Genomic DNA, 139,035 nt, shown 5'->3' with positions numbered 1-139,035 from the left:
TTGTATTAAAACAAAAATCACAACTTATGAATTTAACTACTTTAACACTAGAATTTGACTGATTTGTTTATTAAAATTTGAATTACTCTGTGTTCCTAAATACACTGCACATACCCGTTCGTGACTTTTCCTAAATATATGTATTAAACATGCCTACAGCGTTTTAGCTGGAGAAAAGAAAAAATACATAAATTATAAACACATTTACCTAGAAAATCCAAAGTTGGGTTATTTTGACCGGTCATTTAAATGCATAATAACTCAAATAAAACGCATAATCCTGCCTTCCCTTTACAATAGAGTCAGTCTGGCGCTCCAGTGGTGATTTCTACCTGTCTACAGTCATGCTTGAAAAACACATGCATTGTACAGCATTACAGGTGTTTTCTTACAGCTGTAGTCAGATTAAGTGGATACATTGATTACCCGCAAATAAACATGGATTGGAAACGGAGATTGAAGAGAGCTCGGAAATGGCGTGTATATGAACATGGCTGATTCAGGGCATCAGTGACACTGGCAATGACAGATCATTCGTGGTGTGGAAGAACAATCATCTTCAATCAGGTTGGAATGTTAGTTGCAATGCCTTTAATACACGCAGCGTGGAGAGGAACAGTGACTCAAGAAGATCCCAAAGTCGCTCTGCCTTCAATTTAACAGTCAGAGCTTTTATACACAGAAATCAAAGATCTGGTTACAATCAGAAAGTCATTACTATATTATCTTAGAGAGTTAGCAAAGCAGAATATATATCATTATAGGACGGAGTTCATAGATCAACACATGGATTAGGGAGCAGGCACATCAATCATACTGTTTGACATTGTCTCCAAGATTCTCATCGTAAATAACAAACAGATCAAACTACCTTCTGGCTTTTCCTTATCTTTCTTAAGTATACAAGAGAGTAAAACAGGTGTGAGAGAAAGAATTTCTAACTTTCCTTCCACAGTGATTTGGTTCCAGTGCTGTGAAAACATTGCGAGTGAAACTGCAGGTCCAAATGGCACCGAGTGCTTTTACTCTACTGATCAATACGCGATTGCCACTGCACAGTACAGAGTGCAATAATGCAGCACATCCACCAAAATAATGATTCACCGACATTATCAGCGGAGGAGCATGTATTGCAATGCTATATATTCGTGCAGTAAAAGTGTCACCTGGAGAGGCTGTCACAATGCAGTGTGAGGGACGACCTCATGCAGGGAAAGTGCAGAAACGTGTCCTGTGTGACTGTACGAGCTGTCAGGTATGCAGGATAAATATTTAGTAAATTGCTTCTTGAAATACAAAGATACAGTGAAAAGCAGTGTATGTTGAAAACAAAGTTTACACGATATTGAAAATGTTTACTTCAGTGTACAATAATGTTTTGATGAATGCAATCGTTATTTTTGAACTATAAAATATCGCTTGTGAGCATTATTCCAATATTGATGTTTACACTTGTTTCTTTCTCTTATTGTATGCCGATTTTGAGCTTTTTGCTCATTGTAGGCTATATAGTTATTCATGTTTTGACTGCAGTGTGTGCGTTTAGAAAAAAGTGCTTTGTTATTCATACATTCGTGCTATGTGAATGTTGGATTTGAAGTTCATGAATAAAACTTCTGAGTTTTATATGATGGTTTGCCTTTGATTGTCATATTGCAGCTATTAAAGAGCTATCGGTTACAATGACCGGCTATGGCGCTTGTAGGTAGTTCGAAATGTCGGCGCTTCTAGTGTTAAAACTGTAAATTTTTAAGAGCTCATTCTCTGTCTCTCTCTCTCTCTCTCTCTCTCTCTCTCTCTCTCTCTGTCTCTCTCAGGAGAAGCGTCAGCTGGAGGAGCGGCTGGGCGAACTGTCTGGGCGGCTGGAGGAGGAGGAGGAGAGAGGGAAGAGTCTGAGCAAGAGCAAGAGCCGGCAGGAGGCCCTGATCGCAGACCTGGAGGGTGAGAGACGGGGAGAGAGAGAGAGAGAGGAGAGGAGAGTCAGTCAGTTAATATTGCAGTATTGTACTTATTATTATTGTTAGAACAGAACTGGGATCGGCGACTCAGTTGAGGTGCTGTACTGCCACTGTGTCCACTGTGCAGGAGACGCACGCAGGCGATAGAAACAGCCGTGATAACAATGGGGGTCCTCTCTCATAGAGCGGCTGCGGAGGGAGGAACAGTGCCGGCAGGAGCAGGAGAAGACCCGGCGGCGCGGCGAGGGGGAGCTGGCCGAGATGACGGAGCAGCTGGGGGAGGTGACCCAGGCGGCGGAAGACCTAAGAGAGACTCTGAGCCGCAGAGAGCAGGAGATACTGTCCCTGAACAGCAGGTACTGTGTGTGTGTCTGTGTGTATGTGTATCTGTGTCTCTGTGTGTGTGCGTGAGTGACTGTGTGTGTGCGTGTGTGTGTGAGACTGGATGTGTGTCTGTGTGCATCTCCTTACTGTAGTTTTTTAAACTGTATTGGGCTGTACTTACCTCCCCTCTCTCCCTCTCTCTCTCCCTGTCACCCTCTTTCTCTCCCTCTCTCTCCCAGGCTAGAGGACGAGAGTGCTCGGCGGGTGGAGGCCCAGAGGGGGCTGAGGGAGGCGGAGTCTCGGGGGGCAGAGCTGCGGGAGGACCTGGAGGCGGAGAGGGCGGGGCGCGAGCGGGCGGAGCGGCAGAGGCGGGACCTGGGGGAGGAGCTGGAGGCGCTGAGGACAGAGCTGGAGGACACACTGGACACCACGGCCGCCCAGCAGGAGCTCCGGTCAGAGAGCATGCCGGCCTGGACTGGACAGAGTGGACTGTAGTGTAGTGGACAGAGTGGACGGCAGTGTAGAGGACACATTGGGCTGTATTGTAGTGTAGCAGAGTGTATTTGTACTGTACTGAAGGTGAGCCTCTCTCTCTCCCTCTCTCTCCCTCTTCCTCTCCCTCTCCCTCTCTCTCCCTCTCTCAGCTCTAAGAGGGAGGCGGAGGTGGCGGAGCTGCGCCGCAGTCTGGAGGAGGAGCGTCGTTCCCATGAGGCCCAGCTCTCTGACCTGCGCTGCCGCCACAGCAACACCCTGGAGCAGCTACAGGAGCAGCTCGACAGCAGCAAGAGAGTGAGCGTGGGGGAGGAGCCAGGGTGTCAGTCACTGTGCCAGTCAGCCAGCGTGTCTGACACTCAGCATGTCAGTCAGTGTCTCCGACAGTCAGTCAGTGTGTCAGTCAGTCAATGTGTCAGTCAATCAGTCTGCGTTTCAGTCAGTCAGCGTGTCAGTCAGTCATAGCGCTTTTCCACCGACAAGGAGCCGGTGCCAGTTCGGAGCCGGTGCCTAATTTGGAACCATTTTTTGCTTTTCCACCGCAAAATAACTTTTTCTGGCACCAAAAACTTGCTAGTCTGGAACCTAAGAACCAGTGACGTCAGGAGCCGGGGGGCGGGTAAAGTAATCTCCACAGAAAGTGATTTGCCGGAGTGCAGCCGTCATGTTTAAAATGCCGGCAGAGACTCAAGCAGTGAGGAGAGAGTTGATTAAAAATGAGCGAAATCAGCAGCGAACAGCGGCCTGTCAGAGACACTACAGTAACTATGTGTCTCACAGGTCAATGACTAGTTAGTTGTTGTCAAATGGCAGCGATGAGAGACGACTGAGCGCAGCTTCCGTGTCAGGACAGCCGTGTTACCGCGAGATTATGACGATGAGAGTTAATGCGAGACAGATTGAGCAGAAGCGCTGTTTGTATGAACTGGTCATTAACTGGTCCGGTGTGACGCTGAATCTAGCGCCCCTACGAGTCATGTGTCCCGGTTTGCGCATGATTAATAATGTATGAATAAATTCATTTTTTTAGCACAGGGCGAAATACACAAAACATACATATTGTACAGTAAGATCTGTTACAGTCATGCGCTTTGTGCTCACACACCAGCAGTGCTGACAATGGATTATTATTATTATTATTATTATTATTATTATTATTATTATTATTATTATGTATTTGTTAGCAGACGCTCTTATCCAGGGAGACTTTCAACACATAAGAGCATCGCTGCGTGTCTGGCAACAGGGACAATGCAACAGTGATTTGGACCATCATCCCAGACTTCATCAATCAGCACAATTTCCCATCAAACCATTAACATCACCTGAGATCATCGACAGGTTATTGATCTGCCCGCGACTGCGCCGCAAACACCCCCAAAACAGCCGCATCCATAATCAATAGGATAGCCTATAGTCATTGTTTATTAAACAAGAATAAAAGTAAAAATACGCCACAAAATGAATGAAAATGTATCCAATCATACAAAGTATATTCATAATGAACGGTGTGCGCGGTGACGAATCCATGTTAACTCTATCTTGTATTTTATTCAATACAGTAAAAGTGTCTGAAATAGCGAATCGGTGTAAATCCCTTAATGCATCAATAAAAATCAATACAAATAAAAGGCTGAGTTATCTTAGCATATTCGTATAGTTTTCGTTTCTGCTACATGTGTGATCTCGCGTTTTTTTGTTTAGTTTTTTACAGTGTATCTGTGCTGTGTAGACGCGGAATGAGTTTGATTGTGATGTTAAACAGGGTTTAAAGACGCAGTCGCCTCGGTGCTGATTATTATCGCTGTGTTTCTCTTCTACTCCGTGCTTGGGAACGCCCACTTCCAGTGACGTCAGCGTTCGGTTCCAAAACCGGAGGAAAAGCGGGCCGGTTCCCAAAAAGACCAGCTGCTTCCCAGGCCGAGCACCGGCTCCGGCTCCAGCACCGGCTCCTTCTCGGTGGAAAAGCGCTAACAGTGTATCAGTGTGTCAGTCAGTGTGTCAGCGTATGGACCGCCTCTCTCTCAGGCTCGGCAGGTTCTGGAGAAAGCAAGACAGACACTGGAGGCGGAGCGAGATCATCTGGGGGCGGAGCTACGGGCTGCGCAGGCGTCGCGGGGCGAAAGCGAGGCTCGCAGGAAGAGGGCGGAGACTCAGCTGCAGGAAGTGCAGAACAGGCTGACGCAGAGCGACAGAGAGAGGGAGGAGAGGGAGGAGCGAGTCCAGAGACTGCAGGTATACAGGGGAGAGGGGGAGGGGACTCTTTCTGTGTATGCATTGTACAATAATGGTGAACTTTGAACAACCCTCCCCTCTCCCTCCCTGTCTCTCTCTCTCCACAGTCAGAGCTGGACTCTCTCTCTTCCTCTCTTGGTTCCTCTGAGTCTCGCTCTCTCTCTCTCAGCAAGGAAATCAGTCAACTGCAGACACAGCTCCATGACAGTCAGGTGTGTCCCAGTGTCTCTGTGCATCTTTGTGCGTCTCTGAGCGTCTCTGTGCATCTCTGTCAGCTCATAACGTCTCTCTCTCTCAGGAGCTGCTGCAGGATGAGAGCAGACAGAAGGTGGCTCTGGGGTCCCGGGTTCGAGCCCTGGAGGAGGAGTGTGCCACCCTGCAGGAGAGAGGGGAGGAGGAGGAGGAGAGGATTAGGGATCTGAGCAAACAGATACAGACTCTCACACAACAGGTAAACACACTCAGTTCAGTCCGGTACAGACACACAGTACAGTGCAGACTCACACACAGTACAGCACAGTACTATACTCTAATAGTTCCCCTTCTCCTCCCCTCCTCCCCCTCAGCTCTCGGATGTGCGTCGGCAGCTGGAGGAGGCGGGCAGCGCAGTGGAGGCGGGGCAGGAGGCACGGCGCCGGCTGGAGCGGGAGCTGGAAGCGGCGGGGCAGCGGCTGGCACAGAGCGAGGAGGGCCGGGAGCGGGCAGAGAGACACCGGGTGCGGCTGCAGGGCGAGGTGGAGGACCTGACGCTGGCCCAGCAGCAGCTGCGCCAACACTGTGCCAACCTGGAGAAGAAGCAGCGCAAGTTTGACACAGTGAGGGGGAGGGAGCGGGAGAGAGAGGGAGAAAGGAAGCGGTATATCAGTCCATCTGTGTGTCTGGCCTGTCTTAACCCTCTCCCTCTCCCTGCTCCTCTCTCAGTGCCTGGCGGAGGAGCGTGCCGTGGCGGCACGGCTGTCGGAGCAGCTGGAGCGTGCGGAGGGGGAGGGGCGTGAGCGTGAGACCCGAGGATTGGCGTTGACCCGGGAGCTGCAGGCAGCACTGGAGGCCCGAGAGGAGCTGGACCGCAACCACCGGCAGCTGCGGGCTGAGGTGGACCAGCTGCTCAGCGCACAGGACGACGCCGGGAAGAACGTGAGAGGGGGCGAGTCCCGTCATGCTAATGAAGCAATTTTTGAATTTGAATTTAAATATTAGTGAGTCTCTCTCCCTCCCTCTCAGGTCCACGAGCTGGAGCGGTGCCGCCGGGCCCTGGAGGGCGAGGCGCAGAGCCTACGGGTGCAAGTCCAGGAGATGGAGGAGGAGCTTGCCCAGGCAGAGGACGCAAGGCTAAGGCTGGAGGTGACGCTGCAGGCCCTGCGCACCCAGGGGGAGCGAGAGAGCAGCGCCCGGGAGCAGAGCCACGAGGAGAGGAGGCGCCTGTTGAGCAAACAGGTAGAGAGGGGAAGGGAGAGGGAGAGCGAGGCGGAGGGGTAGGGAGACGTATAGTCCGGTACAGACACAGTAATGTCCCCAGGTCAGAGATCTGGAGGGTTGTGGGAGAGAGAGGAAGAGGCAGAGGGAGAGTGAGGGGGAGGTGGAGGCAGAGGGAGAGCAAGGGGGAGGGCGACGCACACTCCAGTACAGATGCTGTAATGTCTGCAGGTCCGGGACCTGGAAGCCCAGCTGGAGGAGGAGAGGACCCAGAGGGCTCAGGCCACAGCGGCCCGGAAGCAGCTAGAGGCAGAGCTGCAGGAGGCGGAGTCCCAGGTGGAGGCGGCCAATCGCGGCAGAGAGGAGGCCCAGAGGCAGCTGCGCAAACTGCAGGTCAGGCCCCGCCAGTGGGGATGAAGGAAGTCAATGTATATAAGAACATAAAAAAGTTTACAAACGAGAGGAGGCCATTCGACCCATCGTGCTCGTTCGGTGTCCATTAATAACTAAGTCTATCCAGTCTATTTTAAAATTTTCCCACATTTTTAGCATCTACCACATTGCTGGGGAGTTTGTTCAGATTGTGAGACTCTGTGTGAAGAAGTGTCTCCTGTTTTCTGTCTTGAGTGCCTTGAAGCCCAATTTCCATTTGTGTCCCCGGGTGCATGTGTCCCTGCTGATCTGGAAAAGCTCCACTGGTTTGATGTGGTCGATGCCTTTCATGATTTTGAAGACTTGGATCAAGTCCCCACATAGTCTCCTCTGTTCCAGGGTGAAAAGGTTCAGGTCCTCAGTCTCTCAGTAGGACATTCCCTTCAGACCTGGAATAAGTCTGGTTGCTCTCCTCTGAACTGCCTCTAGAGCAGCGATATCTTTCTTGAAGTGTGGAGCCCAGAACTGTCCACAGTATCCAGATGAGCTCTAACTAGTGCATTGTACAGTCTGAACATCACTGCCCTTGTTCTCAATTCTACACTTTTGACAATATACCCTAGCATTGTGTTTGCCTTTTTTATTGCTTCCCCACATTGTTTGGATGGAGAAAGTGAGGAGTCCACATAGACTCCTAGGTCTTTCTCATGCGATACTTCATCTAGTTCTGTTCCTCCCATAGTGTAATTATAGTGGACATTTTTATTACCTGCATGTATTACCTTGCACTTGTCCACATTGAATTTCATCTGCCAGGTGTCGGCCCACAACTGAATATTATCTAAGTCCCTTTGAATAGCCTGTGCTGCCGAGATTGTATCTGCTGAGCCACCTATTTTAGTATCATCTGCAAATGTGACAAGTTTGCTAACTATCCCAGAGTCCAGATCATTAATATAGATTAGAAAAAGCAAAGGCCCTAGTACTTACATTACCCTGAATGCCTACAGCTTCCAATTTGAGCATCAGTCTTTGGTGAGGAACCTTATCAAATGCTTTTTGAAAATCTAAGTATATCATATCATATGCTTTCACACGATCTACAGCTGCAGTTGCATGTTCAAAAAATTCTAATAGATTAGTAAAACATAATCTGCCTCGTCTAAACCCATGTTGACTATCTCCAAGAATATGGTTTTCATTGAGATGCTCCTCTATTTTCTGTCTAATCATTTTTTCCAACATTTTACAGGTGATGCAGGTGAGACTGATTGGTCTGTAATTTCCTGGCTCAGTTTTGTCCCCTTTCTTGTGGATTGGTATGACATTTGCTGTCTTCCAGTCAGTTGGCACATCCCCTGTTCTAAATGTCATTTGGAATATTTGAGTTAGAGGCCTATAAATAATTTCCCTAATTTCTTTAAGTACTGTTGGAAATATACCATCTGGCCCAGGTGATTTGTTTGTTTTTAGTTCTGCTAGTCCCTTTAGTACCTCCTCCTCATTTATCCTGATCTCTCTTAGGGTTTGACTGGACTGATTGTCAACCTGTGGCATGTTATCTGTCTTTTCTTTTGTAAAAACCTCTGTGAAATACTCATTTAGAACATTTGCCACATCTTGTTCATTTTCCAAGATACTTCCGTTTTTGCCCTTTATCTGTTTCACTTCCTCCTTTATTGACCTTGCTGTTGTAGTATTGAAAAAAGCTCTTTGCATTAGTTTTAGCTCCAAGAGCAATGTTTCTTTCTATTTCCCTCTTTGCTTTCCTGATCCCTTTCTTAAGATCTCTTTGCAGCTCAACATATTCGATGTATTTTGTTTAGTCTCCATCCCTTTATTAAACCATTTTGGCCACTGTTTTTTGGTCCTCAATTTGCTAAGTTTTGGTACAAATTTCTCCTGAGCCTCAAGTAGTATATTCTTAAAATATACCCATCCATTTTCAACTGACTCTGTATCCAATGGGCTCCAGTCTACCTCTTCTAAGTGCCGCCTCATACCTTCAAGGTTTGCTTTTCTAAAATTGTAGACCATTGTTTTAGACTTGGTCCTTGTTTTTTGAAAGAATGCCTCAAAGCTAACCATGTTGTGATCACAATTTGCCATTGGTTCTCTAACTACTGTCCCTCTGACTCTGTCTTGATCATTTGAAAAGATCAGGTCAATGCATGCACTCTCCCTGGTTGCTTCACTGACAAATTGAGTTAGAAAGCAGTCATTTACCATCTCAACCATTTCTATTCCTGCTTCTTTGGGGAATTTAAATCCCCCATTATAACAGACACATCCTTGCTACATGCAGTCCTGATTATACTGTACAATGCAGCATCTTTCTGAATATCTGAGTTGGGTGGTCTGTAACACACTCCTACCGCTAATCCTCCAGATCTCTTGTCCAAAAGTTTCACCCACAAAGATTCTGTTCCGTTACTGGGAACTAATACAAGTTCTTCTGCCTCAATGTCATTTTTCACATATAATGCTACCCCACCTCCTCTTTGATTTTGCCTGTCTCTCCTAAACTGTGTGTATATTTCTAACTTGTTTTCATCCCCATCGTTTTCTGTAAGCCATGTTTCTGTCACTCCTACAACATCATAGTCACCCGCCAGCACTGTGGCTTCTAAGTCCAACATCTTGTCCCTTATACTCCTGGCATTGACGTACAAACATTTCAGGACTTTCCTACTAGCAGGTTCCCTTTGTTTTCTTTCCTTAGAGGAACATCTCCCATTGTCAGAGCTCCTTGGTCCCTAGTTTAAATGATTCTCAATTTCTCTACCAATGCTCTCCCAATGCATTAGCCCCCCTTCTGTTTAGATGTAGACCGTCCGGTTTGTACAGGTCCCATCTATCCCAGAAGAAAGACCAATGCTCCATAAACCTAAACCATGCGGGTCTCCTTGTCACTAGAACACACTGTGTGATCTACACCTCAAAGAATTGAGTCTCCTACTATAACTACCTCCCTCTTCTGGGGGGGAGTGGGTACCATGGTGCTCTGGTGCTCAACTGCCCCCCCATCACCCTCTGAGTTGTCATTGTCCAACTCGGTGTCCAGCAGTTGGAACCTGTTGGGCAGTTCTAGCTCTTGGGGTGTCTCTAGGGGCTCTGCGCACCCTGTTCTGCGGTTACGACCTACTGTAACCCAGCAGTTCTCTACACTGTCCTGCTCTGAGGTCTCAACTCTCCTAGGTTTTGGCTGCACACCATCTCTCTCATGGGCTGATTGACCAATTCTTCTATATCCCTAATACAGCGCAGATCGACAAGCTGAGCCTCAAGATCACGAACCTTGATCTCTAGGATTTCAACCTGTCGACAGCGTTCACAAATGAAACCTTCTTGGATGAGTTCATCCAGGAAGGCAATCATTCTGCAAACCTGACACTCTAGTGGCCACATGCTTCTAAATGTTAGTTGTTTTTTGTTTTTGTTTTTTTTAAGTCCCTTGGTTCCTGTTGCCTAGTCGACTGCTTAACTTTCTATGACCGAGAAACAGCACAGCTCTTTCTCAACAGCTGCTTTAAGTGAGATGGCTGCCTCTCACCTGTACTTTCCTGTGTCTCTCTGTGGCAACTTGTAAATACTTCTGTTTAGATGGAACATGTAGACCAATTAGATTGGTCCATATCCTGCCCTGCTCTCTGAACTCCCGCTCATTATTGTCTGCGTTGTAAAACATTGTAAAATACATTGTTTTCTTACGTTTTCTTTGCACACCAAAATGTCAGCGCATCTCCTCCTGCAGTTTGGCACTGTTCCATACCAAACTCAGCAATCTGTTTGCACTATGTCCTGAATGGTTGTGTGGTCTACTTCTGGACCTCCATGCACATGCTCTAGAAGTGGAAGCAGTTTATAACTCTCTACAGGCTGTACATAGTCACAGTACTTACTGGAAACCTTCGATGCTCTATTGAAACTCACCAACTGCTATGACCGGAGACCTTCCTGGACTGAGATGCAGCATCCTGTCTCTGATGCCATTAACATCTCACACTACGCCTTCTAGGATGCTGTATGGGTAAACATACTATTGAACACTAATAGGAACTCCTCTATGATGCTTCCCAAAGTGTTATCCCTTTTGTGCTCAGAGCTCTGGATAATGGGATATTGCAAGAAAATAAAAACTTTGATGGCTTATGGTGATAGTGTCTATGGAACACATATAGGAAACCGTAAGTGGGCTGTCTAAAACTATCTTTGGTTTTGACCTTTGACCTCTCTTTTGAGGTCAAATGCTCATTTTGCTCTACAATGCCTAACACAGAGGAGAGGCCTCTGGTCAATATAGAACACATATAGGAAGTCATAGATGAGCCATCAAAATATGTCCTTCATTGTGACCTTTGACCTCTTACACAAGGTCAAACTCATATTTAGATTCAGAAAAGTCATAATTTCACCTAGAAAAAAGGCTCACAGCTCCAATCTGACTTCAGATTCTGACAAGATCGATGGTTTACTCTAGAAATGTCTAAATATCCTTGACCTTTGACCTCTACGTAAAACTCATTCAACATTTTTCATAGCTTACTGTGCTGTAGACATGCAAATAGGATCGTGCTTCTTGTAAAGCACAGACGGGAAGTAATCTATTGTCTATCCAATACTGTGGTTCACTGTGACCTTTGACCTCTGCTTCATGCTCAACCTGAATACTGTCTGAAAACTGCTACTGATACAATACAACTGTAGGAAACTTTATGCTTAATGCTTATTTTGAATGTATTTAAGCTTTAAACTGTATTTGTATTAGTTTCTCCAGAAACTTCCATTCTAGTTTTTGTTGCTTTTAATTTTAGTTTTTATTTTTATTTTATTGTTATTATTATTGTTGTTATTATTGTTATAATTATTATCCTCATTAGTCAGTCAGCAGAGCATCTGTATCACCGCTCGCTCTGTCCCTCTGTCCGTCAGGCCCAGATGAAGGAGGTGCTGAGGGAGCTGGATGAGGCACGATTGGCTCGTGATGAGATTGCTGCCCAATCGAAAGACACAGAGAAGAGGCTGCAGGCCATGGAGGCGGACCTTCTGCAACTGACAGAGGTGGGCGGCTCTGCCATTGGCCAGGAACTCCTGTCACTTACCTGATCAGACTCGACACTCTCCCTCTGTGTGTCTTTGTCCTTGTCTGTGTCTCTCTGTTTGACTGTGTCTCTGTCCCTGTGTGTGTCTCTGTCCGTGTGTGTGTTTCTCTGACTGTGTGTCTCTGTCCATGTCTGTGTCTTTCTGTTTGTCTGTGTGTGCGTCTGTGTGTCATTAAATCAGTTTTAATATACACTCTCTCCCTCTTCTCTACCCCTCTTTCTCTCTCCCTCCCTCCCTCAGGACCTGGCGGTGGCAGAGCGAGTGAAGAGACAGGCGCAGCAGGAGAGGGACGAGCTGGCTGATGAGATTGTCAACTCATCCACTGGGAAGTGAGTACTCTACAACACAACTACACAACATACTTACTGTAGGGGAGACCGTGGCTGGTTGTCATACTTTTTACTCAGTCTTATGTACGAACGGACATGTTCAGATCGGCACTCTTCACTGTTTCAATAGGCAGAGCACACTTGTGAGTCCAGCCCCGTCACAGGGTTGGTTGTCACAGTTCTATCTATTGCCTTTTTAACAAACAATAACAAAACAAATATATTCTTAACACAGTATTACTGTTTATTTAATTGAACATTTATTGAACATCTATACATTTTTGTAAATGTTGTATTCTTTACTGGGTGTGAGATGCAACTAAGACACTGGGCATCAGGCGGGTTTATGCCCTTGACAGGACTATGAGGCAGCAGTGCCAACGACTAGGTCACCATGACACCCTGTTATTGAACAGGTTTAATAACACTTAGAGTTAAACTCTTAGTGGTCCACCCACACCAGAACAGAAACAGAGCCTTGTTGCAGGCAGGTGACACATTGTTTGCAAGTGAATGTAAATGGACCTTTTTCAAAAGTAACTCTATCCCTTTATTTGAATAAAATTACAAATGAAAAAGTTCTGTATCTATAAACCTTTGCAATTGTTAGGCCGACAGCTTAAATGTAAAGCGCTCTGTGGCTACCCTGCGAAGGGCGCTATTCAAATAAAAATTGATTTGATTGATTGATTGATTGATTAAATGTTAGGGTGATTGGCAAGAAATTGGTCACAGAAATGGACATGAGCCTACAGTTAAGAACATAAGAAAGTTCACAAACGAGAGGTCTGAGGTGAGAGGTTTGATGTGGTCGATGCCTTTCATGATTTTGAATACTTGGATCAAGTCCCCAAGTAGTCTCCTCTGTTCAAGGGTGAAAAGTTTCAGTTCCTCAGTCTCTCAGTAGGACATTCCCTTCAGACCTGGAATAAGTCTGGTTGCTCTCCTCTGAACTGCCTCTAGAGCAGCGATATCTTTCTTGAAGTGTGGAGCCCAGAACTGTCCACAGTATCCAGATGAGCTCTAACTAGTGCATTGTACAGTCTGAACATCACTGCCCTTGATCTCAATTCTACACTTTTGACAATATACCCTAGCATTGTGTTTGCCTTTTTTATTGCTTCCCCACATTGCTTGGATGGAGATAGTGAGGAGTCCACATAGACGCCTAGGTCTTTCTCATGCGATACTTCATCTAGTTCTGTACCTCCCATAGTGTAATTATAGTGGACATTTTTGTTACCTGCATGTATTACCTTGTACTTGTCCACATTGAATTTCATTTGCCAGGTGTCGGCCCACAACTGAATATTATCTAAGTCCCTCTGAATAGCCTGTGCTGCCGAGATTGTGTCTGCTGAGCCACCTATTTTAGTATCATCTGCAAATGTGACAAGTTTGCTATCTATCCCAGAGTCCAGATCATTAATATAGATTAGAAACAGCACAGGCCCTAGTACTGATCCCTGTGGAACTCCACTAACAACCTCACTCCAGTTAGAAGCAACTCCTCTAATCGACACCCTCTGTTTCCTATACATCAACCAGTTCATAATCCATCTACTTACATTACCCTGAATGCCTACAGCTTCCAATTTGAGGATCAGTCTTTGGTGTGGAAACGTATCAAACGCTTTCGGAAAATCATATATCATATAAGTATATCATATCATATGCTTTCACATGATCTACAGCTGCAGTTGCATGTTCAAAAAATTCTTATAAATTAGTAAGACATGATCTGCCTCGTCTAAACCCATGTTGACTATCTCCAAGAATATGGTTTTCATTAAGATGCTCCTCTATTTTCTGTCTAATCATTTTTTCCAACATTTTACAGGTGATGCAGGTGAGACTGATTGGTCTGTAATTTCCTGGCTCAGTTTTGTCCCCTTTCTTATGGATTGGTATGACATTTGCAGTCTTCCAGTCAGTTGGCACATCCCCTGTTCTAAATGTCATTTGGAATATTTGAGTTAGCGGCCTATAAATAATTTCCCTCATTTCTTTAAGTACTGTTGGAAATATCCCATCTGGCCCAGGTGATTTGTTTGTTTTTAATTCTGCTAGTCCCTTTAGTTCCTCCTCCTCATTTATCCTGATTTAGGCTTTGACTGGACTGATAGTTAACCTGTGGCATGTTATCTGTCTTTTCTTTTGTAAAAACCTCTGTGAAATACTCATTTAGAACATTTGCGACATCTTGTTCATTTTCCAAGATACCTCCATTTTTGCCCTTTATCTGTTTCACTTCCTCCTTTATTGACCGCTTGCTGTTGTAATATTGAAAAAGCTCTTTGCATTAGTTTTAGCTCCAAGAGGTATGTTTCTTTCTATTTCCCTCTTTGCTTTCCTGATCCCTTTCTTAAGATCTCTTTGCAGCTCAACATATTCGATGTATTTTGTTTCATCACCATCCCTTTTGTATGCGCTATACAACATTTTCTTCCTCTTGATATTTTTTTGCATACCTCTATTAAACCATTTTGGCCACTGTTTTTTGGTCCTCAATTGCTAAGTTTTGGTACAAATTTCTCCTGAGCCTCAAGTAGTATATTCTTAAAATATACCCAACCTTTTTCAACTGACTCTGTATCCAGTGTGCTCCAGTCTACCTCTTCTAAGTGCCGCCTCATACCTTCAAGGTTTGCTTTTCTGAATATGTAGACCATTGTTTTAGACTCGGGCCTTGTTTTTTGAAAGAATGCCTCCAAGCTAACCATGTTGTGATCACAATTTGCCATTGGTTCTCTAACTACTGTCCCCCTGACTCTATCTTGGTCATTTGAAAAGATCAAGTCAATACATGTGCTCTCTCTGGTTGGTTCCCTGACAAATTGAGTTAGAAAGCAGTCATTTACCATCTCAACCATTTCGATTTCTGCTTCTGTAGTCCCCACTGGGCTTTCCCAGTCTAAGTTTGGGAAATTGAAATCCCCCATTATAACAGCCACATCCTTGCTACATGCAGTCCTGATTACACTGTACAATGCAGCATCTTTCTGAATATCTGAGTTGGGTGGCCTGTAACACTCCTACCGCTAATCCTCCAGATCTCTTGTTCAAAAGTTTCACCCACAAAGATTCTGTTTCGTTACTGGGATCTAATACAAGTTCTTCTGCCTCAATGTCATTTTTCACATTTAATGCTACCCCACCTCCTCTTTGATTTTGCCTGTCTCTCCTAAACTGTGTGTATCCTTCCAACTTGTATTCATCCCCATCATTTTCTGTAAGCCATGTTTCTGTCACTCCTACAACATCATAGTCACATGCTAGCACTGTGGTTTCCAAGTCTAACATCTTGTTCCTTATACTCCTGACATTGAGGTACAAACATTTCAGGACTTTCCTACTAGCAGTTTCCCTTGGTTTTCTTTCCTTAGAGGAACATCTCCCATTGTCAGAGCTCCCTGCCCCCCTGGTCCCTAGTTTAAATGATTCTCAATTTCACTGCACATACGCTCTCCCAATGCATTAGCCCCCCTTCTGTTTAGATGTAGACCGTCCGGTTTGTACAGGTCCCATCTATCCCAGAAGAAAGACCAATGCTCCATAAACCTAAACCCCTCTTCCCTACACCAAGCTTTCAACCACGTGTTAAACTTTCTAATCTCTGCCTGTCTCCCTGGCCTGGCACGTGGTACCGGAAGTATTTCAGAGAAAACTACCATGGAGGTTCTGCTCTTTAGTTTTGTTCCTAACTCTTTAAATTTGTCTTGCAGAACCTCTGTCCTACCTTTTCCTATGTCATTGGTTCCAATGTGGACCATGACCAGTGGATTCCCCCTGGCTTTGGCCAGTAGCCCGTCTACTAGTTTAGGGAGATCTGCAACCTGAGCACCAGGCAGGCAAGATACCATGCGGGTCTCCTTGTCACTAGAACACATTGTGTGATCTACACCTCAAAGAATTGAGTCTCCTACTATAACTACCTCCCTGTTCTGGGGGGGAGTGGGTACCATGGTGCTCTGGTGCAAAACTGCCCCCCCATCACCCTCTGAGCTGTCACTGTCCAACTCGGTGTCCAGCATTTGGAACCTGTTGGGCAATTCAAGCTCTTGGGGTGTCTCTAGGGGTTGTGCACGCTCTTTTCTGTGGTTACAACCTACTATAACCCAGCAGTTCTCTACACTGTCCTGCTCTAAGGTCTCCACTCTCCTAGGTTTTGGCTGCACACCATCTCTGTCATGGGCTGATTGACCAATTCTTCTATATCCCTAATACAGCGCAGATCGACAAGCTGAGCCTCAAGATCATGAACCTTGATCTCTAGGATTTCAACCTGTCGACAACGTTCACAAATTAAGCCTTCTTGGATGAGTTCATCCAGGAAGGCAATCATTCTGCAAGCCTGACACTGTAGTGGCCACATTCTTCTAGATGTTACATGTTTTTTTTGTTTTTTTGTTTTTTTACACGTCTCTTGGTTCCTGCTGCTAGTCAACTTCCTAACTTTTGTCAGCGTGAAACAGCGCAGCTCTTTCTCAACAGCTGCTTTAAGTAGCTTTTGTCTACCTACCCCCAATTCACACCTAACTGGCCCCACCTGGCTCCTCCTGCAACAGAATTCCTGCTAGTCCTAGACAAAATCTCCCTTCTCCAACCTGTTTACTTTCACCAACTCAGCAGCTGAACTGAATTGACTTCAATTTAGGCAAACTACAGACAATACTAACGTCAATTAAGGCAAACTTAAAAGAAAATGAGCAATGCTAATACTGGTCTGAAACTAGTCAAACAACAAGATGGCTGCCTCTCACCTGTACTCTCCTGTCTCTCTCTGTGGCAACTTGTAAATACTTCAAATAGTTCCTCTACCCTGATCTGTTGCAGTATCGACACAGTTAGTCCTATAATACTGTGGTCTCAGACACCTATCTACACAGTATATCAAAAACACCCCGGGGAACACTGGAACGTCACTTCTTCTGCACACTCTCCATACAGTCTGTCTAATTTAGTTTTGTTTTATATCGCTTTAATCATGAGTTTGGGCACTCACCCAAATACTGCTTTCTATGACTATTAGGTAGTAAATGAAACATACTCCAACATGATTTAAGCAGTATTCAGTAGAATGCCTTTACTCCAACGATATCTTGCCGACTACACCAATTGAAGAAAAGGAAGAAACAGCTGCAACCGCACAGCCAGTTGTTTCCCTTCAATAAGTCAGACTGGAGAGGTAGAGTGTGTTGATCAAAGAAATTTATTCAAACATAAGCAGCTTGGGGAGGATCTCACACAGAGGCGGTCTCGGTGTAGTTTCTCCAAAGTTACATTCCACAGTCAGACATAGTTATACATAAACGCTTGTGACGCGACAGACTTCTGTCCACTCCTGAAGAGGCACGGATGAAAGTTTTTAGATGTCCAGAGGATCTGCTCCACCTCTGTTGCTGGGATATAGACCGTTAAAGCAGACTTGACTCACGTTGAAAATACACAAGACATAATACATGTATATAATTATGGCATATATAATCTTTTGGTTCCTCTTTAGCTGCAGACATCGCAGCACACAAACACTTTGGGAAAAACAACTCCATATAAGGCATTTCTCGTTGATACTTCCTCTTTTAATAGAAACACTTCTAGATATGTTTAGTTAACCCCTTTTACCCAGCCTTCTTTATACCCCAATGTAACAAAGGTTTATTACAAAAGTCGTGGGACACCATTTATTTAGTTTTGGTAGTAAACACTCTGACAATTATGCTTAGCTCAATGTTGAAATAACACAGTGGTTGACCTTGGATGACGAAGGCACACATTGTGATTTCAAAGCCTTCTAGAGTGGTAGATATGAGCTGTGTGACAACCAGGCTCCTATGAGTCTGTACTGTACAACACATCACAACTACACAACACACTTCCTGTCCTATGCGTCTGTCCAGTACTGTGTCCTCTCCCCCAGGTCGGTGCTGTGTATTATATTAACCCTCCCCCTCTCTCTCAGGTCGGTGCTGTGTGAGGAGCGCAGACGTCTGGAGGTGCGCGTGGCGGAGCTGCAGGAGGAGCTGGAGGAGGAGCAGAGCAACACGGAGCTGCTGGCTGAGAGACACAGGAAGACCCTGCTACAGGTACACAACAGCCCCGCTATACAACCACACACAGCCCCGCTACACGACTGCTACACCAGAGGTCAGAGACACACTGCCCCTCTCTCCCCCTGTCTTCAGCTGGAGACGCTGACGGTGCAGCTGGGGGGCGAACGAACACTGGCGCAGAAGGGAGAGGCCGTGCGGGAGCAGCTCGAGAAGCAGAACAAGGACCTGCGAGGGCGGCTGGCGGAGCTGGAGGGGGCGGCGCGGGGCAAACACCGGCTCAGCGTGGCCGCCCTGGAGGCGCAGATACAAGGCCTGGAGGAGCAGCTGGAGCAGGAGCGACAGTGAGGCCGGGGTTGCCCCTTGAGTCAGGCGGGGGGTTGTGTTTGTGCTGTTATTATGGTGTTATGGTGTTGTGTTTGTGCTGTTATTGTGGTGTTGTGGTGTTGTGTTTGGGCTGTTGGTGGTGGTGGAGAGGGGAGAGAAGGCAGTTGGGAGAAAGAAGGGGGAGAAGAGAGGGAGGGAAGGCAGAGTGTGATTCTGGTAATTATTTGTTTTGTTTTTACTAACATTGCTTTCTCGTCTTCCTCTCATCCGTCTCATCCCTCGTTCAGGGAGCGTGCCATCGCCAACAAGCTGGTGCGGAAGTGTGAGAAGCGACTAAAGGAGGCAGCCATGCAGGCGGAGGACGAGAGGAGACATGCTGACCAGTACAGAGAGCAGGTGAGAGAGATAGAGAGCAAGGGAGGAGTTATTTGGTCTTAGTCGCAATAAAAAAATCAGACAATAGAGGGGCTCAAGGCCCATCAGGCTGTGTGACTGGAGTCCAGACACGCCCTGGAGAGACGAGAGCCCTGCACAGGGAGGAAGGTTGTGGGTTCAAATCCCAGGTGGGCAGTGCTGTTGTACCCTTGAGCAAGGTACTTCACTCAGATTGCTCTCGTAAAATACCCAACTGTATAAATGGATAAATGACAAATAATGGAATGTAATGTGGCCTGTGCCTCTCTCTCTCTGCCTGTCCTGATGCTGCCTATCAGTTGATGTTCAGAGACTCTGCTGGGATGAGGTGACATTTATTTCCAAAATATGGCTCTTACACTCTTACACAGTATTCACATTAATCAGCCCAATTCAGAAGTATAAAATACATGTATGTGCATTGCTGGATAACTCTCACAATGCTTCAGAATTACTGCCTTATTGAAACAGACAATATTGCACAAGTTACATTTAGATCCATACATTCAAACTTCTTACATGAAGTGAGAACAGCCCAAGAACACTGACTAGGATTCCGCTCACATTCTAGAATGGGACGCATTCTGAACAGTCCCGGCTGCGGTGAAAACATGGACTGGATACGGATCTGTGAGATTCACGGTGTATAGTTACACCAACGTCCCACCACTGCCTCAGGAGGCAAACCCAGAGCTCCTGCCTCCACCTCTGCCAAGAGAAAATGAGAGTCACAGAAACTGTCCTGGTTAAAAAGCCTGTTTATACTGCGCAGCCGGAGAGGAGGCAGGGAGACACTCACAGTGATAAGGCAGGCGTCAGGGCCGACACGGCAGCCATCACAATAACATGATGTCTGGAGGTATAAAATCTGTGCAACCTGGCCCATGAAATGATGCTGGAGCCTGGCCTCAGCCAGCTGTACTGTCTAACCTCAGAGCTGGCATTCCTCCAGACTTCGCCCAGACCGTGCAGCTGTATAATATCGTCCAGCTGTTCTGACTGTGGCCTGGGCTCCAGATTGTTCCTGTCTAATCTATAGTCCACAGTACAGTTCCAGCAATCTCCCAGCATGCAGAGCGAGCGCGCTAGAGAGAGGGAGAGAGACAGAGAGAGAGGGAGAGAGGCAGAGGGAGGGACAGAGGGAGTGGGCTGTCAGTGCCAGTCAGCTCAGGGTTGTATTAACCCGTCCTCAGCTAGAGAAGTCCACCGTGCGGCTGCGGCAGCTGAAGAGGCAGCTGGAGGAGGCGGAGGAGGAGGCGGCCCGGTCCGGCTCGGCCCGCAGGAAGCTGCAGAGGGAGCTGGACGAGCTGGGGGACAGCACCGAGACGCTGACCAGAGAGCTGTCCACTCTGAGGAGCCACATCAGGTACAGAGAGAGAAGGAGACACCAAGTCCAGCTCTACTGCACAGCCCGACATTTATTAACTCTCTCTCTCTCTCTCTCTCTCTCTCTCCAGAAGAGCTCCTCTCCCTCTCTCAGTCCGCTCCAGTCGTCGGACGCTGCTGGACGATCTCTCACTGGAGAACTCCGACTCCGAGGAGCCCCCCCTCTCCCCCGCAGCCTCCCCTGCGCCCCCCCCGGCCCCCCCTACCCCCGACAGCCTGGGCCCCCCCCCTCCATACAGCTTAACTGACTGAGAGAGAGAGACTGAACACTATAGTACATTAACACTGACTGACTGGACACTACAGCACATTAACACTGACTGGACACTACAGCACATTAACACTGACTGACTGACTGGACACTACAGCACATTAACACTGACTGACTGGACACTACAGCACATTAACACTGACTGACTGGACACTACAGCACATTAACACTGACTGACTGAGAGAGGAGGCATAGAACTAGAAATCCCACAATGCCTCTGGGAGTTTCTGTGCGGGCGTGTTGTTTCATTCCCAGTGTCTGATTGTCGGTAAAGTCAGCAGGTGGTGCTCAGTGAACTGTAGTTAAAAAAATCGGTGACCAGACTCTCCAACATCATGGCCGCCAGTTGGGAGCCTCCAGCCTGGACTAGGGAGCCGGCGGATATATCAGCGAGAGCACAAGCCCCCCCATGGCATAGGTTTGGCTCGGGACGCATCCACTATGTCTATGGAGCGCGACACACATTATTATGTGTTAATAAACATTCTCCCATCACCCCATCCCCCCCCAAACCCATGCCTTTGAGCCCCCGATCACATCCCAAGCGAGAGATAGAGGCCGGTGTGTAACGATGCAGTCGAAGAGTGCTCCAGATAATTGAACATGAAACGAGGTGTCAGTGAGGAGCTGAACTGGTGAATAAAACAACACGCCCCACCCAGGCCAGCTGTGGGGTCTGGGGTCCTTGCTTTAGTAAAGCTGTCTATATCAATCGCCTGCTCTGAATGACACACTGAACACAGTCAGTGCTCAGTCACTGTGCATGGAAAAGTGTTTTTAAATATCCTAATTAAACAAGTAATTGAGCAAGACAAGATAATCACAATAATAATAATCATCATCATCATAAGGAGCTTTGACTACCTTTTTAATTAACTATTCAGGTTAATTGTCTGACTTTTAATTAAAGCAAATATTGTTCTGAAATGCTCAGTACAGGACAGCTATATTACAGCTACACATCAGATTACTATAGAATATTATAGTATAGGTCAGTAATACAGTACAGCTATTCTATAGATAGTTTTAGTGTATAGTACAGTATTGCAGTGTAATACAGTACAATATACTACAGCGCAGTTTGATACAGCGCAGTGTAATACAGAACAATATAGTACAGTGCGATACAGTGCCATGTAATACAGTACAATATACTACAGCACAGTGTAATACAGAACAATGAACTACAGCGCAGTGTAATACACTCACCTAAAGGATTATTAGGAACACCTGTTCAATTTCTCATTAATGCAATTATCTAACCAACCAATCACATGGCAGTTGCTTCAATGCATTTAGGGGTGTGGTCCTGGTCAAGACAATCTCCTGAACTCCAAACTGAATGTCTGAATGGGAAAGAAATGTGATTTAAGCCATTTTGAGCGTGGCATGGTTGTTGGTGCCAGACGGGCCGGTCTGAGTATCTCACAATCTGCTCAGTTACTGGGATTTTCACGCACAACCATTTCTAGGGTTTACAAAGAATGGTGTCAAAAGGGAAAAACATCCAGTATGCGGCAGTCCTGTGGGCGAAAATGCCTTGTTGATGCTAGAGGTCAGAGGAGAATGGGCCGACTGATTCAAGCTGATAGAAGAGCAACTTTGACTGAAATAACCACTCGTTACAACCGAGGTATGCAGCAAAGCATTTGTGAAGCCACAACACGTACAACCTTGAGGCGGATGGGCTACAACAGCAGAAGACCCCACCGGGTACCACTCATCTCCACTACAAATAGGAAAAAGAGGCTACAATTTGCACAAGCTCACCAAAATTGGACAGTTGAAGACTGGAAAAATGTTGCCTGGTCTGCTGAGTCTCGATTTCTGTTGAGACATTCAGATGGTAGAGTCAGAATTTGGTGTAAACAGAATGAGAACATGGATCCATCATGCCTTGTTACCACTGTGCAGGCTGGTGGTGGTGGTGTAATGGTGTGGGGGATGTTTTCTTGGCACACTTTAGGCCCCTTAGTGCCAATTGGGCATCGTTTAAATGCCACGGCCTACCTGAGCATTGTTTCTGACCATGTCCATCCCTTTATGACCACCATGTACCCATCCTCTGATGGCTACTTCCAGCAGGATAATGCACCATGTCACAAAGGTCGAATCATTTCAAATTGGTTTCTTGAACATGACAATGAGTTCACTGTACTAAACTGGCCCCCACAGTCACCAGATCTCAACCCAATAGAGCATCTTTGGGATGTGGTGGAACGGGAGCTTCGTGCCCTGGATGTGCATCCCACAAATCTCCATCAACTGCAAGATGCTATCCTATCAATATGGGCCAACATTTCTAAAGAATGCTTTCAGCACCTTGTTGAATCAATGCCACGTAGAATTAAGGCAGTTCTGAAGGCGAAAGGGGGTCAAACACAGTATTAGTATGGTGTTCCTAATAATCCTTTAGGTGAGTGTACAGTACAATATACTACAGCGCAGTGCAATACAGTACAATATACTAAGGCACAGTACGATACAGTACAATAAACTACAACGCAGTGCGATACAGCGCAGTGCTGGGCAGTACAGGCAGCTCCGTGCAGTAAAGTGTAGTATGGTATTAAAATAGTAACAGTACTCTCATGCAGTGCGGTGCAGTATTGTGTAGTATAGTTTTGTGTAGTGTAGCACACTGCCATAAGCTCCAGTGCAGTCCAGTTCACTGCAGCTCTGAGCACTGCAGTCACACTTCGGTAACCCAATTAACCTCTAATTACTCCCCTCACCTCATCACTTAATTAGCTAACGACGGACATTAATCAGCCTGAGTTAATTAATCATGAGACAAGGGGTGGGGGGGGGGGGAGTGATTGTATTTTTCTTTTAATGTGTAAACTCAGCGGTTGAGTGGTTGATGATTATGATTATTATTATTAAGATGATTATTATTGTGATTCTTCTTATTATTATTATTACTGATGCTGTATTCATGTTTTTGTTGCTGTCCAGAGCTGTGTGACACGTCCAGGGAGGGAGAGAGAGAGAGAGAGAGAGAGAGAGAGAGAGAGAGAGAGAGAGAGAGATTTTTACACTACTGCTGTCCGCACAGCCTGGCTCCAGTCTGACATTATTATGGGATGTTTCAGATCATGTGACAGACAGAGTATCAGCTCTGTGAAATCTTATTGGTGCTTTTTTTGAACGTCATTATTTTATTGATCTTTATTTAATTGTATTGAAGTTTCCTGATATTTAATTCATATGAGTCGCCTGTTGCTGTGTGCGTGTGTGTATGTGTCTGTGTGTATGTCTGTGAGTGCGTGTGTGTATGTGTCTGTGTGTGTGTGTATGTGTATGTGTGTGTGTCTCTGTCTGTCAGCTAGAGAGTTGAGGATTTTAATACACTTTACAAAATTAATTTTGACTCTGTGTATTACTACATTACAGACACGCACAACAAAACACACACAGTACAGTGCAGACACACACACATAGTACACACACACACAATACACAAACACACACACAGTATACACAGTAAAGTATACATACCAAACACACAGTACATTACACACACACACACACACACACACACACACAGTACAGTAGACTGTCTTTCTATATGACAGTGAGTATAGTGTGATTGCACAGTGCGCTGTTATAAACCGGGTCCCTAAGGAACTGCATCCCAGGCGGGGGGTTGGGCTGCTCACAATAAGATCAGATACACATAAGTCCACACAGAATAACCCACACACTCACTGATACTGACCCACACATGATAACACACACTCAGTCATGCATCATGCACACTGTACCAGCACACGCACACAAATATCTGAACACGCTCTTATTCTGCTTCATCATTTTATTATGATTTTTAAAGTCATGGTCACAGTCATCTCTGCACTGTGGGAGTCTGGGCTGTGCAGCACTGCAGTCGCTGTCAGGAACTGGTCGAGCTGGACGGCACTGAGCCGGACCGCCCCCCCCAATGGCACTGAGCCGGACCGCCCCCCCAACGACCAGAGGAGCTCGTTCAAACACACACAGCACCGGCTCAGGATTCACAGCACCAAGAGCAGCCGGACTCACACAGCCAGAGGCCAGAGTGTGGGTGAGTGAGTGTGTGTGTGTGTGTGTGTGTGAGTGAGAGCAGTGTGTGTGTGTCTCTGTGTGTGCGTGTCTCTGTGTGTGAGTGAGAGCAGTGTGTGTGCGTGTCTCTGTGTGTGTGAGTGAGAGCAGTGTGTGTGTGTCTCTGTGTGTGCGTGTCTCTGTGTGTGAGTGAGAGCAGTGTGTGTGCGTGTCTCTGTGTGTGTGTGAGTGAGAGCAGTGTGTGTGCGTGTCTCTGTGTGTGAGTGAGAGCAGTGTGTGTGCGTGTCTCTGTGTGTGAGTGAGAGCAGTGTGTGTGCGTGTCTCTGTGTGTGTGAGTGAGAGCAGTGTGTGTGCGTGTCTCTGTGTGTGTGAGTGAGAGCAGTGTGTGTGTGCGTGTCTCTGTGTGTGAGTGAGAGCAGTGTGTGTGCGTGTCTCTGTGTGTGAGTGAGAGCAGTGTGTGTGCGTGTCTCTGTGTGTGTGAGTGAGAGCAGTGTGTGTGTGCGTGTCTCTGTGTGTGTGAGTGAGAGCAGTGTGTGTGCGTGTCTCTGTGTGTGTGAGTGAGAGCAGTGTGTGTGTGCGTGTCTCTGTGTGTGTGAGTGAGAGCAGTGTGTGTGTCTCTGTGTGTGAGTGAGAGCAGTGTGTGTGTGCGTGTCTCTGTGTGTGAGTGAGAGCAGTGTGTGTGTACGTGTCTCTGTGTGTGTGTGAGTGAGAGCAGTGTGTGTGTCTCTGTGTGTGAGTGAGAGCAGTGTGTGTGTACGTGTCTCTGTGTGTGTGTGAGTGAGAGCAGTGTGTGTGTCTCTGTGTGTGAGTGAGAGCAGTGTGTGTGCGTGTCTCTGTGTGTGTGAGTGAGAGCAGTGTGTGTGCGTGTCTCTGTGTGTGTGAGTGAGAGCAGTGTGTGTGCGTGTCTCTGTGTGTGAGTGAGAGCAGTGTGTGTGCGTGTCTCTGTGTGTGTGAGTGAGAGCAGTGTGTGTGCGTGTCTCTGTGTGTGTGAGTGAGAGCAGTGTGTGTGTGCGTGTCTCTGTGTGTGAGTGAGAGCAGTGTGTGTGCGTGTCTCTGTGTGTGAGTGAGAGCAGTGTGTGTGCGTGTCTCTGTGTGTGTGAGTGAGAGCAGTGTGTGTGTCTCTGTGTGTGAGTGAGAGCAGTGTGTGTGCGTGTCTCTGTGTGTGTGAGTGAGAGCAGTGTGTGTGTGTGTCTCTGTGTGTGAGTGAGAGCAGTGTGTGTGCGTGTCTCTGTGTGTGTGAGTGAGAGCAGTGTGTGTGTGCGTGTCTCTGTGTGTGAGTGAGAGCAGTGTGTGTGTACGTGTCTCTGTGTGTGTGTGAGTGAGAGCAGTGTGTGTGTCTCTGTGTGTGAGTGAGAGCAGTGTGTGTGCGTGTCTCTGTGTGTGTGAGTGAGAGCAGTGTGTGTGCGTGTCTCTGTGTGTGTGAGTGAGAGCAGTGTGTGTGTGCGTGTCTCTGTGTGTGTGAGTGAGAGCAGTGTGTGTGTGCGTGTCTCTGTGTGTGTGAGTGAGAGCAGTGTGTGTGTGCGTGTCTCTGTGTGTGAGTGAGAGCAGTGTGTGTGCGTGTCTCTGTGTGTGAGTGAGAGCAGTGTGTGTGTGCGTGTCTCTGTGTGTGTGAGTGAGAGCAGTGTGTGTGTCTCTGTGTGTGAGTGAGAGCAGTGTGTGTGCGTGTCTCTGTGTGTGTGAGTGAGAGCAGTGTGTGTGTGTGTCTCTGTGTGTGAGTGAGAGCAGTGTGTGTGCGTGTCTCTGTGTGTGTGAGTGAGAGCAGTGTGTGTGTGCGTGTCTCTGTGTGTGAGTGAGAGCAGTGTGTGTGTACGTGTCTCTGTGTGTGTGTGAGTGAGAGCAGTGTGTGTGTCTCTGTGTGTGAGTGAGAGCAGTGTGTGTGCGTGTCTCTGTGTGTGTGAGTGAGAGCAGTGTGTGTGCGTGTCTCTGTGTGTGTGAGTGAGAGCAGTGTGTGTGTGCGTGTCTCTGTGTGTGTGAGTGAGAGCAGTGTGTGTGTGCGTGTCTCTGTGTGTGTGAGTGAGAGCAGTGTGTGTGTGCGTGTCTCTGTGTGTGAGTGAGAGCAGTGTGTGTGCGTGTCTCTGTGTGTGAGTGAGAGCAGTGTGTGTGCGTGTCTCTGTGTGTGTGAGTGAGAGCAGTGTGTGTGTGCGTGTCTCTGTGTGTGTGAGTGAGAGCAGTGTGTGTGTCTCTGTGTGTGAGTGAGAGCAGTGTGTGTGCGTGTCTCTGTGTGTGTGAGTGAGAGCAGTGTGTGTGCGTGTCTCTGTGTGTGTGAGTGAGAGCAGTGTGTGTGCGTGTCTCTGTGTGTGAGTGAGAGCAGTGTGTGTGCGTGTCTCTGTGTGTGTGAGTGAGAGCAGTGTGTGTGCGTGTCTCTGTGTGTGTGAGTGAGAGCAGTGTGTGTGTGCGTGTCTCTGTGTGTGAGTGAGAGCAGTGTGTGTGCGTGTCTCTGTGTGTGAGTGAGAGCAGTGTGTGTGCGTGTCTCTGTGTGTGTGAGTGAGAGCAGTGTGTGTGTCTCTGTGTGTGAGTGAGAGCAGTGTGTGTGCGTGTCTCTGTGTGTGTGAGTGAGAGCAGTGTGTGTGTGTGTCTCTGTGTGTGAGTGAGAGCAGTGTGTGTGCGTGTCTCTGTGTGTGTGAGTGAGAGCAGTGTGTGTGTGCGTGTCTCTGTGTGTGAGTGAGAGCAGTGTGTGTGTACGTGTCTCTGTGTGTGTGTGAGTGAGAGCAGTGTGTGTGTCTCTGTGTGTGAGTGAGAGCAGTGTGTGTGCGTGTCTCTGTGTGTGTGAGTGAGAGCAGTGTGTGTGCGTGTCTCTGTGTGTGTGAGTGAGAGCAGTGTGTGTGTGCGTGTCTCTGTGTGTGTGAGTGAGAGCAGTGTGTGTGTGCGTGTCTCTGTGTGTGTGAGTGAGAGCAGTGTGTGTGTGCGTGTCTCTGTGTGTGAGTGAGAGCAGTGTGTGTGCGTGTCTCTGTGTGTGAGTGAGAGCAGTGTGTGTGTGCGTGTCTCTGTGTGTGTGAGTGAGAGCAGTGTGTGTGTCTCTGTGTGTGAGTGAGAGCAGTGTGTGTGCGTGTCTCTGTGTGTGTGAGTGAGAGCAGTGTGTGTGTGTGTCTCTGTGTGTGAGTGAGAGCAGTGTGTGTGCGTGTCTCTGTGTGTGTGAGTGAGAGCAGTGTGTGTGTGCGTGTCTCTGTGTGTGAGTGAGAGCAGTGTGTGTGTACGTGTCTCTGTGTGTGTGTGAGTGAGAGCAGTGTGTGTGTCTCTGTGTGTGAGTGAGAGCAGTGTGTGTGCGTGTCTCTGTGTGTGTGAGTGAGAGCAGTGTGTGTGCGTGTCTCTGTGTGTGTGAGTGAGAGCAGTGTGTGTGTGCGTGTCTCTGTGTGTGTGAGTGAGAGCAGTGTGTGTGTGCGTGTCTCTGTGTGTGTGAGTGAGAGCAGTGTGTGTGTGCGTGTCTCTGTGTGTGAGTGAGAGCAGTGTGTGTGCGTGTCTCTGTGTGTGAGTGAGAGCAGTGTGTGTGCGTGTCTCTGTGTGTGTGAGTGAGAGCAGTGTGTGTGTGCGTGTCTCTGTGTGTGAGTGAGAGCAGTGTGTGTGCGTGTCTCTGTGTGTGTGAGTGAGAGCAGTGTGTGTGTGTCTCTGTGTGTGCGTGTCTCTGTGTGTGAGTGAGAGCAGTGTGTGTGCGTGTCTCTGTGTGTGTGTGAGTGAGAGCAGTGTGTGTGCGTGTCTCTGTGTGTGAGTGAGAGCAGTGTGTGTGCGTGTCTCTGTGTGTGAGTGAGAGCAGTGTGTGTGCGTGTCTCTGTGTGTGAGTGAGAGCAGTGTGTGTGCGTGTCTCTGTGTGTGTGAGTGAGAGCAGTGTGTGTGTGCGTGTCTCTGTGTGTGAGTGAGAGCAGTGTGTGTGCGTGTCTCTGTGTGTGTGAGTGAGAGCAGTGTGTGTGTGCGTGTCTCTGTGTGTGAGTGAGAGCAGTGTGTGTGCGTGTCTCTGTGTGTGAGTGAGAGCAGTGTGTGTGCGTGTCTCTGTGTGTGTGAGTGAGAGCAGTGTGTGTGTGCGTGTCTCTGTGTGTGTGAGTGAGAGCAGTGTGTGTGCGTGTCTCTGTGTGTGTGAGTGAGAGCAGTGTGTGTGTGCGTGTCTCTGTGTGTGTGAGTGAGAGCAGTGTGTGTGTCTCTGTGTGTGAGTGAGAGCAGTGTGTGTGTGCGTGTCTCTGTGTGTGAGTGAGAGCAGTGTGTGTGTACGTGTCTCTGTGTGTGTGTGAGTGAGAGCAGTGTGTGTGTCTCTGTGTGTGAGTGAGAGCAGTGTGTGTGCGTGTCTCTGTGTGTGTGAGTGAGAGCAGTGTGTGTGCGTGTCTCTGTGTGTGTGAGTGAGAGCAGTGTGTGTGCGTGTCTCTGTGTGTGAGTGAGAGCAGTGTGTGTGCGTGTCTCTGTGTGTGTGAGTGAGAGCAGTGTGTGTGCGTGTCTCTGTGTGTGTGAGTGAGAGCAGTGTGTGTGTGCGTGTCTCTGTGTGTGAGTGAGAGCAGTGTGTGTGCGTGTCTCTGTGTGTGAGTGAGAGCAGTGTGTGTGCGTGTCTCTGTGTGTGTGAGTGAGAGCAGTGTGTGTGTCTCTGTGTGTGAGTGAGAGCAGTGTGTGTGCGTGTCTCTGTGTGTGTGAGTGAGAGCAGTGTGTGTGTGTGTCTCTGTGTGTGAGTGAGAGCAGTGTGTGTGCGTGTCTCTGTGTGTGTGAGTGAGAGCAGTGTGTGTGTGCGTGTCTCTGTGTGTGTGAGTGAGAGCAGTGTGTGTGTCTCTGTGTGTGAGTGAGAGCAGTGTGTGTGCGTGTCTCTGTGTGTGTGAGTGAGAGCAGTGTGTGTGTGCGTGTCTCTGTGTGTGAGTGAGAGCAGTGTGTGTGTACGTGTCTCTGTGTGTGAGTGAGAGCAGTGTGTGTGCGTGTCTCTGTGTGTGAGTGAGAGCAGTGTGTGTGCGTGTCTCTGTGTGTGTGAGTGAGAGCAGTGTGTGTGTCTCTGTGTGTGAGTGAGAGCAGTGTGTGTGTGCGTGTCTCTGTGTGTGAGTGAGAGCAGTGTGTGTGCGTGTCTCTGTGTGTGAGTGAGAGCAGTGTGTGTGCGTGTCTCTGTGTGTGTGAGTGAGAGCAGTGTGTGTGTGCGTGTCTCTGTGTGTGTGAGTGAGAGCAGTGTGTGTGCGTGTCTCTGTGTGTGTGAGTGAGAGCAGTGTGTGTGCGTGTCTCTGTGTGTGTGAGTGAGAGCAGTGTGTGTGTCTCTGTGTGTGAGTGAGAGCAGTGTGTGTGCGTGTCTCTGTGTGTGTGAGTGAGAGCAGTGTGTGTGTGCGTGTCTCTGTGTGTGAGTGAGAGCAGTGTGTGTGTACGTCTCTCTGTGTGTGAGAGCAGTGTGTGTGTGCGTGTCTCTGTGTGTGTGAGAGCAGTGTGTGTGTGCGTGTCTCTGTGTGTGTGTGAGTGAGAGCAGTGTGTGTGCGTGTCTCTGTGTGTGAGTGAGAGCAGTGTGTGTGCGTGTCTCTGTGTGTGTGAGTGAGAGCAGTGTGTGTGCGTGTCTCTGTGTGTGTGAGTGAGAGCAGTGTGTGTGTGCGTGTCTCTGTGTGTGAGTGAGAGCAGTGTGTGTGCATGTCTCTGTGTGTGAGTGAGAGCAGTGTGTGTGTACGTGTCTCTGTGTGTGTGAGAGCAGTGTGTGTGTGCGTGTCTCTGTGTGTGTGTGAGTGAGAGCAGTGTGTGTGCGTGTCTCTGTGTGTGAGTGAGAGCAGTGTGTGTGCATGTCTCTGTGTGTGTGTGAGTGTCTCTGTGTGTGAGTGAGAGCAGTGTGTCTGCGTGTCTCTGTGTGTGAGTGAGAGCAGTGTGTGCGTGTCTCTGTGTGTGTGAGTGAGAGCAGTGTGTGTGCGTGTCTCTGTGTGTGAGTGAGAGCAGTGTGTGTGCGTGTCTCTGTGTGTGTGAGTGAGAGCAGTGTGTGTGTGCATGTCTCTGTGTGTGTGTGAGTGAGAGCAGTGTGTGTGTCTCTGTCTCTGTGTGTGTGTGAGTGAGAGCAGTGTGTGTGCGTGTCTCTGTGTGTGAGTGAGAGCAGTGTGTGTGCGTGTCTCTGTGTGTGTGTGAGTGAGAGCAGTGTGTGTGCGTGTCTCTGTGTGTGAGTGAGAGCAGTGTGTCTGCGTTTCTCTGTGTGTGTGACTGAGAGCAGTGTGTGTGTGTGTGTGTGTCTCTGTGTGTATGTGAGTGAGAGCAGTGTGTGTGTGTGTCAGTTCATCTGTGTGGGTGTGAGAGAGTACTGTGGGTGTGAGTGTGTGTGTGTGTGTGTGTGAATGTGCGTGCGTGCGTGCGTGTGCGTGTGCGTGTGTTTTATCACAGCCTCAGTACAGCGGCCAGGCAGCCGCTTCCGTCCAATCCGCTGCCTCGGCGACGATGTCATCGAACAGCCCCTCCCCCTCCTCGCAGGGAGGGAGCAGCAGCAGTGGGAGGAGGCGGGGCCTGGGTGGGGGGGCGGGGAAGGACTCGGCCACACCCAGGAAGGGAGAGAGCGGCACGGAGGGGGAAGGGGCGTGGAGGCAGGGAGAGGACTGCAGAGGGAGAGGATGGAAGAGAGGGAGAGGAGGAGGAGGAGGAGAGACAGAGACCCCAGTTCCTGCCAGCACCTCCTCCCCCTCTGCCCATCCTCCCCAGTCTGCCCCGAACACAGACCCCTCCACTCCCTCCCTCCATCCCTCTCGCCATCCCTCCCTGTCTCCCTCCGCCTCCTCTCTCCCCCAGGCTCCTCCCTCTCTCCTCCAGGCTCCTCCCTCTCTCCTCCACCGGGAGTCCCTCTGTGTCTCTGGGCTCAGTGACTGGGGCCGGTGTGTCCGCAATGAGGGTCCCCCCAGCTCAGTCTCAAGGGTTCCTAGGGGTTTTGGTTCCTGTTTGTTTTGGGGGGGAGAAGAGGGAGAGAGAGGAGGAGGAGGAGGAGGAGCAGGAAGAGGGGTAAGGGTAGAGTTTGGTAAAGCTGGGATGGAGGCAGAGAGAGAAGGAGAGAGGGGGTATAGTGAAAATGAGGGAGAGAGGAAGGAGAGGAGTAAAAGACAGAGGGAGAGGAGTGGGGGACAGAGAAGGAGAGGAGTAAAAGAGGGAGAGGAGAGAGAGAGGAGTGGGGGATAGAGAGGGAGAGGAATGAGAGACAGAGAGAGGGAACGGTGGGGGAGAGAGAGATCTGTATTGGAATTCATCTTAAAAATAAAGAAATATTACAATGTTTAAATGTCCATATTAATATCTACTCTTGACCCATCAGACCCCTCTAGCTCAGCTGCAACCCCATGAGCAGCCATTTTAGCTGGAAGCCCCCATAGCCCCTACAGTTAGGTCTCTTACACTTGAGCCACAATGGCATCAGTTTCCTGCTTCAGGAAGGGAGTATCAGGAACCTGTACCTCCTTTTCTCAGGCCGTCTAATTGGTCCGCAGGTCGGCGAGACGGGGACTGTGACAGGATGGCTGAAGCCAGCTGCCGATTGGCTGCTTCGATTTCAGCAAACTTCCTGTTTGGAAAAAAGAGGGGATGGAGGGGTGAGTGACAGATGGATGACATCACAAGTAACCAACCAATCAGAGTCTTCAGTCAGTGTGTGCACCTGTGTGTGTTGTTGTGTGTTGTGTACATAGTTGTGTATTATGCACCTGAGTGCATGGTGTGTCATGTATTGTTGTGGGTTGTGTGTTGTTTACCTGTGTGTTCTTGTATGTCATGCACCTGTGTAAGGGTTATGTTGTTTGTGGTGTGGTGTGTGCATTGTTGTGTATTTTGTATGTTTTTGTGTGTTGTGTACCTGTGTATGAGGTTGTGTAGGAAGCGGCGGTGGTTGACTCTGCGCCTCTCTCTTGCCCGGGGGGGGCGCTGCAGGGACCGTGCAATGTGCCCCCCCGCTGAGGTCACGAAGGTCAGGAGGTCACGACCCCCTGCACCACCGCGATGAGGACAGGAGCTTACCCCTGGGGATGGGGTCAAAGGGCACTGGGGCCGCATGGCTGAAGGGAGGTGGAAAGAGAGCAATGGAGAGATTAATACTGTGCAGTACCTTAACAAAGACACACACAGAGACGCACAGTGACACACAGAGACACACAGAGAGACATAGAGACACACAGTGACACAGTGACAAAGAGAGACACAGAGACACACAGTGACACACAGAAACACAGAGAGAGACAGAGAGACACAGAGACACACAGTGACACAGAGACACAGAGAGAGACATAGAGACACACAATGACACACAATGACACATACAGACATACAGAGAGAGACAGAGACACAGAGAGGGACATAAACAGACACAGATAGAAACAGATTTACAAAGACATACAGTGACACATACAGACACACAGAAATATAGAGACACACTGTGACACATAGAGACATATAGAGACATACAGAGACACACTGACAGAGAGATACAGACATAGAGAGAGACAGATACATAGACATACAAAGATACACAGTGAGACAGAGACCAAGAGAGAGACAGACACACAGAAACAGAAACTTACCTAGTCACTACACAGCCTGGTGAAAGAATGCTATAGAGAGATAAACTGAGAAAACATCTATACAGAGGAGGAGGAAGTGGGAGAGAGTGAGAGAGAGAGAGAGAGAGAGAGAGAGGAGGGGACTTTGACCAGACAACACAGCATTACATTAAAACTGCGCTGAGAGAGGGAAGGAGGGATGAGATGGAGTGATGGGGGCGAGACGAGTGAGAGAGAGAGAAAGATAAATAAAGGACCGACAGAATAGAAAAGAGAGAAAGGGAAGTCAGGAGGTTTGTGAAGATTGCAGCGTTGATTGCCTTTGTCAAGGGCCCCAGTCTGCAGCCTTAACGAGCAAGGGCAGGAGCAGGGCAATTAACTGCCTATTAACCTTAACAAGCTCTTAACGAGGCCACCTTTCCCAACCTGACAATTTACACCAATTAACACATTCCACTGCGCAAGATATGAACTTGTTGCTACCACAGGAAACACACACACAGAGGGACAGCCGTCCCCGTCCCCCTGAGCAGCCAGGGAACTGAGGGTCTCGGGTCAGTTTTTCACAACATGGGTTTATTCACAACTCCAATGTGTGCAGCCACACAGGGTTTGTCAGTGCTCGAGACAGACAACACAGGAACCGTCACACAGACAGTGGGCAAACACAAGTAGAAAGTTGCACACAACACAACACAGCACAACACAACACAACACAACACAGTACGATTTCAAACGATAGAATTCACTGCAAAACCAATATTCTGCAACGCAACACTACATAAAACAATTCACTCTCATACAATCCACTAGTACACAATACTATACAATAAAATATGTACTACAATATAAATGTACTATACAATACAATGCAATATAATGTAATGTACTACAATACAATAAAGTGCAGTGCTTGTGCAGTTACACTGTGTAGCAGCAGTATGATGAGGTGTAGTATAGTACAGTATACACACACAGTACAGAACAGACACACAGACACACACACACACAATACAGACACACACAGTACAGACACACACAGTACAATACACACACACAGTACAGTACAGACACACACACACAGTACAGACATACACACACAGTACAGTACAGACACACACACACAGTACAGACATACACACACAGTACAGTACAGGCCAGTCGAGTCCATGGTTTGAATAGGTCTTCAGTTCCCAGGATGCACTGCTGCAGCACTGGTGTCCCTCTGGGTTCCAGTGGGTGACAGACAGAGCCAGATCGCCAAGCCCAATCAGGAGACAGGATGGAGACACGCCCCTTCCCCTCTGTGTGTCTCTGTATGTTCTGTGTCTTTTTATGTCTGTGTGTCTCTCTGTGACTCTGTGTCTCTCCATCTGTGTGTCTGAATGTTTCCCTAGGTGTCTCCCTCTCGTTCTCTTTCTAATTCTTCCTCTTTCTCTCCCTCTCCCTCCCTCCCTCTTCTCTCTCCCCCCCTCTCCTTCTCTCCCTCTCCTTCTCCTTCTCTTAATTTTTCCCCTCTCTCAGCATGTCTGTAAGTAAGGGGAGAGAGGCAGTGGTAGTGGGAGAGTGCGGGGCTGGGCCAGTGTGGGCATGGCCCGTGTCAGAGGGGGTGTGGCCTGGGGCAGCATGTGTGTGCCTGAGCGGCACTGTGTGTGCGATTGTGTGTCTGCGTGTGCGTCTCCAAGAGGGGGCCAGAGGAGGCGGGGTCCAGTCAAAATGGGCGGGGCCAGATCCAGCTGTGGTGATGCGGGCAGCAGGGGGTGGGACTGTGGGCAGCTGCTGTCCAATGAGGTGAGCTCGTTCTCGTAGCAGAAGGAGGCCTGGGAGCTGGGCGTGGATGGACTCGCCTTTTCCAAATCCTGGGCGCTGCATGTGGGCGTGTCCAGAACCTTGTAGGTGCGATGGAAGAAGGAATAATCCACCTGAGAGAGGGAGAGGGAGAGGGAGAGGGAGAGGGAGAGGGTGTAGTGACTGTTCCCATTTCCTTGGTCTTGAGCACTGCACAAGTCTGTCAGTGTTTTGGCAACACTGATGCCAATAGTCTGGCAATAAAGCATTATCAATTTGAATTTGAGAGGAAGAGACCAAAGATCCTCTATTTAAACAAGACAGTCAACTCCGCCTATTTAACATTGGAACTTCCATCTTACCTGAAGCGGTGCATTGTGGGAGTCACCAAGAGTTGCGTTGGTGCTTTTCAAGCTATCTTATTTGAGTTAGTGGCCTATAAATAATTTCCCTCATTTCTTTAAGTACTGTTGGAAATATCCCATCTGGCCCAGGTGATTTGTTTGTTTTTAATTCTGCTAGTCCCTTTAGTACCTCCTCCTCATTTATCCTGATCTCTCTTAGGGTTTGACTGGACTGGTTGTTAACCTGTGGCATGTTATCTGTCTTTTCTTTTGTAAAAACCTCTGTGAAATATTAAATTCAGTCAGTCACTCTCTTTTCCTCCCTCCGTCTCCTCTCCCCTCTGCCGTTACCCCTCTCTAACCTGGTAGCTGTGCTTCCTCTCGAACAGCACAGGTTCAAAACGATGGCCCCACAGGATCTCCGAGGCCAGGTACGAGCTGCGGGCCTGAGTGGTCATTGCCGTGGCCTCCACCATGCCCTCCAGGATGACCACCAGCTCCAGGGTGCGGTCAGCCAGCAGCGCCCGGCGGTCCAGTTCATACAGGGGGCTGTCCCGGTCGATGGGGTGGACGATGGTGACCGGTGAGACCAGGAAGATGCGGTCTGCCCCCGTGTCGAAGCCCACGTTGATGTCCAGCTGCTCCAGGGGCAGGAACTCACCCTCAGGGGTCATCCGTGGCTGGGGCAACAGAGAGAGGCAGGGTTAGAGAGAGATTGACCGATACACCGACTGACTGACTGACACACTGACACAGTGACACATTGACTGACACACTGACACAGTGACACATTGACTGACTGACTGACACAGTGACACATTGACTGACTGACTGACACACTGACACATTGACTGACTGACTGACTGACACCCTGACTGACTGTATGACACACTGACTGACTGACAGACTCACTGACTGACTGACACACTGACACACTGATACATTGACTGTTTTTGAATTTCATCAAGGAGGGGACTATTGTTAGTGGTTTATGATCAATGGTGAAGACAGGCATTGTGGGTGGAGGGTTGGTGCTCCATTGGCTTGCAGACCACCTCTGTCTTAGTGGTGTTGACCCATCCTGCTGTAGGCCTTTACGCCAGCAACCAGGATGGCTGACAGGTCATCAGGAATGTGGGCCAGGAGAGCACAGTTATCTGCATACTGCAGCTCAAGAACCTGCCCCATTGAGACCTTGGAGGCTGCCTGGAACCTCCTGATGTTAAAGAGGTTCCTAACCAACCTGAAGTCCACCACAACTCCACTGCTGTCCTCAAGGTCCCTGTGGAGAAGCTGGGTGGAGGAAGATGTCAGGTTGAGTAGGGCTTCAAAGTGCTCAGCCCACCTCAGTAGGATCTGGTTTTGGTCCTTCAGGAGAGTCAGGGAGTATGCATGTTGTCCAGTAGAGTGGTTATGGAATCTGAGTTTTCATCAAACCAGTCTTGATGTTTACGGCCCCTGTAGCCTATGGAGGGTACTGCAGCTTCATAGAGTGCTTGGCTCACAGAGGTCCACGTCTGGTCCACTGGTCCTTCTGATCTGACGAGAGGCTCCATCTCCCATAGCCTTTCTATGAAAGCGGCGGTATACGTCCCTGGCCTCAGCTTTTTGGAGCCGGGCACAGTGCAGTCTCTTCTTACAGGACTTCTGCAGGCGCTGGGGGGGGCGTACTATCACCTTGAGTTTGGCCATGATGATACGATGATCAGTCCAGCACTCTGCTCCCCTCATCTCCTCCACTGATGTCATCATGTCTCTTGTCAATATAAGACCTTAAATATTGTTTACTGTATATCTTGTATACTCTTGTGTAAATTGGAATGTGTAAAATGTGTAAAACCTTGAACTGCACTGTATTATTGCACTTTTTGTATATTTTGTAAGTCACCCTGGACAAGTGCGTCTGATAAGAAATTAATAATAATAATAATAATAATAATAATAATAGTAATAGTAATAGTAATAGTAATAGTAATAGTAATAGTAATAGTAATAATAATATCATGATGATGAGTCTGTGTGTGATGCCCAGCGATGGCCTGGTGTCCCGTACTGGGTGTATTCCTGCTTTGCGCCCTATGCCTGCCAGAATCGGCTCCGGCTTCCTTGCGACCCTCGCCAGGATAAGTGGTTTCGAAGATGGATGGATGGATGGATGAATAGTATGAGGATGAAGTCAATCAGGTGCCAGTGCTTGGATCGGGGGTGCATCCAGGATTTTTTATATTTATTTTTATGCTGGAACAGAGTGTTAATAAACTCATGTAATTTGCGTTGACCTGGCCAACTCCATGCCTTCCCAGCACTCCATATCTTGCAGTCTTTTCCCACCCTGGCTTGTCTCTCCGGAGGATGCAGTGAAGGGCTTCATCCACAGACTGATAGAAGCTGTCTTTTGCCTCATTCTCTGATGATGGGGTGGGTGTGTAAGCACTGAGAAGAGTAGCGTAGCGCTTCTTAGCCAGGAGGATACGGAGAGACATTTAGCTGATGCACGGGTGTTTCAGTAAGGCAGGGTAGGAGGCTGTTCTTGATTGCTAGACCCACATCATGCTGATGTTGTCCACCAAATGGGTCACCCTTCCAGTAGAAGGTGTAGCCTTCTCCTTCCTCCCTCAGGGAACCTTCTTCCAGAAACCTGGTCTCACTCAGGGAAGCAATGTCAACGGCGAGCTGCAGAGAAAGTGAGATCGGCCCTGACAGTTTTTACATGTTAATTGATATTTCAGGGCTCTGTCGTTTCTGTGGAGAGATGTTCATCACTGTTGAGGATCCTCACATTCCATGTTGCCAGTTTAAGTATAATAATTATATTATCTTGACCACAGAGAAGAATGACCCGATAAGCCAGTATGCTATGCAGGTGTGTGATGGCCCTCCCCTTTCAGGGTGAGCAGTGTGAGTCCTTAATAGTGCTGCTCTGTCGCACAGGGGCCTGAAAGCAGCTGCCACTCATCCCAGCTGCTAGTGACCAATACCCTGTGCTGTGGTGTGTAGGGGTCTGACTGGGGGCTCCCGGCGCATTCAGACCTGCCCCCGTCACCAGACACCACATCGCCGCCACACTTCACAGACCAGATGTTATGGCACTGAAGGTCAGAAATGGAGACCTGCACAGAGAGGCTTTTTCACAAGTCACTGGAGGTGCACAAACTCCAGTGGAACTTCTTGGCTGTAGTAAGGAGAGTTCCAGGGGGAAACCCAAAATGACTGGGCCTTCCACAGCTGCAGGAGGCTGCCAGATCACCAGTTTGTTGGAGTCTGCCTTTCACACACCGCCATGTGCATCGCTTTTCTCTCAGGGTGTGCTGCCCTAGCCTTTGTCTTCCACGACTCACCCACAAGGCAGTGGGACAGTAGTTAATGGCTGCCAGGGCGTATCTACGCATAGGTGGGCCTGTACACATGCATCTCTGGGGCTCCCTGCTGCTCCGAGATCCCCTGCTATTTGGCCTGAGGTTGCAAAACACATCAGTTACCGTGAGGCCCAGCAGAGGTCTTGGTGATGGAGAGGTTATGTACAGACCGGGGAAGCCTTACATTGCTGCTCCACAGTTCACCACAAGGGCTGAAAGTGAGAGGGTGCAGGCAACTTGCCTCTAACTAGCTGCTACTGCACTAGACGCATCACATGCACCCTGCAGAAATCCACCGACTGACTGACGCACTGACTGGACATTACAGAACATTACCCCCTCCGTCTCGTACCCTCAGCAGCTGCGCCCGCACGTGTGCCTCCACCAGGTGGCTGTCCCGCAGGTTGGCCACACGCCACATCAGGCACAGCTGCCCGTCCCGCTGGCACACCACGGCATGCTGGGAGAAGGCCAGAGTGGCATTGCGTCTCTTGGGCTGGGCGATCTTGGCCAGCACAGCGCCGACCGCCAGGGCGTCGAGCAGGCAGCCCACGATGCACTGCAGCGCCAGCGCCCCGACGGCCAGCGGGCAGGCCTCTGTCACGCCGCGGAACCCATAGCCAATGGACGTCTGCGTCTCCAGGGACAGCAGGAAGGCGCTCAGGAAGCTGCGCACCTGCAGGAAGCAGGGGGATGGGGAGGAGGGGGCAGAGGGAGAGGGGGAGGGCAGAGGCTGTGGCTCTATCTGGGAATGGGACAGCGACTGATTGACAGAGAGATGTCCCAGCTGAGACTGGGGCACTGGGACAGACTGGGACTGATCTGAGGACAGTGACTGAGAGAGTGAGGTGTTGGAAGGAGGGAGTGGGGGAGGAGGAAGAGAAGGGAGAAGGGGCAGGCTGTGGGGAGGGGGGAGGTTGGAGGCCAGGTCTCCATGGGTGATAGCGATGACCCAGAAGACCAACCCGAACAGCAGCCAGGACAGCAGGAAGGACAGGGAGAAGCCAACGATGAGCCAACGCCAGCGGGTGTCCACGCAGGTGGTGAACATGTCACCCAGGTACCGCTGGCCCCGCCCACTCACGTTCAGGAAGGCCACGTTGCAGTGCCCGTCCTTCGCCACCAGGCGGCTTCTCCCGCCCCTCCCCCTCCCCCTCCTCCTCTTCCTCCTCTTCCTCGGCCTCCTTCCCTCAGCCCCTCCAGGCCTGTCCTCTCCGCCTTCTGCTCCTGCCCCCTCCTCTCCTTCCTCCTCCACCTCCTCCCCCTTTCCCCACATTCCTAATTCCCCTCCCCCTCCTTTCCTGCTGCTCATAGATAAACCCCACCCCTTCTGAGAGGGAGGGGGAGGGGAGGGGGTCTCTGGGCAGCTGCACTCCCCCCCTCTCCTCTCCTCCTCTTCCTCCTCCTCCTTCTCCTCTTTCTCCTCCTTTCCCTCTGTCCCTGCTCCGCCCTCCCCCTCCGCCTCCCCGGCCGTCTCCACAGCATTCTGGGCCAGCCCCATCACCTCCTCCGCCTCCAGGGGCCCGTCCAGCACCGCGCTGAACCGCCGCTTCACACGGGCCGCGGCCATGGCCACCGGGTGGGGCGTTGCTGTGGGCGGGGTTCGGGTGTGGTGGTGTGTGGGTGGGGCTTGTTGTGTGTGCTGGTTCCGCCCTGTGGTGGGTGGGTGTTTCTTTAATTGTGTGTGTGAGTGTGACTGCAAGTGTGTGTGTTTTAAATAGTGTTGTGTAAATGTGTGAGAGTGTATGTGTATTTATTTAGTCGGTGTGTCAGTCAGTCAGTCAGTCAGTCAGTCAGTCAGTCAATCTTTATTCCTTCTATCTCTTCTTCTCCTTTGTATTTTTCTTCCACTTGTCTTTCTCCTCCTCTCTTCCTCCTCCTCTCCTCAGCCTGGTCCAGTCCAGCCCAGTCTAGAACCCAGGATCTACAACTGGAAGCAGGCAGGCAGACAAACAGATAGACAAAAAATCTCAGACTTGGTGTGTGTGTTTGTGTCTGTGGGAGTGAGAGTATGTGTTTCTAATATCTGTCAATTAATCAACTGAGAAATTGATTAGTAATCTCTCGCTCTGATTTCTGCCGATTGGCTAAAGAAAGCAAATCCTGCTGGTACAAGATTCTGATTGGCCAAGACAAGCAAATCCCTGTCACAACACTTGTGGTTGGCTGAAGAGGTCAGGTGGCCTTTTCCTGCTATCCTGGCTGCTGAACCAGAGACGGACACTGTGATTGGTCAGATCCAAGAGCCTTCTTTTGCATTGCAGCCCTGATTGGTGGAGAGCTGCAGCCCGTTAAGAGGGTCTGTCTGGTATCAGTCTACTCACTTTCCCACTCGAATGGTAAGAGAAATAGGAGGGGAGTTTGGGACCATCTATAAAAGGGTCAGAATAAATAAAAAAGTGACTACCTCTCTCTCTTCAATATCAATTTAATGTCCTTTATTGGCATGACTAAAATTCCACAGTGTTGCTACTGATTAACTGTTCATTACAGCACATTAACACTGACTGACTGACTGGACACTACAGCACATTAACACTGACTGACTGACTGGACACTACAGCACATTAACACTGACTGACTGACTGGACACTACAGCACATTAACACTGACTGACTGGACACTACAGTACATTAACACTGACTGACTGGACACTACAGTACATTAACACTGACTGACTGACTGGACACTACAGCACATTAACACTGACTGACTGGACACTACAGCACATTAACACTGACTGACTGACTGGACACTACAGTACATTAACACTGACTGACTGACTGAACACTACAGCACATTAACACTGACTGACTGACTGGACACTACAGCACATTAACACTGACTGACTGGACACTACAGTACATTAACACTGATTGACTGACTGGACACTACAGTACATTAACACTGACTGACTGGACACTACAGCACATTAACACTGACTGACTGACTGGACACTACAGTACATTAACACTGACTGACTGGACACTACAGCACATTAACACTGACTGACTGGACACTACAGCACATTAACACTGACTGACTGACTGGACACTACAGTACATTAACACTGACTGACTGGACACTACAGCACATTAACACTGACTGACTGACTGGACACTACAGTACATTAACACTGATTGACTGACTGGACACTACAGTACATTAACACTGACTGACTGACTGGACACTACAGTACATTAACACTGACTGACTGACTGGACACTACAGCATATTACCACTGACAGAGAGAGAGGGAGGGAGTGAGAGGGCGAGGAGGGAAGTAGGGATGATTGAAGTAGAGAAGAGGATTTGTGTTAAACGGAGAGAGGACGAGACGGATTAAAGGAGAGATAATCTTTTCATCTCTTTATATAAATGTTGGTGTGGGTGTGTGAGTGTGTTGTTCTTTAACAGATTTTGATAGAAAAGTGAGTTCTGTTCTCACAACTAGTCTCTCCTCTCTCTCTCCTTCTCTCTTTCTTTCCCCCTCTCCCTCTCTCCACACATCTATATTTACACCCTGACAAATAGTGATAGCAGAAGTGCGGAGAGAGCGATAGAGACCAGAGAAGTGGTGGAAAAGAGAGACAGAGATAGACTAAAGTGTTGGAATTCACAGCCATAGAGATAAGTCCAGTTACCACATCATCTCCCTCACTCTATCCCTCATTCCCTCGCTCTCTCACTCTATCCCTCTATCCCTCGCTCCCTCCCTTGCTCCCTCGCCCTTAGATTAAGGTGTGTAGATTAATGTTGTTAAGAGGCCTGATCTCAATGTCACCCCCTGAACATGCAGATCAAATACCTCCCTACCTCCCTCTCTCTTTCTCAATGTCCACCCCTTCTCTCTCCTTCTCTACCTACCTCTCTTTCACAGGCTGTCTGTCTCTCTGGACTGCACTGGACTGGACGGGACTGTGCTGCTCCCTCTCTCACACTCTCCTAACTCAGCTTTGCACTGATCAATTCAGCCGATTGATTAGATTCCTGCCACAGACAGATACACACAACACGACCCGTCAATACCAGAGCGCTCCTTCTCTCCCCTTCTCCATCGCTCCCTCTCTCCCTTGCTCTCTCTTTTTCCATCCGTTTCCTTCTCCCTCTATCTCTCTCTCCATCCCACACACACACACACAGTACAGACACACACACAGTACAGACACACACACAGTACAGACATACACACAGTACAGACACACACACAGTACAGACACTCACACACACAGTACAGTACAGACACACACACACACACAGTACAGACACACACACACACACACACACACAGTACAGACACACACACACACACAGTACAGACACACACACACACACACACACAGTACAGACACACACACACACACAGTACAGACACACACACACACACACACACAGTACAGACACACACACACACACAGTACAGACACACACACACACACACACACACACACACAGTACAGACACACAGTACAGACACACACACACACACACACACACACACACACACACAGTTCAGACACACAGTACAGACACACACAGTGCAGTCTGATAAACTGACTGAATGACACACCAAGTGTCTGTCTCTCTCTGTCTCTGTGTCTCTCTGTGTGTCTCTTTGTGTCTCTGTCTCTGTGTGTCTCTGTTTCTGTGTCTCTCTCTCTGTGTCTGTCTCTCTTTGTGTCTCTGTGTGTTTCTCTGTGTGTCTGTCTCTCTCTGTGTCTCTGTTTGTCTTTGTGTCTGTCTATGTGTCTGTCTCTCTGTGTGTCTGTCTCTCTGTGTCTCTGTATCTGTTTGTCTCTTTGTCTCTCTCTGTGTCTCTTTGTGTCTCTGTCTCTGTGTGTCTCTGTTTCTGTGTCTCTCTCTCTGTGTGTGTTTCTCTGTGTGTCTGTCTCTCTGTGTGTCTCTATGTCTGTGTCTGTCTCTCTCTGTGTCTCTGTCTTTGTGTCTGTCTCTCTCTGTGTCTCTGTCTTTGTGTCTGTCTATGTGTCTGTGTCTCTGTTTGTCTCTTTGTCTCTCTCTGTGTGTCTGTCTCTCTGTCTGTCTGTCTCTGTTTGTCTCTTTGTCTCTCTCTGTGTGTCTGTCTCTCTGTCTGTCTGTCTCTGTTTGTCTCTTTGTCTCTCTCTGTGTGTCTCTGTGTGTCTGTCTCTCTGTGTGTCTGTGTCTCTGTTCCTTTGTGTGTCTGTCTCTCAGTGTGTTTCTGTGTCTGTCTCTCTCTGTCTCTGTCTCTCTGTGTGTCTGTCTCTGTTTGTCTGTGTGTCTGTCTCTGTTTGTCTGTGTGTCTCTCTCTGTGTCTCTCTGTGTCTCTGTTTCTCTGTGTGTCTGTCGCTCTGTGTGTGTCTGTGTGTCTGTGTGTCTTTGTCTCTGTGTGTCTGTCTCTCCTTGTGTCTCTGTGTCTCTGTTTCTCTGTGTGTCTGTGTCTCTGTGTGTGTCTGTGTGTCTGTCTCTGTTTGTCTCTGTCTCTCTGTGTGTCTCTGTGTGTCTGTCTCTCTGTGTGTCTTTATATTATATACATCTTTATTCTGACTAGATTAGACTTTCTGTAACTACAGATATTTCCTCAAATCTCCCTCTCTCTCCCTCTCTCTCATGCATCTATATATGAACAGGAGAAGAGATCTAAAATATTTCCTGTTCAATATCAACAACTAAAACAATAATAATTATAATTACACAACGTGAATTTCATATAATAATAATAATAATAATAATAATAATAACATACATTAGTAATTCAATCATGCACTGATGATGATGATGAAGACATGAGGATAAATATGATTAATTAATAGCCTTACCTTTAAAACTGGGCAGTAATAACTTCTTAAAATTCATCCTGTCTCTCTCTCTCTCTCGGACACGTCATGTCGGTGAGAAGTTTTGCGTCTTGTATTCTTTAAAACACAAATATTGTCCGTCCGCCGGGACTGCGCTCAGTGAGCCATCTCTCTCTCTCTCTCCCTCCCTCCTATCTGAAGCGAGCTTTACTGGCATGACCTATGTACTCTCTCTCTCTCTCTCTCTCTGTCTCTCTCTCTCTCTCTCTCTCAAAGTCAAATTTAAATTGAGCTTTATTGCCATGACCTCTTTCTTTGGTTTTGCCAAAGCGCACAACACTGGGATGAGCTGCAGGCGCAGATCACGGGCTGCCAGTGTTGAGCAGCCAGCAATCAATGGGACCCGCTGCCAGCGCAGAGACAGAGACGAGTGCTCTACTAATACGGGCCTGTGCTGTAGTAACACTGTAGTAGAGCAGTGCTGTTCCAGTAGGGGCTGTGTTGTAGTAACAGTGTAGTAGAGCAGTGCTGTTCCAGTAGGGGCTGTGCTTTAGTAACAGTGTAGTAGAGCAGTGCTGTGACAGTAGGGGCTGTGCTGTAGTAACAGTGTAGTAGAGCAGTGCTGTGACAGTAGGGGCTGTGCTGTAGTAACAGTGTAGTAGAGCAGTGCTGTTCCAGTAGGGGCTGTGCTGTAGTAACAGTGTAGTAGAACAGTAAATATAATTATATATCTATATACTTTTTGTCCACAAGGTGGAGATATATTACTCTGCCTCTCTACTCCTATCATAAGCTCTCTCTCATGTTCACTCTCAGCATCCTGATCTGACTGACACACTGACTGACACATTGACTGACACACTGACTGACTGACTGAATGACTGACTGACACACTGACTTACTGACTGACACACTGATTGACACACTGAATGACTGACACACTGACTGACACACTGTCTGACTACTACACTGTCTGTCCGTGTGTCACTGTTCCTCGGTTATGGTCATGTCCATATTACAGTGATGAACACGGTAACAGTCAATAATTAATTCCAGGCGCGTTAATCAAGGGCAGCACGTTAATATTGAGGAAATGTCCTCCCCTTTAATTAAGATACAGGGATGAGATGGTGGGGGGAGGAGTCCTGGATAGAGCAGAGAGTCAATTTGTCATTCTGCGCTAATTAAATTAATGAAGTGGCCGAGTGGAGGCGGCGGTGAACTCTCTCTCTCTCTCTCTCTCTCTCTCTCTCTCTCTCTCTCTCTCTCTCTCTCTCTCTCTCTCCATAAAAAAATCAAACATTTTTGAAATAGATAATATTAGTATTGAATTATTTTATAAATTTAATTAGTATATTTGATAATATATGGTCAAAATATACTTTTATGTATCAATATTTGCTGGTTTAGTAAATGTCATTTATAATGATATATATTAAATATATGCTTAATATATACTATTTAATATTATAATCATATTTTTAAACTGATATTGTTATATATTTTGAAATATATTGATTAATATAACTTAAATATATTAGGAATATTATAATTTGTTCATATATATATTTCAACTTATATCTTATTTTATATACTATAACTTATTTACACATGTATGTATGCTATTCTATTAAATAGATCATATATGCATAAATATATGTCCACTTATAAATAGGTCATATGTTAAGTAGCCTGCTAAATATACACTCACCTAAAGGATTATTAGGAACACCATACTAATACTGTGTTTGACCCCCTTTCGCCTTCAGAACTGCCTTAATTCTACGTGGCATTGATTCAACAAGGTGCTGAAAGCATTCTTTAGAAATGTTGGCCCATATTGATAGGATAGCATCTTGCAGTTGATGGAGACTTGTGGGATGCACATCCAGGGCACGAAGCTCCCGTTCCACCACATCCCAAAGATGCTCTATTGGGTTGAGATCTGGTGACTGTGGGTGCCAGTTTAGTACAGTGAACTCATTGTCATGTTCAAGAAACCAATTTGAAATGATTCGACCTTTGTGACATGGTGCATTATCCTGCTGGAAGTAGCCATCAGAGGATGGGTACATGGTGGTCATAAAGGGATGGACATGGTCAGAAACAATGCTCAGGTAGGCCGTGGCATTTAAACGATGCCCAATTGGCACTAAGGGGCCTAAAGTGTGCCAAGAAAACATCCCCCACACCATTACACCACCACCACCAGCCTGCACAGTGGTAACAAGGCATGATGGATCCATGTTCTCATTCTGTTTACGCCAAATTCTGACTCTACCATCTGAATGTCTCAACAGAAATCGAGACTCATCAGACCAGGCAACATTTTTCCAGTCTTCAACTGTCCAGTTTTGGTGAGCTTGTGCAAATTGTAGCCTCTTTTTCCTATTTGTAGTGGAGATGAGTGGTACCCGGTGGGGTCTTCTGCTGTTGTAGCCCATCCGCCTCAAGGTTGTACGTGTTGTGGCTTTACAACTGCTTTGCTGCATTCCTCGGTTGTAACGAGTGGTTATTTCAGTCAAAGTTGCTCTTCTATCAGCTTGAATCAGTCGGCCCATTCTCCTCTGACCTCTAGCATCAACAAGGCATTTTCGCCCACAGGACTGCCGCATACTGGATGTTTTTCCCTTTTCACACCATTCTTTGTAAACCCTAGAAATGGTTGTGTGTGAAAATCCCTGTAACTGAGCAGATTGTGAAATACTCAGACCGGCCCGTCTGGCACCAACAACCATGCCACGCTCAGAATTGCTTAAATCACCTTTCTTTCCCATTCAGACATTCAGTTTGGAGTTCAGGAGATTGTCTTGACCAGGACCACACCCCTAAATGCATTGAAGCAACTGCCATGTGATTGGTTGGTTAGATAATTGCATTAATGAGAAATTGAACAGGTGTTCCTAATAATCCTTTAGGTGAGTGTATAACAGTACTAGTGTATGTATATTATACTGTGAATATGTCTTGTAAGACTTCAACAATAAATCATGTTTATTAAGAATTTACTTGTAAAATATACAAAGTGTATTGTTTTAAAATGTGTCGTGTCCTCAGACCCTCGGATCAGTGATCCCAGACGCTCCACTGAGGGCGGCCTGGAGCACAGATCTGCACTGGAGTGGATCTCAAAGGTTGACCTGAGTCTTTTCCACTTCAGACTAGCATTGTGACAATGAGCGAGACACAACACGCATTTAGTTTTCAAATACAACAATGATAGTATTTGCTATATATATATAAAATGGAATACCATATATCCAGTATATTATAGTATGTAAAATATATTATACATTATTTTCTCTATGTATTTTAACTGCAATGTATTCTAAATCAGGGGTTCCCAGTGTCTGGTGATGGAGGCCAATTTCTGGAGGTTGCGTGGAATGGGGGGCTGCAGTAGAAAATAAACCACCCAATGAATGTCCTGAATCCCATACCTTTTTATTTCCTATACATTTGTTAGGGAACATGTATTAACTTTAATTGTTGTTTTATTATTTTACCCCAAATTACATGTGCGATTTGTAACAGAATGTTTTCAGAAAGTATAAAAATAAAGTAAAGGTTCAAAAAAGGGGTGGTTGAAGATCAGCTTTGGGGGACCACATTTGGCCCCCAGGCAGCACTTTGGGAACCCCTGTCTAAAACATATGTCTTCCTTGTTCCTAATACTACAGCCCTGAGAGCGAGAGAGACAGAAACAAAATCACATGCAATGTAATTTCATCTGGCATCTCTCTCTCTCCCTCTCTCTCCCTCTCTCTCCCTCTCTCTCCTAATTTGGCAGGGCAGTGACAGGTATTTGTTCACATTCTTCACACCCCACCAGGATAGGTATGCTCCCCTCCCTCCCCTCCTCTCTTTCTCTCTCTCTCCTCCTCCCTCTCTCTCTCTCTCTCTCTCTCTCTCTCTCTCTCTCTCTCTTTCTGTCTTTCTGGTTCCTCCTCCCCCACTCTCTCTCCCCTCCTCTTCCCTCCCTCCCTCCGTCTCCTTCGTCTCTCTCTGTGCCTCTAAAATGGCGTCACCGTGGGTTTTGTCTTTTCCCAAATGAGTGTAGTGTGTGTGTGGTATCAGTGGTACAGTAGTGTAGTATCAGTAGTATAGTGCAGTATGTTGTGTAGTATAAATAGTTTTGTGTAGCAGCAGTAGTTTCTTAGTTAATTGCAGCCGGTAATTAATTGACTCAACCTAATTAGTAGAGCTGTTGAGCGACTCTAACGTGATGCCCGAGCCGAGGCGAGCATCTCTCACCCGTTAGAGCCGCACGGAGAGGCTCCATTGCTGTTAGAAAACCATTGATTTGTTTATTTTTTAAATTGAATATATTTATAAACCTATATATACCTTGATTTTCTGATATTTTGGCCAATAACCTTCCGCTGAGAAAAATAGTTCCAGCTTAATTTGAATGATGAAAACGACACACATACAGAAACGTATTGTTATTATTATTTTGCTCAAATATTCGTGTGAGTGTCGTTAGTCTTTCCTACAGTTGATCTGGACAAAGAGAAAGTGACGTCACAGTCTGAACAGTCCCTGTCCCGTCGGAACTTTTTGCTGGAGGCGGGGCTTCATTCAAGCTGCAGGGAGTGGATTGGCTGGAACTGAAACAGTGCCGCACTTTGATTGGCTGGTTTTGGGGCTCAGTGGCCCCGTGCGCGTATTGATTTATTTTGTTGTGTTTAATTCTATTGAACTTATAGTTGGGCATTTCACCGGCCCAGTGCGCATTATAGAGATCTGCAAGCTGATTGGCTGTTGGCATACAATCGTTTTCTAATACAATATTTTTTTTGTTTTTCTCTCCTCTGTGCCTAATGGTTTATTTATTTAAATGTTAATTTACTTTATTTTAGATCAGTTTTTATTGTATTATTTATGTATTGTTTATTTTGCTGTACGTTTGTTGTATGTTTACCAGTCTGTAAAGAGCTCTGTTGATAACCTGCGAAGGGCGCTATAGAAATACAAATTGATTGATTGATTGAAAACTAAATACAGTACAATATAGCACAGTTAAATTACAATACAGTACAATACAGCATAGTGCAATACAGTTTAGTGCAACACAGTGTCTTACACTACATCACTAGAGCACAGTACAAATACGATACCCTTTGTATAGACAAGCAGAGAGGGAGAGAAGGGTTGCGGGGGTGACAGCTGAAAAATAGATTGCAGACGGACGGGGGAGAGAAAGGGAGTGAGCGAGAGGGGGATGAGAGAGAGAGAGAGAGAGAGAGAGAGAGAGAGAGAGAGAGAGAGAGAGAGAGAGAGAGAGAGAGAGAGGGGCGTCGCAGTAGTTGTAAAGTTGAGAATCTGGCCGCGCGGTCACACAGCGACTTAATTAATTGATCTGATATTTTTAATAATCATATCAGTTTAAAGACGACCACCCCGTCTCTATCTCCGAGAGAAAGAGAGAAAGAGAGAGAAAGACAGACAGAGTCGCGACGTTCGGGAAATCCGACAACCGTAACCTGGAATTGAATTAAGATTTGAATTGAACGGTAAGGCACTTCTTCTTATCATTACTATACATCGTTGTCGGAATAATTGTAGTACAAAAAATAAACGGAAAGGTGTTTATTAATGTTTATTGAAACCGTTTTTAAATGTCTTATAATAATAATAATAATAATAATAATAATAATAATAATAATAATAATAATAATATGATAATGTACCAGCAGTAAAACGGGATTATAGAATACATATTTTATAATTGAACTCTTCATAGTATTAGTATTAGCTTTAACATTAGAATTAGAATTAGAATGTTTAGAAATTTTGACATAGTATCTATTATTATTAATATTATGATTAATTACACAGCAGTCTTAGTAATATTGGTAGTAATAGTGTGGAACTTCATAATGCAATAATATTACTGCTGGTACTAATTGTATTTATTTATTTATGACTACTACTAATAATAATATCTAATAATAAGTGACTGACAGACACACTGAATGGCACACTGTCTGACTGATACACTTACTGATACACTGACTGACACACTGCCTGACTGACTGACACACTGCCTGACTGACTGACACACTGACTGACACACTGCCTGACTGACTGACTGACACACTGACTGACACACTGGCTGACTGACTGACACACTGACTGACTGACTGACACACTGACTGACACACTGCCTGAATGACTGACTGACACACTGTCTGATACACTGCCTGTCTGACTGACTGATACACTGCCTGACTGACTGACTGACAAAGTGCCTGCTCTACACACACATAATAACACAGCACTCTCTCTCTCTCTCTCTCTCTCTCTCTCTCTCTCTCTCTCTCAGCTCCCTCCCCCTCTCCATGCCTCGCGCCGGGCCTTGTCCCCGATGAACCTCTCCCTGCCCTCGCCCTCGCCCTCCCTCGCCCCGTCCCCGGGCCTCCCCTCCACCCTCTCCTTCTCGCTGCTCCTGTCCCTGCTGTGTGTGTGCGGCATCGCGGGCAACCTGTACACCTTGTGGCTGCTGCTGCACAAGCACACACACGCACACGCACACGGGAGCAGGACCAGGAAGTGGGTGTCCGTGCGGCTCCCGCGGTCCCCCGCCCCCTCCCTGCACCTGCAGGTCCTCAGCCTGGCCCTGGCCGACCTGCTGTACCTGTCTACTGCACCCTTCATTGTGGCCGCCAGCCTCTCACCCCACTGGCTGTTCGGGGAGCCGGGCTGCCGGGTGCTGCTCAGCCTGGACCTGCTCACGCTGCACGCCTCCATCTTCACGCTGACCAGCATGAGCCTGGACCGCTACCGGGCCGTGTCCCGGCCGCTGGAGACGTCCACCTCCCCGGGACACGGCTCCCTGCGCCTCGGCCTGGCCTGGGGCCTGGCGTTGGTGCTCAGCCTGCCCATGATGGTCACGCTGCACCTGGAGGAGGCGGACCGGGAGGGCACCGGGGAGGGAGAGGAGGCGGGGCGCCTGTGTGTCCCAGCCTGGGACGAGCAGAGCTCCAAGGCCTACCTGTCTGTCCTGTTCTGCACCAGCATCCTGGGCCCCGGCTTGTGCATTGGCTGCCTGTACGCCGCCCTGGCCCGGCTCTACTGGCACTCCCAGTCCCAGGCTTCTCTCCGGGCCTACCCTGTTTCCAGGCCTCGGCCCAAAGTTGTGGTCCTGGTGCTGGCCATCGTGCTGACCTTCTGGGTCTGCTTCCTTCCCTTCTGGCTGTGGCAGCTGCTGCCCCTGTACTGCCCTGAGCGGCTGGACACGCTGACCCCGGCCACCCAGGTGACGGTCAACAGGGTGCTGACTGCTCTGACTTACGGGAACTCTGCGGTCAACCCCTTCTACTACACCCTGCTGACCGGCCGAGGGAGAGGGAGAGAGAGGCGATAGAGCGGAGAGGAGAGAGGGGAGAGAGGCAATAGAGAGAGTGAAGAGGAGAGGAGAGAGGGGAGAGATAGAAGGAGGGATGGGGTGAGGGGAGACAGGAGAGAAAATATAGGAGGGGGGTAGAGAGGAGATACAGAGAGTTGATATGGGATTATAGGGGCTAATTATTATAATTATTGTTGTTGTTGTTGCTGTTGTTGTGGCTGCTGTCATTATTGCTGTAATGGGTGTGTTGATGACTGTATATACTGAAGATAATAAATCACTGTATCTAACCTAAAAACCCCTCTCTCTCCCTCTCTCTGCCTCTGTCTCCCTCTCTCTCTCTCCCTCTCCATATTTAGTACCAGTTGTGAAATCGTTTAGCGTTGTGCGACACTGTAAGAGAAGGAGAGAGGAAGGCAGAGAGAGAGAGAGACTTTGACTTTCAGACTTACTTTCTTTCAATCAGTTCATCGATCTACACACAATTATACAAGCATTTAAAACCATGAGATTTAATTGGCAATATAATAACACCAATCCACCTTCCAATGTTAAACAAATGTGTGTGTGTGAGAGAGAGAGAGAGAGAGAGAGGGAGGGGAGACACAGATATGTGTCTTTAATATACAAGTCTAAAACACGGTAGAGACCCTGTGTGATATATTTAAAATATATGAACATATTTGTAGTCTTTAGATTTTTATATTGATTTGATATTTTGAATTCTGCAATATATTGACTGATAGGTTTACAGACTGGCAGATTTAAAACACATTATATAAGGGCCACACATTTGTTCAGGATGGGAGAAGTGGGTAGAAGGAGAGAGAGAGAGAGAGAGAGAGAGAGAGAGAGAGAGAGGTTGTGGGGGGGTTGTGGTTTGGTGTGTGGGAGACTGAGTAAATGGAGAGAATGAGAGATGGAGGGAGGGAAGATTGAGGTGTAGATGTAGGAGGGAGAGACTGACTAACTGACTGACACACTGACACAGTGTCTGACTCACTGACACCCTGACTGACTGACTGACACACTGACTGACTGACAGACTGACACACTGATACAGCCTTTCCTTCTCTCTCTCCCTCTCTCTCTCTCTCTCTCTCTCTCTCTCTCTCTCTCTCTCTCTTTCTCCTGTGGAATAAACAGACTCAGTACAATAATTCCCTGTTCTGTTCTGTGTTGTCAGGAATTTCCATCCCCCCTCCTCCCCCTGTGGGTCTGCGGCTGCAGCAGGTGCCCCTCCCCTGGGCAAGCTACTCAGGAAAGTCCCCTGCTGTGCCGACGAGACTAGGCCGTCCTGGGCCAGGCTTCCACAGAGATGAAATAAGAGTCTCTCTCTCTCTTCCCCTGTCTCTGTCTCTCTCTTTTTCTATTTGTTCTTTCTCTTCCCTCCCACTCCCCCCTCTCTCATTCCCCTCTTTCGCTCGCTGCCATTATCACTGTCATTTTCACCTTGAATACTTTCAAGGTAACTCTGCTCCTCTCTCTCTATGTATATATGAATCTGTCTCTCTCCTTTTCTCTCTCTGTCTCTCTCACTCTCTCTCTCTTTCACAGTGTCTCTTTGTATTCACTCACCCCTCCACCCCCCCAGGCCCAGCCTTCACACCCCAGTGTCAGCCACAGAGCTCCAGCCAGTTCCAGGCTTTGAGCCCACGGAGGCCGGAGGTTACACAAACCTACACGCAGACTTGTGCTTCACACCCTGTCAGCCTGTCTGTCTGAGACACAACAGTAAATCTGAGACAGCCAATAGTTCTCTCTTTCCCTCTCTCTCTCTGTGTTTCTCTCTCCTCCCTCCCTCTCTCTATCTCTCTCTCAGGACTGTTGTATTGTGCTGTAGTGACTGGTCAGTCAGTCAGTCTATCAGGTTTATTTTATTTTGTATTTATTGTATTTTGTGCACAGGGCTGTGCACTGGCTCAGGTACCCGTATGGCACTTCATATGTCAATATCAGGACTGTAAAATCAGTTCTGTATTTCACCAGGAGTGAAGAGATGCTAGAACTGCAGAAATGTGTTATATTGTTTAGTGGCAGCAGCATGTTGGACTAGCTGAAGATCAGAGATGACATAGAGTTAGAGCGAGTTCTGAGTTACAGTCATTGAGTCTAGATGTGACGAAGGCGTGTATTCATTTCGCTGTATCCTGAAAACACAGAAAACGTCTCCATTGAGAGATATTCTGGAGCAGAAGGAATGGTGTTCCGGTGTTTAAAATGTGTATTGAACTGAGAGAGAGGTCTGGTCAAAGAACACCTGAGTTGTGTGCAGATGTTTTAGGACTGGGGATAAACCATGAACATAGTGCGCTGCCAGTACATTTGGTTGGCCCTAAAATGAAGAATGTTGTTTGAGCAGAAGGACATTCTCTGTCATCCAGTTTTGTGTCAGAGAGGCGCTGAGACAGGTGATTAATAACTATAGTGTCATAAGGGTTCAAGGAGAAATACGGTTGTGTCTCGTCAGCGTAACAATGACGGTTGATATTGTGAAGGCGCATGATGTCACCTAGAGGAGGCATAGACATCCAGAGAGCAGGGCCAAGGACAGAGCCCTGAGGCACTCCACACTCCAGATGCATGAGGGCTGTTGGTTGTGTTTATCTGCAGCCATTGAAATATGTTCATTAGGTGGGATTTAAACCAGCCAAGATCAACGCTTCTGACCTCAGATACCCAGAAGAGATGTGAGTCATGTGTGTTTTATTACATGTAGGTATTATGTGTAAAGAATACATCTTTATAGATGTTCCAAAATTATTACATTGAAATGTCATGGAAAATAATCAATACCTAAAACAACAATGAAACAGGAGTACAAAGGATCGTGTGTAGTATCACAATAGTACAATTCTACAGATAAGGGGTCGGATTAAATCAAAACTTTGACCCACCCGCTAATAGCAAACTACAAACCTGTTCATCACGTCGGTTACATTCTCATTAGAAGAAAGTGTCATTTTAGTAAAAATGAAGCCGCAACTGAGTACATTTCTGTAGTTTTCTATTAGCGGGTGGTTTTGATTTAATCCGGCCCATGGTCTGTGTATCGCTAGGGCATTGAGATTTGAATGCGACATTTTCAGAACGAACTTTTTTTAATCTCATGTAACAATCCAATACTTGTGTGTTCATCGTTTACATACAGGAGACACTTCTTCACACAGAGGCGTCACAATCTGAACAAACTCCCCAGCGATGTGTTGAAGAGACAATGTGGGAACATTCAAAAACAGACTGGATAGGATCCTTGATCACTTAGTTATTAATGGACACCAGACGAGCACGACACTGTCTTATGGTCTTACGTACATCGTGGAGGAGGAGTAAACACTTGATTTCGTCTCATTTCGCAAATTAAATTTCCCATCAATATTAGGTCTGATGTGTCCGTCTCAAGTTTGTCTCAATCAGAAACACAGAGGCTCAAATAACACACTATGTGTTCAAACACTTGTTTAAACAGGCCTAGACCTGCTTTCCAACACAAAATGCTTTTTGTAAAACAGTTTTCACAAGATATTTGCATTATTTCATTTTTTAAGGAAAGATATATACGAAAAATAGTTTAGCACAGTGTAGGTGATTTAAATGGATCAATGACAGAAAGGAAACAAAACACGGAGAAGCTCAAAATAAACCCGCAGACGCGCATCACTGATCTGTGCGCTTCTCTCTGTGCTGAAGCCCGCCGTCATTTAGCGCCTTTCTTTGGCAAAAATGCGGGATGAAGGTTGCTCCGTATAATTCATAAACTGGTAAAACAACGCATATTGTAAACCATACCCGTATGTTAATTATAAAAAAATATATCAAATATAATGAAAGTGTATTTATTTATTATTATACAAATTTTTACTTGGTTGTATATACATTTAAATTCCTCTTAATCTACGATTTAAATTTAGGCTACTTAAAAATGACGGAAAACTATTTTACAAAAGAATATGAATGCCCAATTCCTATTCCTAATCGCTATTTAATATAGTGAACACTATATTGGTGAACCTAATAGACAGGCTATTCAAACCCATATACAATAATATTATTATGTTATTTACCTTATTTTCATAAGACAAATATATCACTTCGCTGTAATTGATCGAAGAAATAGCATAGCTTTTTTGAGTACCCATGTGTATTAATTTATATAATTATATATCTATTTTATACACTGCATTTGACTACTTATCAGTCATAAAAACGAATCTATATGTATATGTAGATTTTAAACCAGTAGTCCTTGAAACTACTAAGACATATTTAGACTTAAAACTTTAATAATAATAATAATAATAATAATAATAATAATAATAATAATAATAATAATAATAATAAATAAATAAATCATTAATGAAAACAGGTTGTGTCCAACAAACTGGATTCACAAAACAGGCGATATAAATACTGTGGTGATAATAAACAACGACAACATTCATTTCTGTATTATATTGTCTCACTTCGTTTCCATTTGCACCGATACAACACCCATCTGAAGATACTTTGTTTGCGTGTCACAGTACAGTACTTCTTGCTCGACGTCATTAGACGTGCATTGATTGATGGTAAAATGCAGGTTAATGTCAGTGCCAGTCTGTAATTGAAAAGTGCATCAGCGATCGTGTGGAAGAGTCATCGGGTTAGTAGTATAACAGCAGGCGTGTTCGTGTTGATGATAGTATGTCAGTTACCATAAGTATATGCAAGCATTACTATTAATATTATTATTGTTCTTATTGTTACCAAAAAGCATCATAGGGGAGTAAAACTGTTCGTACCCGCGGCCTTACGGTAGAAAAAATATAATATGTGATAAAAAAAAAATGGCTTAATGGGTTAAAACAGTGTTTCTCAAACCTGTCCTGGAGTACAACCTGTCCTGCTGGTTTTTGTTCCAACCGAGCCCTGAATTACTTAATTGAACCTTTAATTTAACGAATAATTTCCTAAATCAGAGCCTTTTCATAATTTTTAATAGTAGGGGTTTTAAGTTAAGTATACAATTGTATAAGGAAATTATTAAGGAGACAACGTTTTATCAGATACACAATTTAAAGAGTCAAATGTGATCAAATTACTTAAATTAAGGGTTCAATTAAGTAATTGAGAGCTCGGTTGGAACAAAAACCTGCAGGACAGGTGATACTCCAGGACAGGTTTGAGAACCACTGGGTTAAACATGTCATTTGGGACAAATCGTCTCACAGGTGACAGTGCGGGGGGCAGGGGCGTGTGCCTTCTCACTGTGTTTCCACTACACTGGTGTGTGTGTGTGTGTTTGTGTTGTGTGTTGTGTTGTGTTTGTGTGTGTGTTTGTGTTGTGTGTTGTGTTTGTGTTGTGTTGTGTTTGTGTGTGTGTTTGTGTTGTGTGTTGTGTTTGTGTGTGTGTTTGTGTTGTGTTGTGTTTGTGTTGTGTTGTGTTTGTGTTGTGTTGTGTTTGTGTGTGTGTTTGTGTTGTGTGTTGTGTTTGTGTGTTTGTGTTGTGTTTGTTTTGTGTGTTGTGTTTGTGTGTGTGTTTGTGTTGTGTGTTGTGTTGTGTGTGTGTGTGTGTTTGTGTTGTGTGTTGTGTGATTGTGTTTGTGTTGTGTGTCTGCTCTCACAGCGCCCTGTGGCTCACAGAGGCATCTAGTGGCGATGGAATGAACTGCAGGCCGAGTGCACTGTCTTCCTCGCCCTGCTCTCTGACCGTTTCCTTCTCAGTACCGCTGTTCGCGTTGTTGTTGGTATTGGATTAAGACAGTTTGAATACGTTTCTTGAGAATCTGGAGAAGTCTGCAGTGTTGTGGTGTGTAGACAGTGCCTTGTGTGAAGTGGAGAGACTGAGCTGTTCTTGTTCTTTTAAACAAACTAAAAAGGGGGGAGAGGGGAATATATATGTATATATTTTTGTGTTTCTATAATGTAAATGGAATTTGTAAATTAAAGGAATACTAAAAGTCAAAAGTATCACAAGATCAGGAAACTGTGTCCCCTGGAGGCATCCATCTTGGCTCCAATTCCTACGCCTCTCTTACCGAACGCTCTACCCACCATCGGAACCAAAATGGCGCCAGCTTCCTCGTAGCTGTAAGTTGAGTCCGTGTGGTCATGAGACCCCTGACCTTCCCAACATGGCCGCCGCGCCGCACCGCGCCGCGCACGGGATTGTGGGTGTCCGGATCCTGCGCTCCCCGCCCCTCTGTCCATTGTGCTGCTCGGTGTGTCGCTGTGTGTCGTCCGCGGCTGCCAGACCCCGACGCGCTGTCTTTTATTTGAGTGTGTTTTTGTCGCAGACGGATTATTTTAATATACATTTTCTTGCTTCGTTTTTTATTGTTTTTAATCTTTGAATGAAAGTCGAGTCGCGGAGTTTTTGCCGTTCGGGTCGACAGCAGTACTGTACAATGGACGAGCTGGACTACAGTACGTGTGTGTGTGTGTGTATTATGTATTATTATGTATTAGATGTATTGTATGTATGTGAGCCTGTATGCATTCATGTATGTTTCTGTGTGTGTGTGTGTGTGTTGATGTATATATATATATATATATGTATGTATTATGTATTGTATGTATGTGAGCCTGTATGCATTCATGTATGTTTCTGTGTGTGTGTGTGTGTGTGTTGATGTATATATATATATATATATATATATATATATGTATGTATTATGTATTGTATGTATGTGAGCCTGTATGCATTCATGTATGTTTCTGTGTGTGTGTGTGTGTGTGTTGATGTATATATATATATATATATGTATGTATTATGTATTGTATGTATGTGAGCCTGTATGCATTCATGTATGTTTCTGTGTGTGTGTGTGTTGATGTATCGCTGTGATTATGTGCGTTATTTCAGCGGCGAGGGCAGATATCAGTGTCCATACAGGAGTCGTTATAACTGTAATAATGTGATTGATAACATTGATTGTGATTGTGTAGTGCAAGCGGCCTTTGTAGTTTGTGCTTTCTGATGTCATGTCATCTCCGTTATGATGATGATGATGAATATTATATTACTGTTCTTTTTGGGGTCTGAGTGTCAGTGGAATTCGCCTTCAAAAATTGAAAGTATTTTTGTGCCATGACAGTCACTCGAACCCCTGTCGTCTCTGTGTGTCTATGTCTGTGTCTGTGTGTGCGTACAGTGTACACAGTACAGTACAGGGTGGTGTAGTACAGCACAGTGGCTGTGCAGTATTGTGTGGCACACCGCTGACTAATGATGACTGGAATGTCACTGGAATTACTGGAATGTCACTTCACAGGACTCTCTCTCTCTCCCTCTCTATCTCTCTCTGTCATTCTCCCTCTGTGTGTGTTGCTCTCCCTCCATCACTGTATAGAGAATGACAGGAATGAAGGGAATGCTACTCCTCACTCTGCAGGGAGGGGAGAGAGAGAGAGAATGAGTGTCACTCCTGTCAGCTTCCCTCTCTCTGTGTGTCAGTGTACTGTCCAGTCAGCCAGTGTTAATGTGCTGTAGTGTCCAGTCAGCCAGTGTTAATGTGCTGTAGTGTCCAGTCAGTCAGTGTTAATGTACTGTAGTGTCCAGTCAGTCAGTCAGTGTTAATGTGCTGTAGTGTCCAGTCAGCCAGTGTTAATGTGCTGTAGTGTCCAGTCAGTCAGTGTTAATGTGCTGTAGTGTCCAGTCAGTCAGTCAGTGTTAATGTGCTGTAGTGTCCAGTCAGTCAGTCAGTGTTAATGTACTGTAGTGTCCAGTCAGTGTTAATGTGCTGTAGTGTCCAGTCAGTCAGTTTTAATGTGCTGTAGTGTCCAGTCAGTCAGTGTTAATGTGCTGTAGTGTCCAGTCAGTCAGTCAGTGTTAATGTACTGTAGTGTCCAGTCAGTCAGTCAGTGTTAATGTGCTGTAGTGTCCAGTCAGTCAGTCAGTGTTAATGTACTGTAGTGTCCAGTCAGTAAGTCAGTGTTAATGTGCTGTAGTGTCCAGTCAGTCAGTGTTAATGTGCTGTAGTGTCCAGTCAGTCAGTGTTAATGTGCTGTAGTGTCCAGTCAGTCAGTCAGTGTTAATGTACTGTAGTGTCCAGTCAGTCAGTCAGTGTTAATGTGCTGTAGTGTCCAGTCAGTCAGTCAGTCAGTGTTAATGTGCTGTAGTGTCCAGTCAGTCAGTCAGTCAGTGTTAATGTGCTGTAGTGTCCAGTCAGTCAGTCAGTCAGTGTTAATGTGCTGTAGTGTCCAGTCAGTCAGACTTGAATTGCACTAGAATGACTTACTTATGCCTCGGTTCCACTGGCTTAAGTGTCTGTGCCGTTCTGTACCTTGCCGGACGCGTCCCAGAGCTTTGTTTGTAAAACCAGGCCGCTGTGAATCTGTCCCTCTGATGGGAGGAGCAGCGACTGTGGGATTGACAGAGACAGAGATCAACACTACGAGCGATACAGCCTGACGTGGAGAGGACCTTGTGTCTGTTTTATTCTTTGTGCTTTACATGATTGTAAACAGCGTAATAAATACGTTTTTCTGTTCAGAGATATTAGGAAGAGCTAAATGTGTAGAGACAACATTATATTCAGACACGCATTACGTTACTGTAAGAAAACTTTTCCACATGCAACAATAATACTAAATAGAAAATATGCTTTGTTATTATTATCGTCATCATTTGTGCTAGTATATATGTATTTTAAATGGCACAGCGTGACTCCCTTAACTTATTACTCTTACTACAGATTTGTAACTGCGAACAATACTTTTTGCTGAATTATTTATAATTTATTTAACAGATGTCCTTAACCAGGGCAAGTTACAGTTGAAACAAAATACACGTTTCATGATTTATCATCCAGATACAATATACAATGGACTTATGGACACATTTATTAAACCAGTCCTTAATGTTTTAGAGGGAAACCCAGATCTGCTGTATTTATTTATTCACTAATTTAAATTGTAAATGGACACGTTAACTGAATCGTGTTCACCTTCACACTGACTGTCTCTGCGGATTGTCCTGCACACCATTCACACAACACAGCCTGAAACACCGTCCAGTTATTCATAAAATATTAATAACATCGGCTGCTACGATGCGATTATTATCTTTCAGTTTATTTGTAACTAGTGACGGCACTGCACCGGTCCTGTGAAATCCAAGTTTTTAATCCACTCGGATATTAACTGTAATCAGTCATTGTCTCTGTACGTGGCTTTCACTCCATGCTGCTAATAAAACTGCAATTTCTTCGTGATCACACACGGCACTTGAGATTATATCTTCCAACACAATGTATCTGATCTGTTCCCTGTGTCTCAGTCCAGCACACATCTCCGCTCTTGAAAGTGAATCATGTCCTCAATGGGGACGGACGTGTCCCGCACCAGATATTTAACCTCCACAAAACACAGACGCGTCCAGACGCTTAGTCAGTGGAAACACCTGTTTAAGCGTCCGCCAGTGGAAACGGGGCATGAGTGTGAAAGCTCTCACCTATATACACCAAAGCAGCCTGGCACTATATTATCTGTCATTGACATGTGACTGGAGAAATAAACGTTAGCCTATTATAAAAAAATAGGTAAGCATGATGCTTTTTCAGACACCACAATCGATCACAAGTAATCGGCCATTCGGACACGTCCGCCAGTGGAAACGGGGCATTACTGTACTGTATTGATGTAATATGCTCTCTCTCTCTCTCTCAATTGTTTTCCATCCCAGTTAACAGGAACAATTCACACATAGATACAGGTCACTGACTGCACTGTATTCTACTGTACTGACGGAGGGAGGGAGGGAGAGAGAGAGGGGGGGTAGAGATGGGGAGGGAGGAGGAGAGATGGAAAGAGAGGGAATGAGTGAGATGGATAATGGATTATTAATATTGACGTTATGTATGTGCAGGAGTAACCATATCATGATTTTGGGTGTTACAACAGTGATTCAGGCGTAATAACTGCTGTGTAGTGATTCAGGTGTTATAACTGATGTGGAGTGATTCAGGCATCATAACTGATGTGGTGTGATTCAGGCGTAATAACTGCTGTGGAGTGATTCAGGTGTTATAACTGCTGTGGAGTGATTCAGGCGTAATTACTGCTGTGGAGTGATTCAGGCGTAATAACTGCTGTGGAGTGATTCAGGCATTATAACTGCTGTGGAGTGATTCAGGCGTAATAACTGCTGTGGAGTGATTCAGGCGTAATAACTGCTGTGGAGTGATTCAGGTGTTATAACTGCTGTGGAGTGATTCAGGCGTAATAACTGCTGTGGAGTGATTCAGGCGGCGTTGGAACTGCTGTGGAGTGATTCAGGCATTATAACTGCTGTGGTGTGATTCAGGCGTAATAACTGCTGTGGAGTGATTCAGGCGTAATAACTGCTGTGGAGTGATTCAGGCGTAATTACTGCTGTGGAGTGATTCAGGCGGCGTTGGAACTGCTGTGGAGTGATTCAGGCATTATAACTGCTGTGGTGTGATTCAGGCGTAATAACTGCTGTGGAGTGATTCAGGTGTTATAACTGCTGTGGAGTGATTCAGGCGTAATAACTGCTGTGGAGTGATTCAGGCGTAATTACTGCTGTGGAGTGATTCAGGCGGCGTTGGAACTGCTGTGGAGTGATTCAGGCATTATAACTGCTGTGGTGTGATTCAGGCGTTATAACTGCTGTGGAGTGATTCAGGTGTTATAACTGCTGTGGAGTGATTCAGGTGTTATAACTGCTGTGGAGTGATTCAGGCGTAATAACTGCTGTGGAGTGATTCAGGTGTTATAACTGCTGTGGAGTGATTCAGGCGTAATAACTGCTGTGGAGTGATTCAGGCGGCGTTGGAACTGCTGTGGAGTGATTCAGGCATTATAACTGCTGTGGTGTGATTCAGGCGTAATAACTGCTGTGGAGTGATTCAGGCGTAATAACTGCTGTGGAGTGATTCAGGCGTAATTACTGCTGTGGAGTGATTCAGGCGGCGTTGGAACTGCTGTGGAGTGATTCAGGCATTATAACTGCTGTGGTGTGATTCAGGCGTAATAACTGCTGTGGAGTGATTCAGGCGTAATTACTGCTGTGGAGTGATTCAGGCGGCGTTGGAACTGCTGTGGAGTGATTCAGGCATTATAACTGCTGTGGAGTGATTCAGGCGGCGTTGGAACTGCTGTGGAGTGATTCAGGCATTATAACTGCTGTGGTGTGATTCAGGCGTTATAACTGCTGTGGAGTGATTCAGGTGTTATAACTGCTGTGGAGTGATTCAGGTGTTATAACTGCTGTGGAGTGATTCAGGCATAATAACTGCTGTGGAGTGATTCAGGCGTAATAACTGCTGTGGAGTGATTCAGGCATTATAACTGCTGTGGTGTGATTCAGGCGTTATAACTGCTGTGGAGTGATTCAGGTGTTATAACTGCTGTGGAGTGATTCAGGCGTAATAACTGCTGTGGAGTGATTCAGGCGTTATAACTGCTGTGGAGTGATTCAGGCGTAATAACTGCTGTGGAGTGATTCAGGCATTATAACTGCTGTGGTGTGATTCAGGCGTTATAACTGCTGTGGAGTGATTCAGGTGTTATAACTGCTGTGGAGTGATTCAGGCGTAATAACTGCTGTGGAGTGATTCAGGCGTTATAACTGCTGTGGAGTGATTCAGGCGTAATAACTGCTGTGGAGTGATTCAGGCGTAATAACTGCTGTGGAGTGATTCAGGTGTTATAACTGCTGTGGAGTGATTCAGGCGTAATAACTGCTGTGGAGTGATTCAGGCGGCGTTGGAACTGCTGTGGAGTGATTCAGGCATTATAACTGCTGTGGAGTGATTCAGGCGTAATTACTGCTGTGGAGTGATTCAGGTGGGGTTATAACTGCTGTGGAGTGATTCAGGTGTTATAACTGCTGTGGAGTGATTCAGGCATTATAAATGCTGTGGAGTGATTCAGGCGTAATAACTGCTGTGGAGTGATTCAGGTGTTATAACTGCTGTGGAGTGATTCAGGTGTTATAACTGCTGTGGTGTGATTCAGGCGTAATAACTGCTGTGGAGTGATTCAGGTGTTATAACTGCTGTGGAGTGATTCAGGCGTAATTACTGCTGTGGAGTGATTCAGGCGGCGTTGGAACTGCTGTGGAGTGATTCAGGCATTATAACTGCTGTGGTGTGATTCAGGCGTTATAACTGCTGTGGAGTGATTCAGGTGTTATAACTGCTGTGGAGTGATTCAGGTGTTATAACTGCTGTGGAGTGATTCAGGCGTAATAACTGCTGTGGAGTGATTCAGGCGTAATAACTGCTGTGGAGTGATTCAGGCGTAATTACTGCTGTGGAGTGATTCAGACGGCGTTGGAACTGCTGTGGAGTGATTCAGGCATTATAACTGCTGTGGTGTGATTCAGGCGTTATAACTGCTGTGGAGTGATTCAGGTGTTATAACTGCTGTGGAGTGATTCAGGTGTTATAACTGCTGTGGAGTGATTCAGGCGTAATAACTGCTGTGGAGTGATTCAGGTGTTATAACTGCTGTGGAGTGATTCAGGCGTAATAACTGCTGTGGAGTGATTCAGGCGGCGTTGGAACTGCTGTGGAGTGATTCAGGCATTATAACTGCTGTGGTGTGATTCAGGCGTAATAACTGCTGTGGAGTGATTCAGGCGTAATAACTGCTGTGGAGTGATTCAGGCGTAATTACTGCTGTGGAGTGATTCAGGCGGCGTTGGAACTGCTGTGGAGTGATTCAGGCATTATAACTGCTGTGGTGTGATTCAGGCGTAATAACTGCTGTGGAGTGATTCAGGTGTTATAACTGCTGTGGAGTGATTCAGGCGTAATAACTGCTGTGGAGTGATTCAGGCGGCGTTGGAACTGCTGTGGAGTGATTCAGGCATTATAACTGCTGTGGTGTGATTCAGGCGTAATAACTGCTGTGGAGTGATTCAGGCGTAATAACTGCTGTGGAGTGATTCAGGCGGCGTAATAACTGCTGTGGAGTGATTCAGGTGGCGTTGTAACTGCTGTGGAGTGATTCAGGCGTAATAACTGCTGTGGAGTGATTCAGGTGGCGTTATAACTGCTGTGGAGTGATTCGGGTGGCGTTATAACTGCTGTGGTGTGATTCAGGCATTATAACTGCTGTGGTGTGATTGAGGTGGTGTTATTACATTACATTATTTGTCATTTAGCAGACGCTCTTATCCAGGGTGACTTACATTTGTACCCATTGTCAGTCAGACAGTGTCGGTGTGTCAGTCATTGTTTCGGTCAGTCAGTAGTCATGCCCTCTGTCTCCTGTATCCCCCCACAGTGCCGCTGGACCTCAGTGTGGAGGAGCGGGCGGAGCTGGAGGAGATTCGGCGCAGGAAGGGCGCTCTGCTGCAGGAGATCGAGCGTTTGCGGGAGGAGCTGCGGGAGGCGCTGCTGGAGGTGGAGGGGCTGGAGAGCAGCACCGAGGGCAGGTGAGCAGGGGAGTGATAAGAACATAAGAAAGTGTCCAATCGAGAGGAGGCCATTCGCCCCATCGTGCTCATTTGGTGTCCATTAATAACTGAGTGATCCAAGGATCCTATCCAGTCTGTTTTTGAATGTTCCCAAATTGTCTCTTCAGCCATATCGCTGGGGAGTTTGTTCAGATTGTGACGCCTCTCTGTGTGAAGAAGTGTCTCCTGTTTTCTGTCTTGATGTCACTGCCTTAATTACAATCGTCATCAATACTGGGTTAACTGGTGTCTTAATTGCCTTCCAGTAAAACACTACAGAAGAGCCGTCATGTGGCGATGGGCCGCAAGAAATTCAACATGGACCCCAAGAAGGTACCTCAGTGTCTCTGTGTCTCTCTGCGTGTGTCTCTCTGCGTGTGTCTATCTCTCTCTGCTTGTGTCTCTCTGTGTGTGTCTCTGCGTGTGTCTCGGCCTGTGTCTCTGTCTCTATCTGCGTGTCTCTATCCGTCAGTCACTTTATATACTATATTAACCTCCCTCGCTCTCTCTTTGTCCCTCACTCCTAGGGGATAGTGTTCCTGCTGGAGAACGAGCTGCTCAGACACACCCCCGATGACATCGCCCAGTTCCTGTATAAGGGGGAGGGACTGAACAAGACGGCCATCGGGGACTACCTGGGGGAGAGGTGAGACTGCTGGACTGGACTGTATTGCACTGGACTGGACTGTATTGCACTGGACTGGGCTGCATTACACTGGACTTAACTGTATTACACTGGACTGTATTACACTGGACTGTATTACACTGGACTGGACTGTAATACACTGGTCTGGACTGGACTGTATTCCACTGGACTGTATTCCACTGGACTGGGCTGGGCTATATTACACTGGTCTGTGTTAGACTGGGCTGGACTGGACTGTATTACAGTGGTCTGGGTCTTTAGTGCAGCTGTATTAATCTCCCTCCTTCCGTCTCTTTCTCTCAGAGATGACTTCAACATTAAGGTTCTCCAGGCATTTGTTGACCTGCATGAATTCACAGACCTCAACCTTGTACAGGCTCTGAGGTGAGTGTGTGTCTGTGTGGCCCTGAGGTGAGTGTGTGGCTCTGAGGTGAGTGTGTGTCTGTGTGGCCCTGAGGTGAGTGTGTAGCTCTGAGGTGAGTGTGTATCTGTGTGTCTGTGTGGCTCTGAGGTGAGTGTGTGGCTCTGAGGTGAGTGTGTGTCTGTGTGTCTGTGTGGCTCTGAGGTGAGTGTGTGTCTGTGTGGCCCTGAGGTGAGTGTGTAGCTCTGAGGTGAGTGTGTATCTGTGTGTCTGTGTGGCTCTGAGGTGAGTGTGTGGCTCTGAGGTGAGTGTGTGTCTGTGTGTCTGTGTGGCTCTGAGGTGAGTGTGTGGCTCTGAGGTGAGTGTGTGTCTGTGTGGCTCTGAGGTAAGTGTCTGTCTGTGTGGCCCTGAGGTGAGTGTGTAGCTCTGAGGTGAGTGTGTGTCTGTGCGTCTCTGAGGTGAGTGTGTGTCTGTGTGTCTGTGTTGCTCTGAGGTGAGTGTGTCTCTGTGTGTCTGTGTGGCTCTGAGGTGAGTGTGTGGCTCTGAGGTGAGTGTGTGTCTGTGGCTCTGAGGTGAGTGTGTGTCTGTGTGGCTCTGAGGTGAGTGCGTGTCTGTGTGGCTCTGAGGTGAGTGCGTGTCTGTGTGGCTCTGAGGTGAGTGTGTGTCTGTGTTGCTCTGAGGTGAGTGTGTGTCTGTGTGGCTCTGAGGTGAGTGTGTCTCTGTGTGTCTGTGTGGCTCTGAGGTGAGTGTGTGTCTGTGTGGCTCTGAGGAGAGTGTGTGTCTGTGTGTCTGTGTGACTCTGAGGTGAGTGTGTCTCTGTGTCTCTGTGTAGCTCTGAGGTGAGTGTGTATGTGTGTGTCTGTGTGGCTCTGAGGAGAGTGTGTGTATGTGTGGCTCTGAGGTGAGTGTGTGTCTGTGTGTCTGTGTGGCTCTGAGGTGAGTGTGTCTCTGTGTGGCTCTGAGGTGAGTGCGTGTCTGTGTGGCTCTGAGGTGAGTGTGTGTCTGTGTGGCTCTGAGGTGAGTGTTTGTCTTTGTGTCTCTGAGGTGAGTGTGTGGCTCTGAGGTGAGTGTGTCTATGTGTGGCTATGAGGAGAGTGTGTGTCTGTGTGTCTGTGTGGCTCTGAGGTGAGTGTGTGTCTGTGTGGCTCTGAGGTGAGTGTGTGTCTGTGTTGCTCTGAGGTGAGTGTGTGTCAGTGTGTCTCTGAGGTGAGTGTGTATTTGTGTCTCTGTGTGGCTCTGAGGTGAGTGTGTCTCTGTGTGGCTCTGAGGTGAGTGTGTATCTGTGTGTCTGTGTGACTCTGAGGTGAGTGTGTGTCTGTGTGGCTCTGAGGTGAGTGTGTCTGTGTGGCTCTGAGGTGAGTGTGTCTCTGTGTGGCTCTGAGGTGAGTGTGTGGCTCTGAGGTGAGTGTGTGTTTGTGTGGCTCTGAGGTGAGTGTGTGTCTGTGTGGCTCTGAGGTGAGTGCGTGTCTGTGTGGCTCTGAGGTGAGTGTGTGTCTGTGTGGCTCTGAGGTGAGTGTGTGTCTGTGTGGCTCTGAGGTGAGTGTGTGTCTGTGTGGCTCTGAGGTGAGTGTGTGTCTGTGTGGCTCTGAGGTGAGTGTGTCTCTGTGTGTCTGTGTGGCTCTGAGGTGAGTGTGTCTCTGTGTGGCTCTGAGGTGAGTGTGTGGCTCTGAGGTGAGTGTGTGGCTATGAGGTGAGTGTGTGTCTGTGTGGCTCTGAGGTGAGTGTGTCTCTGTGTGGCTCTGAGGTGAGTGTGTGGCTCTGAGGTGAGTGTGTGGCTCTGAGGTGAGTGTGTGGCTCTGAGGTGAGTGTGTGTTTGTGTGGCTCTGAGGTGAGTGTGTCTCTGTGTGGCTCTGAGGTGAGTGTGTGTCTGTGTGGCTCTGAGGTGAATGTGTGGCTCTGAGGTGAGTGTGTGTTTGTGTGGCTCTGAGGTGAGTGTGTGTCTGTGTGGCTTTGAGGTGAGTGCGTGTCTGTGTGGCTCTGAGGTGAGTGCGTGTCTGTGTGGCTCTGAGGTGAGTGTGTGTCTGTGTGTCTGTGTGGCTCTGAGGTGAGTGTGTGTCTGTGTGGCTCTGAGGTGAGTGTGTGTCTGTGTGGCTCTGAGGTGAGTGTGTCTCTGTGTGTCTGTGTTGCTCTGAGGTGAGTGTGTGTCTGTGTGGCTCTGAGGTGAGTGTGTCTCTGTGTGGCTCTGAGGTGAGTGTGTCTCTGTGTGGCTCTGAGGTGAGTGTGTGTCTGTGTGGCTCTGAGGTGAGTGTGTGTTTGTGTGGCTCTGAGGTGAGTGTGTGTCTGTGTGGCTCTGAGGTGAGTGCGTGTCTGTGTGGCTCTGAGGTGAGTGTGTGTCTGTGTGGCTCTGAGGTGAGTGTGTGTTTGTGTGGCTCTGAGGTGAGTGTGTCTCTGTGTGGCTCTGAGGTGAGTGTGTGTCTGTGTGGCTCTGAGGTGAGTGTGTGACTGAGGTGAGTGTGTGTTTGTGTGACTCTGAGGTGAGTGTGTGTCTGTGTGGCTCTGAGGTGAGTGTGTGTCTGTGTGGCTCTGAGGTGAGTGTGTCTCTGTGTGTCTGTGTGGCTCTGAGGTGAGTGTGTGGCTCTGAGGTGAGTGTGTCTCTGTGTGGCTCTGAGGTGAGTGTGTGTCTGTGTGGCTCTGAGGTGAGTGTGTGTTTGTGTGGCTCTGAGGTGAGTGTGTAGCTCTGAGGTGAGTGTGTGTCTGTGTCTCTGTGTGGCTCTGAGGTGAGTGCGTGTCTGTGTGGCTCTGAGGTGAGTGCGTGTCTGTGTGGCTCTGAGGTGAGTGTGTCTCTGTGTGTCTGTGTTGCTCTGAGGTGAGTGTGTGTCTGTGTGGCTCTGAGGTGAGTGTGTATCTGTGTCTCTGTGTGGCTCTGTGGTGAGTGTGTGTCTGTGTGGCTCTGAGGTGAGTGTGTGTCTGTGTGGCTCTGAGGTGAGTGTGTCTCTGTGTGGCTCTGAGGTGAGTGTGTAGCTCTGAGGTGAGTGTGTGTCAGTGTGGCTCTGAGGTGAGTGTGTGTCTGTGTGGCTCTGAAGTGAGTGTGTATTTGTGTCTCTGTGTGGCTCTGAGGTGAGTGTGTGTCTGTGTGTCTGTGTGACTCTGAGGTGAGTGTGTGTCTGTGTGTCTGTGTGACTCTGAGGTGAGTGTGTGTCTGTGTGTCTGTGTGACTCTGAGGTGAGTGTGTGTCTGTGTGACTCTGAGGTGAGTGTGTCTCTGTGTCTCTGTGTGGCTCTGAGGTGAGTGTGTGGCTCTGAGGTGAGTGTGTGGCTCTGAGGTGAGTGTGTGTTTGTGTGGCTCTGAGGTGAGTGTGTGTCTGTGTGGCTCTGAGGTGAGTGTGTGTCTGTGTGGCTCTGAGGTGAATGTGTGGCTCTGAGGTGAGTGTGTGTTTGTGTGGCTCTGAGGTGAGTGTGTGTCTGTGTGGCTCTGAGGTGAGTGCGTGTCTGTGTGGCTCTGAGGTGAGTGCGTGTCTGTGTGGCTCTGAGGTGAGTGTGTCTCTGTGTGTCTGTGTTGCTCTGAGGTGAGTGTGTGTCTGTGTGGCTCTGAGGTGAGTGTGTGTCTGTGTGGCTCTGAGGTGAGTGTGTCTCTGTGTGGCTCTGAGGTGAGTGTGTAGCTCTGAGGTGAGTGTGTGTCAGTGTGGCTCTGAGGTGAGTGTGTGTCTGTGTGGCTCTGAAGTGAGTGTGTATTTGTGTCTCTGTGTGGCTCTGAGGTGAGTGTGTCTCTGTGTGTCTGTGTGGCTCTGAGGTGAGTGTGTCTCTGTGTGGCTCTGAGGTGAGTGTGTCTCTGTGTGTCTGTGTGGCTCTGAGGTGAGTGTGTCTCTGTGTGGCTCTGAGGTGAGTGTGTGTCTGTGTGGCTCTGAGGTGAGTGTGTGGCTCTGAGGTGAGTGTGTGGCTATGAGGTGAGTGTGTGTCTGTGTGGCTCTGAGGTGAGTGCGTGTCTGTGTGGCTCTGAGGTGAGTGCGTGTCTGTGTGGCTCTGAGGTGAGTGCGTGTCTGTGTGGCTCTGAGGTGAGTGCGTGTCTGTGTGGCTCTGAGGTGAGTGTGTGTCTGTGTGGCTCTGAGGTGAGTGTGTGTCTGTGTGGCTCTGAGGTGAGTGTGTGTCTGTGTGGCTCTGAGGTGAGTGTGTATCTGTGTCTCTGTGTGGCTCTGAGGTGAGTGTGTCTCTGTGTGGCTCTGAGGTGAGTGTGTCTCTGTGTGGCTCTGAGGTGAGTGTGTAGCTCTGAGGTGAGTGTGTGTCAGTGTGGCTCTGAGGTGAGTGTGTGGCTCTGAGGTGAGTGTGTGTTTGTGTGGCTCTGAGGTGAGTGTGTCTCTGTGTGGCTCTGAGGTGAGTGTGTGTCTGTGTGGCTCTGAGGTGAATGTGTGGCTCTGAGGTGAGTGTGTGTTTGTGTGGCTCTGAGGTGAGTGCGTGTCTGTGTGGCTCTGAGGTGAGTGCGTGTCTGTGTGGCTCTGAGGTGAGTGCGTGTCTGTGTGGCTCTGAGGTGAGTGTGTGTCTGTGTGGCTCTGAGGTGAGTGTGTCTCTGTGTGTCTGTGTTGCTCTGAGGTGAGTGTGTGTCTGTGTGGCTCTGAGGTGAGTGTGTGTTTGTGTGGCTCTGAGGTGAGTGTGTGTCTGTGTGGCTCTGAGGTGAGTGCGTGTCTGTGTGGCTCTGAGGTGAGTGTGTGTCTGTGTGGCTCTGAGGTGAGTGTGTGTCTGTGTGGCTCTGAGGTGAGTGTGTGTCTGTGTGGCTCTGAGGTGAGTGTGTCTCTGTGTGTCTGTGTGGCTCTGAGGTGAGTGTGTGGCTCTGAGGTGAGTGTGTGGCTCTGAGGTGAGTGTGTCTCTGTGTGGCTCTGAGGTGAGTGTGTGTCTGTGTGGCTCTGAGGTGAGTGTGTGGCTATGAGGTGAGTGCGTGTCTGTGTGGCTCTGAGGTGAGTGCGTGTCTGTGTGGCTCTGAGGTGAGTGCGTGTCTGTGTGGCTCTGAGGTGAGTGTGTCTCTGTGTGTCTGTGTTGCTCTGAGGTGAGTGTGTGTCTGTGTGGCTCTGAGGTGAGTGTGTGTCTGTGTGGCTCTGAAGTGAGTGTGTATTTGTGTCTCTGTGTGGCTCTGAGGTGAGTGTGTGTTTGTGTGGCTCTGAGGTGAGTGTGTGTCTGTGTGGCTCTGAGGTGAGTGTGTGTCTGTGTGGCTCTGAGGTGAGTGTGTGTCTGTGTGGCTCTGAGGTGAATGTGTGTCTGTGTGGCTCTGAGGTGAGTGTGTGTCTGTGTGGCTCTGAGGTGAGTGTGTGTCTGTGTGGCTCTGAAGTGAGTGTGTATTTGTGTCTCTGTGTGGCTCTGAGGTGAGTGTGTCTCTGTGTCTCTGTGTAGCTCTGAGGTGAGTGTGTCTCTGTGTGGCTCTGAGGTGAGTGTGTGTTTGTGTGGCTCTGAGGTGAGTGTGTGTCTGTGTGGCTCTGAGGTGAGTGTGTGTCTGTGTGGCTCTGAGGTGAGTGTGTGTCTGTGTGGCTCTGAGGTGAATGTGTGGCTCTGAGGTGAGTGTGTGTTTGTGTGGCTCTGAGGTGAGTGCGTGTCTGTGTGGCTCTGAGGTGAGTGCGTGTCTGTGTGGCTCTGAGGTGAGTGCGTGTCTGTGTGGCTCTGAGGTGAGTGCGTGTCTGTGTGGCTCTGAGGTGAGTGTGTGTCTGTGTGGCTCTGAGGTGAGTGTGTCTCTGTGTGTCTGTGTTGCTCTGAGGTGAGTGTGTGTCTGTGTGGCTCTGAGGTGAGTGTGTGTCTGTGTGGCTCTGAGGTGAGTGTGTAGCTCTGAGGTGAGTGTGTGTCAGTGTGGCTCTGAGGTGAGTGTGTGTCTGTGTGGCTCTGAAGTGAGTGCGTGTCTGTGTGGCTCTGAAGTGAGTGTGTGTCTGTGTGGCTCTGAGGTGAGTGTGTGTCTGTGTGGCTCTGAGGTGAGTGTGTCTCTGTGTGGCTCTGAGGTGAGTGTGTAGCTCTGAGGTGAGTGTTTGTCAGTGTGGCTCTGAGGTGAGTGTGTGTCTGTGTGGCTCTGAGGTGAGTGTGTGTCTGTGTCTCTGTGTGGCTCTGAGGTGAGTGTGTGTCTGTGTGGCTCTGAGGTGAGTGTGTCTCTGTGTGTCTGTGTGGCTCTGAGGTGAGTGTGTGTCTGTGTGGCTCTGAGGTGAATGTGTGGCTCTGAGGTGAGTGTGTGTTTGTGTGGCTCTGAGGTGAGTGCGTGTCTGTGTGGCTCTGAGGTGAGTGCGTGTCTGTGTGGCTCTGAGGTGAGTGCGTGTCTGTGTGGCTCTGAGGTGAGTGCGTGTCTGTGTGGCTCTGAGGTGAGTGCGTGTCTGTGTGGCTCTGAGGTGAGTGTGTGTCTGTGTGGCTCTGAGGTGAGTGTGTCTCTGTGTGTCTGTGTGGCTCTGAGGTGAGTGTGTGTCTGTGTGGCTCTGAGGTGAGTGTGTCTCTGTGTGTCTGTGTGGCTCTGAGGTGAGTGTGTGTCTGTGTGGCTCTGAGGTGAATGTGTGGCTCTGAGGTGAGTGTGTGTTTGTGTGGCTCTGAGGTGAGTGCGTGTCTGTGTTGCTCTGAGGTGAGTGCGTGTCTGTGTGGCTCTGAGGTGAGTGCGTGTCTGTGTGGCTCTGAGGTGAGTGCGTGTCTGTGTGGCTCTGAGGTGAGTGCGTGTCTGTGTGGCTCTGAGGTGAGTGTGTGTCTGTGTGGCTCTGAGGTGAGTGTGTCTCTGTGTGTCTGTGTTGCTCTGAGGTGAGTGTGTGTCTGTGTGGCTCTGAGGTGAGTGTGTCTCTGTGTGGCTCTGAGGTGAGTGTGTAGCTCTGAGGTGAGTGTGTGTCAGTGTGGCTCTGAGGTGAGTGTGTGTCTGTGTGGCTCTGAGGTGAGTGTGTGTCTGTGTGTCTGTGTGGCTCTGAGGTGAGTGTGTGTCTGTGTGTCTGTGTGGCTCTGAGGTGAGTGTGTGTCTGTGTGTCTGTGTGGCTCTGAGGTGAGTGTGTCTCTGTGTGGCTCTGAGGAGAGTGTGTCTCTGTGTGGCTCTGAGGTGAGTGTGTGGCTCTGAGGTGAGTGTGTGTTTGTGTGGCTCTGAGGTGAGTGTGTGTCTGTGTGGCACTGAGGTGAGTGTGTCTCTGTGTGGCTCTGAGGTGAGTGTGTCTCTGTGTGGCTCTGAGGTGAGTGTGTGTCTGTGTGGCACTGAGGTGAGTGTGTCTCTGTGTGGCTCTGAGGTGAGTGTGTCTCTGTGTGGCTCTGAGGTGAGTGTGTGTCTGTGTGGCTCTGAGGTGAGTGTGTGTCTGTGTGTCTGTGTGGCTCTGAGGTGAGTGTGTGTCTGTGTGGCTCTGAGGTGAGTGTGTGTCTGTGTCTCTGTGTGGCTCTGAGGTGAGTGTGTGTCTGTGTGGCTCTGAGGTGAGTGTGTCTCTGTGTGTCTGTGTGGCTCTGAGGTGAGTGTGTCTCTGTGTGTCTGTGTTGCTCTGAGGTGAGCGTGTGTCTGTGTGACTCTGAGGTGAGTGTGTCTCTGTGTGTCTGTGTTGCTCTGAAGTGAGCGTGTGTCTGTGTGACTCTGAGGTGAGTGTGTCTCTGTGTGTCTGTGTTGCTCTGAGGTGAGCGTGTGTCTGTGTGACTCTGAGGTGAGTGTGTCTCTGTGTGTCTGTGTTGCTCTGAGGTGAGTGTGTCTCTGTGTGGCTCTAAGGTGAGTGTGTCTCTGTGTGGCCCTGAGGGGAGTGTGTCTCTGTGTGTCTGTGTGGCTCTGAGGTGAGTGTGTGTCTGTGTGACTCTGAGGTGAGTGTGTCTCTGTGTGGCTCTGAGGTGAGTGTGTGTCTGTGTGACTCTGAGGTGAGTGTGTGGCTCTGAGGTGAGTGTGTGTCTGTGTGTCTCTGAGGTGAGTGTGTGGCTCTGAGGTGAGTGTGTGTCTGTGGCTCTGTGTGGCTCTGAGGTGAGTGTGTGGATCTGAGGTGAGTGCGTGTCTGTGTGGCTCTGAGGTGAGTGCGTGTCTGTGTGGCTCTGAGGTGAGTGTGTGGCTATGAGGTGAGTGCGTGTCTGTGTGGCTCTGAGGTGAGTGCGTGTCTGTGTGGCTCTGAGGTGAGTGCGTGTCTGTGTGGCTCTGAGGTGAGTGTGTCTCTGTGTGTCTGTGTTGCTCTGAGGTGAGTGTGTGTCTGTGTGGCTCTGAGGTGAGTGTGTGTCTGTGTGGCTCTGAGGTGAGTGTGTGTCAGTGTGTCTCTGAGGTGAGTGTGTGTCTGTGTGACTCTGAGGTGAGTGTGTGGCTCTGAGGTGAGTGTGTGTCTGTGGCTCTGTGTGGCTCTGAGGTGAGTGTGTGGATCTGAGGTGAGTGTGTCTCTGTGTGGCTATGAGGTGAGTGTGTGTCTTTGTGTCTTTGTGTCTCTGAGGTGAGTGTGTGTCTGTGTGTGTGTGTGGCTCTGAGGTGAGTGTGTGTCTGTGTGGCTCTGAGGTGAGTGTGTCTCTGTGTGGCTCTGAGGTGAGTGTGTGTCTGTGTCTCTGTGTGGCTCTGAGGTGAGTGTGTGTCTGTGTGGCTCTGAGGTGAGTGTGTGTCTGTGTGGCTCTGAGGTGAGTGTGTCTCTGTGTGGCTCTGAGGTGAGTGTGTGTCTGTGTCTCTGTGTGGCTCTGAGGTGAGTGTGTGTCTGTGTGGCTCTGAGGTGAGTGTGTGTCTGTGTGGCTCTGAGGTGAGTGTGTCTCTGTGTGTCTGTGTGGCTCTGAGGTGAGTGTGTGTCTGTGTCTGTGTGGCTCTGAGGTGAGTGTGTGTCTGTGTGGCTCTGAGGTGATTGTGTAGCTCTGAGGTGAGTGTGTGTCTGTGTGGCTATGAGGTGAGTGTGTGTCTGTGTGTCTGTGTGGCTCTGAGGTGAGTGTGTGTCTGTGTGGCTCTGAGGTGAGTGTGTGTCTGTGTGGCTCTGAGGTGAGTGTGTCTCTGTGTGTCTGTGTGGCTCTGAGGTGAGTGTGTGTCTGTGTGGCTCTGAGGTGAGTGTGTGTCTGTGTGGCTCTGAGGTGAGTGTGTGTCTGTGTGGCTATGAGGTGAGTGTGTGTCTGTGTCTCTGTGTGGCTCTGAGGTGAGTGTGTGTCTGTGTGGCCCTGAGGTGAGTGTGTAGCTCTGAGGTGAGTGTGTGTCTGTGTGTCTCAGAGGTGAGTGTGTCTGTGTGGCTCTGAGGTGAGTGTGTGTCTGTGTCTCTGTGTGGCTCTGAGGTGAGTGTGTGTCTGTGTGGCTCTGAGGTGAGTGTGTGTCTGTGTGGCTCTGAGGTGAGTGTGTCTCTGTGTGTCTGTGTGGCTCTGAGGTGAGTGTGTGTCTGTGTGGCTATGAGGTGAGTGTGTGTCTGTGTCTCTGTGTGGCTCTGAGGTGAGTGTGTGGCTCTGAGGTGAGTGTGTGTCTGTGGCTCTGTGTGGCTCTGAGGTGAGTGTGTGGCTCTGAGGTGAGTGTGTCTCTGTGTGGCTATGAGGTGAGTGTGTGTCTTTGTGTCTCTGAGGTGAGTGTGTGTCTGTGTGTGTGTGTGGCTCTGAGGTGAGTTTGTGTCTGTGTGTGTGTGTGGCTCTGAGGTGAGTGTGTCTCTGTGTGGCTCTGAGGTGAGTGTGTCTCTGTGTGGCTCTGAGGTGAGTGTGTGTCTGTGTCTCTGTGTGGCTCTGAGGTGAGTGTGTGTCTGTGTGGCTCTGAGGTGAGTGTGTCTGTGTGTCTGTGTGACTGAGGTGAGTGTGTCTCTGTGTGGCTCTGAGGTGAGTGTGTGTCTGTGTGTCTGTGTGGCTCTGAGGTGAGTGTGTGTCTGTGTGGCTATGAGGTGAGTGTGTGTCTGTGTCTCTGTGTGGCTCTGAGGTGAGTGTGTGGCTCTGAGGTGAGTGTGTGTCTGTGGCTCTGTGTGGCTCTGAGGTGAGTGTGTGGCTCTGAGGTGAGTGTGTCTCTGTGTGGCTATGAGGTGAGTGTGTGTCTTTGTGTCTTTGTGTCTCTGAGGTGAGTGTGTGTCTGTGTGTGTGTGTGGCTCTGAGGTGAGTTTGTGTCTGTGTGTGTGTGTGGCTCTGAGGTGAGTGTGTCTCTGTGTGGCTCTGAGGTGAGTGTGTCTCTGTGTGGCTCTGAGGTGAGTGTGTGTCTGTGTCTCTGTGTGGCTCTGAGGTGAGTGTGTGTCTGTGTGGCTCTGAGGTGAGTGTGTCTGTGTGTCTGTGTGACTCTGAGGTGAGTGTGTCTCTGTGTGGCTCTGAGGTGAGTGTGTGTCTGTGTGGCTCTGAGGTGAGTGTGTCTCTGTGTGTCTGTGTGGCTCTGAGGTGAGTGTGTGTCTGTGTGGCTCTGAGGTGAGTGTGTGTCTGTGTGTCTGTGTGGCTCTGAGGTGAGTGTGTGTCTGTGTCTCTGTGTGGCTCTGAGGTGAGTGTGTGTCTGTGTGGCTCTGAGGTGAGTGTGTGTCTGTGTGGCCCTGAGGTGAGTGTGTAGCTCTGAGGTGAGTGTGTGTCTGTGTGTCTCAGAGGTGAGTGTGTGTCTGTGTGGCTCTGAGGTGAGTGTGTGTCTGTGTCTCTGTGTGGCTCTGAGGTGAGTGTGTGTCTGTGTGGCTCTGAGGTGAGTGTGTGTCTGTGTGGCTCTGAGGTGAGTGTGTCTCTGTGTGTCTGTGTGGCTCTGAGGTGAGTGTTTGTCTGTGTCTTTGTGTGGCTCTGAGGTGAGTGTGTGTCTGTGTGGCCCTGAGGTGGGTGTGTAGCTCTGAGGTGAGTGTGTGTCTGTGTGTCTCAGAGGTGAGTGTGTCTGTGTGGCTATGAGGTGAGTGTGTGTTTGTGTGACTCTGAGGTGAGTGTGTATCTGTGTGGCTCTGAGGTGAGTGTGTGTCTGTATCTCTGTGTGGCTCTGAGAAGAGTGTGTCTGTGGCTCTGAGGAGAGTGTGTCTCTGTGTAGCTCTGAGGTGAGTGTGTGGCTCTGAGGTGAGTGTGTCTCTGTGTGGCTCTGAGGTGAGTGTGTGTCTGTGTGGCTCTGAGGTGAGTGTGTCTCTGTGTGTCTGTGTTGCTCTGAGGTGAGTGTGTGTCTGTGTGGCTCTGAGGTGAGTGTGTCTCTTTGTGGCTCTGAGGTGAGTGTGTGTCTGTGTGGCTCTGAGGTGAGTGTGTGTCTGTGTGTCTGTGTGGCTCTGAGGTGAGTGTGTGTCTGTGTGGCTCTGAGGTGAGTGTGTGTCTGTGTCGCTCTGAGGTGAGTGTGTATCTGTGCGTCTGTGTGGCTCTGAGGTGAGTGTGTGTCTGTGTGGCTCTGAGGTGAGTGTGTGTCTGTGTGGCTCTGAGGTGAGTGTGTCTCTGTGTGGCTCTGAGGTGAGTGTGTGTCTGTGTGGCTCTGAGGTGAGTGTGTCTCTGTGTGGCTCTGAGGTGAGTGTGTGTCTGTGTGGCTCTGAGGTGAGTGTGTGTCTGTGTCTCTTTGTGGCTCTGAGGTGAGTGTGTGTCTGTGTCTGTGGCTCTGAGGTGAGTGTGTGTCTGTGTCTCTGTGTGGCTCTGAGGTGAGTGTGTGTCTGTGTGGCTCTGTGTGTCTGTTTGGCTCTGTGTGTGTCTGTGTGACTCTGAGGTGAGTGTGTGTCTGTGTCGCTCTGAGGTGAGTGTGTGTCTGTGTCTCTTTGTGGCTCTGAGGTGAGTGTGTGTCTGTGTCTGTGGCTCTGAGGTGAGTGTGTGTCTGTGTCTCTGTGTGGCTCTGAGGTGAGTGTGTGTCCGTGTGTCTGTGTGGCTCTGAGGTGAGTGTGTCTGTGTGTCTGTGTGGCTCTGAGGTGAGTGTGTGTCCGTGTGTCTGTGTGGCTCTGAGGTGAGTGTGTATCTGTGTGTCTGTGTGGCTCTGAGGTGAGTGTGTCTCTGTGTGGCTCTGAGGTGAGTGTGTCTCTGTGTGGCTCTGAGGTGAGTGTGTGTCTATGTGGCTCTGAGGTGAGTGTGTGTCTGTGTGTCTGTGTGGCTCTGAGGTGAGTGTGTCTCTGTGTAGCTCTGAGGTGAGTGTGTGGCTCTGAGGTGAGTGTGTCTCTGTGTGGCTCTGAGGTGAGTGTGTGTCTCTGTGGCTCTGAGGTGAGTGTGTGTCTGTGTGGCTCTGAGGTGAGTGTGTGTCTGTGTGGCTCTGAGGTGAGTGTGTGTCTGTGTCTCTGTGTGGCTCTGAGGTGAGTGTGTGTCTGTGTGGCTCTGAGGTGAGTGTGTCTCTGTGTGTCTGTGTTGCTCTGAGGTGAGCGTGTGTCTGTGTGTCTGTGTGACTCTGAGGTGAGTGTGTCTCTGTGTGGCTATGAGGTGAGTGTGTGTCTTTGTGTCTGTGTGGCTCTGAGGTGAGTGTGTGTCTGTGTGGCCCTGAGGTGAGTGTGTAGCTCTGAGGTGAGTGTGTGTCAGTGTGTCTCTGAGGTGAGTGTGTCTCTGTGTGGCTATGAGGTGAGTGTGTGTCTTTGTGTCTGTGTGGCTCTGAGGTGAGTGTGTCTCTGTGTGGCTCTGAGGTCAGTGTGTGTCTGTGTGGCCCTGAGGGGAGTGTGTCTCTGTGTGTCTGTGTGGCTCTGAGGTGAGTGTGTGTCTGTGTGGCTCTGAGGTGAGTGTGTGTCTGTGTGGCTCTGAGGTGAGTGTGTCTGTGTGGCTCTGAGGTGAGTGTGTGTCTGTGTGGCCCTGAGGTGAGTGTGTAGCTCTGAGGTGAGTGTGTGTCTGTGTGTCTCAGAGGTGAGTGTGTCTGTGTGGCTATGAGGTGAGTGTGTGTTTGTGTGACTCTGAGGTGAGTGTGTGTCTGTGTGGCTCTGAGGTGAGTGTGTGTCTGTGTGGCTCTGAGGTGAGTGTGTCTCTGTGTGTCTGTGTTGCTCTGAGGTGAGCGTGTGTCTGTGTGACTCTGAGGTGAGTGTGTCTCTGTGTGGCTCTGAGGTGAGTGTGTATCTGTGTCTCTGTGTGGCTCTGAGGTGAGTGTGTGGCTCTGAGGTGAGTGTGTGGCTCTGAGGTGAGTGTGTGTCTGTGTGTCTGTGTGGCTCTGAGGTGAGTGTGTGTCTGTGTGGCCCTGAGGTGAGTGTGTAGCTCTGAGGTGAGTGTGTGTCTGTGTGTCTCAGAGGTGAGTGTGTCTGTGTGGCTATGAGGTGAGTGTGTGTTTGTGTGACTCTGAGGTGAGTGTGTGTCTGTGTGGCTCTGAGGTGAGTGTGTGTCTGTGTGTCTGTGTGGCTCTGAGGTGAGTGTGTGTCTGTGTCTCTGTGTGGCTCTGAGGTGAGTGTGTGTCTGTGTGGCTCTGAGGTGAGTGTGTCTGTGTGTCTGTGTGACTCTGAGGTGAGTGTGTCTGTGTGGCTATGAGGTGAGTGTGTGTTTGTGTGACTCTGAGGTGAGTGTGTGTCTGTGTGGCTCTGAGGTGAGTGTGTGTCTGTGTGTCTGTGTGGCTCTGAGGTGAGTGTGTGTCTGTGTGTCTGTGTGGCTCTGAGGTGAGTGTGTGTCTGTGTGGCCCTGAGGTGAGTGTGTGTCTGTGTGGCCCTGAGGTGAGTGTGTAGCTCTGAGGTGAGTGTGTGTCTGTGTGTCTCAGAGGTGAGTGTGTCTGTGTGGCTATGAGGTGAGTGTGTGTTTGTGTGACTCTGAGGTGAGTGTGTGTCTGTGTGGCTCTGAGGTGAGTGTGTGTCTGTGTCTCTGTGTGGCTCTGAGGTGAGTGTGTGTCTGTGTGGCTCTGAGGTGAGTGTGTCTCTGTGTGTCTGTGTTGCTCTGAGGTGAGCGTGTGTCTGTGTGACTCTGAGGTGAGTGTGTCTCTGTGTGGCTCTGAGGTGAGTGTGTATCTGTGTCTCTGTGTGGCTCTGAGGTGAGTGTGTGGCTCTGAGGTGAGTGTGTGGCTCTGAGGTGAGTGTGTGTCTGTGTGTCTGTGTGGCTCTGAGGTGAGTGTGTGTCTGTGTGGCCCTGAGGTGAGTGTGTAGCTCTGAGGTGAGTGTGTGTCTGTGTGTCTCAGAGGTGAGTGTGTCTGTGTGGCTATGAGGTGAGTGTGTGTTTGTGTGACTCTGAGGTGAGTGTGTGTCTGTGTGGCTCTGAGGTGAGTGTGTGTCTGTGTGTCTGTGTGGCTCTGAGGTGAGTGTGTGTCTGTGTCTCTGTGTGGCTCTGAGGTGAGTGTGTGTCTGTGTGGCTCTGAGGTGAGTGTGTCTGTGTGTCTGTGTGACTCTGAGGTGAGTGTGTCTGTGTGGCTATGAGGTGAGTGTGTGTTTGTGTGACTCTGAGGTGAGTGTGTGTCTGTGTGGCTCTGAGGTGAGTGTGTGTCTGTGTGTCTGTGTGGCTCTGAGGTGAGTGTGTGTCTGTGTGGCCCTGAGGTGAGTGTGTAGCTCTGAGGTGAGTGTGTGTCTGTGTGTCTCAGAGGTGAGTGTGTCTGTGTGGCTATGAGGTGAGTGTGTGTTTGTGTGACTCTGAGGTGAGTGTGTATCTGTGTGGCTCTGAGGTGAGTGTGTGTCTGTGTCTCTGTGTGGCTCTGAGAAGAGTGTGTCTGTGGCTCTGAGGAGAGTGTGTCTCTGTGTAGCTCTGAGGTGAGTGTGTGGCTCTGAGGTGAGTGTGTCTCTGTGTAGCTCTGAGGTGAGTGTGTGGCTCTGAGGTGAGTGTGTCTCTGTGTGGCTATGAGGTGAGTGTGTGTCTTTGTGTCTGTGTGGCTCTGAGGTGAGTGTGTGTCTGTGTGGCCCTGAGGTGAGTGTGTAGCTCTGAGGTGAGTGTGTGTCAGTGTGTCTCTGAGGTGAGTGTGTCTCTGTGTGGCTATGAGGTGAGTGTGTGTCTTTGTGTCTGTGTGGCTCTGAGGTGAGTGTGTCTCTGTGTGGCTCTGAGGTCAGTGTGTGTCTGTGTGGCTCTGAGGTGAGTGTGTGTCTGTGTGGCTCTGAGGTGAGTGTGTCTCTGTGTGTCTGTGTGGCTCTGAGGTGAGTGTGTGGCTCTGAGGTGAGTGTGTGTCTGTGTGGCCCTGAGGTGAGTGTGTAGCTCTGAGGTGAGTGTGTGTCTGTGTGTCTCAGAGGTGAGTGTGTCTGTGTGGCTATGAGGTGAGTGTGTGTTTGTGTGACTCTGAGGTGAGTGTGTGTCTGTGTGGCTCTGAGGTGAGTGTGTGTCTGTGTGTCTGTGTGGCTCTGAGGTGAGTGTGTGTCTGTGTCTCTGTGTGGCTCTGAGGTGAGTGTGTGTCTGTGTGGCTCTGAGGTGAGTGTGTCTGTGTGTCTGTGTGACTCTGAGGTGAGTGTGTCTGTGTGGCTATGAGGTGAGTGTGTGTTTGTGTGACTCTGAGGTGAGTGTGTCTCTGTGTGGCTCTGAGGTGAGTGTGTATCTGTGTCTCTGTGTGGCTCTGAGGTGAGTGTGTGGCTCTGAGGTGAGTGTGTGTCTGTGTGTCTGTGTGGCTCTGAGGTGAGTGTGTGTCTGTGTGGCCCTGAGGTGAGTGTGTAGCTCTGAGGTGAGTGTGTGTCTGTGTGTCTCAGAGGTGAGTGTGTCTGTGTGGCTATGAGGTGAGTGTGTGTTTGTGTGACTCTGAGGTGAGTGTGTGTCTGTGTGGCTCTGAGGTGAGTGTGTGTCTGTGTGTCTGTGTGGCTCTGAGGTGAGTGTGTGTCTGTGTCTCTGTGTGGCTCTGAGGTGAGTGTGTGTCTGTGTGGCTCTGAGGTGAGTGTGTCTGTGTGTCTGTGTGACTCTGAGGTGAGTGTGTGTCTGTGTGGCTCTGAGGTGAGTGTGTGTCTGTGTGTCTGTGTGGCTCTGAGGTGAGTGTGTGTCTGTGTGTCTGTGTGTCTCAGAGGTGAGTGTGTCTGTGTGGCTATGAGGTGAGTGTGTGTTTGTGTGACTCTGAGGTGAGTGTGTATCTGTGTGGCTCTGAGGTGAGTGTGTGTCTGTGTCTCTGTGTGGCTCTGAGAAGAGTGTGTCTGTGGCTCTGAGGAGAGTGTGTCTCTGTGTAGCTCTGAGGTGAGTGTGTGGCTCTGAGGTGAGTGTGTCTCTGTGTAGCTCTGAGGTGAGTGTGTGGCTCTGAGGTGAGTGTGTCTCTGTGTGGCTATGAGGTGAGTGTGTGTCTTTGTGTCTGTGTGGCTCTGAGGTGAGTGTGTGTCTGTGTGGCCCTGAGGTGAGTGTGTAGCTCTGAGGTGAGTGTGTGTCAGTGTGTCTCTGAGGTGAGTGTGTCTCTGTGTGGCTATGAGGTGAGTGTGTGTCTTTGTGTCTGTGTGGCTCTGAGGTGAGTGTGTCTCTGTGTGGCTCTGAGGTCAGTGTGTGTCTGTGTGGCTCTGAGGTGAGTGTGTGTCTGTGTGGCTCTGAGGTGAGTGTGTCTCTGTGTGTCTGTGTGGCTCTGAGGTGAGTGTGTGGCTCTGAGGTGAGTGTGTGTCTGTGTGGCCCTGAGGTGAGTGTGTAGCTCTGAGGTGAGTGTGTGTCTGTGTGTCTCAGAGGTGAGTGTGTCTGTGTGGCTATGAGGTGAGTGTGTGTTTGTGTGACTCTGAGGTGAGTGTGTGTCTGTGTGGCTCTGAGGTGAGTGTGTGTCTGTGTGTCTGTGTGGCTCTGAGGTGAGTGTGTGTCTGTGTCTCTGTGTGGCTCTGAGGTGAGTGTGTGTCTGTGTGGCTCTGAGGTGAGTGTGTATCTGTGTCTCTGAGGTGACTGTGTATCTGTGTGTCTGTGGCTCTGAGGTGAGTGTGTGTCTGTGTGGCTCTGAGGTGAGTGTGTGTCTGTGTGGCTCTGAGGTGAGTGTGTCTCTGTGTGTCTGTATGTCTGTGTGGCTCTGAGGTGAGTGTGTGTCTGTGTGTCTGTGTAGCTCTGAGGTGAGTGTGTGTCTATGTGGCTCTGAGGTGAGTGTGTCTCTTTGTGGCTGTGAGGTGAGTGTGTGTCTGTGTGGCTCTGAGGTGAGTGTGTGTCTGTGTGGCTCTGAGGTGAGTGTGTGTCTGTGTGGCTCTGAGGTGAGTGTGTATCTGTGTCTCTTTGTGGCTCTGAGGTGAGTGTGTGTCTGTGTGGCTCTGAGGTGAGTGTGTCTCTTTGTGGCTCTGAGGTGAGTGTGTGTCTGTGTGGCTCTGAGGTGAGTGTGTGTCTGTGTGTCTGTGTGGCTCTGAGGTGAGTGTGTGTCTGTGTGGCTCTGAGGTGAGTGTGTGTCTGTGTCGCTCTGAGGTGAGTGTGTATCTGTGCGTCTGTGTGGCTCTGAGGTGAGTGTGTGTCTGTGTGGCTCTGAGGTGAGTGTGTGTCTGTGTGGCTCTGAGGTGAGTGTGTCTCTGTGTGGCTCTGAGGTGAGTGTGTGTCTGTGTGGCTCTGAGGTGAGTGTGTCTCTGTGTGGCTCTGAGGTGAGTGTGTGTCTGTGTGGCTCTGAGGTGAGTGTGTGTCTGTGTCTCTTTGTGGCTCTGAGGTGAGTGTGTGTCTGTGTCTGTGGCTCTGAGGTGAGTGTGTGTCTGTGTCTCTGTGTGGCTCTGAGGTGAGTGTGTGTCTGTGTGGCTCTGTGTGTCTGTTTGGCTCTGTGTGTGTCTGTGTGACTCTGAGGTGAGTGTGTGTCTGTGTCGCTCTGAGGTGAGTGTGTGTCTGTGTCTCTTTGTGGCTCTGAGGTGAGTGTGTGTCTGTGTCTGTGGCTCTGAGGTGAGTGTGTGTCTGTGTCTCTGTGTGGCTCTGAGGTGAGTGTGTGTCCGTGTGTCTGTGTGGCTCTGAGGTGAGTGTGTCTGTGTGTCTGTGTGGCTCTGAGGTGAGTGTGTGTCCGTGTGTCTGTGTGGCTCTGAGGTGAGTGTGTATCTGTGTGTCTGTGTGGCTCTGAGGTGAGTGTGTCTCTGTGTGGCTCTGAGGTGAGTGTGTCTCTGTGTGGCTCTGAGGTGAGTGTGTGTCTATGTGGCTCTGAGGTGAGTGTGTGTCTGTGTGTCTGTGTGGCTCTGAGGTGAGTGTGTCTCTGTGTCTCTGTGTGGCTCTGAGGTGAGTGTGTGGCTCTGAGGTGAGTGTGTGGCTCTGAGGTGAGTGTGTGTCTGTGTGGCTCTGAGGTGAGTGTGTGTCTGTCTCTGTGTGTCTCTGTGGCTCTGAGGTGAGTGTGTGTCTGTGTGGCTCTGAGGTGAGTGTGTCTCTGTGTGTCTGTGTGGCTCTGAGGTGAGTGTGTCTGTGTGGCTCTGAGGTGAGTGTGTCTCTGTGTGTCTGTGTGGCTCTGAGGTGAGTGTGTGTCTGTGTGGCTCTGAGGTGAGTGTGTAGCTCTGAGGTGAGTGTGTCTCTGTGTGGCTCTGAGGTGAGTGTGTGTCTGTGTCTCTGTGTGGCTCTGAAGTGAGTGTGTATTTGTGTGGCTCTGAGGTGAGTGTGTGTCTGTGTGGCTCTGAGGTGAGTGTGTGTCTGTGTGGCTCTGAGGTGAGTGTGTGTCTGTGTGTCTGTGTGGCTCTGAGGTGAGTGTGTGTCTGTGTGGCTCTGAAGTGAGTGTGTAGCTCTGAGGTGAGTGTGTGTCTGTGTTGCTCTGAGGTGAGTGTGTGTCTGTGTCTCTGTGTGGCTCTGAGGTGAGTGTGTGTCTGTGTGGCTCTGAGGTGAGTGTGTCTGTGTGGCTCTGAGGTGAGTGTGTCTCTGTGTGTCTGTGTGGCTCTGAGGTGAGTGTGTGTCTGTGTGGCTCTGAGGTGAGTGTGTCTGTGTGTCTGTGTGGCTCTGAGGTGAGTATGTATTTGTGTCTCTGTGTGGCTCTGAGGTGAGTGTGTAGCTCTGAGGTGACTGAGTGTCTGTGTCTCTGTGTGGCTCTGAGGTGAGTGTGTGTCTGTGTCTCTGTGTGGCTTTGAAGTGAGTGTGTGTCTGTGTGGCTCTGAGGTGAGTGTGTGTCTGTGTGGCTCTGAGGTGAGTGTGTCTGTGTGTCTGTGTGGCTCTGAGGTGAGTATGTATTTGTGTCTCTGTGTGGCTCTGAGGTGAGTGTGTGTCTGTGTGACTCTGAGGTGAGTGTGTGTCTGTGTGACTCTGAGGTGAGTGTGTGTCTGTGTGGCTCTGAGGTGAGTGTGTATTTGTGTCTCTGTGTGGCTCTGAGGTGAGTGTGTCTCTTTGTGGCTCTGAGGTGAGTGTGTGTCTGTGTGGCTCTGAGGTGAGTGTGTCTGTGTGTCTGTGTGGCTCTGAGGTGAGTGTGTATTTGTGTCTCTGTGTGGCTCTGAGGTGAGTGTGTGTCTGTGTGGCTCTGAGGTGAGTGTGTGTCTGTGTGACTCTGAGGTGAGTGTGTGTCTGTGTGGCTCTGAGGTGAGTGTGTATTTGTGTCTCTGTGTGGCTCTGAGGTGAGTGTGTCTCTTTGTGGCTCTGAGGTGAGTGTGTCTCTTTGTGGCTCTGAGGTGAGTGTGTGTCTGTGTCTCTGTGTGGCTCTGAGGTGAGTGTGTGTCTGTGTGGCTCTGAGGTGAGTGTGTCTCTGTGTGTCTGTGTGGCTCTGAGGTGAGTGTGTGTCTGTGTGGCTCTGAGGTGAGTGTGTGTCTGTGTGGCTCTGAGGTGAGTGTATATCTGTGTCTTTGTGTGTCTCTGAGGTGAGTATGTATCTGTGTGTCTGTGGCTCTGAGGTGAGTGTGTGTCTGTGTGGCTCTGAGGTGAGTGTGTGTCTGTGTGGCTCTGAGGTGAGTGTGTCTCTGTGTCTCTGTGTGGCTCTGAGGTGAGTGTGTGTCTGTGTGGCTCTGAGGTGAGTGTGTCTCTGTGTCTCTGTGTGGCTCTGAGGTGAGTGTGTGTCTGTGTGGCTCTGAGGTGAGTGTGTGTCTGTGTGGCTCTGAGGTGAGTGTGTGTCTGTGTGGCTCTGAGGTGAGTGTGTCTCTGTGTGTCTGTGTGGCTCTGAGGTGAGTGTGTGTCTGTGTGGCTCTGAGGTGAGTGTGTAGCTCTGAGGTGAGTGAGTGTCTGTGTCTCTGTGTGGCTCTGAGGTGAGTGTGTGTCTGTGTCTCTGTGTGGCTCTGAGGTGAGTGTGTGTCTGTGTCTCTGTGTGGCTCTGAGGTGAGTGTGTGTCCGTGTGACTCTGAGGTGAGTGTGTGTCTGTGTGGCTCTGAGGTGAGTGTGTCTGTGTGTCTGTGTGGCTCTGAGGTGAGTGTGTATTTGTGTCTCTGTGTGGCTCTGAGGTGAGTGTGTCTGTGTGGCTCTGAGGTGAGTGTGTGTCTGTGTGGCTCTGAGGTGAGTGTGTGTCTGTGTGGCTCTGAGGTGAGTGTGTGTCTGTGTGGCTCTGAGGTGAGTGTGTGTCTGTGTGGCTCTGAGGTGAGTGTGTCTCTGTGTGTCTGTGTGGCTCTGAGGTGAGTGTGTCTCTGTGTCTCTGTGTGGCTCTGAGGTGAGTGTGTCTCTGTGTGTCTGTGTGGCTCTGAGGTGAGTGTGTGTCTGTGTGGCTCTGAGGTGAGTGTGTCTCTGTGTGTCTGTGTGGCTCTGAGGTGAGTGTGTGTCTGTGTGGCTCTGAGGTGAGTGTGTCTGTGTCTCTGTGTGGCTCTGAGGTGAGTGTGTGTCTGTGTGGCTCTGAGGTGAGTGTGTCTGTGTGTGGCTCTGAGGTGAGTGTGTCTCTGTGTGTCTGTGTGGCTCTGAGGTGAGTATGTATCTGTGTGGCTCTGAGGTGAGTGTGTTTCTGTGTGGCTCTGAGGTGAGTGTGTCTCTGTGTGTCTGTTTGGCTCTGTGTGTGTCTGTGTGGCTCTGTGTGTGTATGTGTGAGGAGTGTGTGAGTCTCTGTCTGGCTTTGTGTGTGTCTCATGTTATTTTTGTGTTGTGCATCAGTGTGTGTGTAGTGTTGTGTAACTGTGTTGTGTATCTGTGTGTGTGTAGTGTTTTGTATCTGTGTTTGTATAGTGTTTTGTAACTGTGTTGTGTATCACTGTGTGTAGTGTTCTGTAACGGTGTGTTGTGTATGTGTGTATGTAGTGTTTTGTAACTGTGTTGTGTATCCGTGTGTGTGTGTGTAGTGTTTTGTAACTGTGTGTGTTGTGTATCCGTGTGTGTGTGTAGTGTTTTGTAACTGTGTGTTGTGTATTTGTAGTGTTTTGTGTCTGTGTGTTGTGTATCACTGTGTTGTGTATCAGGCAGTTCCTGTGGAGTTTCCGGTTACCTGGTGAAGCTCAGAAGATTGACAGGATGATGGAGGCGTTCGCTCAGAGATACTGTCACTGCAACCCTGGGGTCTTCCACAGCACAGGTACACACCTGTACACGCACACCTGTACACACTGCAACACACACACCTGTACACACTGCAACACACACACCTGTACACACAGAGATAGTGTCACTGCAACCCTGGGGTCTTCCACAGCACAGGTACACACCTGTACACACTGCAACACACACACCTGTACACACTGCAACACACACACCTGTACACACTGCAACACGCACACCTGTACACACTGCAACATGCACACCTGTACACACTGCAACACACACACACCTGTACACACACAGATACTGTCACTGCAACCCTGGGGTCTTCCACAGCACAGGTACACACCTGTACACGCTGCAACACACATTTCTGTACACACAGAGATAGTGTCACTGCAACCCTGGGGTCTTCCACAGCACAGGTACACACCTGTACACACTGCAACACACACACCTGTACACACTGCAACACACACACCTGTACACACAGAGATAGTGTCACTGCAACCCTGGGGTCTTCCACAGCACAGGTACACACCTGTACACACTGCAACACACACACCTGTACACACTGCAACACTCACACCTGTACACACTGCAACACGCACACCTGTACACACACAGATACTGTCACTGCAACCCTGGGGTCTTCCACAGCACAGGTACACACCTGTACACACTGCAACACACACACCTGTACACACAGAGATAGTGTCACTGCAACCCTGGGGTCTTCCACAGCACAGGTACACACCTGTACACACTGCAACACACACACCTGTACACACTGCAACACACACACCTGTACACACTGCAACACGCACACCTGTACACACACAGATACTGTCACTGCAACCCTGGGGTCTTCAACAGCACAGGTACACACCTGTACATGCACACCTGTACACACACACACCTGTACATACTGCAACACACATACCTGTACACACACACACACACCTGTACATACTGCAACACACATTTCTGTACACACAGAGATAGTGTCACTGCAACCCTGGGGTCTTCCACAGCACAGGTACACACCTGTACACACTGCAACACACACACCTGTACACACTGCAACACTCACACCTGTACACACTGCAACACGCACACCTGTACACACTGCAACACACACACCTGTACACACTGCAACACACACACCTGTACACACTGCAACACACACACCTGTACACACACAGATACTGTCACTGCAACCCTGGGGTCTTCCACAGCACAGGTACACACCTGTACACACTGCAACACACACACCTGTACACACTGCAACACACACACCTGTACACACAGAGATAGTGTCACTGCAACCCTGGGGTCTTCCACAGCACAGGTACACACCTGTACACACTGCAACACACACACCTGTACACACTGCAACACACACACCTGTACACACTGCAACACGCACACCTGTACACACACAGATACTGTCACTGCAACCCTGGGGTCTTCAACAGCACAGGTACACACCTGTACATGCACACCTGTACACACACACACCTGTACATACTGCAACACACATACCTGTACACACACACACACACCTGTAGATACTGCAACACACATTTCTGTACACACAGAGATAGTGTCACTGCAACCCTGGGGTCTTCCACAGCACAGGTACACACCTGTACACACTGCAACAAACACACCTGTACACACTGTAACACACACCTCTCTCTCTCTCTCTCCCTCCCTCTCTCTTCTCTCCCTCTCTTAGACACCTGCTATGTGCTCTCGTTTGCCATCATCATGCTGAACACCAGTCTGCACAACCCCAACGTGCGCGACAAGCCACCCCTGGAGCGCTTCATCTGCATGAACCGCGGCATCAACGAGGGAGGGGATCTGCCCGAGGATCTGCTCAGGGTTAGTGTGTGTGTGAGTGTGTTACTGTGAGTGTGTTACTGTGTGTGTGTTACTGTGTGTGTTTCTGTGTTACTGTGTGTGTGTGTTTCTGTGTTACTGTGTGTGTGTGTTACTGTGTCTGTGTGTGTGTGTGTGTTACTGTGTGTCTGTGTGTTTCTGTGTTACTGTGTGTGTGTTACTGTGTGTGTGTGTTACTGTGTGTCTGTGTCTGTGTGTGTTTGTTTCTGTGTTACTGTGTGTGTCTGTGTGTGTGTTACTGTGTCTGTGTGTGTGTGAGTGTGTTACTGTGTGTCTGTGTGTGTTTCTGTGTTACTGTGTGTGTGTTACTGTGTGTGTTTGTTTCTGTGTTACTGTGTGTGTGTGTGTTACTGTGTCTGTGTGTGTGTGTGTGTGTGTGTGTGTGTTACTGTGTTTTATCAACAAGGGAGGGGAAGTATCTGCTCAGGGTGTGGGGGCTTACTTCTTGTGTGTTACTCTGTGTGTTACTCTGTGTGTAACAGTCTCCCCTCATGTTACAGAACCTGTACGAGAGCATTAAGAACGAGCCGTTCAAGATCCCAGAGGACGATGGGAACGACCTGACGCACACCTTCTTCAACCCCGACCGAGAGGGCTGGCTGCTCAAGCTGGGTGAGAGGGAGGGAGAGAGAAATAGAGGGAGGGAGCCCTGCAGCCACAGAGACACTTTAAATAGTGTACTGCCCCTATACCAGCACTGTCACTACAGCACTGCTTCAATACACTGTTACTACAGCACAGCCCGTACTGTCACAGCACTGCTCTACTACACTGTTACTACAGCACAGCCCCTACTGTCACAGCACTGCCCTACTACACTGTTACTACAGCACAGCCCGTACTGTCACAGCACTGCTCTACTACACTGTTACTACAGCACAGCCCCTACTGTCACAGCACTGCCCTACTACACTGTTACTACAGCACAGCCCCTACTGTCACAGCACTGCTCTACTACACTGTTACTAAAGCACAGCCCCTACTGGAACAGCACTGCTCTACTACACTGTTACTACAGTTAACCCTGTATTTGCTCTCCGAGGTGGAATCGGGGCATCAGTTACAGTATTATTTTTTGGGGAAACGAGTTGTGAGAGGCGGTTTTTAGCTGCGCAGCTGAGCTGCGTAGCTGAGCTGCGTTTGAAAAGGAGGGTGCGGTTCGTTTACTTTGCGTCTTTCCTGGCGTCTGCACTCTAGTGTGCAGCTGCAGATCCTGGGGCTGGTGTTGACCAATGGAAAGGATGTTTCTGTGGGTGTCAGTCTAGAGATCTGATAAAACTTAAGTCCCACAGGTTCTCCCACTGCCCTGACGTTACACACAAGTAGTAGACGTTTGTTCATTTGGCTGTATTAGTAACCCTTCCATATTATTTTATTTTGTTTGCATTCAGTCATTACCAATGCACCTTTGTTTTTTTCAGCATATATTTACTTAATATCTACTGCTTTTACATTTTGTAAAATAACTAAAACTAGTACATTAATATACATTGTGTGGCACTTATGTTTTAAGACAAAAATGATGCAGTGGTATCAATCTACCGTGAGTATGAGTGTGGACAAATGTACAAATCAAAGGCATCATTTATTTTTGAGAATGTAGAGCTTTCTTTTGCCAACTTTATGAAGTTTTTCAATTGTCGGAGTGTTAAATATGAATGATTGCAGCCATTTCTCAATTTGATACAAGAGATAATGGTAAACTAAATGCTTTCCCCCGCTTGTTCAACAAACACGTCCATTGCTGACCACAACTAATCACAACAGCACAGACTTACAGTTTCTGTCCTCTTCCTCCCGGTCCCAGAGCGCTGCACAGCAGCATAAACAGTAATCAGAACATTAACATCTTGTCCGTGAAATGCAGCTTTTCGCAGTTCTGCTCAGATCTGCGCAGCTCCACCAATGGTAGCGGAGAATTCTGCAGTTCTGCGCATAACTGTGAAAATCTGCACACAAGAACTCGACCTAAAACATGAATATTCAGAAAATAACTTGAGCGCTGCTCAATTACCTGGGGCCAGTGCCGTCACTGCCAAATATTCTGACTGGTTTTCCAAAGTGCCAATCAGGTGAGACAATTGAGGGGCGGGCTGGCAAAAAACAAAAACAAACTACTTAAAAAACGCACAGTCGCTTGCTTTGCATGCCCACTTATACGGCTCTGCGTGCCACAGGTTTGCCATCCCTGTGCTAGTAGATATGTATTTTAAATTACACAACTTGACTCTATTAACTTATTACACTTACTACAGATTTGTAACTGCCGTATTATTTTTAATTTACTTAGCAGACGCCCAAGTTACAGATGAAACAAAAAGCATGTTTCACGATTAATCATCCAGTAACAGCAGCTACAATATAGCAGGTTTAATTGAATTAAAGTGTGCATGCTTCAGTCATGGCGTTTATGGACGCATTTATTAAACCAGTCCTTAATGTTCTAGAGGGAACCCAGATCTGCTGTACTTATTTATTCATTAATTTAACTTGTAAATGGGCACGTTAACTGAATCGTGTTCGCCTCCATACTGATTGTCTCTGCGGGGCTGTTATACAACAGACCTGCACACCATTCACAAAACGACAGCCTGAAACACCGTCCAGTTGTTCATAAAATATTATAAAAATGGGCTGCTACGATCCGATTATTCTTCAGTTTATTTTCAACTAGTCACGGCACTGCACCGGTCCTGTGAAATCCAAGTGTTTAATGCACTCGGATATTAACTGTAAGCAGTTATTGTTTCTGTACGTGGATTTCACTCCCTGCTGCTAATAAAACTGTAATTTCTTCCTGATCACACACGGCACTTGAGATTATATCTTCCGACATAATGTATCTGATCTCTTCCCTGTCTGTATCAAGTCCAGCACACATCTCGCTTCTGAAGTATTTCCTCAGTGGGGTGACGGATGCTTACTGCCGCGTCTGGCAGCAGAAAGTTAACCGGCCACAAAACCTGGACATGTCTGGACGTGTCCGCCAGTGGAAACAGGGCATGAGTGTGAAAGCTCTCGCCTATATACAACAAAGCAACCTGGCACTATATTATCTGTCATTGACACGTGTTACACAAACCACACATACACCGTACAGACACACACACTGTACAGTACAGACACACACTTTACAGATACACAGTACAGACACACACACACACTAGACACACACAGTACAGACTCACACACACACAGTACAGACACACACACACACTAGACACACACAGTACAGACTCACACACACACAGTACAGACACACACACTAGACACACACAGTACAGACACACAGTACAGACACATACACACACACAGTACAGACACACAGTACAGACTCACAGACACACACACACAGTACAGACACTCACAGTACAGACACATACACACACACTAGACACACACAGTACACACACACTAGACACACACAGTACACACACACTAGACACACACAGTACAGACACATACACACACACAGTACAGACACATTCACACACAGTACAGTACAGACACACACACTGCATCCTGTATGTGCAGATTGTGTGATTGTGTTGCTATAGTTGGCTAGAGACTCAACACTAGAACCTCCTTTTTCAATTAAATCTGTGTGAATTTCTCCCGCATATCTGTTATGTCACTAAATATTTGTATTAAAAACATTGCCAAGCACGAAATAAGATGGCATTTCGAGGGACAAAATGTGAATTATGTGCACGAAATTACGAATGACACATACGGCGCCCCAGAGTTGTGTGAGAGCTCCGTACATGTCCAGGCCAGTACAGTCTGTCAGATTCCCCGAGATAAACAACGGTTGGACTTTTCTCTCCCATCATGCCTTGCTTCTGTCACTGTGTCGTGGTGCATGCTGGGATTTTCTGCTGTGTTCTAGCTCTGCACAAATTGATAATTGGTTATTGGTTTTGATTAGGGCGGGGTTAACAATTTGTGCCTTGCTATTTCTGTGTTACTAATATCTCCCCTCTCCTGTCCTCCTCTCCCCCTCTCCTCTCTCTCTCTCTGCTGACTCACTGCTGCTTCCCTGTGATTCTCTCCATTCTGCACCCACTGCTTACTCTACAGGAGGTACGTACACAGAGGGGCAGGGGACTGGGGGAGGGGCGACTGCTGTGTTAGTGTGTTGTGTGGTTTTGATTGTGTGTTCTGTTACTCTGACACTGTGTCGTGTGGCCTGACATTGTGTTGTTGTGCAGGTGGCAGAGTGAAGACCTGGAAGAGACGCTGGTTCATCCTGACTGACAACTGCCTGTACTACTTTGAATACACAACGGTGACTCACTGGCACACAACATCACAGAACAGGAAACTGATGCACACTGCGCTGCGACGCACTGAGACAGACGTGCTGCGCTGCGACGCACTGACACAAACGCGCTGTGCTGCGACGCACTGACACAAACACGCTGTGCTGCGACGCACTGACACAAACACGCTGTGCTGCGACGCACTGACTCAACTATTGTGTTGAACAATGCTAAACACGTGAACAGTGATGCTGATGCTGTTGTGTTTGCAGGACAAGGAGCCACGCGGGATCATCCCTCTGGAGAACCTGAGCATCAGAGAGGTGGAGGACCCCAGGAAACCTGTGAGTGTGTCTCTGTGTGGCTCTCCCTCTGTGTGAGAGTGTGTGTGTGTATGTGTGTGTGTAGTGTCCTGTGTGTGTGTGCGCGCAGTGTCCTGTGTGTGTGTGTACTGTGCGGTGTCCAGTGTGTGTGTAGTTTGTGCAGTGTCCAGTGTGTGCACGCGCAGTGTGCGCAGTGTGTGTGTGTAGTGCGTGCAGTGTCCAGTGTGTGTAGTGCGCAGTGTCCAGTGTGTGAGTGTAGTGTGCGCAGTGTCCAGTGTGTGTGCCCACAGTGTCCAGTGTGTGTCCAGTGTGTGTGCGCAGTGTCCAGTGTGCGTGCGCAGTGTCCAGTGTGTGTGTGTAGTGTGCGCAGTGTCCAGTGTGTGCAGTGTCTAGTGTGTGTGTAGTGTGCAGTGTCCAGTGTGTGTGTGCGCAGTGTCCAGTGTGTGTGTGTAGTGTGCGCAGTGTCCAGTGTGTGTGTGTAGTGTGCGCAGTGTCCAGTGTGTGTGTGTAGTGTGTGCAGTGTCCAGTGTGTGTGTGTAGTGTGTGCAGTGTCCAGTGTGTGCACGCAGTGTGTGTGTAGTGCGTGCAGTGTCCAGTGTGTGTGTGTGCGCGCGCAGTGTCCAGTGTGTGTGTGTAGTGTGTGCAGTGTCCAGTGTGTGTGTGTAGTGTGCGCAGTGTCCAGTGTGTGCAGTGTCTAGTGTGTGTGTAGTGTGCAGTGTCCAGTGTGTGTGTGCGCAGTGTCCAGTGTGTGTGTGTAGTGTGCGCAGTGTCCAGTGTGTGTGTGTAGTGTGCGCAGTGTCCAGTGTGTGTGTGTAGTGTGTGCAGTGTCCAGTGTGTGTGTGTAGTGTGTGCAGTGTCCAGTGTGTGCACGCAGTGTGTGTGTAGTGCGTGCAGTGTCCAGTGTGTGTGTGTAGTGTGTGCAGTGTCCAGTGTGTGTGTGTAGTGTGCGCAGTGTCCAGTGTGTGAGTGTAGTGTGCGCAGTGTCCAGTGTGTGTGCCCACAGTGTCCAGTGTGCGTGCGCAGTGTCCAGTGTGCATGCGCAGTGTCCAGTGTGCGTGCGCAGTGTCCAGTGTGTGTGTGTAGTGTGCACAGTGTCCAGTGTGTGTGTACGCGCGCAGTGTCCAGTGTGTGTAGTGTGTGCAGTGTCCAGTGTGTGTGTGTAGTGTGCGCAGTGTCCAGTGTGTGTGTGTAGTGTGCGCAGTGTCCAGTGTGTGTGTGTGCAGTGTCCAGTGTGTGTGTGTGCAGTGTCCAGTGTGTGTGTGTAGTGTGCGCAGTGTCCAGTGTGTGTGTGTGCAGTGTCCAGTGTGTGTGTGTAGTGTGCGCAGTGTCCAGTGTGTGTGTGTGTAGTGTGCAGTGTGCAGTGTGTGCAGTGTCCAGTGTGTGTGTGCACGCAGTGTCCACTGTGTATTGTGCGCAGTGTCCAGTGTGTGTGTAGTGTGTAGTGTCCAGTGTGTGTGTGTAGTGTGCGCAGTGTCTAGTGTGCGCAGTGTCTAGTGTGTGTGTAGTATGTGCAGTGTCCAGTGTGTGTGTGTGTAGTGTGTGCAGTGTCCAGTGTGTGTGTGTAGTGTGCACAGTGTCCAGTGTGTGTGTAGTGTGCGCAGTGTCCAGTGTATGTGTGTGTAGTGTGTGTGTGTAGTGTGTGCAGTGTCCAGTGTGTGTGTAGTATGTACTGTCCAGTGTGTGTGTGTGTGTAGTGTGCAGTGTCCAGTGTGTGTGTAGTGACCCTCCCTCTCTCCCGCAGAACTGTTTTGAGCTCTACATCCCCAACAACAGAGGACAGCTGATCAAGGCCTGCAAGACGGAGGCTGACGGCCGAGTGGTCGAGGGGAATCACATGGTCTACCGCATCTCCGCCCCCACGCCGGAGGAGAAGGACGAGTGGATTCACAGCATCAAGTGAGAGAGAGGGAACACAGAGGAGAGAGGGGGAGGGCTCAGTCAGTCAGTGAGTCTGTATTAACCCTCTCTCTCTCTCTAGCTCTGCCGTCAGTGTCGATCCGTTCTATGAGATGTTGGCGGCGAGAAAGAAGCGCATCTCTCTGAAGAAGAAAGAAGAGACGCCCTGAGACGCCCTCCCTGCTCCAGCTCTCCACACAACTCTTCCGTTTCCAGCTCGTCTCCCTACCTCCCCCTCTCTCTCTCCTGTCATGAACTCTGTCCTTAATTGGTCGAATTAGTCAATTAGCGCAATTAACTAGGGAATTGTAGAGAAGAGATGGGTAGAGAGAGAGAGGGAGGAAGGGGCCTGTATCATATTACAGTAACACTACAGACAGTTTGGTTCCAAATAGGAGAGAGGGAGCAGGCAGAGGGAGGATAGGGAGATAGGGAGGGTGAGAGAGAGGGAAAGAGGGAGATGGGGAGGGAGAGAGGGAGACGACACTACATCCCCAACAGTGATACTTAGTTACTACAGAATGGCAGCTTTTTATTATTATTATTATTATTATTATTATTGTAAATATTGTATGTGTTTTGTTTATAGAACAGAGAGATGAAAACGAGTTTAATTTATTATTGTTTGTTTATAAATCCCGGTTTGTTTGGACTGTTTGTGCAGTTTTGTTACTCTGGTTGTGCGGCTCGATCTTCCAAAGCTGATTAAAGAGGAACCAGGAGTTCTGATTCTCCAGCCTGCGTGTCTCATCACCATCGTTATTACTGTGTGTAATAACACACTGATAGACAGAGACCTACAGAGAGAGACCCGACACACACACAGGCAGATACACTCATATACACAACAACACAAGACACACTCATATATACACAGCAACACAACACTCATATACACACAACACAAGACACACTTATACAGATAACAACACAAGACGCATACAACACAAGACACTCATATATACACAACAACACAAGACACTCATATATACACAACAACACAAGACACTCATACAACAACAAAAAAAACTGATATATACACACAACAGCACAAGACACTCATATACACACAACAAAAGACACTCATACAGACAACACAAGACACACAACACAAGACACTCATATACACACAACACAATACACTCATACACACAACATGACACTCATACACAACACAAGACACTCATATACACACAACAACACAACACTCATATACACACAACACAAGACACACTCATACACACAACAACACAAGACACTCATATACACACAACAGCACAAGACACTAGAACGGGTCGAGTCTGTACTCCTAAGTTTTAGTGACTTGGTTCCAGCTCTGTACTGTACTGACTCCAGTGTCCCACAGCCTGAGAAAAGCAGTTAAATACTCTGACAGGTCGACCTGTTCCCCTTCAGTGTGTGGAATTCTATGGAGCGCCGTTTGTGCCAAAAGTGTTCGTCCGTCAATTTGGTAGTTCATTGGCAAATTCATTCGGAAATTCATCAATTTGGCCATACAGTAGTACATCAAGTAATCTATCATATAATAAGGAATATACTCCTTCTCTCCCAGACTTCCTTGCAAAGTCCTTGAGCCTGCTCTTTTTGTCCAGACCTTAATTTACTGACCAGTGCTTTTCCCTACGACCTTCGATTCCTGGATTTCCTTTTCCAGTCTATTTGCCTGTTCATCTGACCCCAGCCTGCCTTTTGACCACGACTTTAGACTGACCTCCTTTGTTCTAGTTGCCGGCCCAAGACCTTTCGCATGTCTGACCTTCCTCTTTCTCTTCACACCTGGGTCCTGCACTGTGTTAGGAGTCCCCTCCATGATAATATACCCTAGCATCGTGTTTGCCTTTTTTATTGCTTCCCCACAATGTTTGAATGGAATAAGTGAGGAGTCCATGTAGACTCCTAGGTCTTTCTCATGCGTTACTTCATCTAGTTCTATTCCTCCCATAGTGTAATTATAGTGGACATTTTTGTTACCTGCATGTATTACCTTGCACTTGTCCACATTGAATTTCATTTGCCAGGTGTCGCCCACAACTGAATATTATCTAAGTCCCTTTGAATAGCCTGTGCTGCCGAGATTGTATCTGCTGAGCCACCTATTTTAGTATCATCTGCAAATGTGACAAGTTTGCTAACTATCCCAGAGTCCAGATCATTAATATAGATTAGAAAAAGCACAGGCCCTAGTACTGATCCCTGTGGAACTCCACTAACAACCTCACTCCAGTTAGAAGCGACTCCTCTAATCCAAGAATATGGTTTTCATTAAGATGCTCCTCTATTTTCTGTCTAATCATTTTTTCCAACATTTTACAGGTGATGCAGGTGAGACTGATTGGTCTGTAATTTCCTGGCTCAGTTTTGTCCCCTTTCTTGTGGATTGGTATGAAATTTGCCATTTTATATACTAATGTCACACACGTCCAGCATCACCTGCGTGCTTAGAGTCGGCTGCATCAGGACTGTTAATCTCTGTTGTATTGTCATATGCTGCCTTTGTTATTTTTACACTATAGAATACCTCAGTATTATGTTAACTAATGGATCGGTCTGATATAAATGGGTTCTAACAGGGAATGATCCCATCACCTACAGATGAACACTGTTAGATCACTTCTTGACAAAGCTCTAGACCATGGTATCTGACTGAGTCGTGCACAGAGCCTGGCCACAGGCAGGCACAGTCACAGGTCATATGGGAGGAGAGCGCTCAGGTCATGGCTGAGGTGCAGTGTGACCCGACTGTCTAGCACAGGCACTGTGTAAGTGTCGTACAAATGGTCATCAACGTCATAAGCGCCTGAACAGTAATGCTGTGAAATGAGTTCCTGTTTACAAAATCTGCCTAATTTGGTCCTGAGGTGCCTTGATGTGGCTCTGACTGTCCAGTACCGATGACTGTGTGGATCTCTGCACAACAAGTCTGTGACACAATAACAACAGGAGTACCTGTTCATCACACTGCACATCACAGCGCTGCCCATATCGAGGGCAGGAGTGCAGGAGCGCGGCTTTAGCGGACAAGGCAGCGCTGCACACAGTCTGCGTTCCTGTGACAGCAGGCTGCACCATGCGCACTGCTAATGTACGGCAAGTAGATTTTTTAGGCAATTGACACCTAGCAGACTGACTCTACAGCTCAGAGACACGTGTGAATCATGCCAATGATCTGTGCGGTCTCTCAGTACTCGCTCCCTGAGAAAAGCTGATCCTAGCCTTTGGGGGCCCTAGGTGAGATCTGATTGTGGGCCCCCCCACCTTGCTGAAAAACATTTCAGTGATGCCCATCTTTATGTTGAGAGATTTTTTTAGGTAAAACTATAAGACACACAAACATTTAAATAGTGAACAGAACAGAACATGTTTTGCACTGTAACACACTGTGCATGTTGAAGAAATAGATTTAGTAATGAATACAAATGTAAACAGTGTTCTGTGCACATTGAAATAACTGTGACTAATACACCGTTTAGGTATAAAACATCCACAGCAAAAATAGTGTGGACATTAAAAGATACAATTAAATAATACAATACAATCAAACCATTATCTGACAACTGGCAAACTACTTTCCCAAATGGGAAACCCCCCCACTTGGTCCGCCGTCCCCCACCCCGCTTTCAAGGAAGAAAACGCAGCCGAACCCCCCCCCGGAGAAAACTCAGCCGAAGGGAATGTCCTACTGAGAGACTGAGGGACCTGAACCTTTTCACCCTGGAACAGAGGAGAATACGTGGGGACTTGATCCAAGTCTTAAAAATCATGAAAGGCATCGACCACATCAACACAGAGGAGCTTTTCCAGATCAGCAGGGACACACGCACCCGGGGACACAAATGGAAATTGGGCTTCAAGGCATTCAAGACAGAAAACAGGAGACACTTCTTCACACAGAGAGGCGTCACAATCTGAACAAACTCCCCAGCGATGTGGCTGAAGAGACAATTTGGGAACATTCAGAAACAGACTGGATAGGATCCTTGATCACTTAGTTATTAATGGACACCAAACGAGCACGATGGGTCAAATGGGATCCTCTCGATTGGACACTGTCTTATGGTCTTATGTTCTTCTTATGTGCCTGTATGTCTGTGTGTTGTGGGGCGGGGCAGTTAGCAGTGTGTGTGCGTGCTTGGTGGGTCACGTGGGTGGTGCGTGTACATGCGTGTGTTACAGCAGGGTAGTTCCGGGGTTAAGGGTCAGCCCTGCGCAGGAACACGGGAGGAGCAAGTGACGGGGCCAGAGGCCATAAATAGGGGTGCTCGGTTCCTGGGCGGTGGAGTGGGAAGTAGTTCAGTAGTAGAAGGAGTGGGTGCAGTTCAGTGTGGAGAGTGTCGCTCCAGCCTGACAAGCCTGTGCTCAGTAAGGTTCCTGTTCGTGTCTAACGCTTCGTCCTCTCCGTTATTCCTGCCGTTGGCGGTGAACTCCCACAACGATGGCGGTAACTTACCTGAGGTAAAATGAGTGATATCGTGTATAAGATATAACAGAATTAACGCCTTATACTGGGCATCAAAAGAACAGAGCAAGTATTTATTAAAGTAAATGTTGAAAACCTACCTACCTGATATTTATACACAATAACCCGTTACTTCTGCTCGTCTCGTCCATCCAGGCTCTCTGAGCAGCGAGGTAACTGGCGGGAAATCAATCAGGCCAGTGTTAGCCCCGCCCACGCGTTTGGCCCCGCCTTTTCTCCGAGTGATGACGCACTTTGATAGACTTTTAATTATTCACCTTTCAGAGCCTTTAGAAAGTATTTACAATACACGTATATTATATCATATTCGATTATATTAGAATGTGGGTATATTACAATTGTTATTTACTGCTGAATAAATTAGAATAATACATACATTAATTAAATATTGTAATCATGAAAGGCATCGACCACATCAAACCAGAGGAGCTTTTCCAGATCAGCAGGGACACACGCACCCGGGACACAAATGGAAATTGGGCTTCAAGGCATTCAAGACAGAAAACAGGAGACACTTCTTCACACAGAGAGGCGTCACAATCTGAACAAACTCCCCAGCGATGTGGCTGAAGAGACAATGTGGGAACATTCAAAATCAGACTGGATAGGATCCTTGATCACTTAGTTATTAATGGACAGCAAACGAGCACGATGGGGCGAATGGCCTCCTCTCGACTGGACACTGTCCTATGTTCTTATATCACTATATAGAGTGCTTGAACTCCTCCCAGGTTTATGAAGTGGTACAGTAACACAAGGAGGACCAGTGAACACAAATGATTTAAATGGACCGACCAGTGTAGGAAGGACAATTCCTGGGTGGATATATATTTATCACTGTTACATCAAAGTTTGCAGAAAGCAAGAATCAAATTTGTTACATAATTATTTAGTTGAGATGCTTATTAAAGTGTAGAATAATCATGATACATTTTCAAGAAGGAAATAAGTATATGTTGAGCAGCATGGACATGAATCATTATTGTATTTTTTAAAAGATCATACGTGTTTTGAAGGAGCGGCGTTAGTTGTGAGTGGGGAGTTGATTCGGTCTGTGTTTTAAGTAAATTATTGTGAATGAATATGAGTGTTCCCATTGTACAATACTTAAGATTAAATATGTATGTTTCTTGTTTTGAAAAACAGAAAAGCACAGTGGAAACATGTTAAAACAGTACAGAACCAGGATAAAATCAATCCTCAATCAATTAAAATGTATTTTTATCATATCCAATAAAGTACATAGTCCCGAAATTAAATATTATACCAACAAAATGATGCCTGGATGTATTCTTCCTCTCGGGCCCTCGCTTCAACAATCTAATACAAGTTAAACCTACACAAGAGAAGTTCCCTGCTCACACTGCTCTCCCGTGTATAAGCTAGCAGTCTGAACCATCCGCTCACTAGCAGACTAGGTCCGACACACCACTGCCTTCTTACATCTGAGCGGCCTGCAGTAGCATCAGACACACAGGAGAGCAACATAAAACCCGCTGCCTAAATCCCACTGCTGTTCATACATTTACTGCTCTGTTGACAAATGCTAGCTTTATCAAAACAGGATCTGCAGATGAATTATTACATAATTTCAACAATACACTAAGCACTGCTTTAGATACAGTAGCCCCATTAAGGACACGACAAATTAAACCAACAAAACTCACCATGGTTTGACGAACACACTCGCTCACTTAAAACACAATGCCGTAGATGTGAGCATAAATGGAGAGAAACAAAACTAGAGGTCTTCACATGGCATGGAATGACAGTATAATAAGATACAAGCAGCCCTGTCCTCTGCTAGGTCTGCCTACTACTCCAATTTAATAGAGACGCATAAGAATAACCCGTGTTTTCTTTTTAATACAATAGCGACACTTACTAACCAGCAGGTAAAGCCTTCAGAGGTTACACCCCCCCCCCCCAATTTCACCTGCAGTGACTTCATGGATCATTTCAATAGCAAAGTTAACAGCAGTAGAAAAAAGATAGAACAGGAAACATACACAGATACTATAGCCGACACATGCAGTCCTTCAGAGCCCCTGCCTACCTTGGACTCGTTCAACACACTAAATCACCAGGAATTGGTCTCCTTAATTACTAAAATGAAAACTACAACCTGCGCACTAGACTCTATACCCACTAAACTGCTAAAACAATCTCTGCCATTAATTATTCACAGAATACACTGTAGGAGCCAAATGCGTTTTGATTTATGTTTACAAATAATTATTTATATATATAGTGTTGTTATGAACTATATTTTGATGGGCTTTTGCTTCCCATTTGTTGATTAATTATTATCTGACACTCGCTGCTGGAGATGAGTGACAACTTGACCACGCCCACTGTTTTGGGAAGCCAAGCCCATATGAGGGAGTGATGGGGAGATCATGGCAGTGCTAGCAGTAGTGGAAGCTACACAGTTTTTCAACCTCTTGTCTCCTACTCTAAAACTCTATCCTTCTCCTTCTCCTCTTATCTTTATTTATATATTTATTTACGTTTTCTACGATGACATCACAGTGAATTACGGATTGTACAAATGAATTGCAAGTGATGTTTAGTAAAAGAAAGAGCATCTCCAGGAACGGAGCACTGAGCCGGAAAGGAAGAACGGGGCCGGTGCCTTGCACATTTACCAACTACTGCTGGGGCCGAAGTGGTTTAAATTGGCTTAGAAGCCACTACATACACTGTATTATTAATGTCTCTTCATCCTTAGGATCTGTTCCCGAATCGTTTGAAAAAGCTGAATTAAACCACTTCTTAAGAAATCCAGTGCTGACCCTAACCTACTTAAACACTATTGACCTCTCAAACCTTCCCTTCCTTTCTAAGGCTCTAGAGAAAGTAGTTGCAAACCAATTGCCAGCTTTTTAAACTGATAATCATCTTTATGATAAATTTCAATCAGGCTTCCGCTCCGGCCATAGTACAGAAACAGCCCTGTTAAAAGTGTTAAACTACGTGTTTAAGTCCTCCGACTCAGGGCACAACGCTGTTATTATTTAATAGACTTAAGTGCGGCTTTTGACACAATTGATCACCAAATCTCGATACAGAGCTTCAAAAACCACGTTGGCCTGTCTCACAATGTGCTGTCCTGGTTTACATCAAATCTGTCAAACACACTGCAATATGTACAGATTAATGATAACCCAGCTGTATAAATGGTTACAAATGTAAAAAGATATAATGTGATATGTTGTAACAATTGTAAGTCACCCTGGATAAGGGTGTCTGCTAAGAAATCGGGTAATAAATCCTAACAATACCATAGACACAGAAACATTAATCTGCTGTCTGAGATTAAAACATGGATGACAAGTCATTTCTTATGCTTAATTCTGACAAAACAGAAGTCCTAATTTTAGGTGACAAAAATCGAACTGTTCATCATGCACTGACAAAACTGAGTAATGATAACTTTAATTTCTCCCCTAAGGAGATGGCATGAAACCTGGGTGTCATCTGTGATCACAATCTATCTTTTGAATCATACATTCAGAATGTGTCGAGATCTTCCTTCCTCCAGCTTAGAAACATTTCTAGACTGAGACAATTCCTCTCGTTACAGGACACTGAGAAACTGATTCACGCATTTGTTACATCTAGATTCGATTACTGTAATGCCATTCTGCCAGGCAGCACAAACAGAGCTATTTCTGCACTTCAGTCCAAAATGCTGCTGCAGAAATCCTAACTGAAACAGAAACACATGATCACATCACTCCAGTATTGGCTTCTCTTCACTGGCTGCCCGTGCACTACAAGATAGACTTTAAAGTGCTCTTATTAACATTTAAAGCACTAAAGGGACCGGCACCTCCCTACCTAAAAGATCTCCTTATGGAATACACTCCAGGTCGGCCATTGAGATCCCAGGAAGCCGCTGCTTAGTGCTCCCTAAAATACACAAGAAAACCGCAGGTGGTAGAGCATTCAGTTATAGGGCCCCGAAGCTGTGGAACGATCTTCCAGCCTCTGTAAGAGATGCCCCCTCTGTCTTAGCCTTTAAATCACGTCTGAAGACTCATCTGTTTAGTCTGTTTTTCTAGCACATAGTGCCGCCGGTGTGCCATGGACATGCAATTGCACAACTGTCTTTGGAAATGTCCTGCACTGCATGACCAGTATCTGAGCACGACTGCCTTCTTGTCTTCCAGCAACAGCCCCCTCTGAGGGTCCAACGAGGCACCTCATCCCCCACCATGGAAGTCTGATGAGGCACAACCCACCCCAGAGGCACCTCACCACGGAGGGCCAACGGAGCATCCACACCCAAGGTTTGACGAGCCATCGCAACCCAAAGCCTGTTGATGGTCCAACCCCCCCACCCCCGATGGCCAGCGAGAGGCCTCCTCCAGAGGGAAGAGCACAGCCAGCAGCACCGATCAAGAGCGCTCTGATCTCCTTGCTGCTGTAACAACTACACTGCCTGGAGGGGAGGCAACCATTAGGCTGGGCCTTCGGCCATGAACCCAAGAGATTTGTTTTCTTTATTGTGTGTAAGTGTGTCTGTGTGTGTAGATGTGTGTGTAGGGGTGTGTGTGTGTAGATGTATGTGTAGGGGTGTATGTGTGTAGGGGTGTGTGTGTGTGTAGATGTATGTGTGTAGATGTGTGTAGGGGTGTGTGTGTATGTGTGTAGATGTATGTGTCTAGGGGTGTGTGTAGGGGTGTATGTAGATGTGTGATGGGGTGTGTGTAGATGTATGTGTGTGGGGTGTGTGTAGATGTATGTGTGTAGGGGTGTGTGTAGGGGTGTGTGTGTGTGTGTAGATGTATGTGTGTAGATGTGTGTAAGGGTGTGTGTGTAGATGTGTGTGTAGATGTATGTGTGTAGGGGTGTGTGTAGATGTATGTGTGTAGGGGTGTGTGTAGATGTGTGTGTGTAGATGTGTGTGTGTAGGGGTGTGTGTAGATGTGTGTGTACGGATGTGTGTAGATGTATGTGTAGATGTATGTGTGTAGGGGTGTGTGTAGATGTATGTGTAGATGTATGTGTGTAGGGGTGTGTGTAGATGTATGTGTGTAGGGGTGTGTGTAGATGTATGTGTGTACGGATGTGTGTAGATGTATGTGTGTAGGGGTGTGTGTAGATGTATGTGTGTAGGGGTGTGTGTACATGTATGTGTGTAGGGGTGTGTGTAGATGTATGTGTAGATGTATGTGTGTAGGGGTGTGTGTAGATGTATGTGTGTACGGATGTGTGTAGATGTATGTGTGTGGGGTGTGTGTAGATGTATGTGTGTAGGGGTGTGTGTAGATGTATGTGTGTAGGGGTGTGTGTGTAGGGGTGTGTAAGGGTGTGTGTGTAGATGTGTGTGTAGATGTGTGTAGATGTATGTGTGTAGGGGTGTGTGTAGATGTATGTGTGTAGGGGTATGTGTAGATGTATGTGTGTACGGATGTGTGTAGATGTATGTGTGTAGGGGTGTGTGTAGATGTATGTGTGTAGGGGTGTGTGTACATGTATGTGTGTAGGGGTGTGTGTAGATGTATGTGTAGATGTATGTGTGTAGGGGTGTGTGTAGATGTATGTGTGTACGGATGTGTGTAGATGTATGTGTGTAGGGGTGTGTGTAGATGTATGTGTGTAGGGGTGTGTGTAGATGTATGTGTGTAGGGGTGTGTGTAGATGTATGTGTAGATGTATGTGTGTAGGGGTGTGTGTAGATGTATGTGTGTACGGATGTGTGTAGATGTATGTGTGTAGGGGTGTGTGTAGATGTATGTGTGTAGGGGTGTGTGTAGATGTGTGTGTGTAGATGTATGTGTGTACGGATGTGTGTAGGGGTGTGTGTAGATGTATGTGTGTAGGGGTATGTGTAGATGTATGTGTGTAGGGGTGTGTGTAGATGTGTGTGTGTAGATGTATGTGTGTACGGATGTGTGTAGATGTATGTGTGTAGGGGTGTGTGTAGATGTGTGTGTGTAGATGTATGTGTAGATGTATGTGTGTAGGGGTGTGTGTAGATGTATGTGTGTAGGGGTGTGTGTAGATGTGTGTGTAGATGTATGTGTGTACGGATGTGTGTAGATGTATGTGTAGATGTATGTGTGTAGGGGTGTGTGTAGATGTATGTGTGTAGGGGTGTGTGTACATGTATGTGTGTAGGGGTGTGTGTAGATGTATGTGTAGATGTATGTGTGTAGGGGTGTGTGTAGATGTATGTGTGTACGGATGTGTGTAGATGTATGTGTGTAGGGGTGTGTGTAGATGTATGTGTGTAGGGGTGTGTGTACATGTATGTGTGTAGGGGTGTGTGTACATGTGTGTGTAGATGTATGTGTGTACGGATGTGTGTAGATGTATGTGTGTAGGGGTGTGTGTAGATGTGTGTGTGTAGATGTATGTGTGTACGGATGTGTGTAGATGTATGTGTGTAGGGGTGTGTGTAGATGTATGTGTGTAGGGGTATGTGTAGATGTATGTGTGTAGATGTATGTGTAGATGTATGTGTGTAGGGGTGTGTGTAGATGTATGTGTGTACGGATGTGTGTAGATGTGTGTGTAGATGTATGTGTGTACGGATGTGTGTAGATGTATGTGTGTAGGGGTGTGTGTAGATGTATGTGTGTAGGGGTGTGTGTAGATGTATGTGTGTAGGGGTGTGTGTGTAGGGGTGTGTGTAGATGTGTGTGTGTAGATGTATGTGTGTAGGGGTGTGTGTAGATGTGTGTGTGTAGATGTATGTGTAGATGTATGTGTGTAGGGGTGTGTGTAGATGTGTGTGTGTAGATGTATGTGTGTAGGGGTGTGTGTAGATGTATGTGTGTAGATGTGTGTGTGTAGATGTATGTGTGTAGGGGTGTGTGTAGATGTATGTGTGTAGATGTAGTGTGTAGGGGTGTGTGTAGATGTGTGTGTGTAGATGTATGTGTAGATGTATGTGTGTAGGGGTGTGTGTAGATGTATGTGTGTACGGATGTGTGTAGATGTATGTGTGTAGGGGTGTGTGTAGATGTGTGTGTGTAGATGTATGTGTGTAGGGGTGTGTGTAGATGTGTGTGTGTAGGGGTGTGTGTAGATGTATGTGTGTACGGATGTGTGTAGATGTATGTGTGTAGGGGTGTGTGTGTAGATGTGTGTTTGTGTGTCTGTGTGTAGCAGCTCGTCGGCGGTCTCTGCTGTGCGCTCAGTCAGTCAGTCCGACCTGCCATCAGTTCACAAGGGCTTCACAAAAGACGTGTGCGTCTGACTGGCCCGTACGACGAATTATATATATATATATATATATATATATATATATATATATATATATACATACATACATACATACATACATACATACATACATGTTTTGTATGAGAAAGTTGGATTGTTTCGTTGAACTGTCTATAAATTTAAATATCCCGTCTTCCCCTTCCTGTTGTCACGCCCTCAGTAAACGTGGCCGCCCAGCCAATCAGCGAGCAGAGCGCAGGTGACGCGCTGCTTCCGGCCGAGCGGCTTATCGCGAGAGCTGGCGCGCGTCTCTTCCTTTCCGCTTCGAGTCCAAGATGGTGGGTATCATCCGCGCCGCCCGCCGCCGCTGCCGGCCCGAATCCGCCGCGATCTGCTGTTTCGCGGTTCCTATCTCACCGGAGCTGGCAGAGATGGAGACGGGAGAATGTTAGCTACAGTATGCAGCCGCTATTGACGGCAGTTTTAATGGAGAAATTGGTCATGTTGTGTCCCCCGGGTGCAGTGTGCTGAACGGTGTCTCCTCCATCTCTGCTGCTCACGGACGGGTGTACCGGCCCGACGCTGTGTGTTGTGAGCTGATTCCTGGACAGCGCCGTGTGTGTGTGTGTGTGGAGTGGGTTACAGGGCCCGGTTTCCTCCGGGCTGCCGCTCCGCTGCGGACAGATCTCCGGCCGACAGGCGCGCACGGCGTAGTGTTCGTGTTATCCGTGTCCAGGCCGCGTACAACAGTGTGTGTCTGTTGTATGTTGAAAGCAGCGTGTCGGTAAATGTGCACGTTGTGTTGGGACTCCAGCTCGCTGCACCCAGGCGCTGTAATAGTTACTGACACGCTGTGTGTGTGTGTGTGTGCGCTACACACTGCATTGCCATGTGTCTCTGTACTGTGTGTATGTGTTGCACACTGCGTTGTCCTGTGTGTGACATTGATGGAGCTGGTGAATATGGACACCACGTGACGCGCGGTGTTAATGGTGGCCAGTGAATATCTAGTTACAGGTGTGTACTGATCCACTTCTCGGTGTGATTGTTGCGCGGATTCCTGGCCCGTGGGAGTCGGTGCTGACATGCGCAGTGCAGGTTCTTCACACTCACGGGTCCAGCAGTGACGGTGAATGAATGTGACCCTGAGATGCAGATGGACAGGATGTGGAACTTGTGGTGCCAAGAGTGTCCAGTAATGTGTAGCAGTTGTAGTGTGTTGTGTGCGCTGTATTAATCTCCCTCTACCCCCCCAGGGAGTTGACATCCGGCACAACAAGGATCGCAAGGTTCACAGGAAGGAGCCCAAGAGTCAGGACATCTACCTGCGGCTCCTGGTCAAGGTGAGAGCTGCCGCTGTGCTCAACACATCCTCTGTTTGGGTCAAACCCAGCCTCAGTGGCGTGACCTGGTCATACGAGTGTTGCCAGAGCGTGTGACGCAGGGAGATGCGTAAACCCCTCTGTGTCTCAGCTCTACAGGTTCCTGGCCCGCCGCTCCACGGCTCCCTTCAACAGAGTCGTCCTGAAGCGCCTCTTCATGAGCCGCACCAACCGGCCCCCCATCTCCATGTCCCGTCTGGTGAGTCTCTCTCCCCCCTGCCTGGGGACTCAGTCCATCTCCCCTGCAACCCCTTATACAGTACTGTTTAACTGCGTTTTTCTCTCTCTCTCTCCCCCCGTGTGGCGGGTGTGTCTCGTCTGTCCGTCCATCTCCTCTGTAACCCCTTGTATGATGCTGTTTCAGTGCGTTTTTCTCTCTCCCCACCTGGTGTCCGTCTGTCTGTCTCCCCTGTAAGCCCTTGTACGCTGCTGTTTCTCTCTCCCTCTTGGAGCAGCAGGTGACGCTGTTTCAGTGTGTTAATTAGGGGTGTTAATTAGATCAGTCATCGAATTAAAAGACAGGATCCTGATTTAATTTACTTTGCTTCGCCAACCAAAAGTAGTTAAAATATGAGCAAAACAACGACCGGAGCCTCGACACCAGAACCGCTACAGCAGCAGCTTTGATTCTAAAGTAAATGTGAATGTCCGTTCTTGTCACTGAATATCTGAATTCAGTGCTTATAGGGTGTTTCGGCTGTAAACTCCTAAAAATCGCTTATAAATATTATTCTCCAGCCGCTGACCCGCAGTTAATTAATAATTAACATGAGTCATTGAGATAATTGATTCCTGAAATCATATGATCATCTAGATTTGCCGCTGATGTAACACTCGTCTGACCGCCCTGATCGGTTCAGCAAGCGTCTCGCTCTTGGTGCGAGCCAGGTCTCTGCATCGATGCCTCGGTCACCTGTGTGGTGGCGATGCTGATGCTTCTGTATTACAGGGCAGTGCTTCCCAGCCCCGTCCTGGAGGAGCCCCTCGCTGCCGGTTTGTTCCAACCCAGCGCTTCTGCTGAGGTCACACTGCCCGTCTGAGCCCAACATGGCCCTCCCAACAAACCGGCACCGATCGTCACAGCCAGCAGTTGGTTGGGTCGTGCCGTGAGACGGGCTGCGATCCGATCGTAAGCTAGTTGGGCCGCTGCCATTTTATTACACGTTTAATGTGTGGGACTCGATGGGCGCGGGTCATGCAGGGAGACGTGATCAGAGACCGGCAGCAGCCAGTGAGCGCTGAGCTGACTGAAGAGGACTAAACATGACTGGAGAATTCGATATTCATACGCAAATGTGTAAATACTTCAAATTCCAGTGGTTGTTTCGGGGCAGGTTATTTTAAATACGATAATACAGGGAAAATAATATTTTCAAATAGTACCAGTAATTGGGCCAGGTCTGCGCACACTCGACCCCTGCAATGCGATGCTCACTCTGTGGGATGGCCTGTGTGTCGCTCAGCTCCAGTTCTCACAGAGCAGACACGCTGTTGCCCTCGCCTCCCAGCCATCTCCACACTTGTTGGGGTAAAATTGCTTTCCAGTAAGATACTAGTTAAAACTTGCTCTTATGAGAGTTTTTGTTCTTATTTCTCAGCTCAGACTTATCTGTGTGGCAGATGGAGAAAGTTTACTCCCGTGGACATTCCTTAGGTAACGAACTGAAAATATATATATACCACATTCTAATCAGTACAGTGTGTGCTGTGTCCTTGGTACCAGTGCCTCCATGTCTGGATGAAATATAAACCATATTGTTTTCCCGATTTATAAAGAATACCTTATCAATTATTCCTTCCCGTGTCTCGGGACTGCCCCGGGACATATGCAAAGAAAATATAATTCAGGTTCGGGACTGCCCCAAACCTCCTTTGAAATATTGCTTGTAAATGTATAAAAGGCTGTGTGAAACTTTCAATAAACGAAGATAAACGAACTGACATTGTGTCAGTGACTTTACTTCCCGGGCCTGTCTCCTGTCGAGAGTCTAAACTGTTACTGGAAGCGCTCACTGGGGTGCCTGATTCACTGGGATCCGAAGGGTTGCTTCAACTGAAGTGTTGTACCTTAACAACACTCATCCTCTTTTTTTTTTTTTTTAATGCGCTTTGTGTGTCTGTTGCAGACGAACACAGACGGCAACAGTGGCTTGTGGCTGCATTCTTGTTACGCAGATCTGCAGAAATCCACTGATCCCACTGGTGGAGCGGCGCAGATCAGCACTACACGAATGTTACTTGTAAATGTCCATGTCCATGTTTGTTGACCTTTTCTCTGGATGGATCACGCGTGTTTCTGCGATATGTGGGCAGTTTCGAGTGATCGTGTAGTGTGCGCTCCTTCGCGATGCAAAAGACCTCAATTTGGTGCAAAACAGCCATGTGAGCAGCTCACTGCTCACTGAACCAGCTCGAATGTAGAGATCGTGTAGTGTGACCCCAGCATTAATTACTTAATTTAACTTTAATTGAGCTAATCTGCTTAGATATTTTTTTTTTTAAATTGTGTAATATGTTTATTTATACAATTCTCCACTTTAGGATTTATTTAGGATATTGGTTCAGTTGAGTAATTGAGCACGGTTGGACGAGCCAGCGGTGCGGGCCTGGCCCTGGTACAGGGCGCTGTAGTGCTGAAGCGCGTGTCCTGCATTGATGCGCAGCTGTGACAGACGGAGCCGCTTCTGCAGCGTGAAGTGCTTTGACTTCGGATTCGGTTTTGTGCTGTTTTTATAACTGGTTGTTTAAGTCTGCTAACATGCACACCGACTACACAAGTTTATTGCTTTAAGTTTTAGTTTTTTCGGGTTAATGTATATGCGCAAGTTTAGGAGTCGCAGGTGATGCAGCTCGTCCACCTGTCCTCTGATCGGCCACGCAAGCTTGTGATCCTGACAACTCCAGAGAAACTGCTCGTGCACATCTGGAATTAAACTCCGTTAGTGTTTCATAAGCCTGACTGTTACTGTACTGTTAGTGTTTCCAACTTGTCATAAAGGTTATTCATTTGGACACAAACGTGAAGAAAAATTATCAAAAATTCAACCGAATTGTGACATTACTGAAAGGCAAATTGAAAATGTGTGCAATCATTACACCCCTAGTGTTAATCTCTCTCTCTCTCCGATCAGGAGGGTGACGTTGTTTGTCTTTTAATCCCTCTCTCGATTAGGAAGGTTACGCTGTTTGTGTGTTAATCCCTCTCTCTTTCTCTCTCAGATCAGGAAGATGAAGCTGGCTGGCCGTGAGAATAAGACTGCTGTAGTGGTGGGAACCGTTACCGACGATGTCAGAATCCAGGATATCCCCAAACTCAAGGTACTGAAGCGCAGGAGCGCGGTGTGTGTAAAACCACACAAAGATTGTATGTAACGCAGTCTCTGCTGCGCCTGCTGGTTGTGCTGTCATCCTGCACTGTGCGGTGTGTAATTATCCCTCTCTCTCAGGTGTGCGCGCTCAGGTTTGCGGAAGGCGCCCGGCGCAGGATCCTGAAGGCGGGGGGTCAGGTCATGACCTTTGACCAGCTGGCTCTGGCCACGCCCAAGGGCCAGGGCACTGTGCTGCTGTCAGGTGAGAGACGTGTGTCCCGTCTGTCCATCTTGTCATGAAGGCAGGGACGTCTCGACTCGTCGGTGTGAGGCGCTCTGGGTTCGTACTGGTGTGGAGGGTCAGTTCCCAGAAAACCCATGGACTAGTTTGATCTGTTAACAATCTTGCTTGTTGTACACCTATAGACACCCGATAACCAACCTGACACCGTGTCGGATAACTACACAAACCTGTACAGCAGACATCACATCGCGCTGAAGGTCATCAGTAACCGTAAAGCCGGTTAGATGGGGCCCGTGGACGATACAGTTCTAGATCCGGCTCTTCTCACTGACCCCTCGGCTCGGCGCATTAAGACCTCTTTAAGACCCGTCTTCAGAAAGTGTAACTCGTCACTCAGAGTTGAGCAGCCCCCGGTGGCTTCAGTGGGAACAGGGCTGTTTGAACTGGTGGGGCTCGGCAGCTCCGTGGTGTGGCTGGTGTAAACGCTGCCGATGCCGCCGTGTTCTGATCCTTTAACCTCCCACGGGGTCCGTGTTTCCAAACCAGGCCTCAGCGCCGCTAGTCGCTCACTCCACTGGACAGCCCAGCTCGGTGGACTGGCAGCCGTCACTTCCTGCTTCCAGAAGCGTGCGCCCCTAGAGCTGCGACGCGTCTTGCTTTTCCAGATTCTCGCCGATGCTGGGGTTGTGATGCATGTTCGCTGCCCGGCGATCCGTATTTCTCATTGGCCGCTCATGTTTCTAGACATGTGCAGCGACTCGCAGCTCGCCATGTTGTCCTGTCTGTCAGTGTTAATATCCCCCCCTCTCTCTCTCTCAGGTCCTCGTAAGGGCAGGCAGGTGTATCGTCACTTTGGCAAGGCTCCCGGGACGCCACACAGCCACACCAAGTGAGTCTCTCTCGGTCTCTGTCCAGCAGAGCTTTGTTTCTGTGCCGTTTATAACAGAAATGTGACGTGTGAGTTCCATGCAGGATGTGAATGAGCATCTGTAATCTCTCTCTCTCTCTCTCTCTCAGGCCCTACATCCGCTCCAAGGGCAGGAAGTTCGAGCGCGCCCGTGGGCGCAGAGCCAGCCGTGGGTACAAGAACTGAGCCTGTGGGGGTGCTGTCCCTGTGCGTCTGGAATAAACCTGGCATTTTCACACAACCCGCCTCTGTGTCTCTCTGCTGGGGGATGTGATCACTGCTTGTGTAATTGGTTAATTGAAGTTGTGGGGGCACAGTGGGCTCCTGGTGTCATGCCGCGTTTGGTTAAAGGGGTATGTTGTGGAATAATGGAGACCTGCCTGTCCAGATCTCTCACATGGACACGCGTCTGTTGCCTCACACACTTCAGACCACACGTGATGGGGGTGGGGGGGACTGATGTCAATAAGCCTGGGGAACCATGTGTGAAGTACTAGATGAATACTTGCCAGCCTTTATTTGCACTGCATGAGCAGCGCTGGACAGAAGTGGCTCAACACTAATGTTGTTTAATCTATACTTAAAAATACACCGTAGTGCAGTAATAAGAGTGTATAGAAACCCATCGGAGTGATCAGTTTCCGTTCAATACTCTAGTGACTGTGCAATGTTTTTCCATGACTAATTAAGTGTCATTTGCACATTTTTGAATGGCAGTGTTGCATTATTCACTCATTTCTGGAAAAATCTAGATCTGATGACACTCAATTACCTTGAGCACTAGACTGTGTTTATTATTCATCTTTTGCTTTGGAAAAATTACAGATGGGTGATTTTGATATCTCCCACTTTGTTCATGAAGTACTTTGACTTTGGAGAATTCCCGCACACACTGGCACGCCCAGAAAGCATCTGATCACGGGAGCGGTTTCTTTCGCCGCAGCTCTGCTAGTGATTATGAACCTGTCACTACACTGAACAAATGTACATCTTCATGTGAGCAGTAACGAAGAAAGTGAAGTTCTACCGCAGCCTGGTACGAATCTCCTGCAGACAGACTGATGATGATGCGGGGGTTCGCGGCTTCCTTGCCTTGTCCTTCCCCGGGGGAGCCCTGTGCGGCTGCTAAAATACAATTAACGTCCCACGCATGACTTTAATTAGCCGTTTCCAGCATCAGTATTGAGTTGCACAGCATGCAGACTAACTGATTCTGCCATGTGGTTCACTATCTTCAGGTATAATGTTTGTTTCATATCACGTTTCCCATAAAATCACAAAACAGTTTCTTTGTATATAGTTCTTCATTGTTTAACAGTTGCTGGACAACCCTGTGAAAGCGCTGTGCTGAGGCAGGAAGGACATGCGCACGTCGCACACTGGTGATGGTTATTACGTACATTATTCACAATTACAACCAGAACAATATTCTTCAAGAGTGTGAGATTGATATAAGACAACACATGATTTGCATCTGAATTAACGGATACCCTTCCTCACACAAGGAGTCGGGGTGTGAGGGGGTTCTTCTATCGGCCGGGCGTGTCGGTCACCCTCCTCTTTCTAAACATCGCACAAAGCACTGAAATGCACCACAAATGGATATTGACTGCTCTGGTGTCTCTTATAACACAAGCTCAAGTACATAGTGTAAACATAATTAGAATATGAAACACATATGGTGTAGCTCCATCAAACGAGGAGGAAAAGGCAGGGCTGGCCTGATGTACAGCTGGACTAGGTGTTGTATATATGTATATATTTATGTATTTGATTGTTACATTTTTATGTATTAGATCAGCTAGGTTTGTGTGCTTGCAGTGAAAATAACGTATTTACATCTTAGTCCATGTGATATAAACGTACAGAACAATACACAGCACTTTAATATCTTTACCCACAGACTGATGTGAAACCTGTTCATTTATATACAGTTCAGTCAGTTTAATAAAATGCATTAAACGCTGTCCAGCGCTGATAATATATTTACACACTATTATAGACATGTGCCAAATCCATTAAGAATCACTGTAAAGCTGTCAACGAGTTAAGACCTATATGTGTAATGTTTATTTAACTGCTGCTCTCTGTGCAGGAGTGGAGTGCTGTCCAATACGAGACGCCAGGGCTTAACCCGTTGTGTTGCAGTGCATTGTCTGGGCTTTGAAAAAGGCTTTACTTGCGGCCAAATAAATGAAATGTCCCTGCTGTGATCGTGCAGCGGCGCTGTCACAGCGGGGTCTCACCCAAGATGGCGGGCTGAAATCTCCCACAGCGGCACCGTACAGACAGAGAGGGAACTCTAGGTGTATGATATCAATGGCAGGCACAGGCTGGCGAGGCTGAGGGGCGGAAACCAGGCCAGCGCACAACGGAAAAGGAGCACAGCCATAACTGGGGGAAGTGAGGGCGGAAGAGCGCTGCGGATGTTGGGCTCGTCGCTGCACCCGGCTTCCTGAGCGCTGGCCAATCACAAGCCTCCCAGGCGTCGAGCCCGGCGCTGAATGGCTGGTTGAGCCGCAGCGACTCCCAGTCGACTCTGGCGATTGGCTGCTGTGGGCTGTCAGTCAGAGGGCCGCGTCCCGCCCCAGTGTGGGCGCAGTTCCTGGGTCGATGCGGAGCGGCCAGCGGAGGCGATGAGGTAAACGAGGGGAAACGGGGTTTCGCCGGAGCTCAGCCGCTCGGTCCTCCGTGTTTTGTGTGCTCGGCCACAGCAGGATGGCGGATTAGTGTCCGTGCGGCCCAGGGCACGGATAGGACCGACAGTGGCCGTGTGCCCCTCTGCCTGTTCCTCGCACTGTGTGTGTGTGTGTCTGTCTGTCTGTACTGTACTGTGTATTTCTGTACTGTTCTCTCTGTGTGTGTACTGTACTGTACTGTGTGTACTATACTATACTATACTGTACTGTACTGTGTGTTTCTGTACTGTACTATACTGTGTGTGTGTGTGTGTGTGTGTGTGTTTGTGTGTGCCTGTACTGTACTGTACTGTGTGTGTCTGTACTGTACTGTGTCTGTACTATACTGTGTGTGTGTGTGTGTGTGTGTGTGTGTGTGTGTGTGTCTGTACTGTGTGTCTGTACTGTACTGTAGTGTGTCTGTACTATACTGTGTGTGTGTGTGTGTGTGTGTGTGTGTGTGTGTGTGTGTCTGTCTGTCTGTACTGTGTGTGTGTCTGTACTGTGTGTCTGTACTGTACTGTAGTGTGTCTGTACTATACTGTGTGTGTGTGTGTGTGTGTGTCTGTCTGTCTGTCTGTCTGTACTGTGTGTGTGTCTGTACTGTGTGTCTGTACTGTACTGTAGTGTGTCTGTACTATACTGTGTGTGTGTGTGTGTGTCTGTCTGTCTGTCTGTCTGTCTGTACTGTGTGTGTATACTGTGCGTATGTGCTGTGTGTGCATCTGTACTGTGCGTGTTTTTACATTACAGTATTGTACATTATCACTCTGTCCTTTTCTTCTCTCATAGATCACCTTTGCCCCCCCCTCCCTTTGCTCCCTCCTTTATTGATCCTCACAGCCTTGTCCATTTATCACTCTGCTCTCTTTCTCTCTTATCTCTCTCTTTATCTCTCTTGAGGTCCATTGTTCATCTCCTATATATTGCAGATAAGATATTTCTCCCTCTCTCTCCATCTCCCTCTCCCTCTCCTTTTGCCTCCCCCATTCTTTCAGTGTAATCTCTCTCTCTGTGAGAGTGTGTGGCTATATGAGGTCAGTTGGTCATTGTACGGGTCAGTCTATTGTGCTCTGCCAGATCCTGTCCCTCCCGGCGGTCTCAGAGGCTCAATGTGCCGCCGCCCTGGAGACAGAGCCAGCACTGCCCAGACCCGACCGTTCCCATTGTGTCCCAGCGGTGACCTCACAGTCTCGGCCCTGACACTCTGCCATTGTTGTGTTGTTGTTCATGTTATCAAACCAGAGGAGCTTTTCCAGATCAGCAGGGACACACACACCCGGGACATAAATGGAAATTGGGCTTCAAGGCATTCAAGACAGAAAACAGGAGACACTTCTTCACACAGAGAGGCGTCACAATCTGAACAAACTCCCCAGCGATGTGGCTGAAGAGACAATTTGGGAACATTCAAAAACAGACTGGATAGGATCCTTGATAACTTAGTTATTAATGGACACCAAACGAGCACGATGGGGCGAATGGCCTCCTCTCAACTGGACACTGTCTTATGGTCTTATGTTCTAAGAGTAGCTGTAGTAGTTTAAGACTGACTCTCTCTCTCTCGATGTGGCAGCAGCATAATAATAATATTCATAATCATAATCATAACAATAATTTGTTGCCCCTTATCTTTGCTTCTTTCAGGCCCCGAGGGGTTTGGGGAGAAACTGAAACTACTACACTACTGGAGGCTGACCCGCTGACACACTGACCCACTGACGCACTGTCTGACACGCTGACTGACCTCCCCACACACAGCAGCCCGTCCAGTCTTTCCCCCACCCCCCCCAGCATGCGCTCCCCCGAGGCGCCCCCCAGCGAGGCCCTCCTGCACGCCCAGTTCTGGGGCTGGGGGGGCGGCGGGGGGGTGCACACGGAGCCCAGTGACGACCCCGGACCCCCCGACCCAGCCCCGCCCCCGGTTCCCCCTGCTGGCCCGTCCGCTGCCCCCAGCTACGCCCTGACACTGACCTCCGAGCACCTGCACGTGCAGCGGCTGCAGCCCCGGCCCGGCCGCGACGCCCGGCTGCTCGTCCCGCTGAGCGAGCTGGTGGGCTGCCAGTGCCCCCGTGCCCCCGCCCCCCCGCTGCTGCTGCTGTTCTGGTACCCCCCACCCCGGCGCCGGCAGGGGGGGGCGCGCCGCAGGCAGGTCCGGGCCTTCCTGGCCGAGGCGCGCCCCGAGGCCGAGCGCTGGGCTGTTGCCGTGCAGTGCCTGCTGGCCGGGGTGCCCGTCTCCGCCAGCACAGGTCAGTGCATCAGTGCGCTACTGTGTGAAAGTGTGTCTCTGTGTGTCCGTGCATCAGTGTGTCTGTACAGTGAGGGGAAAAAGTATTTGATCCCCTGCTGATTTTGTACGTTTGCCCACTGACAAAGACATGATCAGTCTATAATTTTAATGGTAGGTGTATTTTAACAGTGAGAGACAGAATAACAACAAAAAAATCCAGAAAAACGCATTTCTAAAAAGTTATAAATTGATTTGCATGTTAATGAGGGAAATAAGTATTTGATCCCCTATCAATCAGCAAGATTTCTGGCTCCCAGGTGTCTTTTATACAGGTAACGAGCTGAGATTAGGAGCACTCTCTTAAAGGGACTCTCCTAATCTCAGCTCGTTACCTGTATAAAAGACACCTGTCCACAGAAGCAAGCAATCAATCAGATTCCAAACTCTCCACCATGGCCAACACCAAAGAGCTGTCCAAGGATGTCAGGGTCAAGATTGTAGACCTACACAAGGCTGGAATGGGCTACAAGACCATCGCCAAGCAGCTTGGTGAGAAGGTGACAACAGTTGATGCGATTATTCGCAAATGGAAGAAACACAAAATAACTATCAGTCTCCCTTGGTCTGGGGCTCCATGCAAGATCTCACCTCGTGGAGTTTCAATGATCATGAGAACGGTGAGGAATCAGCCCAGAACTACACGGGAGGATCTTGTTAATGATCTCAAGGCAGCTGGGACCATAGTCAACAAGAAAACAATTGGTAACACACTACGCCGTGAAGGACTGAAATCCTGCAGCGCCCGCAAGGTCCCCCTGCTCAAGAAAGCACAGGTACAGGCCCGTCTGAAGTTTGCCAATGAACATCTGAATGATTCAGAGGAGAACTGGGTAAAAGTGTTTTGGTCAGATGAGACCAAAATCGAGCTCTTTGGCATCAACTCAACTCGCCGTGTTTGGAGGAGGAGGAATGACCCCAAGAACACCATCCTCACTGTCAAACATGGTGGTGGAAACATTATGCTTTGGGGGTGTTTTTCTGCTAAGGGGACAGGACAACTGCACCGCATCAAAGGGACGATGGACGGGGCCATGAAAATGGGTTGTGGATGGGTATTCCAGCATGACAATGACCCAAAACACATAGCCAAGGCAACAAAGGAGTGGCTCAAGAAGAAGCACATTTAAGGTCCTGGAGTGGCCTAGCCAGTCTCCAGACCTTAATCCCATAGAAAATCTGTGGAGGGAGCTGAAGGTTCGAGTTGCCAAACGTCAGCCTCGAAACCTTAATGACTTGGAGAGGATCTGCAAAGAGGAGTGGGACAAAATCCCTCCTGAGATGTGTGCAAACCTGGTGGCCAACTACAAGAAACGTCTGACGTCTGTGATTGCCAACAAGGGTTTTGCCACCAAGTACTAAGTCGAAGGGGTCAAATACTTATTTCCCTCATTAACATGCAAATCAATTTATAACTTTTTTGAGATGCGTTTTTCTGGATTTTTTTGTTGTTATTCTGTCTCTCACTGTTAAAATACACCTACCATTAAAATTATAGACTGAGCATTTCTTTGTCAGTGGGCAAACGTACAAAATCAGCAGGGGATCAAATACTTTTTTCCCTCACTGTATGTGTCAGTGCGTCAGTGTGTGTTAGTGTGTACGTGTGTGTCAGTGTATCAGTGCATCAGTGCCTCTGTGCGACAGTGTGTGAAAGTGCGTCAGTCAGTACGTGTCCCTCTCTTTCTCTGTACTGCTCCCTGACACACTCTTATCTCTCACTGCCAGAAAGAGGGAGGAACAGAGAGAGACATAAATAACTCTCACTGTACTGTCCTATAGTGTGTAATAATACTGCAGTACACTGTACTGTCCTATAGTGTGTAATAATACTGCAGTATACTGTACTGTCCTATAGTGTGTAATAATACTGTAGTATACTGTACTGTCCTATAGTGTGTAATACTGCAGTATACTCTACTGACCTATAGTGTGTAAAACTGTAGTATACTGTACTGTCCTGTAGTGTAGTTTACTATAGTATACTGTACTGCCCTATTCTGTGTTTTCCTTTACTGCACAGTTTCTAACCCCCCCTCTCTCCACAGAGTTCTGCCGCAGCCTGTTGCCCCGCCCCCGCCGGCTGCTGCTATTGGTGAACCCGTTCAGTGGGCGGGGCCAGGCCATGCAGCTGTGCCAGAGCCACATCCTGCCCATGATCCGGGAGGCGGGGATCAGCTACAACCTCATCCAGACCGGTAGCCAATCAGAGTGGTCCTCTCAGTGGTGGTGTCTGTCAGTCATTCAGTGTTATACCCCTGACCCTGGTCCTGTTCAGGCGTGCCTCCGTGTGGCCGGGCTGTAACTGCACCTACATGGTGCCGGCAGAGTTTCCACTCATTGTTGTGGGTCCAGCTGCCCTAGGAAGTGACTGTGAGACATGAAAGGTCAAAACGCACCTGGGACGCTAGTGTTTTAAACTGGAGGCTGAAATACCGCTAACATTAAAGTGCAATAAACTTTGGTCTGAAATGTTTTTTCGATATCTAACACAGTCTTATAGTATAGGTTATACCAGATATTCAAACGAAGAAACCGGGACACAGTGAAACAATATAGAAAACAAATTACATCACTTAAAATTCCATCGTTTATTTTGTTTACCAGCGCATCGTAAATAACCGTGTTACTTCTCCCTGTATCATGATCCAATTAACATTAACAATATAGCTTAATTTAAGTATCCAGATATTCTGCCTTATTATTTATCTGTGGGAGAATGAGCTGCGTTGCATTATTAAATACAGTGCGCTGGGTTTAAATCTGTCCCATGAAATACACAGTATGATAGTCACAGCCAGTTTCTTAAGCAAAACTCATACATGTAAATACGGCTACAACACTCTGGGATCCATAACTTTTCCTACAAATTCAGTGTTAGCATGTTTTCTCGGTATACTCCACCTTTATCAATGTGCAAAATAAAAGAGTCACATCAATAACATCGCGGGCATCAGCTTTTATTGTGAATGGGGTTCCTTTAAAAACACCTTTGACACCGTATTGAATGGAGCAGTTGTATTAATCGCTCAATTTTGTGAGGTTGTAGGGTTTGTATTTCTGCAGTCGGTAAAGCGTCTATACTTGGATTACCATTAACATATAGTTATAGCGATAGCGAGAGATTACAAATATAATTAAAATATACGATTCTTCATGCGATTGATCACATAAAATTTAGCCTGTTTTAAACATTTTAATAGTTTTAAGACAGTGTAAACAGGGCGAAGCTAAAAACCGTGCCATTTAAACCATTTTGAGAGAATTTACAAGACATCCAGGATGAATATTTCATGTTTGCGTGTATTTATAACAAAAAATGAATGTATTTCGTCATGGCACATTGTATTGCAGTCCTGCAGTCCTTTCTCCTGCAGGATTTTCATGATCTTTTCAAACACTATTAAATGTCTTTCTGTGCCAAGCAATTCATCCTGTGTGGCACTTTTCCACCGTGCATTAATAACTGCTCCAGATGAATCGCTTTCCCAAGGTAAACACACATATTCCTTCTTGGGAAAAGTTTCTAGCACATCTCTCGCATCGAGAGTGGCCGCCATCACTGTAGTTACAATGTCAGAGTGCAGACGCGCTGCGTCAGGACGTCACAGTACTGACCCGGACCCGTGTGGGACTCAGCTGGTACATGTGCGAAACTGTGCCGCTGAGACTAGTCCAGGCACAGGCGGAGGTGCAGCTGAGCCCTAATGGAAACCCCCTGGTCCGGCACAGCCGCGCTCAGGTGCAGCTAAACGTGGCTAGTGGAAACGGGGTGTTGTTAGTGTCAGTCTGTACTGTGCTGTATTAACCTCTCCCTCTCTCTCTCAGAGAGACAGTACCACGCTCGAGACCTTGTCCGGGAGATCAGCCTGCCAGAGTGGGACGGCATCGTCATTGTGTCCGGAGACGGGCTGCTGCACGAGGTGTGTGTGTGTGTGCGTGCGTCTATGTGCGTGCGTCTGTGTGTGAATCTGTGTGTGCGTGTGCGTGTCTTGGTGTTTTTGTGTGTGTGTGTGTGTGCGCGTGAAGAGTCGTAGAAATCCAGAGAGTTTTTATTACAAGCAGCTGCAAGGAAGAGGTTCAAGAGGCAATCTGTCTTAGAGAAGTTACAAACTACAGGCACTTTTATGCAGACCAGACAGGAGAGACGGATAACAGGACCCACATGTCTGTCCTGTGATGAGAGGAATTCGGTTTCTGCCTGACAACTGCTCAGGAAGACCCATATAGTCAAACCGGGGAGAATTAAGGCATACATAATGGTTAATATAAGGGGTGTTTGTACGATGTATCAAGCCCAACTTACTGGAGAAAACTGGTTCTTATCAGACTCTGTTCCTCTGGGTATCAGGGTTGAGCTATAGCACAGTACTGCAGCACAGCAAGGCTGTGAGACAGTGACCTTGTTTACACGGACACACAGGGAAAGAAATGCAGTTAATCAGTGCACGTGTGTGTATGTGTGCGCCAGTGTGTGCGTGCGTATCTGTGTGCGTCTTTGTGTTTCTGTGTGTGTGCGCGTGTCTGTGTCTGTACTGACTAGTTCTGGGGTGTTCAATCTTTTTTTCTCAAAGGCCCAGATGTGAAAGTTTGAGTGTTTTCAAGGCCGCATACAAATCAAAGCAAATAATTACTTGTGATATTAAAGTACAATCACTGGAATATAATGTAAATAAAACATGTTTCTAATAAGACCTGTAGCGATACAATGAATTCCATTAATAATTCAGTTTGTATGATATGTGGGCCCTGAAGTGCCACATGAGCCTGCTGCTGGCCGACCTGCCTCTCATGCAGTCAGGACTCACCCTCTTTATCAGATGTTTCATCAGTTATCTTAAAATAGGCCTAATTGCCAAGAAACCTACTAGTATGTGAATTAGGAGAATAAATGCTCTCTCAGCGCATTTCGCTGGGCTACCCTGGCTATACAGATCCCCATGGGCGTCACATCCTTGAGACACAGCAGGTCGCCAGTGGGTGCGATACCAGGACGGAATGAGCCTCCATTGTGTGTGTTACGATGGAGGGAAAGGGATCGGCTGCAGGAGATCGACTATCCTCAGTTCCACACTTATAAACTGCAACACGTTTGCTATCCGCACAGTACAGAGCCTAGATGCGCCATGAATACAATGCATTAATATGCCAGAAAACAACAGTCAGGCTGGAATTCGGCCGTTACTTACATTACAGACATGTCAATCCAGAGACGGGCGATGCAGGAGCATGTCTCCGCCTGTATCAGGAGACTTGAGCGTAGCGCAGTTGCTCATCATGGCGGGCGCAGTGTTTCCCTTGCTCTGGGGCTCACAGGTGACCGTCCTGACAGTAGATCGCTAAGAGATGCACATTGTTCATTCTAGCTGGAAAAACTTGACTTTTTAAATGGGAAGTGAAAAAAGTAGCCGTCTGGCAGTGAATCTGTAACCGGAGCTGAGAGAAACCACTGCTGCTTAAAACAAAACGGTAGTTTCCATATTGGTACGGCACATCACAGTGACAAAATATGAATGTAACTAAGAGCCCACTAATCACACACGGGCACAGGGCTGATCCTCACCGCAGCCTGGTCACTCATCAGGGGGAATATCGACCCACTGGTGCCACACTCATGTGAGCAGTGCAGCTGGCACTCGGCCGAGCATGTCGTTAAGAGTGTGGTGATGAGCTGGTCGCATCACACAGAGTCGCACAGATGGGAGTCAGGCAAGCTGCTTCTCGGGCCACTTGACATCTCGCAGATGTCCGTCCAGCCTGAGCCTCCTGTGTGCGTGGGGTCCAGTGAGGGCACCGGGTCAGGTCCAAGCTGCAGGGGGAACTGAGCGCCAGGCAGCAGCTGTTGGCAGCTTATTGTGTCGTCACACTGCTTGTGTATCGGATCCAATTGCCGATCGGCAGGAGCTTTGTTCCCCTGGACAGCAACAGGACATGAGCGTATGTGGCTGTGTCCTCTATCAGGCACGTCACATCTGTCTTGCCTCTTAAAGGCAAGTAACCAGTCAGATGCCAGAAAACAGCAATGCCTAAAGTTAGCCTGTGAATGTGAGATTGGGTTGTCCAGTGACTCTAGCAGGTCTGTAGCCCAACTTTATAAACGTACAAACAGGCCGTAAAAAGTGGACACGCCTGGCCTAATCAGTCAGTCAGTCAGTATGTTTACATGAACCTCTCTCTCTCTCTCTCTCTCTCCCCCCCCCCCAGGTGGTCAATGGGCTGATGTCCAGGCCGGACTGGCGTGAGGCGATTCGCACTCCACTGGGCGTTCTGCCCTGTGGCTCCGGGAACGCGCTGGCCGGAGCGCTCAACCACCTGGCTGGGTAACGCTGACCACTGAGTGACTGACTGACACACTGACTGACTGACTCACTGACACACTGACTGACTGACGCACTGACTGACGCACTGACTTTCTCTCTCAAGGTTTGACATGTGTCTTCGCGAGTCCCTCCTCCTGAACTGCTGCTTCCTGCTCTGCCGGGGGGGGGTGCGGCCCATGGACCTGGTCTCCGTGACGACGAGTAGTGGTAGCAGTGCCCCCCTGCCCCCCCCTCCCCCTGCCAGCGACCGGCCGCGCTCCGGCTCGCTGTCGGGGCTGAAGTTCAGGCCGGTGTCGCGGAAGAAGCTAAGCAAGAAGCCGCAGGAGACAGCCAACGGCCGCGGGGATGAGTGCGAGCGCAATGGCACACCCGCCGGCGCCCCCGCGCCCTCCCCTGCCCCACTGCCCCGGCTCTTCTCCTTCCTGTCCGTGGCCTGGGGCTTCGTGTCGGACGTGGACATCGAGAGCGAGCGCTTCCGCAGCCTGGGCTCTGTGCGCTTCACGCTGGGCACGCTGGTGCGCCTGGCCTCCCTGCGTACCTACCGGGGCCGGCTGTCCTACCTGCCCCCCTCCGCTGCCACCGCCGCCCCCTCCTCCGGCCACGCCTTCGCCGCACCGCCCCCCCGCCCGCTTTCCCGGAGCATCACCGAGGGGCTAGGCGGATTCTTCCACCAGCCGCTGAGCCGCACCGTGTCCGACATGGGCCTGAGCGAGCAGAGGAGCCTGGGGAGGGAGCGGGCGCGTGAGGAGAGGGAGCAGGGCAGGGGGGCGGGCAAGGGGCAGCGCGAGCGGCAGCGGGCACGTGAGACCAAGCGCCGCAGGGAGAGGGAGCAGCAGGAGCGGCAGGAGCGCGAGGAGCGGGAGCGGGGCGGCCGGCGCCGCAGGGAAAGCCGGGACGCGGGGGTGGTGCGCACCAGCAGCCTGGCGGAGGACAAGGAGGGCGAGGCAGAGGGCGAGAGGGAGGGCGCATTGGGGGTGGCCAATCAGAGTGCACAGGGAGGCGCCGCCCCGGCCACGCCACCTCCCGCCCCAAACTCCCCGGAGGCCGTTAAGCTGACAGCAGGGGGCGAGCCAGAGTGCGGCCGGACCGTACCACCGCAGGAGGACGAGGAAGTGGAGGAGGACGAGGCCAGGTCACCTCTCTCTCCCTCACTCTCGGTCGCCACCCCCGAGATCACCCTCTCCCCCCCCGTCGCCGCTCCCTCCCACCCCGCCCTCTCCCTCTCCCTCTCTCTTCCCTTCCCCCTGTCCTCCTGCGACTCCCTGCCGCCGCCCCCCGCTCCCGCCACCGCCACCACCGACTCACCCTCCCCCTCTCCCTCTCTGCGCTCCCCCTCTCCTTCCTTCACCTTCGACCTGCCTGAGCCGCACGCCCACCCCCACAGAAGCCCCCCGTCCCCGTCGCCCCCTGCCCCCTGCCCGGCCCCTGCGCACCCTGACCCCACCCCCCCTGAGCCCCACCGGCCCCCTCTCCCTCGCGCTCTCTCCCCTTCCACCCCTGACCCTCCCCCTCCCGCCCCGCTCCGCCGGCCCAAGGTGCCCTCCCCACCGCCCACAGACTCCCTCCTGCCGCCCCTGGACCAGCCGCTGCCCCCCCAGGGCTGGGTGTCCGTGGAGGGGGAGTTCGTGCTGGTGCTGGCACTGTACCAGACCCACCTGGGCGCGGACCTGCTGGCGTCCCCCCAGGCCGCACCCGATGACGGGCTGATCCACCTTACCCTGGTGCGCGGGGGGATCTCGCGCGCTGCCCTGCTGCGACTGCTGCTGGCCATGGAGAGAGGCGCTGCGCCCGCGCCCTCTGCAGCCTGCCCCTACCCTGCTCCGCCCTCGCCCTTCGTGTCCTACCTGCCTGCCGTGGCGTTCCGGCTGCAGCCGCTCAGCGCCCGTGGCACGCTGACTGTGGACGGGGAGCTGGTGCCCTACGGGCCTCTGCAGGCGCAGGTGCGTGTGCTGTGGTGTCCAGCCAAGGGGGACGGGGATGACACCCATTTCCACTGTGTCGCTGTGTGTGTCTCTGTGTGTCTGAGTGTGTGTGTGTCTCTGTCTCCCTGGGTGTGTCTGTAGGTGCTTTTACATGGCAATTTCTGATCCGGATCAAATGCATCGGTACATTGGATCGGGATCAGTGGTGTTGCGTTTACACGGCCATCTGATCAGGATCAACTTTCAGCGCCACAGGGGTCTCGTATGCACACAGCACCAAGTCCAACATTAATGATATGCATGCATTCAATTAGTCCTTTAGCACACAGAGCTGTATCACAAACTGGCATTTTATCTCGTTACAAATTATTATAACATGTAAAACCAACGCACTTGTGTATTTTATCTTACCTGAAGCATTTTAAATAAACATACAGATATTTTTTGCTAACATAAAATAAGTTATTTTTAACAGCCAAAGCATTTTAAATTAAAATTCAATTATATATGTTATGCCAACATAAAGTAACAAGCCATTTAGTGATCATTTTCACAATATTTAATTTTTAGTACTTCTCTGCGCCGCAGTGTAGATCTGCCGCCTGCCTTTAAACAACCGCAGACACACTAGCTTGTAAGTACAAAATGAATGATGTGTATATATTCAATTAATCCTTTAGCACACAGAGCTGCATCGAACACTGGCTTTGTCTCGTTATGAATTACTCCAACAAACAATACCAACGCTCTTGCGTATTCTTTCACAACTGAAGCATTAAAATCACAATACAATTGTACATTTTTGCTAACATAAAGTAACAAGCCATTTAGTGTCAGTTTTAACAATGTATTATTTATAATATGGGCAGCAGGGATGTGCTCTCTTATCTGCTCCACTGATGTGAAGGCTGTTTGTCTGCCCCCTGCCTTTAAAACACACGCCGCCACAGTGCATGCTGGGACAGGAGCCGGTCGAGCGTCACACTGCCAGCATCAAATGTACTGATGCGTCTGATCCGGATCAGAAATGGTCGTGTGAATGTGCCTGATGTCTCTGTGTCTGTCTGTGTCTCTCTCTGTCTCTGTGTGTCTTTGTCTGAGTCTGTCTGTCTCCGTGTCTCTCATGTGTGTCTGTGTGTGTATCTTTGTCTCTGTCTGTCTGTCTCCGTGTCTCTTGTGTGTGTCTCTATTCCTGTGTGTGTCTTTGTCTCTGTCTCTCTATGTCTCTCTGAGTCTCTGTCTCTTTGTCTCTGTCTGTGTGTCTGTGTCTCTCTGTCTCTTTGTGACTATCTTTGTCTCTGTTTGTCTGTGTGTTTCCATGTCTCAGTATGTCAATATTTCCTCCCCCTCTCTCAGGTCCACCCCTCCATGGCACGGGTGATCGTGGGAGACTCTGCAGTGAGAGTCACTCGCTTCTGACCCAGCCGTCATCGCTGTCCTGCTGAGAGAGAGACACTGAAAATGAGAGAGAGGATACTAACTCAATAGTGTTTCATATTATTTAAACCCTGTCTGTCTGTCTGTCCTTCAGATATATTACTGTGTTGCTATATTATCATGTACTATACTTTACTACACTGTACTACACTATACCATGCCATACTTAACTACACCGCACTTTACATTTTGACCGTACAGATCTGGTCAGTGTTTGAGTCCACGGAGCGCAGCGCCTCTGATCCAGAGTCCATCACTGACTGACACACAGAGAGGGAGACATGGAGGGACAGAGGGAAGCTTTTCTACTACTACTACTGCTGCTGAGACAGAGACAGAGACGGACACAGACACAGACACAGACAGAGAGACAGACCGAGACTGATGCACACAGCGAGACAATAAAACTGCTTTCACACTAGACTGTCAAACCTGGGCCGAGAATCCAAGTGCTTTCACATTGTCACTGTCACCCCGAGACGAGACTCTGACGCCAGGTGGACTCGCCGTGTAGAGACCAGGGCTGAGATTGACACCCGGGACGGAGCCTCACCCCGGGGTGAAACACGGTCATGTGAGGGAACAGGGGGACGCAAAGGAATGTCGGGGTCAAGGGTCAATGTACATAAAAAGTGTGAGAGACGGAGGGAACAAAACGGCATTTATAAGAGTTCACACGAGAGCTGAAACAAGATCATAAGAAGTTAAAGATCACAGTCGCAGTCAGTCGGGCACAGAGCGAAGAGCCTGTCAGTGCTCTCTCCCGCTGCGCTTGGCCTGGGCTGATAATCGCAACCCTGTGTTGTAGCGCAGGGCCAGTGTGAACGCAAGCAGAGCTGAACTCAGGGGGTCCCCCAGGGGCCACTCAGCCTGGGATTAGATGGTGTTGTGTGAAAACAGCTTAAATCAGAGACAGGCAGACAGAGATGAGACACTCAGAGACTCAGAGACTGGGAGAGACAGGCAGACAGGTGGATTGGACCCTTTCTCCTGAGGATCTGTCTCATTGACATTTGACCAATCGTCTCTAAACGCTGTAATGAAGGTTTTCTATTGGGCCCCTGGCTGGGCCCTGGAGACCCGCGGAAGGCCGCTCGATCAGGAGCCGCTCGTTAACGGCTGTAATGTCGCTAACGAAGGCTGTCTGACTGAGGGCTGGCCGTTGCCCAGACCAGGACTGAGCGCTACTGCATTCCTCTCTGTTGATTCATTCTTAATCTTGAGTTTTTGTTTTGTTTTGTGTTTTGAATAATAAATTAAAAACTTCTAATGGAAATGTAAAACCCTGTGCTGTGATTCTGTTCTTTAGCATGAGTACCTTTAGTGCAGGAGTGTACTAGTAATGGCATTGGTGTGAGTGTAATTATATTACAGTGGAGACCGCTTATAGCGATCAACCGCTATATGGATCAAAAATCTTGGGACGGAATCGTTCTTATACAAATGCTGTTTAAATTATTCGCTTATAGTGTTCATTTTGGGTCTTTTCATACATTTCAACATATGGAGAAATTACTTTTCCAGGCGGCACAGAGCTGACACACATACCAGAGGTAGCCTATTTTTTTTGTAGGCTACCTATTGTTATGCAGTTTTTATTTTTTGACAGATCAGAATATTTTATGATTACTTTTGTTTTCAAACTCTGCTACCAGTTAGGCACTGATAGCCTACAGTTTATTTATTTTATTTGAAATGCACTGAAACCACCGGCAAGCCGTGGCTTAGCCTAGCCTATTTACACTACTGACGTATTTTGAAAGTCAATTAAATTCAGTTAATACTGAAGCTGTCCGTTTCATTACTTTATATTCATGTAATAAATATATAAATGTTAATGAAATGGTAATCTGCATGAGAAATAAAAATAAAATAAAAAAATTGGTTATAACGATCATCCTCTTATAGCGATCAATTTGACCTGGACGGATGTGATCGCTATAAGCGGTCTCCACTGTATTGCTGTGCTGATGGGTATTGGAAGAATATCAGTATTTGAGTTTGTGAACGTTCAGTTCCAGTAAAGAATGTCATCTGTGTGGAATTTGAACCCATTATAATAATATCAGCTTTAAGGGTGCATTTTTACAACCGACCACGGGGTGGCATCGTCCATTCGGAGTCCCTTTCCTGCTTCCTTCTCGCCCTGTGATTGAACAGCCCTGCGCTGTGATTGGCTGGGAACTGCATGAGCTCAATGTTGTAATACTGGCATGTGATAAGCTAGTGCAACATTGCGCTGTTGACCAATGAGCAGCAGGTAGGAGGGAATAAAAGAGCAGCACCTGAAGCTCCAGTGTGCTTTTATCAAGACATGCGTTGATGTGCAGCCCTCCCTCCTTGGCTATTGTCTGCCTGGTCCCCTTGTTCACCTGGGTGAGTTCTTCTGGCTCCTCCTTCTCCAGGATAGATCTCGTCCTCTTCAGTAAGCCACTGGAGAGGACCGCCATGTCTTCGGAGGCGGTCTTCTTTTCAGACCACAGGCTCCTGACGACAGAGGTGCTCATCCCGAGCACACGGGAGTCGGGGCCTGGGGTCTGGAAGCTCAACACCTCCCTGCTCGATGACCCTCGTGTTATTAAGACCTTTAGCAGACGCCTCGAGGAGTGGAGGACCCTGAAGGACCTTTTTGATTCTCCCATAGAGTGGTGGGAGATGGTGAAGAAAAGGACCAAGGGCTACTTCATTCAGCTGGGGAAACGGAAAGCTCGTGAGAAGCGGGCGAGATATTCCCATCTAAACGCCCGCCTCCAGCGCCTAAGTCTCTTACAGCTCAGAGGCTTCGACCTAGCTGAGGAGGTGGCTCGGGTCAAACTGAGTCTCTCCGCCCTCTATCGGGAGGAGCAAGAGAAGATCAAGGTCCTTTCCAGGGTCCACATCATGGAGGACGATGAGAAATGCAGCCGCTTCTTCAAGAAAACGAAGGAGAGGCGGCCTGCAATGTCCTCCATGATCGACTCCTCGGGTCAAGAGGTGGAGGGCAGAGAGGCTGTTGAGACAGTGGTGCGGGATTTCTACAGGGAGTTGTATGATCAGAAGGTGGTGGATCAAAATCTGATCCATCACTTTCTGTCCCTGTTGGAGTCCTGCAATGAGGGGGACGAGGAGGAGGAGGAGGAGGAGGATCCAGAGATCACCACCACTGAACTCTCCCAGGTGATAAAGAGTCTTAACTCTGGAAGGACACCGGATCCCGATGGGATCCCTGCTGAGTTCTATAAGATCTTTTGGGAGGTGCTCAAAGAAGATCTGGCCCAGGTCTTGGGGTCGATGTACAGAGAGGGTAGATTGGCCCCTTCTATGAAGAAGAGTATCCTCTCCCTTCTTCACAAGAAGGGAGACCAAAAAGATCTGAGGAACTGGCGGCCGGTCAGCCTCCTGTGCACCGACTACAAGATACTGGCCAAAGCACTGACGCTCCGGCTGCAGCTGCCACTCCCTCAAGTCGTGGGTCCCGACCAGGTCTGTGGTGCCCGGGGGAGATCGGCGGCCGACAACGCCATGCTGCTCAGGGATGTCGTGGCCTACTCGAACGAGAGAGGGCTTCCCCTGGTCCTAATCAGCTTGGACCAGGAGAAAGCCTTCGACAGAGTGGGCCACGAATACCTGCAGCTCGTCATGGAGAGGATGCGTCTCGCTCATGGCCTGAGGAAATGGGTTAAGATCATTTACAGCGGTCTAAGCAGCAGGGTCCTTGTGAACCGCCACCTGACCGAACCATTTCCGGTCAGGTCGGGGGTCCGGCAGGGTTGTCCCCTGTCGGCCCTGTTGTACGTCCTCTGTCTGGAGCCGTTCATGCAGGCGATCCGCCGGGATGTTCGGGTGACAGGTTTCCATCTCCCGGGTTCCGGTGGAGAGCAACTGAAGGCCCTGGCCTACATGGACGATGTGGCCGTGGTTTGCACGGACGCTCCGTCCGTGGCCAGGGTCGAGGAACTGCTGGACGGCTTCTGCAGGGTGACGGGGGCCGCTGTCAACAAGGCCAAGAGCGAGGTCTACCTCTCCAGGGCATGGCCTGTCGGCCGGGGCCCGCCGATCGTGTTCCCTGTGAAGCCGTTTATCAAGGTTCTGGGGATCACGATCGACGGGACCAACACGGGCACCCGGAGCTGGGAGGAGGCCTTATCTAAGGTCCAAAAGAAGATCCACGGCTGGAGCACAAGGACCTTGACGATGGCTGGTAAGGTGCTGGTCGTAAAGGCCATCCTCTTCCCGATACTCCTCTACGTAGGAATGATCTTCCCCAGACAAGGTCATCGCAAAATTAGTGACCCGAATTATATTTCGGTTTGTCTGGGGGAGCAAAATGTAGAGGCTGAAAAGAGTGCAGATGGTGAAGGGTACCCTGGATGGAGGCAGGGGGGTCCCGGACGTTGTGCGGCTGATAAAGGCGCAGGGGCTGGCCTATGTGGTCAAGAACATCCAGGCTGCTGGCAAGAAATTGAGTTTCATGAACCGCTTTTATTTTGCCAGCAGCCTGAGACCATTCGGCCTCTGCGCCATGGATAACACCAGGCCGCACTCGTGGGATCCCCCGCCGTTCTACAGGGAGCTCCGAGCCTTTGCGCTCGAAGTAGGCCTCCATAAAGTCGTGCTGGCCTCCTGGGATTATAAGACCATCTGTAGCAAGATGAGATCTACCCAGGAGACAAGCCGGATAGAAGATTTCCCTCCCGAAACCTGCCGGTTTATCTGGGCTAACGCTACGCACGTTTGCCTCACGAATACGCAGAAAGATGTCTCCTGGATGGCTGTGAGTCGGTGTCTCGCCACCCGAGTGTTCATGCACAGAAGGGGCCTAGCCCCTTATGACACCTGCCCCTATAAGGGTTGCCTGGGGAAGGAGACGGAGGCTCACATCTTTAGAGAGTGCCCCTCCGCCTACAGGGTCTGGCTCCTGTTTTCTCCGTTCCTCCACAGGTTTGCCGTTCCTGTGCGGGCGACCGCCCAGCAGATCTTATATGGTCCTGCCAGGGGATTAACATCTTCCACCCTGAGGTGCTGGTGGCGTGTCGTCTGCGCAGTGAAGCAGGCCCTGAGGGAGGGACGGAATATCAATAAGCAGGAGCTGGACCCGATTGTCATCGCGCGGAGGGGCATGGTGCTAGTGAGAGTCAATCTGGAGGTCCATCAGAGGGGCAAGGAGGAAGTCTATAAGAACTGGCATATACAAGATCTGGGGGAGCTCAGGATCCCATGATGGGACCCACCTCCGGGGACGGTCAGTTCCCCCTGCTGGAGCCCGAGTCCAAGATCTTTTAACCATTTTATGGATGATTGTTTTTAAAATGACTTTTAAAATGAATCTTAACTGTTTTTAAAGATTTAGTTGTTTTTAAATCACTAATTGTTTAGGGTTTTTTTGGTTTAGCTTTGTTCTATTTTTTTTTTTTGTCAAATACATTGTCCGTTTTGGATTTAATTTTAAATGCATTGGACCTTTTTTGTTTGTTTTTTATTTTTACCTTTTTAATTGTTTCTTTATTTTGTCCAATGCATTTTCAGTTATTTTCAATGTATTTGACTTTTATGTTGGTTAGCAGTTTTGCTTTAATCACGTTTGTTTTGTTGTTTTGTGCACTTGTTTATTTAAAGTTAAGTTTTTTGTTTTTGATTTTGTTAAATCACAAAGATTTTAAAAATTTTAAGTGATTTTAAGAATTGATTTTAAAAAGTTTTTAATCATAAGTATTAAAAATTTGAATTGTTTTTATTTGAAAAATGTAAAATACTATAAACAATAAAACAGTATTGTCTGCCTCACCTCATCCGTTCATCCAGGTGTCAATACGGACGGGAGAGAGCTGGGGCTCTGAGCTGTCCAGTCGTGCCCTCTGACTCTCTTCAGGCTGGCATTCCTGTCTGAAGACTTGGTGCTGCTGCCCAGGAAGACAGGGAAGCCCATCAAGAAGTAGAGACCTGCCTGGAAATCCCCATGGCTCTGTAGAGCCCCCACACTGCCCAGAAAAGCACACGTCCATCTTATTAAGTGTTTTTTAATCTGGATGAACTGTGTGTTAGACATTACTAACTGGCTTCTAACTGGAGTGAGGTTGTTAGTGGAGTTCCACAGGGATCAGTACTAGGGCCTGTGCTGTTTCTAATCTATATTAATGATCTGGACTCTGGGATGGTTAGCAAAATGTGCAGATGATACTAAAATAGGGGTTGTGGGCCAACACCTGGCAGATGAAATTCAATTTGGACAAGTGCAAGGTAATACATGCAGGTAACAAAAATATCCACTATAATTACACTATGGGAGGAATAGAACTAGATGAAGTAATGCATGAGAAAGACCTAGGAGTCTATGTGGACTCCTCACTTTCTCCATCCAAGCAATGTGGGGAAGCAATAAAAAAGGCAAACACAATGTTAAGGTATATTGTCAAAAGTGTAGAATTGAGAACAAGGGCAGTGATGTTCAGACTGTACAATGCACTAGTTAGAGCTCATCTGGACACTGTGGACAGTTCTGGGCTCCACACTTCAAGAAAGTTATCGCTGCTCTAGAGGCAGTTCAGAGGAGAGCAACCAGACTTATTCCAGGTCTGAAGGGAATGTCCTACTGAGAGACTGAGGAACTGAACCTTTTCACCCTGGAAGAGAGGAGACTACGTGGGGACTTGATCCAAGTCTTCAAAATCATGAAAGGCATCGACCACATTAAACCATCAGCGATGTGGCTGAAGAAACAATTTGGGAACATTCAAAAACAAACTGGATAGGACCCTTGATCATTTAGTTACACTTTCTTATGTTCTTATGTAACACAACTATATGTCAAAAAGTTTGTAAAAACAAGGTTACTTCTGTCCTCCTAAAGCAGCATTTTAATTTAAAAATATAAATAAATGCAATACATACATATCAACAATGTATTAAAGGAGTAACACATTGATTCAAAATAAGCAGTTGTCATAAATATACTACTTTATTCTTAATTTTTTTAACTTTGGGGGGTCGGGGGTGGGGGTCGTGGGCCGCAAGTGGATGTACTTTGGGCCGCAGGTTGCCCACCACTGTCTTTAAGGGTGAAATAAAAAATAAAAAATTAAGAATTAAAATCAGGTGTCACAGAACCGTCGCCGTTAGTAACAAATGCATCTGAAACAGACCCAGATATTGAACTACTGATGATGCAAACTCCATGCTTAAAGGGGAACTGCACCCCAGTTTTTTAATTTAAATTCTGTTGGCTATATATATTACAATTACATACCACTAGACGTCTGACCCAGGATATTTTCCATTTTAAAGAAATGTCGCGTTTTGGCTAATTTTTCTCGCTATGGTCAGCGCCATTTTGGATTTCAAAATGAGGCTTTGATACGAACGTGACGTAGTGGCGGCCCCCGCACTGCCTTCAGTCTAGCAGGTACAAAGTGCTTTTGTTCACACACCAGGCTTACCAAGCACTGCAATTTGAGTAAGATAAGTAAATGATTATTGTTATCAGAGTTTTTATTGTTCAAGCAATGTAAAACAAACTAATCCAGATGTGACACCCAACTGTCTCTCCCTCTCCCTGCGTCCTCTGCTCTCCCAGCTGTAGCTCTGGCACAGCGCATAACCTGTCACCTGCCATAGCTTCACCCACAGGCTAACAGAGTTTAAGTCTACACCGATCAGCCATAACATTATGACCACCTGCCTAATATTGTAGGTCCACCTTTTGCCATCAAAACAGCCCTGACCCATCGAGGCATGGACTCCACTAGACCTCTGAAGGTGTGCTGTGATGCAGCTGTGCAGCAGATCCTTTAAGTCCTGTAAGTTGAGAGGTGGGGCTTCCATGGATCGGACTTGTTTGTCCAGCACATCCCACAGATGCTCGATTGGATTGAGATCTGGGGAAATTGGAGGCCAAGTCAACACCTGGAACTTGTTGTTGTGTTCCTCAAACCATTCCTGAACCATTTTTGCTTTGTGGCAGGGCGCATTATCCTGCTGAAAGATGCCAATTCCATCAGGGGATACTGTTTCCATGAAATGGTGTACATGGTCTGCAACAATGCTAAGGTAGGTGGTACGTGTCAAAGTAACATCCACATGAATGGCAGGACCCAAGGTTTCCCAGCAGAACATTGCCCAAAGCATCACACTGCCAACGCCGGAGAGCCTTCTTGCATCCTCGTGCCATGTGTTCTCCCGGTAAGCGACACACACGCACCCGGCCATCCACATGATGTAAAAGAAAACATGATTCATCAGACCAGAGGAAACAATCTGGTTACTCCATTCAACACTTTCCTCAAGGAAGACAACAACAAAAATTCCACAGGTCAGGGACCTGATCTCAAGGCAACACCTCTTGGGATCACATGACGGGCCCCTGCCCACAGAACCACATGTCATGCTTTTCTATAAATGCTATAAACTTCTGCTGTTCAGTGAGAGTCCCTACTGAGGTGGGAAGCTTCCATGTTGGGCCCTCGCAGGCCTGGCATGTTAAATAAATACATGTTATCATCTGTGCATCAAGACTGGGTTCTTCACCCTTATATATCCGTCTATCTGGTGACTCCCTCCCGGCCAATCACCGCTGTCCAGCTGTACCACCCGGAGACGGGGGGAACCACACAGACACAAATACCCACAAACATCCCTCCCTAACCCAACACACAACACCCCACATGTAACACACATTCACACTCATGCACATACAAATAGACAGACAGACAGGGTTCCCGAACTGACTCACCCACGCTGCATACACACTTTTACACCCTCCCCCCACCTTTGGGCTGCCCTACTGGCACATACACACAGACACTGGCCAGGATCGCTACACAGCACCCCCCTCAAGTCCCTCGCCCCTGAGGAACAGACGCACTGGGAACACCCCACAAGAGCTGCAGTTTTGGAGATGCTGTGACCCAGTCGTCTAGCCATCACAATCTGGCCCTTGTCAAAGTCGCTCAGATCCTTACGCTGCCCATTTTTCCTGCTTCTAACACATCAACTTTGAGGACAAAATGTTCACTTGCTGCCTAATATATCCCACCCACTGACAGGTGCCATGATAACGTGATTATCAGTGTTATTCACTTCACCTGTCAGTGCTCATAATGTTATGGTTGATCGGTGTGTATACAGCTCTGGAAAAAATTAAGAGACCACTTAACATTGATTTCTGAACTTGGAGTGGTCTCTTAATTTTTTCCAGAGCTGTATATATTCTCAGCAAAAAAAGAAACGTCCTCTCACTTTCAACTGTTTTTATTTTCAGCAAACGTGTACATATTTGTATGAACATAAAAAGATTAAACAACATTGTCTTTTGAATGGATTTGTTTGTCTTTTAATTTACAATGATATAGTAATGGAAATTGCTTCTCATCATCCACGCTGTTTGTTCTGGGGTGCATGCGTATACTGTTTGTGTTTCCACGTGGGTTGACGTCACTTCTGATTGGTCAGATTCTTTCCAGTCGCGGAGAAATTATCAATAAAATAGACCGTTTAAATCTGAGCGATGCTAATTTTCATTAAAGCAGTGTGGAAACTGTTAAGCACCAACAGACTTTATATTACTTTCTGACGCAGGACGAGCACTTTAGAAGAAATGCGACTCTTAATAATTTTATGAAACTGTTAATGTCTGAGACATGAACCAAATTAGCAAGAGTGTAGCTAATCTCTTTCAAACCCCCAAAACAGCCTTTCAATGCTCAAAAACAGCCTTTGTTGATGAATGCATTTTATTATCAGAACAATCACAAACTCACTCTGCTGGGTCCTTCATAAAATAGAGACCCTGCCTCTGAAAGGTTATAATGTGTGTCGCTCAGTGCGGGTTTGAGTCCATCTTTGACCAGGAAAAGAAAGTTAAAAACCTCACAGCTCCTGAGTGCTTATTGGTTGGTCAGAGGGTTGAATGATCTCGGGTGACTATACGCTAGTAGAACTGCACAAAACTGCGTGAAATTCTGATGAGTCAAGAAATTTTCAGTTGTTGAGCGTGAGTAAAGTGTGCAAAATCACGTATAGTTTGTCTGTTAGGATAAGCTATTGAATGTTTCAAAATGTCTGGAAGATGTAATTTAAATTGGACATGGCTTAAGAAGAAGGAATATAAAGATTGACTGCAAGAAAATAAAAAGAACAAAACAGAAGCCATGTGTCGGTTCTGCCAGAAAAGCGTCGATAGACTAAAAACGGAGACAGACTAATAATATAATTGATAATGTTGTCAAACAGAGAGTTTGTCCCCAGTGATCTGGTTGATGTGCTTTTACACAATTGCATGGCTAGTAATGCCTTGTATGCAGAGATATTTGAAGAGTTTGTAGTTGCCTGTTGCTCTTATCTCATGTTCAAGCGACTGTGGAGCATGGCTTTTCCATTAATATGGAGATTAAAAAATAAAAATTTGCGTGAGGAATCTTTCATGTCGCAAATAATTATTGTTGATCACATTAAATATCTCTGCAGCGTAAACAATGCAAAGAGCACGAAGTAACTTGTGCAGTGTGCCTCTGGCACAAAGATACGTGTCCGGTCTGGAAGCGAGAGGAGTGAGTGACTAGCACAGGAGGACTCCATGAGCTCAGAAACCAGAAAAAGCTGCTGGAAATGGACATGGAGAGACTGTTGAAATCTGCAGATGAATATGCGCTTAAAGCCCCGAACCCTAGTATTAAAACACATGTATATTTCCAAAAACTACATAATAAAACCATTCTAAAATATAAATACATCATGTATTGTTTTGCACTATAGCCTAAATATAAGAAAATTGCATTTGAAAATATTGCCAACAAACATGACTCAGTTAGTGCTTTCGTTCATGACATCACAAATTCAACATCTTCATCACCATGAACACAACGTGAGGAATTTAAAATATGGTATCAATTGTAAATGTGTGTCATGGATACAGTCCAGCACTCCTCCAACCCAGTCTAAGCACTTCCACTTTTCTCCCACTAGATGTCACCATCACCTTCTTTACCCTCACATTCCCCAGCAATCATTCAATCTACATTCCTAAACACCATGAGCACTTGTTCAATCACCCTCTGCTCCCATTCGCCCTGCACCTCTCAACTTGGTTTTCTGTTCCACATATAAACCCCTCACTACCCTCACTCTTCATGAAGTTTTGTCAGTTCAGTCTACAATTCTGAGCATTCTCCCCATGCCTTGTCTCTGCCCTTGACTCTGCCCTTGACTTCCCAACCACGACTTTGATCCTCCCCCCATTGCCTTTTTGCCTGATTACCCGACCCTTGCCTGTGACCAGGTACCTTACCAGGTACCAAATGTACCATCATATTTGCTATCATTTGCTAGTGAAAAAAATATTTTGAAATCCTCCACTTGCCTCACCCCCAAAAGTGCTTCAATATGGACACATCACTGAGCATTTGTTCAGTGCAAAAGGGAATGGTATTAGTGAACAAAATGTTATGAGCGTAACATTCAATCCCTGGACCCTTATGTAACATTATATACAGTGCAAATATATAA

At 48.3% G+C, this 139,035-nt stretch overlaps 7 protein-coding genes across 9 annotated transcripts in view; 5 read left to right on the top strand and 2 right to left on the bottom strand.

Moving 5' to 3' along the window:
- Positions 1-22,411, top strand: part of myh14 (myosin, heavy chain 14, non-muscle) — a 50,876-nt gene extending 28,465 nt beyond the window's left edge. Inside the window, exons 26-43 of the mRNA XM_066712836.1 lie at positions 1,818-1,941; positions 2,143-2,314; positions 2,522-2,734; positions 2,927-3,071; positions 4,803-5,009; positions 5,117-5,221; positions 5,308-5,460; positions 5,576-5,824; positions 5,931-6,143; positions 6,231-6,443; positions 6,654-6,815; positions 11,727-11,855; positions 12,138-12,226; positions 18,189-18,312; positions 18,412-18,620; positions 18,891-18,999; positions 20,211-20,383; positions 20,475-22,411. Of these exons, the coding sequence (XP_066568933.1) occupies positions 1,818-1,941; positions 2,143-2,314; positions 2,522-2,734; positions 2,927-3,071; positions 4,803-5,009; positions 5,117-5,221; positions 5,308-5,460; positions 5,576-5,824; positions 5,931-6,143; positions 6,231-6,443; positions 6,654-6,815; positions 11,727-11,855; positions 12,138-12,226; positions 18,189-18,312; positions 18,412-18,620; positions 18,891-18,999; positions 20,211-20,383; positions 20,475-20,655 (2,970 nt within the window). The 3' untranslated portion in view covers positions 20,656-22,411. The remainder of the gene's footprint in view (positions 1-1,817; positions 1,942-2,142; positions 2,315-2,521; positions 2,735-2,926; positions 3,072-4,802; positions 5,010-5,116; positions 5,222-5,307; positions 5,461-5,575; positions 5,825-5,930; positions 6,144-6,230; positions 6,444-6,653; positions 6,816-11,726; positions 11,856-12,137; positions 12,227-18,188; positions 18,313-18,411; positions 18,621-18,890; positions 19,000-20,210; positions 20,384-20,474) is intronic.
- An 8,407-nt stretch (positions 22,412-30,818) lies between these two features.
- Positions 30,819-32,656, bottom strand: c16h19orf85 (chromosome 16 C19orf85 homolog). Its single transcript, XM_066712865.1, has 3 exons — positions 32,460-32,656; positions 32,065-32,171; positions 30,819-31,640 (listed from the first exon to the last, which is right to left on the bottom strand). The coding sequence occupies exons 1-3, from the start codon at positions 32,654-32,656 to the stop codon at positions 31,015-31,017; spliced, it is 930 nt and encodes a 309-aa protein (XP_066568962.1). The 3' UTR covers positions 30,819-31,014.
- A 1,058-nt stretch (positions 32,657-33,714) lies between these two features.
- On the bottom strand, positions 33,715-44,629 carry kcnj14 (potassium inwardly rectifying channel subfamily J member 14). Of its 2 annotated transcripts, XM_066712852.1 has the most exons (5): positions 44,443-44,629; positions 42,515-42,637; positions 39,000-40,577; positions 35,654-35,971; positions 33,715-35,081 (listed from the first exon to the last, which is right to left on the bottom strand). In XM_066712852.1, exons 3-5 carry the CDS (start codon positions 40,215-40,217, stop codon positions 34,680-34,682), a joined length of 1,938 nt encoding a protein of 645 aa, XP_066568949.1. In that variant the 5' UTR covers positions 40,218-40,577; positions 42,515-42,637; positions 44,443-44,629; the 3' UTR covers positions 33,715-34,679. The 2 variants fall into 2 exon arrangements, with proteins under 2 accessions (XP_066568949.1, XP_066568944.1); XM_066712847.1 differs by lacking the exon at positions 42,515-42,637.
- A 4,758-nt stretch (positions 44,630-49,387) lies between these two features.
- uts2r3 (urotensin-2 receptor 3) lies at positions 49,388-52,884 on the top strand. Its single transcript, XM_066721706.1, has 2 exons — positions 49,388-49,937; positions 50,750-52,884. The coding sequence occupies exon 2, from the start codon at positions 50,792-50,794 to the stop codon at positions 51,788-51,790; it is 999 nt and encodes a 332-aa protein (XP_066577803.1). The 5' UTR covers positions 49,388-49,937; positions 50,750-50,791; the 3' UTR covers positions 51,791-52,884.
- Positions 52,885-57,941: 5,057 nt separating this feature from the next.
- On the top strand, positions 57,942-96,137 carry cyth2 (cytohesin 2). Its single transcript, XM_066712823.1, has 12 exons — positions 57,942-58,177; positions 65,009-65,159; positions 65,447-65,513; positions 65,708-65,826; positions 66,130-66,210; positions 86,934-87,046; positions 88,751-88,899; positions 89,418-89,529; positions 93,129-93,205; positions 93,452-93,523; positions 95,244-95,398; positions 95,481-96,137. Exons 1-12 carry the CDS (start codon positions 58,105-58,107, stop codon positions 95,566-95,568), a joined length of 1,257 nt encoding a protein of 418 aa, XP_066568920.1. The 5' UTR covers positions 57,942-58,104; the 3' UTR covers positions 95,569-96,137.
- Positions 96,138-107,325: 11,188 nt separating this feature from the next.
- Positions 107,326-113,157, top strand: rpl18 (ribosomal protein L18). Of its 2 annotated transcripts, none has more exons than XM_066712808.1 (7): positions 107,326-107,413; positions 108,332-108,418; positions 108,549-108,656; positions 111,677-111,775; positions 111,904-112,027; positions 112,829-112,898; positions 113,027-113,157. In XM_066712808.1, exons 1-7 carry the CDS (start codon positions 107,411-107,413, stop codon positions 113,100-113,102), a joined length of 567 nt encoding a protein of 188 aa, XP_066568905.1. In that variant the 5' UTR covers positions 107,326-107,410; the 3' UTR covers positions 113,103-113,157. The 2 variants fall into 2 exon arrangements, with proteins under 2 accessions (XP_066568905.1, XP_066568896.1); XM_066712799.1 differs by lacking the exon at positions 107,326-107,413 and adding an exon at positions 107,506-107,532.
- A 2,314-nt stretch (positions 113,158-115,471) lies between these two features.
- sphk2 (sphingosine kinase 2) lies at positions 115,472-128,843 on the top strand. Its single transcript, XM_066712787.1, has 7 exons — positions 115,472-115,557; positions 117,242-117,843; positions 119,930-120,079; positions 121,710-121,804; positions 124,086-124,201; positions 124,305-126,141; positions 127,480-128,843. Exons 2-7 carry the CDS (start codon positions 117,390-117,392, stop codon positions 127,540-127,542), a joined length of 2,715 nt encoding a protein of 904 aa, XP_066568884.1. The 5' UTR covers positions 115,472-115,557; positions 117,242-117,389; the 3' UTR covers positions 127,543-128,843.
- Positions 128,844-139,035: the final 10,192 nt, after the last annotated feature.

This window comes from Amia ocellicauda, chromosome 1 (assembly GCF_036373705.1).
Source record: "Amia ocellicauda isolate fAmiCal2 chromosome 1, fAmiCal2.hap1, whole genome shotgun sequence".
NCBI lineage: Eukaryota > Metazoa > Chordata > Actinopteri > Amiiformes > Amiidae > Amia > Amia ocellicauda.
The sequence above is the reverse complement of the archived record's forward strand: the minus strand, read 5'-3'. Positions and strand labels throughout refer to the sequence as shown.

Excerpts from the sequence above, each read along its gene's own strand:
- uts2r3 (XM_066721706.1), top strand. The coding sequence starts at position 50,792 with ATGAACCTCTCCCTGCCCTCGCCCTCGCCCTCCCTCGCCCCGTCCCCG.
- kcnj14 (XM_066712852.1), bottom strand. The coding sequence starts at position 40,217 with ATGGCCGCGGCCCGTGTGAAGCGGCGGTTCAGCGCGGTGCTGGACGGG. Across the intron at positions 35,972-38,999 it reads TGCGGGCGCAGCTGCTGAGG|CCACGGATGACCCCTGAGGG; the intron begins GTACGAGACGGA and ends CTGTTGCCCCAG. Across the intron at positions 35,082-35,653 it reads AGAGGAAGCACAGCTACCAG|GTGGATTATTCCTTCTTCCA; the intron begins GTTAGAGAGGGG and ends TCCCTCTCTCAG.
- c16h19orf85 (XM_066712865.1), bottom strand. The coding sequence starts at position 32,656 with ATGCGGCCCCAGTGCCCTTTGACCCCATCCCCAGGGGTAAGCTCCTGT. Across the intron at positions 32,172-32,459 it reads CTACACAACCTCATACACAG|GAAGTTTGCTGAAATCGAAG; the intron begins GTACACAACACA and ends TTTTCCAAACAG. Across the intron at positions 31,641-32,064 it reads AGACGGCCTGAGAAAAGGAG|CTTTACCAAACTCTACCCTT; the intron begins GTACAGGTTCCT and ends CCTCCATCCCAG.
- sphk2 (XM_066712787.1), top strand. The coding sequence starts at position 117,390 with ATGCGCTCCCCCGAGGCGCCCCCCAGCGAGGCCCTCCTGCACGCCCAG. Across the intron at positions 117,844-119,929 it reads GCCCGTCTCCGCCAGCACAG|AGTTCTGCCGCAGCCTGTTG; the intron begins GTCAGTGCATCA and ends CTCTCTCCACAG. Across the intron at positions 120,080-121,709 it reads CTACAACCTCATCCAGACCG|AGAGACAGTACCACGCTCGA; the intron begins GTAGCCAATCAG and ends TCTCTCTCTCAG.
- cyth2 (XM_066712823.1), top strand. The coding sequence starts at position 58,105 with ATGAAAGTCGAGTCGCGGAGTTTTTGCCGTTCGGGTCGACAGCAGTAC. Across the intron at positions 87,047-88,750 it reads TGGGGTCTTCCACAGCACAG|ACACCTGCTATGTGCTCTCG; the intron begins GTACACACCTGT and ends TCCCTCTCTTAG. Across the intron at positions 88,900-89,417 it reads TGCCCGAGGATCTGCTCAGG|AACCTGTACGAGAGCATTAA; the intron begins GTTAGTGTGTGT and ends CTCATGTTACAG.
- rpl18 (XM_066712799.1), top strand. Across the intron at positions 108,419-108,548 it reads ACCTGCGGCTCCTGGTCAAG|CTCTACAGGTTCCTGGCCCG; the intron begins GTGAGAGCTGCC and ends TCTGTGTCTCAG. Across the intron at positions 111,776-111,903 it reads AGGATATCCCCAAACTCAAG|GTGTGCGCGCTCAGGTTTGC; the intron begins GTACTGAAGCGC and ends CCTCTCTCTCAG.